The sequence below is a fragment of the Mobula birostris genome, chromosome 2 (genome assembly GCF_030028105.1).
Source record: "Mobula birostris isolate sMobBir1 chromosome 2, sMobBir1.hap1, whole genome shotgun sequence".
NCBI classification, from domain to species: domain Eukaryota; kingdom Metazoa; phylum Chordata; class Chondrichthyes; order Myliobatiformes; family Myliobatidae; genus Mobula; species Mobula birostris.
The window spans coordinates 140,140,466-140,284,644 of record NC_092371.1 but is presented as its reverse complement, the minus strand read 5'-3'; the positions used below and the strand labels follow the sequence as shown (position 1 = coordinate 140,284,644).

Below are 144,179 nucleotides of genomic sequence, written 5' to 3'. Positions count from 1 at the left end.
CTTGTTGATCTTACTGAAATGCAACACCTCGCACATATCACCATTAAATTCCATCTGCCATTTTTCGACCCATTTTTCCAGCTGGTTCAGATCCTGCTACAAGCCATGACAGTCTTCCTTGCTGTCCACTACAACCCTCATCTTGATGTCAGCCACAAATTTGCTGATCCTGTTAACCACATTTTCATCTAGCTCATTGATATAGATGACAAACAGTAATGGACCCAGCACTGATCCCTACAGCACTCCACTAGTCACAGGTCTTCAGTCAGAGATGTTACCATCAACTGCCATGCTCTGGCTTTTTTCCGTAAAGCTAATCTCGGATCCAATTTACTACCTCATCCTGAATGTGGAGGGACTAATCTTCTTGACCAACTTCACATGTGGATCCTTGTTAAATGCCTTGCCAAAGTCCATGTAGACAACATCCATTGCCTTGCCTTCATCAATATTCCTGGCAACTTCCTCAAAGAACTCTATAAGATTCATCAGACATGACCTACCATGCACGAAGCCATGTTGACTATCCTTAATCAGTTTATGCCTCTCCAAGTACTCATATCCAGTCCCTTAGAATACCTTCCAATAACTTTCCCACTACTGATGTCAGGCTCACTGACCTGGAAGTTTCTGGTTTATTTTTAGAGCCTTTCTTAAACAGTGGAACAACATCTCCTCCTCTGTAATCTGTACAGAGTCCACAAAGTTGATGCCATTTTGCCTGACTGCTACAGACTCTGTATCTGTCTCCCGAGGAAGTACAGATGCAAACTAATGCATTTAAGATCCTCCATATGTTTTGGCTCCATGCGTGGATTACCAATCCAATTTTCCAGAGAGTTAATTTTGTCCCTTGCAATCCTTTTGCTCTTAACTTATCTGTAGAATCCTTCAGGATTCTCCTTCTTCTTATCTGCTAAGGCAACCTCATGCCTTTTTTTAGCCTTCCTGATTTCTTTCTTTAGTATCCTCATATATCAAAGGTTTCAAAGGTACATTTAATGTCAGAGAAATGTATACAATATATATCCTGAAATGCTTTTTCTTCACAACCATCCACGAAAACAGAGTGTCCCAAAGAATGAATGACAGTTAAATGTTAGAAGCCCAAAGTTCTAGCTCCCCTCCCTCCTGCACGTAAGCAGCAGCAAACAATCCCCTCTCCCCCCAACAGCAAAAAAAGCAGCAGCACCCACCAAGCACTTAGCATGCAGCAAAAGCAACAGCAAAGACACAGACTTGCAGTACTCCAAAGACTTCGCGTTTCACCCAGTATTTAACATACCATAGGCCCCCTCTCTCTCCCTAATAAGGGAGAAAGAGGCATCTCTGTTTCACAGCGAGAGGGGAAAAATAACAAACAACTCACTGATTTATGATGTTAAATATCCATTGCATTGCTTTTTCCGATCTCTGTGCCCAAAGATCTCAGGTCTCTGGGCACACAGCCAAAGATCTGCCCCTCCCATGACTCACCAGTCTGTCGGGACACTGACATTCGATCTGCCCGTCTCCAGAACCCCGAGATCCTAGGCCTCCAAAGGTGAACCAAACTCTTGGCATACTCCATAAGCCATGCCCTTGACATACTCCATACTTATACTCCATAAGCACCTCATTTGTTCCTACCTGCCCCTACCTGTCAATCACTGCCTTTCTTAACCAGGGCCTCAATATTTCTTGAAACCCAAAATTCTTACACCTGTTAGCTTTATCTTTTATTCTGACAGACATATACAAGCTTCATACTCCCAAAATTTCATTTTTGAAGGCCTCCCACTTACCAAATACACTTTTGCCAGAAAACAGCCTGTCCCAATCCACATTTGCCATATCCTTTCTGATGCTGTCAAAACTGGCCTTTCTCCAATTTAGAATCTCAAACAGACCTATCTTTTTGCACATTTACTTTGAAACGAATGGCAATGAGATCACTAGATGCGACGTGTTTCCCTACACAAACTTCTATCGCTTACTGTGTCTCATTCCCTAATGGCAGATTATCGCACAGTCTCTCATTGGGACTTCTATCCACTGATTGAGGAAATTTTCCTCAACATGTTTGACAAACTCCATCCCATCTAGTCCTTTTACAGTATGGAAATTGATATGTGGAAAGTTAAAATCACGTACTATAACAAACTTATATTTTTTGCAACAGTCCGCGATCAATCTCTCTACAAGTTTGTTCCTCTAAATCCCTCACGCTGTTGAGTGGTCTGTAATATAGGCCCATTAATGTGGGCATACTGTTCTTATTCCTCAGCTCCATGCGTAATGCCTCGCTAGATGAGTTCTGCAGACTGTCCCTGACTGAGCCTGAGCACTGCTGTGACATTTTCCCTAACACTACCCTTCCTCCTGTAATCCCTCCCGCTCTGTAGCGTCTGAACCAACAGGACCCCAGAATACTGAGCTGCCAGTCCTGCTCCTCCTGCAGCCAAGCCTCAGTCCCCATAAGCGATCAGGTAGCGGCAGGGCACATTTTAGTTGCTGAGGAGCAGGCAGAGGCTGTGGGGAGAGGGAGAGATCTCCCAGTGATCACTCAGGGAAACACCAGTCCTGATCAATGACAGTCATGCTAGTAAGAAGGTTCTGTCTGCTAGGCAGACCACCATAAGATTCAGTTAGGAACCGGCTACAACCACCTCTCCCACTAGACAACAGGAGAGGCGAGGAAAGAAATGCTGTGTCCTCACAAGATAATCAGGGTGATCTGCACAGCTCTGTTTATAGCTCCTGCACGCAAATTCTCTGGGAGTGCATATTTATGCAGATTTCTGAGTTTTTTTTAAACAGAAGTACTGATCGTCAGGAAATACAAGGATGTTGTATCAAGCCAATAAAGTAAGGTGCATGGACACATTAATTCATTATAATCAGTATAGGTGCTTTGCATATCAGGTTGTGTGGGAACTTTCTCCCTTAGTTTGGCTGCCCTGGCCAATTACACTTCATTAGTGTTTCAGAATGGATTGTGGAAAGGGGAACTTAGTTTCCACTAGATAATGTAATTCTGTGCACTCCTTTAGGAGTCTTTCTGTTAAGTAGTCAATTATATCTTGGATGACTACTGCCTGCCTTTGTTGCTTAGCCGGGACACATCCCTCAGTAACGGCTGCCCTCTTCCCTTGCTCTCCAGACTCTTTGTCCTCAGGATCTGTGTCTGCTTGTTGTGCTTCCTCCAGCAGCAGGTTTCCTCTGTGACACGGCAGCAGACAACAATGAATTCTCCAAGCTTGCTTGTGTTGCACTGTTAAGCAGCCCTGGACTTTTGCAACTATTTAAATCTCGTTGCCAAACCTTTCCAACTGTGGTCTCGGCCCTTGTGTTGGTCGTAATGTATCTGCATTCATGTGTAGCATGAGGAGCCAGGGAAGTGGGGTTGTAAAGTAAAGTGCGCGATTACCTCCATACATAACTACTGCAGAAGGGACAGCATGACCTCATGAAGAGGTTTGTTCATTTATTTTGTTCCAGAGTGAAGTAGAGACACAAAGCAATCTGTTTAAATGCATGCTTCCCTGAGTTTTATGTTACTTCAGTTCATTTGCAATAAAGGGCCAGTTTATGTTTGAAACAAATCTGAATCATACTTATCTTTAAAATCAAAACATCTGGGCAGTCAGAATTTTTTTTTATGGCCATTTTAGGAATGTTTGAAAAATATTCCAGAACTTTACCACATGCAAGGTGGCTTTCGCCTCAGCACAATACAGAAAAGAGGACACCTAGAGTAGAATAGTACAGCAAAGGAACAGGCCATTCGGCCCTCAGTGTTGTGTTGACCCAGCTAAAAAGCAGATTAAAAACACCAAAACACTACCCCTACCTACACCATGTTCATATCCCTCCATCTTCCTCATATCCATGCGTCTATCCAAATGTCTCTTAAAAGCCTCTGATGTATTTGCTTCTACCACCATATCAGGCAACACAATTCAGGCATCCACTACTCTGAGTAAAAAACTTAACCCTCGCATACACCTTGAATCTACCCCTCTCACCTTCAATGTATGCCCTCTGGTACTAGACATTAGGAAACTGATACTCTGTGTCCACAATGTCTCCCATACACTTATAAACCTCTATTAGATCTCTCCTTAGTTTCCAGTGCTCCACAGAAAACAATCCAAGTTTATCCAGCTTCTCATGATAGCACATGCTCCCTAAGCCAGGCAGCATCCTGGTAAACCTCTTCTGCACCCTCTCCAAAGCCTCAACATCCTTCCCATAGTGGGACAATCAGAACTGTATGCAATACTCCAAATGTTGCCTAACCAGAGTTTTATAAAGTTGTGACATAACTTTCGACTTTGGAACTCAGACACCTGGATTAGTTTGGCAGAATTATCCTACAGCCACGAAGTTGGGGCAGAATATGAAGGTGTCCAGGAATTGCAAAAACTCACTAAATGTTGCAAGTTTCATGCTAATACATGTGAAGGTATAATCAACCACTGTCTTGTGACTGAGATTGCAGACCCAAAGATGGGTGAAATGTTGCTTCAAGAAAATTAATTTAACCTTAGAGAAATCATCTAAGATTTTTCATTAGCACAAAAAGAATAGAACTTCAGCTAAAAGTAAAGACACATGCATCAGAATATAAGACAACAAGGACACTTATTTCAGAATGCTGTTTCTGGATTTCATTTTGGCATTCAACGCTATTGTCCCACAGACCTTGGTGAACAAACTCCTACTCCTCAATCTAAATACACCTCTGTGAATCCTCAGATACTTCAGCAAAACTCAGGTAGTCAGGATGCACAACTATTCTTCACTCCCCATCATGCTCAACATGGGATCACCCCAGGGCTCTATGTAAAGCTTATGAAAGGTTCAAGAAACTAGGTACTGTTCGAGCTCTAGAAAATTACAAGGGTGCCAGGATGGAGCTTAAGAATGGATTTAGGAGAGCCAGAAGCCATGAGAAGGCCTTGGTAAGCAGGATTAAAGAAAACCTCAAGGCATTCTACAAGTATGTGAAGAGCAAGAGGATGAGCCGTGTGAGAATAGGACCAATCAGGAGCAAGAGTGGAAATGTGTGCAAGGAGCTGGAACAGGTAGCGCAGGTACTTAGTAAATACTTCAATATTCACCAGGGAAAAGGATCTTGGCAATTGTGGGGATGTCTTACGGTGGACTGAAACACTTGAGTGTATAGACATTAAGGAAGAATATGTGCTGGAGCTTTGAAAGGTATTAAGTTAGATAAGTCACCAGGACCATATGGGATATACCCAGGCTACTGTGGGAAGTGAGGAAGGTGATTGCTGAGCCTCGGGCAATGATCTTTGCATCATCAATAGGGACGGGAGAAGTACCAAAGGATCGGAAGGTTGTAAACCTTGTCCCCTTGTTCAAGAAAGGAAGTAGAGATAACCCAGAAAATTATAGAGCAATGAGTCTTACTTCAGTGGTGGGGAAGTTGTTGGAGAAGATCCTGAGAGGCAGGACTTATGAGCATTTGAAGAGACATAATTGGATTAAGAATAGTCAGCATGGCTTTGTCAAGGGCAGGTTGTGGCTTATGAGCCTGATTGAATTCTTTGAGGATGTAACAAAACATATTGATGAAGGTAGAGCAGTAGATGTACTGTTTATGGATTTCAGTAAGGCATTTGATAAGGTTCCCCATGCAAGGCTCATTCAGAAAGTAATGTGGCATGGGATCCAAGGAGACCTTGCTTTGTGGATCCAGAATTGGCTTGCCCACAGAAGGCAAAGGGTGTTTGTGGATGGTTCATATTCTGCATGGAGGTCAGTGACCGGTGGTGTTCCGCAGGGATCTGTTCTGGGACCCCCCCTCTTTGTGATTTTTACAAATGACCTGGATGAGGAAGTAGAAGGGTGGGTTAGTAAGTTTTTTGATGACACAAAAGTTGGGGGTGTCGTGGATAGCCTGGAACGCTGTCAGAGGTTACAGTGGGGATCGATAGGATGCAGAACTGGGCCGAGATGTGGCAGATGGAGTTCAACCCAAGTAAGTGTGAAGTGGTTCATTTCAGTAGGTCAAATTTGAAGACAGGATATAATATTAATGATAAGACTCTTGGCAGTGTGGTGGATCAGTGAGATCTTGGGGTTGGTGTCCATAGGACACTCAAAGCTGCTGCACAGATTGACAGTATTGTTAAGAAGGTGTATGATGTGTTGGCCTTCATCAAGCATGGCATTGATTCAAGGGCCATGAGATAACGTTACAGCTATATATGACCTTAGTTAGACCCCACTTGGAGTACTGTGTTCATTTCTGGTTATCTCATTACAGGAAGGATGTGGCTACTATAGAGAGAGTGTAGTGGAGATAGACAAGGATGTTGCCTTGATTAGAGAGTGTGACTTACGAGAATAAGTTGAGTGAACTCAGCCTTTTCTCCTTGGAGCAGTGGAGGATGAGAGGTGACCTGATAGAGGTATATAAGATGATGACAGGCATTGATCGTGTGGATAGCCAGAGGCTTTTTCCCAGGGCTGAAATGGCTAACATGAGCAGGCATCATTTTAAGGTGCTTGGAAGTAGGTACGGGGTGGGGGGTGTCAGAGGCAAGTTTTTCCACACAGAGAGTGGTGGGTGCGTGGAATGCTCTGCCAGCGATGGTGGTAGAGGTGGATACAATAAGGTGTTTTAAGAGACTCTTAGTTAGGTACATGGAGCTTAGAAAAATAGAGGGCTATGTGGTAGGGAAATTCTAGGCAGTTTCCAGACTGTTTACATGGTTGGCACATCACTGTGGGCAGAAGGGCCTATAATGTGCTATAGATTTCTATATTTCTATGTTTCTATGTTTTATTATGCTCTTTATCTTATTGTGTTTTATTTTATGCTGCATCAGATCTGGAGTAACGATTATTTCATTCTCATTGATAGTTGTGTACCAAAATGACATTGAACATTCTTGGAACTTGAATCTGAAAGTAATTAGCAAGTCAATATTTTAGTGGTAGAGTGGAGAAGTTACTGGACAAGAAGCCTGAATTCTTGGTCATTAGTAGAGAGGCACATTTGAATTATTAGATAGCGAATGTAAGTTTATGGAGTAAAATTTAATCAATTCTGGAATTAAATCTAGTCTCAGTATTCTGTAAACAACCAGTTTGTAAAATCTCATCTGTTTCTCTGATAGCCTTAGGGAAATTGTTGTACTTACATTTTCTGGCCTATAAATGACAACAGACCCACCCATAACTCCTGAAAGCCTCCACAGTTCAGAGGTAATTAAAGATTGGCCATAAATGCTCTCATCGTCACTAACACCCACATTCCAAGAACATCTAATTAAATAGATAGGAAATGTAGCTTCAAGAAATCACTAGAGGTGTCAGATGAAAGGTGCAAACTAAATCTAAGGAAGGCCCTAGGACACCAGATCGTAGTCTGGGCGGAACAATTCATTCCACAGAGAAAAGTTACACCTGATTTGGGTACAAAATGCAGCAAAGACCGGCACGTAGCATACAGCGTGGTACTGTAGCAGAGTATTTAACTTAATGTTGTTGTTCGCCAGGCACCAGGTTCAATTCCACCACTGTCTGTAAGGACCTCTATGTTCTCCCTGTGACTGCATGGCTTTTCCTCTGGGTCACCTAGTTTCCTCTCACATATTGAAGACATATTGATTAGTTAGTATCTATAATCGGGTCTCGTTGGGCCAGGAAGACCTGTTATAGTGCAGTATCGCTAAATAAAACTAAATAATCAAGTGCCTTGGAAAACAGTTCTATGTACATAGAAACGTAGAAAACCTACAGCATGATGCGGGACCTTTGGCCCACAATGCTGTGCCGAACATGTACTTACTTTAGAAATTACCGAGCGTTACCCAAAGCCCTCTATTTTTCTAAGCTCATATACATATCCAGGAGTCTCTTAAAAAGACCCTATTGTATCCACCTCCACCACCTTTTCCGGCAGCCCATTCCACACATTCACCAATCTCTGCGTAAAAAAACTTACCCCTCACAACCCCTCAGTACCTACTTCCAGGCACCTTAAAACTGTGCCCACTTGTGTTAACCATTTCAGCCCTGGGAAAAAGCCTCAGACTATCCACATGATCAATGCCTCACATCATCTTATACACTTCGATCGGGTCACCTCTCATCCTCTATCACTCCAAGAAGAAATGGCCAAGTTCACTCAATCTATTCTCTCATAAGGCATGCTCCCCAATCCAGTCAACATCCTTGTAAATCTCCTTTTCACCCTTTATATAGTTTCCACATCCTGCCTGCAGTGAAGGGACCAGAACTGAGCACAGTACTCAAAGTGGGGTCTGACCAGGGTTCTGTATAGCTGTGACATTACCTCTCGGCTCATAAACTCAATCCCATGATTGATGAAGGCCAATGCACCGTATGCCTTCTTAACCACACAGTCAACCTGCGCAGCAGCTTTGAGTGTCCTATGGACTCGGACCTCAAGATCCCTCTAATCCTTCACACTGCCAAGAGTCTTGCCATTAATGCTATATTCTTCCATCATATTTGACCTACCAAAGTGAACCACCTCACACTTATCTGGGTTGAACTCCATCTGCCGCTTCTCAGCCCAGTTTTGCATCCTATCGATGTCCCGCTGTAACTTCTGACAGCCCTCCACACTATCCACAACACCCCCAACCTTTGCACCATCAGCAAATTTACTAACCCATCCCTCCACTTCCTCATCCAGGTCATTTATAAAAATCATGAAGAGAAGGAGTCCCAGAACAGATCGCTGAGGCACACCTCTGGTCACCGACCTCCATGCAGAATATGACCCACCTACAACCACTCTTTGTCTTCTGTGAGCAAGCCAATTCTGGATCCACAAAGAAAGGTCTCCTTGGATTCCATGCCCCCTTACTTTCTCAATAAGCCTTGCATGAGGTACCTTATCAAATGCCTTGCTGAAATCCATATTCACTACATCTACTGATTTCCTTCATCAATGTGTTTAGTCACATTCTGAACAAATTCGATCAGGCTCGTAAGGCACGACCTGCCTTTCACAAAGCCCCGCTGACTATTCCTAATCATATTATGTCTCTCCAAATGTTCATAAATCCTGCCTCTCAGGATCTTCTCCATCAACTTACCAACCACTGAAGTAAGACTCACTGGTCTATAATTTCTTGGGCTATCTCTACTCCTTTTCTTGAATAAGGGAACAACATTTGCGACCCTCTAATCCTCCGGAACCTCTTCCGTCCCCATTGATGATGCCAAGGTCATTGCCAGAGGCTCAGCAATTTCCTCCCTAGCCTCCCACAGTAGCCTGGGCTACATCTCATCTGGTCCTGGAGACTCATCCAACTTGCTTTTCAAAAGCGCCAGCACATCCTTTTTCTTAATGTCTATATGCTCAAGCTTTTCAGTCCACTGTAAGTCATCCCTACAGTCGCCAAGATCCTTTTCCATAGTGAATACTGAAGCAAACTATTAATTATGTATCTCTGCTATCTCCTCTGGTTCCATACACACTTTTCCACCATCACATTTGATTGGTCCTATTCTCTCACGTCTTATCCTTTTGCTCTTCATATACTTGTAGAATGCCTCGGAGCTTTCATTAATCCTGCTCACCATGGCCTTCTCATGGCCCCTTCTGGCTCTCCTAATTTCACTCTTAAGCTCCTTCCTGCTGGCCTTAATCTTCCAGATCTCTATCATTACCTAGTTTTTAGAACCTTTCATAAGCATTTCTTTTCTTCTTGACTAGATTTTCGACAGCCTTTGTACACTATGCTTCCTGTACCCTACCATCCTTTCCCTATCTGATTGGAACATACCTATGCATAACTCCACTCAAATATCCCCCGAACATTTGCCACATTTCTGCTGTACATTTCCCTGAGAACATTCATCCCAATTTATGCTTCCAAGTTCCTGCCTGATAGCTTCATATTTCCCCTTACTCCAATTAAATGCTTTCCTAACTTGTCTGTTCCTATCCCTCACCAATGTTATGGTAAAGGAGATGAAATTGTGATCACTATCTTCAAAATGCTCTCCCACTGAGACCTGACGCCTCACCAGGTTCATTTCCCAATACCAGATCAAGTAAAGCTTATAGGCTTATCAACATATTGTGTCAGGAAATCTTCCTGAACACACCGAACAAACTCCACCCCATCTAAACCCCTTGCTCCAGGGAGATGCCAATCAATATTTGGTAAATTAAAATCTCTCACCAGGACAACCCTGCTATTATTGCATCCTTCCAGAACCTGTCTCCCTATCTGCTCCTCTGTGTCCCTGTTACTATTGGGTGGTCTATAAAAAACACCCAGTCAAGTTATTGACCCTTTCCTGTTTTTAACTTCCACCCAGAGATTCAGTAGACAACTCCTTCATGACTTCCTCCTTTTCTGCAGCCATAACACTATCTCTGATCTGCAGTGCCACACTCCCCACCTCTGTTGCCTCCTTCCCTGTCCTTTCCAAAACAGCTAAATCTTGGCACTCCAAGTACAATTCCTGCCCCTGAGCTATCCAAGTCTCTATAATGGCCACAACATCATAGCTCCAAGTATTGATCCACGCTCTGAGCTCATCCGCTTTGTTCATGATGATTCTTGCATTAAAATAGACACATCTCAAACCACTGGTCTGAGCGCATCCCTTCTCTGTCACTTGCCTATCCTCCCTCTTGCACTGTCTCCAAGCTTTCTCTATTTGTGATCCAACCGCCGTCTCTTCAGTTTGGTTCCCACCCCACATTAATTCTAGTTTAAACTCTCCCCAACAGCCTCATCAAACCTCCCTGCCAGGTCCCTCTCGGATTCAAGTGCAACACGTTCGTTTTGTACAGGTCACACCTGCCCCAAAAGAGGTCCCAATGATCCAGAAATCTGAATCCCTTCCCCCTACTCCAATCCCTCAGGTGCACATTTATCCTCCACCTCACTCTATTCCTATATTCACTGTTGTGAGGCACAGGCAGTAATCCTGAGATTACTACCTTTGATGTCCTGCTTCTCAACGTCCTTCCTAACTCCCAGGCAGTCTGTTTTCAGAACCTCCTCCCTTTTCCTACCTATGTCGTTGGTACCAATATGTAGAACAACCTTAGGCAGTTCACCTTCGCACTTCAGGATATAGTGGACGCAGTCAGAAACAACACACAGCAGGCAAGCAGTCGGCACAGTCTCTCTGCACAGAGGCATGAATACATCTGACCTCTGTATTCAGATTCCCACTCTGAAATTTTTTTTCCTAAATATTAAGGAAAACTAATAATAAGCAATAGAATTTATTGCTAATGGGAATGCTATGACAGGCAGATTGGGTGCCATGGTAGCATAGTGGTTAACGTGGTGCTATTACAGTTCAGGACATTGGAGTTCAGAGTTCAATTCTGATGTCATCTGTAAGGAACAACAGGAATTCTGCAGATGCTGAAAATTTAAGCAACACACATCAAAGTTGCTGGTGAAAGCAGCAGGCCAGGCAGCATCTCTAGGAAGAGGTGCAGTTGACATTTCAGGCCGAGACCCTTCGTCAGGACTAACTGAAGGAAGAGTAAGAGATTTGAAAGTTGGAGGGGGAGGGGGAGATCCAAAATGATAGGAGGAGGGGGAGGGATGGAGCCAAGAGCTGGACAGTTGATTGGCAAAAGGGATATGAGAGGATCATGGGACAGCAGGCCCAGGGAGAAGGAAAGGGGGAGGGGGGAACCCAGAGGATGGGCAAGGGGTAAAGTGAGAGGGACAGAGGGAGAAAAAGGAGAATGAGAGAAAGAATGTGTGTATAAAAATAAGTAACAGATGGGGTACGAGGGGGAGGTGGGGCATTAGCGGAAGTTAGAGAAGTCGATGTTCATGCCATCAGGTTGGAGGCTACCCAGACGGAATATAAGGTGTTGTTCCTCCAACCCGAGTGTGGCTTCATCTTTATAGTAGAGGAGGCCGTGGATAGACATGTCAGAATGGGAATGGGATGTGGAGTTAAAATGTGTGGCCACTGGGAGATCCTGCTTTCTCTGGCGGACAGAGCGTAGGTGTTCAGCAAAGCGGTCTCCCAGTCTGTGTCGGGTCTCGCCAATATATAAAAGGCCACAACGGGAGCACCAGACGCAGTATATCACCCCAGCCGACTCACAGGTGAAGTGTCGCCTCACCTGGAAGGACTGTTTGGGGCCCTGAATGGTGGTAAGGGAGGAAGTGTAAGGGCATATGTAGCACTTGTTCCGCTTACACGGATAAGTGCCAGGAGGGAGATCAGCGGGGAGGGATGGGCGGGGGACGAATGGACAAGGGAGTCGTGTAGGGAGCGATCCCTGCGGAAAGCCGGGGGGGGGGGGGGGGGAGGGAAAGATGTGCTTAGTGGTGGGATCCCGTTGGAGGTGGCGGAAGGAGTAAGGAGTCTGTTTGTCCTCACTGAAAAGATTGGGTTTTCTCTGGGTGCTCAGCTTTCCTCCCACAGTGCGCAGGCATACTGGCTAGTAGGTGAATTGGTCATTATAAATTATCCCATGATTCGGCTAGGATTAAATCGAGGTTGCTGGGCAGTGCATCTCAAAGGGGCCTATTCCGTGCTGTATCCCAAAAAATAAAAATACACTGAAATGAAGAGCCATGATTTACATATTTGATGGAAGGAAACATTATACGTATATACAAAGGGAGCAAAAACTATCAAAATCTTTCTTTCAATTTTCCTTGATGAAAAATCATTTTAGGATTTAAGATGGATAATTCAACTACGGTCTTACCCTTGAGAACTAAATGACCACTCTTGTTACCAATGTTACTCTGTCTTCATCCAGATATTTTTCTATCTTAGGAGAGTGTGTTACTCGGAAAAGACCATAAAACTACAAGATATAAGAGAAGAATTAGGCCATTTAGCCCATAGAGTCTGCAGTGATACTTCCAGGTGCCTGCTCTCCTTGTCCTTCAAGATAGTGGAAGGCTTGGACTTGGTTGTCCCAGGCTATTTGAGGCACACACCATTGGGAGCATTTAATAGGTCGTGTGAGCTTGTCCCCATTACCACCCCCAGCTATAACGAATGCTATTGCATTTCCTTATTTTCCTGTATATGGCTGTAAGAAAGTGCATCTCAAGGTAGTACATGGAGCCATATATGTACTTTAATAATAAATTTAATTTCAGATTCAAGATTAAAAGCACATTATTAAATATATAAATTATACACCTTGAAATTTGACTGCTTACAGGCAGACACAAAACAAGAAACTCGAATAACCCAATTAAAAAAAAGACCAAAAACCACTGCGCAGAGAAAGAGGGAAAAGTAACACATCATGCCAACAATAGAAGCAGGCCAACAGCATCCTGAGCCAGACTGGGAGTCCCAGTTCCTCTCCTGGAGCAGCTGGGGTAGGCCCAAGCCAAGCTTCGGTCCCCAGTTTCACACTAGTGGGGCTGAAACACACAGCAGCTGGCTCAGTTCACAGTCTTGGCACCACGGAGAAAGAAATGAACATTCACAGGAGAGCGAGCAAAATCCCCTGCCGCGCCTCCATACCAGAGTTTATCTGTGCCGCTGTTTAAATTGCCCAGGCATCAAGTAGAGCCACATTTTAGGACCCAGATCCAGGCGCCCCCATACGCTAGGCCGCCCCTAGATGCTCATCCACCTAACCCGGGTGTGAGGCCCAAAGCTGTTCTGAATCGCACCACGTCAGCTCAGTGCCTGGAGCGATTCAGCCTCACACCCGGGTTAGGTGGATGAGCATCAGAACTCTTCCGTATCGATTCCTCTCCAAATCATTCACTCCATCTCTGGTAGCAATACAAAATCTGTCTGCGGATCTGGCGGCTTGAACACATTGTGCCTTGCAAAGACCCAGCATGGCTCATACCCAAACCAGCCTCAGCTCTGCCTGCCTCCTCGCTGTCTGCAGTGATAGCTAATCACAATTTGCTCATGAAAGATGTTATAAGTATGACTTTGATACCACCAAGATGCACAGAAAAACCATAAAACATAGGAGTCAAATTAGGCCATTTGGCCCATCGAGTCTGCTCTGCCATTAGTGCTGCAGTGAATAAAACTGTCAGAAATGGAGCAGATTCCAAATGATTCAGTCCCTGGGTAGTTGCTGATGCTTATCATGGGTGGAAGCTGCAAGAAAGAACTCAGAAATACAAGTGTACATAACTTCAAACACAACGGGCATGCAAGCCAGTGTTGGACGGGAAGTGCTGACTGAATGGGGCCTGGCTTATAAAGTTTCGAATGAACTTAGGTTTTTGGAAGATTGAAGGCAAGAGCATGGGGACAGCCAGGATCCAGTTGTATTTGTCAGTCCTGCAATGACCAGAGATACAGATGAGATAGAGACTGGTTAACATGCAAGCTGTGATGGTTCTCATGGGGAGCATTAAAACTAAGCCCAGTTGCATTCTTATCCAATGTTTCTTAATTATACTGCCTGATAAATGCACTGTAAAATTATTGGGGTAAGTGAAAGATGCATTCTCTGTGCTTCCAAGTGAAACTACAAACAAGAAAATGTTCTGATCTTTAATAATTTAGAACAGCAGATTTTGCCTTATCAGAGCATACACTCTTTAGGACATTACAAGAGCACACGCTTAACTGATTATCAAAGACTTAGAGCTAAATGATAACAGTTTGATTGAAACAGGAAAGCAGAACAAACCATGATTAGTCAAGTGCATTTAACTTCACAAAGTCATCAGAAGAAGCACACGTACCACAAGTCACCTCTGCAATCATGAATCACAATGCTGACCTAGGAAATTTTTTTTATAGAACACCTGAATAAAACACTAGGATAGGTCTGGTCCTTGGGTTGAGATTCTAAATTGGAGAAAGGCCAGTTTTGGTGGCATCAGAACAGATCAGTTAAATGTGATTGACACAGGTTGTTTTCTGGCAAAGGTGTATTTGGAAGCCAGAAGGCGGTAGTAGATGGTTGCCTCTCCGATTAGAGGCTTGTGACTAGTGTTGTGCTGGAGGGAGCAGTACTGGATCCATTGTTGTTTGTCATTTAAGTCAATGATCTGGATGATAATGTGGTAAACTGAATCAGCAAATTTGCTGATGAAACCTCGAATGGGGACGTAGTAGACAGCAAGGAAGACTATCAGAGCTTGCAGCAGGACCTGGGCCAGCTGGTGAAATGGGCTGAAAAATGGCAAATGGAATTTAGTGCAGACATGTGTGAGGTGTTGCACTTTGGGAGCACCAACTACTGTAGATCTTGCATGGTGAGCAGTTGGGCACTGAGGAGTGCGGTGAAAAAGGAGGATATAGGAATAAAAATCCTTGATTTCTTGAAAATGCCATCACAGATAGGACAGTAAGGAAAGATTTTGGTACATTGGTCTTCATAAATCAACGTGTAATGCCTTGGTTAAGGACCAGGCTTTATTTTATTAATATAGTTATGCTATTAGGCATTTTATTTTCTGCAGATCTCAAAATGCAAACTATATAAAAAGTGTTTCAATCACAGATAAGAGAACATCTGCAGATGCTGGAAATCCGAGCAACAAAATACAAAATGCTGGAGGAAATCAGCAGGCCAGGCAGCATCTCTGAAGAAAAGTACAGTCGACGTTTTGGGCCGAAACCCTTCGGCAGCACTGTTCCTTTAGTAACATTGAGTATTTCATTTCTGCTGTTTAAAATAAATATTCAGCTGATTAAGTTAGGCTTTCTGTAATTAGCTAATAGGATTTGTCTTATAAACATTTTCTTGAGAAAGTGTGGGAAAAGAACTGGGAGCCATTTTCTTTTTAAACAGAGGGCGTGGGATAGGAGGAGTTCGGAGAAGGATGGAGAAAGACAGAGGAAGTGAACATAGACAACGAACATGGTGGAAGAACATGGGGCTCACAGAACCCCATTTGGAAGGACAGATACAGATGTTGGAAAACCCTTATGCAGACTATGGGTTTCGCAGAGAATGTACAGATAAATTTCAGCTAGCAGCTAGCACAAGATATTGGAGAAACTTTGATACCTTTTTCCTTGGATGTTACACAGATTTTTTCTCTAAAACTACCAGAAATAGAGTAGATGATGGACCCTTTTCTTTGTTTTGTTTGTTATAGTTTAAAATATTTTGTCAATACAATTTCAATTTAAGTTTAAACTGGTTCGAGCCAAATTATTCCTCCTGGCAAATGGTAAATTTGCATGGGTAAGTCAATATTCAAACAAGTAATTGTCTTATTTTCCCCTTAGAATAAACATTCAAACTTTTGTGCTTTTGCATTTACCCGAATCATATCCACCCTAAACCTCTTTTTAACTGATAATGGCCCTGATCGTTATTCCCATGCAATGTGGAGTTATGTTGCTGTTAGTCTGCAGTCACAGTAACAGATAACTCATTATGAGCCTAGGGTGAGAGGTTTACAAATGTATGAGTACAGGAGTTTGGATGTCATTTTGAAATTGCATAAGGCATTGGAGAAGCCTAATTTGGAGTGTTGTGCCCAATTTTGGTCACCTTCCTACAGGAAAGGTGCAAATAAGATTGAAAGAGTACTGAGAAAATTTACAAAGTTGTTGCTGAGACTTGAGAACCTGAGTATAGGGACAGGGTGAATAGATTAGGACCTTATTCTCTAGAACATAGAAAATTGAGGGGAGATTTGATGGAGGTGTTCAAAATTATGAGGGCTATAGATAGGGTAAATGCAAGCAGGCTTTTTCCACTGAGGTTGGGTAAGACTAGAACTAGAGACCATATGATCATAAGACATAGGAGCAGAATTAGGCCATCTGGCCCACAACTTTGCTCCACCATTCAATCATGGCTGATCCATTTTCCCCTCCTCAGCCCCACACCCCAGCCTTCTCCCCGTAACCTTTGGTGCCATGTCCAATAAAAATAAACGATCAAGTTCTACCTTAAGTACACCCAATGACCTGACCACAGCTGCTTGTGGTAATAAATTCCACAGATTCACTACCCTCTGGCTAAAGAAATCATGGGTTAAGGATGAAAGGTGGAAACCTCTTCACTCAGAGGGTGGAGTGAATGTGGACGCGGGCTGCCAGCGCAAGTTGTAGATGCGGGGTCAATTTCAACATTTAAGAGAAATTTGGATAGGTACATGGATGAGAGGGGTATGGTCTGGGTGCAGGTTGGTGGGACTAGGCAGATTAATTGTTTGGCACTGACTAGATGGCCAAAGGGCCTGTTTCTGTTTTGTATTGTTCTCTGACTCTTCCCAGGACATTTATTATTTAATCATAAATACTGTATACATCAATACAGTAAGGAAATCTCATATTGGATATAATAATCAAGAGAACATGGAGAAGGGGCAAGAGAATGAGGAAATTTGCATTATCTCCTGTGAGATTCTTAAAGTATCAACGTACACTGCTACATCCCACACTGGTCTAAAAAAAACAGACTAAGATGCTGAACACACAACTCCTTTATACGACTCACTTCTGAGCAAAATTCAGGCACAAAAAAAGTCTCAAAAGTTAGGTTCCAGACTCAGTTATAGAAGAGGTAATTACAGTACATTGAGTTAATAAAAAATTATTTAAGCTAGGTTGCATTCCTAGCTCTACACTTCAGGATTTAGTCAAATACAAAATCTACTTCTTTATTCACACAAGAGACTAATGAAACAGGGAGTTATTTCAAACAAAATCCAATGTTCCATTCACAGGCCTTTCAGACTTTTTGCTCAACACTTATCTCCCTCACGTTCTGCTTCTTGTACTTTTCCCATAACTGCTTTATATTTTTCAATATCATTAGTTAATCCGAGCTGGGATTAACTACTTCCACATTCATCCTGATACAGTACATACTGATCTGGTGCATACAGTATGTAGTTCTAGACATTTTACTCACCAGTGCCGTACACAATAATTCTTCAGATCTCCATTTAACACATAAACCTTGAGTGAGGCGGAAGTCAAAAATATTCTGAATGATGTGATTCTCTTTCAGAAGTTGCACGTTATTTGACATCAACAAATTCTGCCAAGTTTTCAGAATGCACCTGTATTACTCACCAAGGTGAGGCCCCATTTGACTATCAATTACTTCATGCAAGCCAAACTTTAGTGAAACAACTTCTATAAAAAGGGCATTGATAATTCTCTAATCAAAACTTTAGGGGTGACCTTTAGACACAAGCAATGATTTTAATAACCTTGTATAGATCCTGCAAACTTAGCTTAATGCAATAAAATCAGAATAGCAGTTATAATCCTAATTAAAATTGACATTGTGTTAGAGATAAATGTTTAAAATTCTAAAAAAAAAGAATGGGTATACATGAAAGAAGACATTAAAGGACAGGAATTCTTGAAAAATTAATGGGAAAAATTCTAATGGCAGCCCTTACCAGCTGAAGAAAGGAATCAAGGAACGAGAAAGACTCACTTATGAAATGCCTTTTCAATATCTGTACAGAATAACCAGCAGCCAGTTAAGCACTTTTGATGTTTAATTGCTAGGAACAGTAAGAACTTTGCACTCAGCAAGCCCTCACAAACAAGGAAGTTTGGACTAGATCAACACACACAAAATGCTGGAGGAACTCAGCAGGCCAGGCAGCATCTAGGAAAAGAGTAAACAGTCAACATTTCGGGCCAAAACGTCGACTATACTCTTTTCTGAGATGCTGCCTGGCCTGCTGAGTTTCTCCAGCATTTTGTGTGTGTGTGTTGCTCAGATTTCCAGCATCTGCAGGTTTTCTCTTATTTGAGTTTAGACCAGGTGATCTATTTTATGGTATTTTTTCAGGGATTGTTACATTGTTCCAATGTAGCAGTAAAGGTGATGCCAGAAATGAATGGATGGAGGGATTACCTATTAGTCCCACTCTGCTGACGGTCAATCAAATACACTGGCTCTGAGGGGTTTGGGGTTTGCATCCCATTGACATTATCTCAGCAGTACAATGTTTGGATTCAACTTTCAATTCTGAGGAGGATGCATTTCAGGCTCTTCTTATTTTTTATTTCTTCAGTCCACTTATAATTCGAAGTAGTATTAAGCTGTGGTTTTTGTTGAGGCTGTGGTTCAGGCAATTATTTTCTTTGCTTATAGGGGTGGTTTAGGGTTGGAGAGGGGAGTTAGAGCAACACACAAAATGCTGGATAAACTCAGCAGGCCAGGCAACATCTAGGAAAAGAGTACAGTCGATGTTTCGGGCCGAGACCCTTCGGCAGGAATAGAGAAAAAAAAAGCTGAGGAGTATATTTAAAAGGTGGGCGGGGAGGGAGGAGGGAGGAACACAAGGTGGTAGGTGAAATCTGAAGGGGGAGGGAGGAAGTAAAGAGCTGGGAAGTGGATTGGTGAAAGAGATGGAAGACCATGGAAGAAAGTGAGGGAGAAGCACTAGAGGGAGGCAGTGGGTGGCACGGAGATAGGTGAGAGAGAGAAAAGGGGATGGGAAATGGTGAGGGAGAGGAGGTGGGGCATTACTGGAAGTTTGAGAAATCGATGTTCACACCATCAGGTTGGAGGCTACACAGACGGAATACAAGGTGCTGTTCCTCCAACCTAAGTGTGGCCTCATCACGACAGTGGAGGAAGCCATGGATGGACATATCGAAATGGGAACGGGAAGTGGAATTAAAATGGGTGGCCACTGGGAGATCCTGCTTTTTCTGGCGGAGCTGATTGACTAGAAATTATGGTATTTCTAATTGTGGGATCTTACTCTGCACATGTTTCCTATTTGCAGCAATAACTATTATAGGAAGTAGCTCATAGTGTCAGAGTTTCCATAGATTCACACAACAGAGAAAGAAGCCCATTAACAACAGGCTTCCTGCCAAGTATCATACGGCCACTACTTCAATGGCTATAAATGTTGTCTGACAAGTAGAGGTTGCCAAAATTTCTAAATAAATGCAAGAATCATCTTTTAAGAGTGATGAAGGAAGAATTTGTCAATGCAAGTGTAACTGGTCTCACCCAAGTTCAATGGAGAAAGCCTGCTTGCATTTACCCTACCTATACCCCTCATAATAGCTCTATCAAATCTCCCCTTTATCTTCTATGCTGTTGAGATTAGGGGCATTTCACAAAAAGAGCAGAAGGATGCAGTTAGTGGTTATATAGCCCTTCTGGGATTAACCAACAGCAATCACTCACACAACACTTGTAAAAGGAGATGATCCCGCATCTGACCACTGCAGAAGTCATATAGTTGGTGCAAGCATCCTTTGCAGCTAGAGGCTCCAGTCCAAACTCAGAGCGGAGAGATTAAATCCTGAATGGCCACTATCCAACTGCATATGCAAGTGATTTTCACAGGTAGAGCTGAAGGAAGCAGAAGATGCACAGTAATTCTAAGCCAACGTTTCTTCCCAGTCTCATAAGATGCTGTGGTACACTATGTGCCATTAGTTAACCATCACTCCGGTAAACTCTGGTCACCATCACCCCGCCTCAGCACGGGTAACAATTTGCACATTGTGTTGAGAGCACTACTGCCACTCATGTAGACCCCTAGGGAGGTACAAATTTAGAGTGTTTGGTAGTTTCTATAAAGGGCTTAGCCCCTGACTGTCTAGTGGCAGAAAGCCCATAGACTACAGTCTTTCCCCTCAAAACATTTGTATTGGCTGCATAAAGCTTCAGTGCATTGGTCAGTACACACTTGTGCAGCTTAGAATGTGCTGGTCAACAGAATTGATGGATGTCTTGGAAAGAGTGATCATAATATGATTGAATTTCACATACAGATGGAGGATGAAATCGTTAGATCTAAAATTAGTGTATTATGTTTGAACAAGGGAGACTACAACAGGATGAGGAGGAGGAGTTGGCTAATGTGGATTGGGAGCACAGGCTATTTGGTAGAACAGTTGAGGAACAGTGGAATACTTCCAAAGAAATTTTTCCACACTGCTCAACAAAAGTATATTCCAGTCAAAAGTAAGGACAGTAAGTGTGGGGAGAGCCAGCTTTGGATAACTAAGGAAATAAAAGATAGTATCAAATTAAAAGCTCGTGTACAAAGTCGCAAGGAGTAGTGGGAGACTGGAGGATTGGGAAAACTTTAAAAAGCAACAAAGAACAATTAAACAAGAAATAAGGAAAGGGAAGATAGCGTATGAAAATAAATTAGCACAAAATATAAAAACAGATAGCAAAAGTTTTTATAAATATATAAAGTGGCTAAAGTCAACGTAGGTCCCTTGGAAGATGAGAAGGGAAATTGATATTAGGTGATAAGGAAATGGCTGAGGCATTGAACGACTATTTTGTGTCAGTCTTCATGGTGGAGGACTGGTCTAATATGCCAAAGAATGATGTTATGGACGAAATGGGAGGTGAGAACCTTGATAAAATCACTGTCACTAAAGAGATAGTGATGCGCAAACTAGAGGGCCTGAAGGTAGATAAGTCCCCTGGTCTTGATGGGATGCATCCCAGGGTGCTGAGGGAATTGGTGGAGGTTATAGTAGACGCATTGGCAATCATTTACCGAAACTCTCTGGACTCTGGGCAGATCCTGGCAGATTGGAAGACAGCAAATGTCACACCGCTTTTTAAAAAAGGATGTAGGCAAAAGATGGGCTACTATAGGCCAGTTAGCTTAACATCTGTAGTCAGGAAAATGCTTGAAGCTGTCATTAAGGAAGAAATAGTGAAACATTTAGAAAGGAGTGGTTTTATTAGACAGACACACATGGATTCAGAAAGGGCAGGTCCTGTTTGACAAACTTACTGGAGTTCTTTGAGGACATAATGAGTGCAGTGGATAGAGGGGAACAGGTGGATATCCTATACTTGGATTTCCAGAAGGCATTCGATAAGGTGCCACACAAGAGACTTATATATAAGATACGGATGCATGGAGTCGGAGGAAGTGTATTGGCATGGATAGTGGATTGGTTAACCAATACAAGGCAGACAGTTGGTATAAATGGGTGTTTCTCCGGTTGACAGTCAGTGGTGAGTGGGGTGCCACAGGAGTTGGTTCTGGGCCTGCAGCTGTTTACCATTTATATTGACGATTTGGAAAAGGGGACTGAGTGTAGCGTAACAAAGTTTACTGATGACACTAAACTGAGTGGAAAAGCAAATTGTACTGAGGATGTGGAGAGACTGCAGAGAGATATAGATAGGTTAAGTGAGTGGGCCATGGTCTGGCAGATGGAATACAACATTGGTAAATGTGAGATCATCCACTTTGGAAGGAATAATAGAAGAACAGATTACTATTTAAATGGTGAAAGATTGCAGAATGCTGTTGTGCAGAGGAACTTGGGAGTGCTTGTTCATGAATCACAAAAAGTTGGCTTGCAAGTACAACAAGTTATTAAGAAAGCAAACAGAATGTTGGCCTTCATTGCCATAGGGATTGAATTCAAGAGCAGGAAGATCACGCTGCAACTATACAGGGTACTGGTGAGACTGCACCTGGAGTACTATGTGCAGTTCTGGTCTCCATACTTGAGGAAGGATATACTGGCTTTGGAGGCAGTGCAGAGGAGGTTCACCAGGTTGGTTCCAGAGGTGACACTGGCTGCTCTTTTTCTATCGTTGTCAACTAACTTGTTATCGTGACTCATCAGACCTATTCCATCGTGGATCCCCAGATGAACCAGATGATGGTTTGATGGACTACTAGGGTGGAGGAGTATGGAATGGGCAATACCTGCACCTGTTATTGAAAGGGAGTGCAGTTCCACGATCCCAGTCTTTTTGCCTAACATTGCCTGTCCACTCCAGCTAATTTCTTCTTACACACTTTGGGCCCTCCAAACCCGATCTCCAGCACCTTCAGGTAGTCAGACATGAGGGTGAAGGGAACAGTGGACTGATCGAACCAGCTGCCAAAGAATATGGTCGCCTTCTTTCTACAATTGACTCTGGCCTCTGAATACAGGGCTGCAGATGCTGAGCAATCTGTGGACTGACTATGGATATGAACATTAAATGTTGATTTTGTCCAAGTCCAGGGAGGATTTGACCTAAGTGCCCCATTACCTGGTATAGTTGCCCCTTTTTTTATCAGGGTCCTTCCTGATGGAATCAGCAAAGGGTTCTGTGCAGCCCACTGACAGTGGAGAATGGACAATGCTGCCTTAAATCTTACTCGACGTGAAAGCTATCTGTTCCCCTCACATCACTTGGAACTGCACAGTGGATGTCCATGTAGATCCATTGTTCCATGGATGTAATGAACAGTCATTAAATTTAAGGAGTAGACTGAGGCTGCTAGCTCTGCTAGGGTTAATGACTAGTCCAGACTCCCCCACTCACCGTCATCTAAAAGCTCCCTGATAGAGGACAGGAAATGTCAGAAGGCTGTGGCCTCTGTGGTCTTTCTGTCATATGGATAGGCACAGAAGCAACTGCAGATCCTCAGTATGGCTGTCTGCAAGGATGCTACTGGGCTGCCATCATCTCTAAGGCTGAGAATTGCAGAGAATCAGAATCAGATTTAATATCACTGGCAATATTCATGAAATGTGTTGCATTTTGGCAGCAGTACTTTGCAATACATAACATGAAATACTATAAATTACAGCAAGAAATATATATACACAACTATTCAGGCTCGTGTGCCTCCTTCTTGATGGTAGTAATGAGAAGAGGGCATATCCTGGTTGATGGAAGACCGTAATGATGGATGCCATCTTTTTGAGGCATCGCATTGTGAAGATATCCTTGATGTTGGAGAGGCTGGTGCCCATGATTGAACTGGCTGTGATTGAACCTTGCTGCAGTTTTTTTCCTGATCCTGTGCCGTAGCCCTTCTGTACCCAGATGGTGAAGCAACCAGTTAGAATGCTCTTCATAGACTGTGTGTGTGTGTGTGTGTGTGTGTGTGTGTGTGTGTATATATATATATATATATATATATATATATATATATATAGAAATTTGTAAGAAGTTTTGGCGACATACCAAATCTCTTCAAACTCCTAATGAAATCTAGCCACTGTTGTGTCTTTTTTGTAATTGCATCAATATGTTCAGCCCAGAATTTATCTTCAGACATCCAGAAACCTGAAACTGCTGATCCCTCAATGAGGATTGATGTGATCCCCTGACTTCCCCTTCCTGAAATCCACAATCAATTCCTTGGTCTTACTGACAGTGCCCTAGCAGGTACATGGTTAGGGCCTGATGCCTTGCAAGGGTTCACCCTCATGAAAGATGTTCTAACATCAGCCTCAAAGACAGAGATTACAGGGTTACCAGACGCTGCAGAGATTCACACGTGTAATTTTAGTCTCCCTTTCAAAGTGAGCATAAAAAGCGTTTAACTCATCTTGGAGTAAAGCATCACAGTCATTCATGATGTTAGGTTCCACCTTGTAGGAAATAACGGCCTGCAAACCCTGCCAGAGCTGACATGCTTCCAATTTCATCTCTAACTTCAATGAGAATAGGGTTTTAACTATAAAATAGCCTTCCATAGGTCATACCTGGACTTCTTGTATAGTTCTGGATCACTAGTCTTGAATGTTACAGATCTAGCCTTCAGCAAACTATGGATCTCCTGGTTCATCTACAACTTTTGGTTTGGGTATGTCCAATATGTTCTTGAAAGCACGTCACCATTTATCAGTCCTGATGAAGGATTTTGGCCTGAAATGTCAAGTGTTTACTCTTCTCCATAGGTGTTGCCTGACCTGCTGAGCTCCTCCTACTTTTTGTGTGTTTTCCTTTGAATTTCCAGCGTCTGCAAGTTTTCTCGTGTTTGCCATTTATCAGTTCCATCTTGAGAGCTTCCCTTGTTAATAACTTGGAATAAGTACAGTGTGCACATCTCATCCTGTTCCATTCAGCAGACTCTGGATCAGAAGATTATCTTGGAGAACTCTGAGCTGAAGAGAAAAACCTGCCATGTCTTCCGCTTTTGGAGACTGCCCCTCAACGGCAGAAGGGGAAGTTGCTGCAAGTGCCCCTGGAGATAACACCATTTCCTTTGACCCTGTACAGCTTTCTGAACACTATTGGTGATGATGAAAAACCTCTTGACAGTCTCTTTTGTTTCCTACAAGTACAATGAGGATTAAAGAGGAGTTTCATAGTTCTCCAATCTGTGGAGTCTTTGTCAACTTCCCTGATATTTTCCTGGGTCAACAGTCTTATGTTCAACTTCCATATCCCTTGCCTACCTTCTGGTCCTCCTGTAGGTGATAGGAGGTCCAAAGGAGGCAGTTGTTAGAGAAGAACACCAGCATGACACTGTAGACCTGACAGTGAATGCCTTCAACCTTGGAGGAAGTCTATGTGGGACCATCCTTAGCCACCTGGTCTTGACCAGGTGACTTACCACTGTGCTCCATCTGCAGGTATCTGAAGATGCCATACAGGTTGGGATCTTTTACAATGATTGTCAGAAGTTTGGAGATGCTGTCCAGTCTGCTGTCTCCACTATCTAGGTATACAGCCCCATTGATGATGCATCTGAAGTCAACACCCAGGACGTCACCAGCAGCAGAGCGAACGCTGCTGAAGGGCAGTCAGCTGCTCATTCTGCACGGCAAGGTCTATACATTGATAAGCCAAAGAGGAGTGTTGTATTACATTAAGTCTAGCACAAGGAAACATCTACCAACCACCTCTCTGACATCGGTGATTGAGAATTTGTCTCTTCATGGCAGAATACTGAGGACAGAAGCATGGCGATCATTGCTCTCCAACTATTCAGGCAAACTGTGGGACCACCATCAGGACCACCTCTGATAGCTGCAGAGGTGTGGCAGTCCAAATTCTCACTCTCTTCTAATAAAGTTATACCCCCTTGACCTTGGCAAGATATTCCAAAGTAGACACACATTGCACAGTGTTTTTCACACATATTAAATGAGTGATGTTTTGAAGTCCAAAGTTACTAACAATGTGAACTGTCATTCATCCTGAGCCGCAGGCCCACAGCTTTTGTAAACATTAGCACCATTTATGGCCTCAAGTACTGGGAGTCATAGAGTCATTGAGTAATACAGACTGCCAGCTCTGTATCTGGTAGAAGAATACTTCTTCTTTGGTAGAAGAAATGAAAGAGTTGGCTATTTTCTAAATGGAGAAAAAAAAATACAAAAAGTTGAGATGCAAAGGGACTTGGGAGTCCTTATGCAGGATTCCCTGAAGGTTAATTTACGGTTGAGTCTGTGGTGAGAAAGGCAAATGCAATGGTAGCGTTCATTTCAAGAGGACTAGGATATAAAAAGCAAGGACATAATGTTGAAAATTTATAAGACACTGGTGAGGCCTCACTTGGAGTATTGTGAGCAGGTTTGCCCCACTTATTTCAGAAAGGATATGCTGAAACTGGAGAGGGTTCAAAGGAGGTTCATGAATATGATTCCAGGATTGAAACCTGTTGAGTAGTGAACGGCTTTGAGAGAGTGGAATTGGAAAGGGTGTTTCCTATGGTGGGAGAGTCTAAGACCACAAGGTGCAACCTCAGAATAGAGGGGTGTCCTTTTAGAATGGAGATGAGGAGGAATTTGTTTAGCCAGAGAGTGGTGAATCTGTGGAATTCTTTCCCACAGGTAGCTGTGGAGGCCAAGCCTTTATGTATACTTAAGACAGATGCTGATAGCTTCTTGATTGGTCATGGCATGAAGGGATACAGGGAGAAGGCAGAACACTAGGGCTGAGAGGAAAATTGGATCAGTCATGACGAAATGGCAGAGCAAACTCGATAGGCCAAATGGCCTAATTCTGCTCCTATATCTTATGGAAACAAGCCCTTTGACCCAATTTGTTCCTGCCAATTGTGGTGCCCACCAGGGTAGGCTTTTTTTCCCCCATGATTTCTCCCAGGGAGTAGGTTCCTCAGTAGGGCAGCTGGCTCTGTCACTGAGGTGAGATCAGTTTGTGCCCCTGTTATTTTGGGTTCTGTCTCTTTGTGCTCCGGTTTGTACCCCCATCTCCTGTACATGTGATACATCAGGTGCTGCGTGCTGCTCCAATCCTAGTCTCCCAGAACAGGCACTATACTGCTCCCAGTCTCCCAGAATTGGGTAGTATCAAGGTGACTATATCAAAGAACCACATTCATTTTCTAGTTATATTTAATACCTTAAATTGTAAATCACCAGCTGCTGACACAGTATTCAGACCTACATCTTCAATGAATAAGGCAGTAAATTCATTGTTTCTCCATCTTCAGGATAGTTTAACATATGGTAATCAGTACATTAGAACTAAACTCCAGACTTTCAAGTGGGTATTTTCTGGATCCACTTCCCATTTAGGGCTCTTTTTCACTCTTAAACCAATAGCCTCTCCAGAAAAATTATTGCATACTTTCATTCCTTTTCATATCTCAAAGCTGGGTCCAGAGACGCATGTGAAACTACAAATACGCTATCAGTATGTTGAGCTTTCAATTTGTGTACTTACATCACAATTTAAATCGTTCCATTCCAGGACCAAGTAATTTCCAAGGAAAGAGGAAATTTGCTTTTGCCTCCAGTATGCATATCTGCAGAAAGGTTAAAATGTTATTTACAATTGTCTTGTTCAAAAATACAGTCTAAGGGTAAAAGTCATTATCAATGTCATCAGTTCAAAGGACATCAAGTCACCTGCTGTGCAAAGGATTACCTGATAAGATAAAGTCAGTAAATGTCTTTAGTCTATCAACATAAATTTGAAAGGCACTACCACTCCCCTCTGCAGTATTGCAGTACTGAAAAGCTCATCTTGGAAATCAGCTCCATTTTATTGAATAAACATTCAGGTGCCTAATATTTCCAAAAGGCAAACTGACAAAGCAAATAATTTTAATGTTATCAAAGAATTAACAATAATTTAATCATTTCCTGGCATGACCAACAATTGCTGCTTATTCCTAACTGCCCTTGAACTCAGAAGTTTCCTTGTCCAGTTCAGGGTACTGCTGTAGTTCTGGAACCATTTGTAGAGTGGACCAAGTAAATGCAGCAGACCCTCTGCCCTGAAGGACATTAATGAACAAGATGGTCATTTCATGATCATTGCTGATACCATAATTTTATTCCAGATTTATTTAATTTTTTGCTGAGTCACTTTCTTCATTGATCCATAGGGGTTGAAATAGTTCCACTTTACATACGTGTCAAGCAAGCTACCTCAGAATTGCATCTATCACAAACAGGATTTATATGGCAGTAAAAAGGAGCTAACTTATCCTTGGACATATGAGCCCTATGAACCACCTTAAATTGTATCAAAGTGTGTTTGGCACACATTGAAGTATTGACTAGTTGAAGAATTTTCTCCCATTTCTCTGTAGGTAAGGATATCTGAAGTTCTCTTTCCCATTCATTCTTAATTTTATCAGAAGTACCTAAGTGTATTTTCATAATTAAATCATAAATAAATGCTATTAAACTCTTCTGATAGGGATTTAAACTTACAATTTTTTCTGTAACTCCAATTTAATGTGATAGCGGAAAGGTAAGTAAAGTAGCATTCAGAAAGTCTCTACTCTATAAATATCCGAAAAAGTGTGATCTAGGCAAATTATATTTATTAGACAACTATTCAAAAGACATGAAACAATCATCCATGAATAAATCATGAAAACATGTTATTCCCTTTGTTTTCCATAAAAGAAAAGCTTGATCAATTCTGGATGGTTGAAAGAAAAAAATTAGATATAATAGAACTTGACAGGAAGAATTAATTCAATCCAAAAAAATTATGAAATTCTTTTAGTTTAAGGCTTTTTTTCTCTTTATAAAATATCTTTTTCATGGTTAGTTACTACGAGATTGGGAGGCTAAACTACATTTGTTACTTGGAATCTGTGCTTGTACATGTTAACCGTTATTAATGTAATCCCGATTTCTTTGTATCATTATTATTATTGTTACATTTGTTAATTTGAAGCTTAATAGAAAGATTGAAAAAGAAAAGGAATAGTTCCACTTTAGTTCTCTGATATCAGAGGTGGCTGGTGAGAACACAAGTAGAACAGGAGGCACATCACAGGATGGGTAATTGGTAAGTGCTCCTTTCCATATTTAAACTCGGTTTCTGTGTACTCATGACAAATAAGCTTTGGGTTATTTACTTGATCCTAAATGCTCCATCTAAAATTTCAGTGGTTAAAGCCAAAAAAATTCCCATTAATAGAGATGCTCCACTTTATCCCAGAAGTTCTGAAAGTATCTTTGAATCTTTCCTCTATCTGCCCAATAATTCCTTGCTAGGACAGACCTGGTGTTGTTCAGCTTGACCTAGATAGCTATACTAATTGAGTGCAACTTGTGCCCCGGTGCTGTGGATCTTGGCCTGAGAGAGGAGACTGTGTTGGTTGGCTTATGTTGCCAATGAACTTCGAGAGTTTTACAGACAGAGTCAAAGGATTAAATACTGAAGTACTGGATGAGTTGAATTCAATTTTTCCAGCAACTTGATGGGATTTGAACACATTTCTGTCTGTGGTAGGTGGAGCTATTCATTGAAAAGAAATCTAAAAGTTCTTCACATTGCTGCATTCTTGAAGGACATATGGATATCAATGCAATAGGAGTTATTAATGAAGCAGCTGATGATTCATTCATTTAAAATCTCTGCAACATCTGGCCTCTGTTTCTGAATGAAATCAGAGTTGGAATCTTACAGGTATGGGGCTCTGAACAGACACAGAACAATTCCACCCTGTCCAAAACTCCAGTGACTGAGATCTGGGAAATCCTACCCCGTATATGCTTCCAAATATCCTCTCTAAAGCAGGACAATTAGATCCATGACTGAGAGTGAGATTCACCAGGGTCAGCTCTCTCCCAGGCACAAAAGAACAGTCTTCAGCAAGATCTGTGAAGATAGGATCAGTAGACAAGGTGCCCCTCAGACTGTGTGGGACACTGGTGCAGAAGTTGCAGAGAATGTGGCAGAGGTATTTAAAATGCTCTTAACCATGGGTGAGGTGCTGAAGGACTGGAGGATATCTAATGCTCCATCATTAAGGAAAAGCTCCAAGGATAAGTTGGGAAATTATAGGCAGTGAGCCTGAGGTCAGTAGTGGGTAAATTATTGGAAGGTATCCTCAGGGACAAGATATATAATTATTTGGAGAGACAGGATCTCATTTGGAATAGTCAGTTAGGCTTTGTGCATGATAGGCCATGTCTAACCAATATTATAGTGCTTTTCAACATATATCACACACACCACACAAAACAAAATACTACCATAAGTTAATAAAATATGATTCAAGGTGCACGTAGTGTGCAACACAGGTAGACAGTAAACAACTCACTATCCTGGCGATGAGACCTCGGTGGGACAGAGTATTCGTTAGTCTCATAGCCTGTGGAAAGAAGATGTTACCTAGTCTGGCAGTTCTAGTCCTGATGTTCTTATACCTCCTACTGGACAATAGTGGGTCAAAGAGATTGTAGGAAGGGTGGTAAAGTCCCCTTCCACGTTTGGGCTGTTCATCTACAATACTTGCATTAAATTTCACAAATTGGTGGGGAAGAAGACCCCAGCGATCCTCTCGATAGTCCTTACTGTCTTCTGTAGGGTCTTGTGGTCCGATGCCTTGTAGCTTACATACCACACAATGACGCAGCCAAACGTTGCTGGAAAGGAAATTCTAGCCATTACAGAAATCATATATAGGCTTCCATACAGTACCCAAGATGTGGGGTTGAGATTGCAAAGGAAGCTGGAAAAGACGTGTAATAAGGATAAGAACACAACTGTAATAGGGGACTTCAATATGCAAGGGGCTTAGGAAAATCAGGTTAGTGTCAGATCACAAGAGAGGGGGTTTGTTGAATGCATACAAAATGGCTTCTTAGAGCAGTTTGTGCTGAGCCTACTCAGGGAAAAGCCATCTTAGATTGGTGTTGTGTAATAACCCAGATCTTATTAGGGAACTTAATGTAAAGGAACCCTTAGAGGGACTGATCATAATGCGATTGAATTCATGCTGCAATTTGAGAGGGAGAAGCGCAAATTACATGTATCAGTATTGCAACGGAATAAAGGTAGTTACAGAGGCATGACAGAGGAGCTTACCCAGGTGGATTGGAGGAGGATACTGGCGGGGACGACGGCAGAGCAGAGATGGCTGAAGTTTTTGGGAATAGTTCACAAGGTGCAGGATAGATATGTCCCTCGGTAAAAGAAGTTCTTAAATGGCAGGGATAGGCAATCATGGCTGACAAGGGAAGTTAAGGATTGCATAAAAGCCAAGGAAAGGGCATATAAGGCAGCAAAAGTGAGTGGGAAGTTGGATGATTGGGAAGCTTTCAAAATCCAACAAAAGGCAACCAAAAAAAGCTGTAAGGGAAAAGATGAAATACGAGGGCAACTTGCTAATAATATAAAGCAACACACATAAAAGTTGCTGGTGAACGCAGCAGGCCAGGCAGCATCTATAGGAAGAGGTACAGTCGACATTTCGGGCCGAGACCCTTCGTCAGGCTAATATAAAGCAGTACACTAAAAGTTTTTTCAGTTATATAGAGTAAAAGAGAGGTAAGAGTTGATGTTGGACCACTGGAAAATGATGCTAGTGAGGTAGTAATGGGGGACAAAGGAATGGCAGATGAATTAAATGAATACTTTGCATTAGCCTTCATTGTGGAAGACACTAGCAGTGTGCCAGAGGTCCGTGAGTGTCAGGGAGCAGGAGTGAGTGCCATTGCTATGACAAAAAAAGTGCTAGGCAAACTGAAAGGTCTTAAGGCGGATAAATCACCAGGGCCAGATGGACTACATCTCAGAGTCCTAAAAGAGGTACCTGAAGAAATAACGGATGCATTGGTCATGATCTTTCAAGAATCGCTTGATTCTGGTATGGTCCCGGAGGTCTGGAAGATTGCAAATGACACATCACTCTTTAAGAGGGGAAGAAGGCAAAAGAAAGGAAATTATAGGCCAGTTAGCCTAAACAGTTGGGAAAGTGTTGGAATCTATTAAGTATGAGGTTTCAAGGTACTTGGAAACTAATGATAAAATAGGTCAAAGTCAGCATAGTTTCTCTGAAGGGAAATCTTGTCTGTCAAATCTGTTAGAGTTCTTCGAGGAAGTAACAAGCAATGTGGACCAAACAGAGGCAACGGATGTCATTTACTTGGATTTTCAGAAGGCATTTGATAAGGTGCCACACATGAAGCTGCTTAAGAAGGTAAAATACTATGATGTTACAGGAAAGATTCTAGCTGACAGACAGGAGGCAGTGAATGGGAATAAAGGAGGCCTTTTCTGGATGGCTGCCAGTGACTAGTGGAGTTTCTCAGGGGTTAGTATTGGGACTGCTACTTTTCACATTGTCAATGATTTGATTAACGGAATTGGTAGCTTTGTGGCAAAGTTTGCAGATAATACGAAAATATGTGGAGGGGTAGACAGTGCTGAGGAAGCAATGCGATTGCAGCAGGACTTAGGCAAGTTGGAAGAATGGACAAAAAAAGTGGCAGATGGAATACAGTTTCAGGAAATGTATGATAATGCAGTTTGGTAAAAGGAACAATAGTGCAGATTATTATCTAAATGGGGAGAAGGTTCAAACATCAGAGGTAATGAGGGACTTCGGAATCCTCGTGCAAGACTCCCAGAAGGTTAATTTACAGGTTGAGTCTGTGGTATATTAAAAAAGGGAAATGCAATATTGGCATTTGTTTCAAGAGGAAAAGAAAATAAAAGCAAGGAGATAATGCTGAGCCTTTATAAGACACTAGTCAGGCCGCACTTAGAGTGTTGTCAACAGTTTTGGGCCCCATATCTCAGAAAAGATGTGTTGTCATTGGAGAGAGTCCAAGGGAGGTTCATGAGGATGATTCTGGGAAGGAAGGGGTTAACATACAAGCATTTGGCAGCTTTGAGCCTGTACTCACTGGAATTTAGAAGAATGCAGGGGTATCTCATTGAAACCTACCAAATGTTGAAGGACTAGATAGGGTGGATGTGGAGAGGATGTTTCCTATGATGGGGGCATCCAGAACCGGAGGGCACAGCCTCACAATTGAGGGGCGACCCTTTAGAACAGAGGTAAGAAGGAATTTTTTTTTTTTTATTATATAATATAGCCAGAAAGAAGTGAATTCATGGAGTGCTCTGCCACAGACTGCAGTGGAGGCCAAGTCCGTGGGTATACTTAACGTGGAAGTTGATAGTTTCCTGATCAGTCAGGGCATCAAAGGATATGGTGAAAAGGTGAGTATGGGGCTATGTGGGATCCGGGATCGGTCATGATGAAATGGTGGAGCAGACTCGATTGGCTGAATGGCCTAATTTTGCTCCTATGTCTAATGGTCTTAATGGGGATGTGAAGCCTTGCAGGCCTCAATCTCCTCAAACAATGTTGCGTCTGCTTGACTATTGTGGAGATGTTGTGGGTCTACGTTAGATCATCCATTATGAGCAGAACCAGGGACTTTGTGCTCGTCACTCTCTCCATGGCAGAGCCTTTGATCTCCAATGGAGAGTGGTCGACCTGCGCCTTCCTGAAGGCCACGATTATCTCTTTTGTCTTGTTCATATTGAGACACAGATTGTTCACTCATCATTTGACAAGCCCCTCTACCTCCTGAGTTGTTGCTGACAACTTGGACTGATTGGGGTCTTTCAATCAAAAAGTCCAAGGTCCAGCAACAGAGAAGGGTGTTGAGTTTCAGTGAGGACACTATGGATGAAACTGGCTTAGCAAGAAATGAGAGAGAACAGTAGTGGATGGTTGCCTCTCTTATTGGAGGGACTGTGCTACTTGGTGTGTTGCAGGGCGAGTGCTAGATACATTGCTGTTTGTCATTCATATTAATGATTTGGATGATAACGTGGTAAACTGGACCTACAAACCTGTGGATAACACCAAGACATAGTCACATCGTGGACAGCGCGGATAGGTATGAAAGCTTGCAGCAGGCTCTGGACCAATGGGAAAAAAATGGCAGAAGGAATTGAATGCAGACAAGTGTGAGGTGTTGCACATTGGGAGGAACAATCAGGATAGTACTTACACAACAAGTGGTAGGGCACTCAGGAGTGTGGTGGAATGAAGAGACCTTGGAATGCAGATCCATAAATCCTTGAAATTGGAGTCCCAGATAGATGAGGTCATGAAGGGAACTCTTGGCTCATTGACCAGTGTTATAGGTAAAAGAAGAATAGGTAAGGACTTTATTCTCTGGAGGACAGGAGGATGAGGGGAGATGTCCTTATATCAAGAGCACCCAGCAAGTATGCAGAGGGGGTGGGATGGCTCTGTTGATAAAAAAAAAAAATGAATGCAAATCCATAGAGAGAGGTGACATAGGATTGGAAGATGTAGAATCCTTGAGGGTAGAGATAAGAATTGCAAGGGTAAAAATGACGTTGATGGGTGTTAAATACAGGCCCCCAAACAGTGGCCAGGATGTGGGATGTAAGTTTCAACGGGAAATAGAAAAGGCATGTAATAAGGCAATGAAATGACAGTCATGGGAACCTAAGGAGAGGCAAGATGGCTCTGGCAACCAAAGGCGATGTTTTGCAAACTGCTCACAAAACTACTAAGTACTCTAGTAGATATACATCTCCTTCTGAACTGCGATCACTGCGGACTGCAGCCTGTAATTTCCCTTTTAAGGATGTACTTTTGAAACTACTAAACTATCTTCCATTTTTTGTGTTCTCCTATGGGATTTGGCAAATTAGACTCACAACAGTATAAGAACAGCCTGGGCGGCCATCACTGAGAGTGGATGCTGCATCGAGGACAGGTAGTGGAAAGCAAACCCATAGTCAGCTCCATTACTCCACTCCAATTAAAGCGTTGAGCACGATCAAAATCATTGAAGAAGAACAAGTGTTCAATGCCATCTGCCTGTGTTGAACAGTCTCCCTTTCTTCTCACTACTACTGTTGGGTGGAAGGTGCAAGACTCTTGGGTCCCATACCGCTGATTGGGAGCAGTTGTTGCCCTGCAGCCATTATGCTCCTGGACGGGCTTCACTTGCCTCGCCCGCCCCATGGCTGTGGACTCACTTTCAGGGAATCTACATATCACATTTCATGTGTTTGTTTACTTTTTTTTTTTTAAAAAACTATTTGTTCAATTTGTCCTCTTTTGCAAATTGGATATGTGGTGGTCTCGTGTGTGTGTTTTATAGTGAATTCCTTTGTGTTTCTTTGTTTTGTGAGTGCCTGCAAGAAGGTGATTCTCAAAGTTATGCAAGGTATACATACTGTACTTCGATAATAAATTTGAATTTGAACTTTGAGGGATTTCAATATGCAGGTAGAGAGGGAAAATCTAGTTGGTGCTGGATCCCAAGATAGGGAATTTGCAGACTGGCCATGAGATGGCCTTTTAAAGCAGCTTGTAGCTGAACCCATGAGGGGAAAGGCAATTCTGGATTGGGTGTTGTGTAGAGCAGCAGTTCCCAACCACTGGGCCGTAGATCGGTACCGGGCCGCAAAGCATGTGCTACCGGCCGTGAGGAAGCGACATGATTTGGCGATATGAGTCAGCTGCACCTTTCCTCATTCCCTGTCACGCCCACTGTTGAGCTTGAACGCATGCGAGGTCACTACCCGCACGTCATCCATGTCAGCGCGGGAAGGAGATCAACTCAAGCTTGCAAATGACGACGGGCTGAAAAGTATGTTTGACATAACATCTCTGCCGGCATTCTGGATCAAAGTCAAGGTTAAATATCCTGAGATAGCCACGAAAGCACTGAAAACATTGCTTCCATTTCCAACATATCTCTGCAATGAATGCAACGAAAACTAAATTGTGGAATAGACTGGACATCAAGAACCCCCTTCGAGTATTGCTGTCTCCCATCACCCCTCGATGGGACCGTCTTGTTGCGGGGAAACAAGTCCAGGGCTCCCACTGACTCAGCGATATTGGTGTGTTGCAATGATTTTATATGTTCATACGGGGAAAATATGTGCTGTGTGTTTAATATCCAAATGTTACTTAAAATGTTATGATGCTATTGACTTGTAAGTGACTTATATAACCATATAACAATTACAGCACGGAAACAGGCCATCTCGGCCCTTCTAGTCCGTGCCGAACGCTACTCTCACCTCGTTCCACCGACCTGCACTCAGCCAATAACCCTCCATTCCTTTCCTGTCCATATACCTATCCAATTTTTCTTTAAATGATAATAGTGAACCTGCCTCTACCACTTCTACTGGATGTTCATTCAACACTTACTTCAAGCTCCCCTGTCCTCCCCTGATAATTGACTTATCACTATATTCATGCGAGGAAAATATGTGGTGTGTGTTTAATATTAAATTCGTCAGATAAACCCTTTTAGAAACGGAGTTGAGTGTATTAGCCACTTATCACTTATATTCCGGTCGTGATTAACAATCCCCCTCCCCCCCCCCGAATGAAATCGTCAAAAACGATTTGTAGAAAAAAATCAGCATGTACACGCATGCGCACTAGTGCCCACGCAAGGCTTCATGGTCATGGTAGTCTTTCTCGGGGTAAACACAACATATTTGACTGCTACTCTTGTCCATTGGCAACCCTCCCCACCCCCCATCCCCCGGGTCAGCCAGTCCGCAGTGCAAACAAGGTTGGGGACCCCTGGTGTAATGAACCAGATTTGAGTACGGAGCTGAAGGTAAAGGAACCCTTATGAGGCAGTGCTCATGATATGTTAGGATTCACCCTGCAGTTTGAGAAGGAGAAGATAAACTCAGATGTATCAGTATTACAATGAAGTAAATGGAATTACAGAAGCAGGAGAGAGGGGCTGGCCAAAGTTGATTAGAAGGGGACATTAACAGGGATAATGGCAGAAGGGCAATGGCTGGAGTTCCTGGGGGCAATTCCGAAGTCACAGGGTAGGCACATCCTGAAGATAATAAGTATTCTAGAGGGAGGATGAGGCAACCATGGCTGAGAAGTGAAGATAAAGACAGCATAAAAGCAAAAGAGAGGGCATATAATACAGCAGGTGCCTCCAAGTACCCCAAAACCTCATCCTTAGTAATAGATTCCAACATCTTTTCAACCACAGAAGTCAGACTAACTGGCCTATAATTTCCTTTCTTCTGCCTCCCTTCCTTCTTAAACAGTGGAATGACATTTGCAATTTTCCATTCCAGAATTTAGTGGTTCTTGAAAGATCATTACTAATGCCTCCATAATCTCTTTAGGTACCCCTTTTAGAACCTTGGGATATAGTTCATCTGGTCCAGGTGAATTCTCTATCTTCAGGCTTTTCATCTTTTCAAGCATCCTTCTCCTTAGAAATAGCAATGGCAATCACTTCTGCTACCTGACTCTTGCATTTCTGGCATTCTGATACGGTCTTCCATAGTGATGTCTGATGCAAAATACTTACTAGGTTCTTCTGTCATTTATTTGTCTCCCATTACTCCCTCTCCAGCATCATTTTCCAGCAGTCCGATATCCACCCCCATCTCTCTTTTACTCTATGTATCTGAAAAAAACTTTTTGTATTCTCTTACATTATTGGCTAGTTCACCTTCATAATTCACTCTTTATGGCTTTTTTTAGTTGCCTTCTGTTGTTTTTAAGTTTCCCAATCCTCTACCTTCCCAGTAATTTTTGATAAATTATATACCCATTCTTTTACTTTTATGATGTCTTTAACTTCCCTTGTCAGGCATGCTTACCTCACCTTCCCTGTAGAATACATCATCATCTTTGGGATGTATCTTTCTGGCACTTCCTGAATATCCCCCAGAAACACTGGCCACTGCTGTTTTGTCATCATCCCTTTCAGTGTTCTCTTCCAACCAGGTCTGGCCAGCTCCTCTCTCATGCCTCTGTAATACCTTTTACTCCACTGTCATACTGATACGTTTGACTTTAGCTTGCTTTCTCAAACTCTGGAATGAATTCTATCATATGTTCTGCTAATTGTAGCTAATGGTGGCTAATGTTCTGCTGTTTAAGGAAGGCTCTAAAGATAAACCAGGAAGATATAGGCCAGTGAGCTTGACATCAGAAGTAGTGTAGGGTAATGTAATTGGTGGAAATGTGCAGAATTCACAACCATTGATGGTGGGTCAGCCAATGCAGTCGCTTTGAAACTGCCAGAGATTTGGGAACAAAGTGCCATTATTTGGTTTATACAAGCAGAGGCCCAGTTCATTCTGCAAGAAATCTCTGTCGACAACACCAAATATTTCCATGTGGTAGTATCACTCAACAGCTCTACAGCTGTGAGAGTGGTGAGTCCACTAGAACACCCGTCTGAACACGATAAAGACCAATCACTAAAAACTCATCTTCTGCAGACTTTTGGACTATCAGAGTCTAAGCGTGTCAAACAGTTGCTCTTCTTGCCCGGCAGCAGAGATGCTAAGTCATTGGAGCTAATGGACCACATGCTGTCTCTCCTGGGAGATCACCATCCTTGCTTTATTTTTAAAGAATTCTTCAATCAGCAAATGCCTGATCAATTTCATAGAGCCCTTGCTAATGCACCCGTGAAGGACTATAGGGAGCTTGCTAAAGTGACTGTTCGCCTACACTCAGCTGGGCAGTTCCTCCTCCTTTCTCTACCTCATTAAGCCCAGTCAGCAAGGCCCCCAGTATAAGGACACCCATGGCTGTGAAACAGCCAATGCCAGGCCTGTGTTTTCAGCATGCTTGTTTTGGTACGAATGCTAGGAAGTGCTGCCCACTTTGTTATCCCGATGCAGCTTCAACAGTGCTAGCGCAGAGGTCTGAACACCAAGGGTTCCAGCTGCCATGGTTATCTACTAGTCATTATGGACACCCTTTCAGGGCAATGGTTCTTATGTGACACGGGTGCTCAAGTGAGTGAGCTGCCAGCATCGCCTTTTGACAAGAAGGCAGAGGGCGCTGAAACTTCGCTGGAGGCCACCACCGTCAGCAGGATCCAGACCTATGGGGCACGAGGGCTGATTCTCTGCTTCAGTGGGCGATGTTACATGTGGAACATTGTCCAGGCTAAGGTGGCTTGTCCTCTGCTCGGTGCAGATTTGTGTGTGCCCTGAGATTGGGATGCGAGTCCACGCCGAAACCAAAACTCCCGTTTGTGTGGATGCTGTGTGATTTGTTACCATTACAAATCAGTACCAGGAAATAACCGGCAGTACACTGCATACAATGAAATGATTTAGCTTTATAATTCTTAATTTGACTACAGGGTTAGTGAAGAAAAAGCAAAAAAAAGAAAAGGGCCCATTTTAATGAAACAGTCTAATGTGCACAACTTGGAGCTCACGGTTTCCCCTTCACCGATCCTCCTTCAGTATCCCCGGCCTTTGTCAGAGCATGGCTCCGCTCCGGGTTGAGTCCTAGGATCTCCTCCCTCCGGCATCCTGTCTCCTCATCTCCCACCGAACAAAAGACCCAGATCACCCTGGTGCCAGGCACACGACACGAAAACACCCGCCTATCGTTGAACGGCTCACATTCCAAAGCATCTGTTATCTCCAACCATAACCCAAACACTGCTTCTACAGAAAGACCATTACATTAGCAGTGAAACCTTTCCCTGGGTGTTATACACTATCAGTTGATCTTAAGAACTGCTAATGTCAAGAACTTTGTGTTGTTACCCTGCTCCCCCATAAAGTTCCCCACAACAATCCTGTCAAGCACATGCACCACTGCATGCAAGTTTACTCAACTGCTGAGTGAATTCCCAAAAGTCACCAGGGTCACATTCTCCACTACAGTCACAAAACGTGGGGTTGAGCACCACATTTTTTACAACTGGCTCACCAGTTCATGCCTGCTTGCATAGACTGGACTCAGAAAAGCTGGCAACCGTGAAGGCTGAGTTTGCCAGTGTGGAAAGACTTGGCAATGTATATTTAGCTTGAAAGTTAAATTTTTCCAAAATCAGTGCAGTTGGGGGCTACCATCAGGTGCATCTGCTCTTGGAAGAGATTCACAAAATGGCCATGATAACCCCGTTTGACCTCTGAGTATCTGCACATGCTGTTTGAGCTGAAAAATGTAGCACAAACTTTCCAATGGCTGATGGAGCCTGTAGTAAAAGACTTAGATTTCTTTGTGTTTACCTGGATGACATACTTGTCACCAGTGCATCCAAATAAGTATCTGATCTCTGCACATTTTTCAAGCACTTAAGGTAACACGGGCTGATTATTAATCCTGCTAAATGCTAGTTTGGGTTGTCAACCAATCACTTTCTTGGCCATCACATCTCTACAGAAGATGCGAAATCCTCCGATGAAAAGTAGCCACTTTTATGGATTTCCCACCACCCCACACTACTACAAACAAGCTCTTTCCAACGCGACTCTGCTGGTGTACCCACTCCCCAATACACCTATAGCCATCACTGCTGACACTCCAGAATATGCTGTGGGTGCTGTGCACGAACAGTTGGTCGGAGGCGTGCGGCAGCCACTAACCTCTTCAGCCAGCAGCTTCATCCCTCAAAAGGAAGTATAGCACATTTGACCGTGAGCTTCTCGGTCTCTAACTGGCTGTCTGCCATCTTTGTTTTCTTCTAGAGAGTCGCCGTTTCACAGTGTTCATCAACCACAAACCCCTTTGTGCATGCAGTGGCCAAAATATCAGACCCTTGATCCACACAGCAGCAATGCCAACTATCCTAAATATCAGAGTTTGCAACTAATGTACAACATATGAAGGGTAAAAATAACGTTGTGGCTGAATATCTCTCACAGCCAGCTGTCAAGGCCATACACATAGGGATTGACTCTGCCAGTGTGGCAGCTAACCCAGAGGTCCAGCTTACCGAACAGCAGTCACACGCCTGTGGTTGACTGACTTTAAGTTTGGGGAAGCTGGGGTTTCTCTTCTTGCCCTCGCACCATAGTGCCGCAAATTGGAGACGGACTGTTTTTGACTCCATACGTGGTCTCTCGCATCTAGCCCGGAATGTCTCACAGAAACTGAACTAAAGTTTCTGTGGACATGTGTGATTATACTGCAGCCTGTGTGAAATGCCAGTGGACAAAAATTAACCACCCTTGTCCAAATAGAGGTGATGGAATGTAATGTTGAAGATGTACAAGACATTGGTGGGGCCTAATTTGGAGTATTGTGTGCAGTTTTTGTCACCTAACTACAGGAAAGATGTAAATAGATTGAAAGAGTACAGAAAATATTTACAAGGTTGTTGGCAAGACTAGAAGACCTGAGTCATAAGGGAAGATTGAACAAGTTAGAATCTTATTCCTTGGAATGTAAAAAATTGAGGGGAGATTTGATAGCGGTATACAAAATAATGCAATCAGGCTTTTCCCACAGAGTTTGGGTGGGACTACAACTAGAGGTCATGGGTTAAGCATGAAAAGGTGAAAAGCGTAAGGAGAATAGCAGGGAAAACTTTTTCCCTCAGAGTCGTGACAGTGTGGGACAGGCTGTCAGCATAAGTAGTGCATGCAAACTCGATTTTAACATTTAAGAGAAGTTTGGATGAGTATGTGGTGAGTAGGGGTAGAGATGGCAATGGGACTAGATTGTTTTAATGGGTTGGTATGGTCCAGATAGACTAAAGGACCTGTTTCTGTGCTGTACTTTTCTATGACTCTATGACTGTCTCCTCAGTGTTCCTTTACCTTAAGCTTCCTAATCAAATCTGGATCAATATATAACACCCAATCCAGAATGGCTATTTCCCTAGAGGGATCAACCAGAAAATGTTCTAAAAAAGCCATCTTGTCGGCACTCTACAATTTCTTTTCCTTGCTTCCAACACCAAATGGATTTTCCAACCTGCATGTTGAAATTCCCCATGATTATCATAACATTGTACTTTTTACATGCCCTTTTGAACTTCTGTTGCAATCTGTAGACATCTTGGCTACTGTTTGGAGGCCTGTCTATAACTGCCATTGGGGTCTTTTTACTTTTGTAGTTTCTTAACTTTACCCACAAGGGTTCTACATCTTGCAATCTTATGTCACCTCTTTCTAAGGATTTGATTTCATTTTTTACTAACAGAACCACCCCTCCCTCTGCCTACCTGCTTGTCATTTCGATATAATATGTATCCTCGGATGTTAAGCTCCCACCAATGATTTTCTTTCAGCCATGACTCAGAAATGTCCACAAGATCATACCTGCCAATCTCTAACTGCGCCACAAGATTATCTACCTTATTCAGTATAGTAGCGATTAGTTGTATTCCATAGGAGTCTGTATTGGGACCACCCTTTTCATGTTAAATGTCAACAATTTGGATGACGGAATTGATGGCTTTGTAGCCAAGTTTGCAGACAATGCAAAGACAGGTGAAGGGGCAGATAATGTTGAGTAAGGAGGGAGTCTACAGAAGGACTTGGACAGATTAACAGAATGGGCAAAGAAGTGGCAGATGTAATATAATATAGGAAAGTGTATGGTGTTGCACTTTGGTAGAAGGAATAAAGGCAGGGTTTATTTTCTGTATGGTGAGAAGATTCAAAAATCAGAGCTGCAAAAGGACTTAGGAGTCCTTGTGCAGGATTTCCTGTAGGTCAACTTGTAGGTGGAGTCAACACCTACAGAAAGCAAATTCAATGTTAACACTCATTTCAAGAGGACTAGAACACAAGAACAGGGATTTGATGCTGAGGCTTTATAAAGCATTGTTTAGAATGTACTTGGAGTATTTTTGAGCGATTTTGGGCCCCTTATCTAAGAAAAGATGTGCTGGCATTGGAGAGGGTCCTGAGAATGTTCACAAGAATGATTCCAAGAATGAAAGGGTTAACATACAAGGAGTGTTAGATGGCTCTGGGTCTGTATTTGCTGCAGTTTAGAAGAATGAAGGGGGATCTCATTGAAAGCTACCAAACACTCGACTTCCTAGATGGAGTGGACGTGGAGAGGATGTCTCTTTCATTGGCGAGCCTTGGACTAGAGGGCACAGCCAGAGTGTGGTGAATCTGTGTAATTCATTGCCATGGACAGCTGTGGAGGCAAAGTCACTGAGCATATTTAAAGCAGAGATTGATAGTCGGGCATCGAAGGTTACAGGGAGAATGCCGGATAACAGGGTTGAGAGGGATAATACATCAGCCATGATGCAATGGCAGAGCAGACTCAATGGGCCGAGTGGCCTAATTCTGCTCTGCCTCATGGTCTTATGATAAAAAAAAATTATGAGTAGAGATAGGATAAATGAAAGCAGGTTTTACATAGAAACATACATAGAAAATAGGTGCAGGAGTAGGCCATTCAGCCCTTCGAGCCTGCACCGCCATTTATTATGATCATGGCTGATCATCCAACTCAGAACACCGCCCCAGCCTTCCCTCCATACCCCCTGATCCCCGTAGCCACAAGGGCCATATCTAACTCCCTCTTAAATATAGCCAATGAACTGGCCTCAACTGTTTCCTGTGGCAGAGAATTCCACAGATTCACCACTCTCTGTGTGAAGAAGTTTTTCCTAATCTCGGTCCTAAAAGGCTTCCCCTCTATCCTCAAACTGTGGCCCCTCGTTCTGGACTTCCCCAACATCGGAAACAATCTTCCTGCATCTAGCCTGTCCAATCCCTTTAGGATCTTATACGTTTCAATCAGATCCCCCCTCAATCTTCTAAATTCCAACGAGTACAAGCCCAGTTCATCCAGTCTTTCTTCATATGAAAGTCCTGCCATCCCAGGAATCAATCTGGTGAACCTTCTTTGTACTCCCTCTATGGCAAGGATGGCTTTCCTCAGATTAGGGGACCAAAACTGCACACAATACTCCAGGTGTGGTCTCACCAAGGCCTTGTACAACTGCAGTAGTACCTCCCTGCTCCTGTACTCGAATCCTCTCGCTATAAATGCCAGCATACCATTCACCTTTTTCACCGCCTGCTGTACCTGCATGCCCACTTTCAATGACTGGTGTATAATAACACCCAGGTCTCGTTGCACCTCCCCTTTTCCTAATCGGCCACCATTCAGATAATAATCTGTTTTCCTATTTTTGCCACCAAAGTGGATAACTTCACATTTATCCACATTAAATTGCATCTGCCATGAATTTGCCCACTCACCTAACCTATCCAAGTCACCCTGCATCCTCCTAGCATCCTCCTCACAGCTAACACTGCCACCCAGCTTCGTGTCATCCGCAAACTTGGAGATGCTGCATTTAATTCCCTCATCCAAGTCATTAATATATATTGTAAACAACTGAGGTCCCAGCACTGAGCCTTGTGGTACCCCACTAGTCACCGCCTGCCATTCTGAAAAGGTCCCGTTCATTCCCACTCTTTGCTTCCTGTCTGCTAACCAACTCTCCACCCACACCAATACCTTACCCGCAATACCGTGTGCTTTAAGTTTGCACACTAATCTCCTGTGTGGGACCTTGTCAAAAGCCTTCTGAAAATCCAAATATACCACATCCACTGGTTCTCCCCTATCCACTCTACTAGTTACATCCTCAAAAAATTCTATGAGATTCGTCAGACATGATTTTCCTTTCACAAATCCATGCTGACTTTGTCCGATCATTTCACCGTTTTCCAAATGTGCTGTTATCACATCCTTGATAACTGACTCCAGCAGTTTCCCCACCACCGACGTTAGGCTAACCGGTCTATAATTCCCCGGTTTCTCTCTCCCTCCTTTTTTTAAAAAGTGGAGTTACATTAGCCACCCTCCAATGCTCAGGAACTAGTCCAGAATCTAACGAGTTTTGAAAAATTATCACTCCCCCCCCCCCCCCCCACTGAGTTTGAAAGAGACTAGAAGTAGAGATCATAGATTAAGGTTGAAAGATGAAATATTTAAAGGAAACCCGAGGGGATACTCTTCACAGAGGGTGGAGAGAGTGCGGAATGAGCTGCCAGCTGCAGTGGTGAATGCTGGTTCAATTGCAACATACAAGAAAAGTTGGATGGTACATGGATGGGAGGGGTTTTGAGATCCATGGTCCAGGTACAGGTTGATGAACTAGGTAGAATAACAGTTTTGCATGGACGAGATTGGCTAGTGGTCTTGTTTCTGTGCTGTAGTGCCCTCTGATTGTCTGATACTACACTGAGGACAGGGCATAGGAGGTTTCACCTGTGGGGCCTGCAGCCTACTGACTGACCATGGTTACTGAAACTCACCTTCACCTGAACCTCCTATAGCCATCTGCTTCCTGGCATCAAACAAGTGTCTCAGAAAGTTTGAGGGCATTGGGCAACAGTGGATTCTGCTCCTTTTCACAACTGATATTCAGTTAGTTAAGAATGTGATTAATCAGTGGGATGCATTGAAGGTGAAAGCTCCAGGAATATGGGGCAAAATTCAAATCCCCACTCCTGTTTTCTGAGCCCACAGTTCCAATCCATCAGTTTGGTTAAAGATCCATCGTTTTTAAAATTCAAAGCACTACAGTTGCAGAAATCCTCCCCCTCCTTCCTAGCTGCAGAAGTGGGAGCAATGTCTATTAATAAGACTATAAGATATACAAGCAGAAGTAGACCATTTGGCCCATCGAGTCTGCTCCGCTATTCAATGATGGCTGATCTATTTTCCCCTCCTCAGTCCCACTCCCCAGCCTTCTCCCTGTAACCTTTGATGCTGTGTCCAATTAAGAACCTATCAAGCCCTGCCTAAAATACCCCCAAGGACCTGGCCTCCTTAGCTACCTTTGGTAATAAATTCCTCAAATTCACCATCCTCTGGCTAAAGAAATTTCTCTACATCAGTTTTAAATGGATGCCCCTCTATTCTGAGGCTGTGCCCTCTTGTCCTAGAGTCCACCACTATGGGAAACATCCTTTCCACATCTACTGTCTAGGCCTTCCTACATTCGAAAGGTTTCAATGAGATCCCCCCCCCCCATCCTTCTAAATTCCATCGAGTACAGACCTAGAGCCATCAAGTGTTCTTCATATGATAACCCTTTCATTCCCAGAGTCTTCCTTGTGAATCTCCTCTGAACCCTCTCCAATGCCAGCACATCTTTTCTTGGATGAGGAGCCCAAAACTGTTCACAATACTCAAAGTGAGGCCTCACCAGCATCTTATAAAGCATCATCACATTTCTGCTCTTGTATTCAAGACCTTTTGAAGTGAATGCTAACACTGCATTTGCCTTCTACACCACTGACTCTACCTGCAAGTTATCCCAAGTCCTTTTGCATCTCATTTTTTTGGATTTTCACCCCTCTTAGAAAATAGTCTGCACATTTTTTTCTATTACCAAAGTACACAATCATGCAGTTTCAAACATTGTATTTAGTTTGCCACTCTCTTGCCCATTCTCCTAATCTGTCTAATTCCCTCTGTTGCCTACCTGTTTCCCCAACATGACCTGCCCCTCTATCAATCTTTGTATCATCTGCAAACTTGGCAACAAAGCTATCTAAATCAATGATATACAGCATAAAAAGAAGTGGTCCCAACACCGACCCCTGCGGAACACTACTAGCCACTGGCAGCCAACCAAAAAAGAATCCTTTTATTCCCACTTACTACTTCCTACCAATCAGCCAATGCTCTAACCACACCAGTAACAGTCCTGTAATACCATGGGCTCTTAACTTGGTATGCAGCCTCATGTGTGGAACCTTGTCAAAGGCTTTCTGAAAGTCCAAATATACAACATCCACTGCATCCCTTTTATTTCTCCTATGTGCAATCTTCTCAAAAAATTCCAACCAGTTCATCAGGTAAGATTTTCCCTTAAGGAAACCATGCTGACTTTGTCCTTTGTCACCAAGTACTCCATAACCTTATCCTTAACACTTGACTCCAACATCTTCCCAACCACTGAGGTCAGGATAACTGGTCTATAATTTCCTTTCTGTTGCTTTCCTCCTTTCTTAAAGAGTGGAGTGACATTTGCAATTTTCCAGTCCTCTGGCACCATGTCAGAGTCCAATGATTTTTGAAAGATCATTTCTAATGCCTCCACAATCTCTACCTCTACCTGAACCCTAGGGTGCAACTCAACTGGTCCAGGTGACTTATGCATTTTTACGTCTTTCAGCTTTTTGAGCAGCTTCTCCCTTGTAATAGTAACAGTACTCACTTCTCTTCCCTTGCACCCATCAATATCTGGCACACTGCTAATATCTTCCACAGTAAAGAATGATACAAAATACTCATTTAATTCATCTACCATCTCCCTGTCCCCCATTATTTTTTCTCCAGTCTCATTTTCTAGTGGGCCCATATCCACTCATCTTTCTGTTATTTTTACATATCTGAGAAAGCTTTTACTATCCACTTTGATGTTGTTTGCTAGCTTGCTTTCATATTTCATCTTTTCCCTCCTAATGATTCTTTTAGTTGTTCTCCATAGGGTTTTTAAAGCTTCCCAGTCCTCTGTCTTCCCACTAATTTTTGCTTTGTTGTAAAATCTTTCGATTTTACATTAACTTTGACATCCCTGGTCAGTCACAGTTGTACTATTTTGCCACTTGAGTATTTCTTTGTTCTTGGAATATATCTATCCTGCATCTTCCTCATTTTCCCTAGAAACTCTCGCCATTGCTGCCCTGCCAGCATCTCCTTCCAATTCATTTCGGCCAACTCCTCTCTCATATCACTGGAATTTCCTTTACTTCATTGAAATACTGCCTCGTCAGACCTTACTTTCTCTCTATCAAATTGAACTCAATCATATTGAGATCACTGGTTCCTAAGGGTTCTTTTAACTTAAACTCTCTAATCACTTCTGGTTCATTACATAGTACCCAATCCATTATAGCTGATCTCCTAGTAATCTTTTAGGCATTCAACAAACTCACTCTCTTGAGATCCATTACCAACCTGATTTTCCCAATTGACCTGCATGTTGAAATCTCCCATGACTATCATAACATTGCCCTTTTGACATGCATTTTCTATTTCCTGTTGCAATCCATGGTCCACATCCCAGTTACTATCAGGAAGCTTGTATATAACTGCCACCAGCATCCTTTTACCCTTGCAATTTCTTAACTCAACCCACAAGGATTCAATATCTTCTGATCCTATGTGACATCTTTCTACTGATTTCATGCCATACTTTACCAGCAGAGCCATGCCAACCTCTCTGCCGACCTTTCCATCCCTCCAATACATTGCTATATTTGTGCACAAATGCCAACCCAATCATAACTATAAAGTCTTAGTCTAAATGTTGTCATGCATTTTAAAGGTACTAGTGCAGTAGGGAAGAAAGCAAGAAGACAAAGACAAATGATGATGGAGACAGCAGCCAGAGAATTGGAAATGAATACCAATGAATTGATACACTTGACCTGAAACAGGGGTGTGTGGGCCATGGCAGTCAAAGCTCAAACCGGGCATGGCACCTGATGATGATGATGATGATGATGATGATGATGAGTGCAGTAAACTGTACAATCAAATGCTTCATTCACAATATTCATTGGAAAGTGACATTCATATCTGTAAACTTTTCCAAGTGAAAACCCTGGATAGGTCACAAACTAGAGGAGTTGTTTGACATGTTTGTGGCCCTGTATTGATAGTCTTAAATTTCGGGTGTTCATAAATAGCCTCTCAAAATTGAAGATACAAATATATTGGATAGGTATTTATAGCATAAGCCATCAACACAATGCATGCACAAGTAACCTAACTTCATTAAATGAGAGTATCCATTTCAATCAATGTATTTATCTTCTCTCACATTAGAAATGAATAACACATACTGTATAGAGAATAATTTACAGGACCAGAAGTCAAATTAGATATGTTGTTAAACCTTTGGTTAGTATTGCAGCTTGAATGTCATTGTAAAATAGGTACTAATTTCTGCAAGTAGCTGACTGATGAAATCAGAGGCTTTAATGAGTCAAAGCTGGCAATATTTAGCAACTGGTGTTGTTCCCTGCATTTTCATTGAAGTTGTCATGCAGTGAAGATCACCTCCACTCCCTGAAAATATATATCATTGACAACAATTTCTGGAAATCCCTGGCCCATGACTGTCCAAAGGAGGAAGTTTTAGGACGGCGTTGAGAACCTCGAGTTCACACATCAGGGGAGCACAAAGAACCCTGTATAAATGACAGTAAAAACAAACTATCTCAAAAACTACTGCCCCATTGGTGACAAAATCTCCGGGCCCCCTCCATGCCCTCATCAATCAGCTGAGAACCCACAGAGATGTTCACAGTGCCAAGGCATGGGCAAGAGAGAAGGGAAGCAGCTGCAGTTCTGATTCAAAGATCCCAAGGCACGGATTTGAATTCCACCATGACAGCTGGGGAATTTAAAATCAAGTAGTTAAATAAATCAAAATGTTGAAATAAATAGTTTATTTATTAACGGTGGTCATGAAACTTCTGGATTGTTGAAAAACCCTGACTGGTCCATTGATGGTCTTCAGGAAAAGAAATCTTCAGTCCTGATCTGGTCTAACCAATGTGTAACACCAGACCTAGCAGTGCAATCTGCTCTTAACGGCCTCCTCAGTTCAAGGGCAAATAGGGATGGAAACTAAATGAATAATTCTTTAAAAGTTAGTAGTAGAGAACAAGCAAGAGCTTGAGAGGGTGGCTTGTAAAGTCACGCAACATGTGTCAGACAACAAATCTTCCACACAGCAGCATGCTTGGTAATAACAGCTGGGATCCAACCATCAACACTTGGATTTAACAGGGAAGAATTCACAGAGCTATGCATTCATGAACACAATGCTGAATGTAATAGAAACAGGGCATCTTTGTCTCACTTCTGTACTTACCCTAAAATAAAACAGAAGTCTAGGGAAGGAGGGAGGGGAGTGACATTGGGTTAAATTACTTCTTCAGAGGAGATTGGACTGAACAGAACAATGACATCTTATCAAGGTTTTTCACTCCTCTTATTCCACACAGTTTCCACTAGATGGTGCTAATACAGCATTCACTAAATTGAGTATTGCCAGTCTCCGATCTCAGTTTAAAATTCATTAATTATTTTCCTGCAGCTTGAACACTTTACCCTTGGGTTGGTGACAATATCACTTGCAGAAGGGTAGTAGAAATTGTATTGTTGTTTCTTTCACACCTTGTGACACATTAGGTGGCAACCTTTCTGTTTTTTTAATGAGGCGAAGTTGCTAGCTCGACACTCAACCCAGCACAGAGAGAAAGCGTGCAAGGTGCCGGCCAGATTTGAACCCAGGACCACTCACCTTGAAGTCCGGTACAGATGCCTCTCGACCACTGGCTGGCTTATCGTAGAAATGTGTCGGTCAAGATTCTCCTGCATCTATGCAAGAAGAAACACTTTTGATGTTTCAGGTCAGTTTTGAGAGATACCAACGGCCAGGATTGAGCTATCAAAATCATCCACCCTATTCAGAGTACAAGAAATAGAAGCAGGAGTAAGCCATATGTGACATTCAATAACTGTACTATCTCTGCTTCATTTTCCCCACCAGAACCACTGAATGCACAGAAGTCCAGATATCTAATGTTCTCAGTCTTTAATGTCCTTTATAATGGTGGTGGGGTGGAGATACGTCACTACCAAAGGTGTAAAACACTCCTTCTCTCCATTAGCCTGCAGGCCAACCTTGGGCAAGGTGTAGCACCTGCTTTGCCCCCTGATCAGGGTCATGTGAAGCCATGGGACCAGGTGGTGGATGGTCATAAGAGCAGCTGGTGCACATCATAAGTCCTGGGTTTGCGACCACTAACGCCAGGCAGACGGTCTCTAATGCTTGTTGATAATGGCTGGAGTCACCCACCTTGTAAAGGCACTGCCCAGAAGAAGGCAATTGCAAACCACTTCTGTAGAAAAAATTGCTAAGAACAATTGTGGTCAAAGAAAGACCATGATCGCCCATGTTACAAGGCATGGCACAGGATGGACAAACGAATGGAGACAGATTTATTCTCCTTCGTTTGCTTTTCTTCTGCCAAGGTCAATGCCACTAGAGCAGTAGGTACATACAAAATAGCAATGTAGCCTGTGACAACTCACCTAAAATTAGAACCAATTTCCCAATGCAGCCTCTATCATAATACCATTATCCTAGCAATACATTAGTGGAGCAGTTTAGAGTGCACAGAAATTATAGGTGTGCCTCACGCTCATTCTTGCCAGACTCAATGATCATTCCTGTTACAGACCCCAGATGCAACCTTTAGTAGCACCTGAGTGAAGTGAAGCCCCATGTGCAATGAAGCTCACCATGTAGTGGAATTTTGAGAGGGGTTATTTATTAGATCAACCTTGTCAAAAGCACCAGCTAGTTAATAAAACAGCCTTGGTTGCAAGTACTGAGAATCTTCATGAGCACTTTTTCAAAAGCAACAGTGCTAAATGGTTATAATTGGGAACTTATGAAGAATAATGAACAGCAGAAGTGGCCACTCTTGGGTTAACATGGATTCATCTCGCTCAGAGTGCTACAAGCAGCTGTGCTCTAGAATGGGATTAGAATGTATGTCTGAAACTGACATTACATTATGGGAAAAGCAAACGACCACAAATTTTCAGGGTTATTGGAATGACCAGGAACTAGTGAAATTTCATGTCATTTTACCTCAGAGTGCATTATCAAATATACCATTAAAATTTAAAAGCTGTTGGTGCTGCAAATCTACAATAAAGCCAAAAACGCTGAAAACTCTGAGGGTCAGGCACATTACCGCAGAAAACAATGCAGTCAGTTTCAGATCTACAACCTTCATTATAGCTGAGAGTTAAATGTTTCTCTTTCCACTGACACTGTCTGACCTTCTAAGCGTTTTCAATATTTTCTGCTTTTATTTCAAACAGGATCATATTTCTAAGACCACAATTACTAAGTATCCTATCTGTCATTTATTTGACAGTTCTGGTCAAGACAGCACCAAACTGCGGTCTCCATTAATGTCGTAGCTCAGACTTTGCTGTTTTTTAGGTTCATATGGATGGTTTTGTGGACAGAGACTGGATTTGATAGTCAGGTGAGGGTTTAAGGACACTGCTGTGGGGTAATTAGAGGTCTGCCTGGTGATAAGGCCTCCATGTTTGAAGTCCTGTAATGTGGATGTATGTCAAAGGACATCAATGGTCAGATGTCAAGTTAGCAGATCAGACAGGATGAGGGCTGGTGACCCCACCAGGTCAGTGAGCCATCTTTGGGGTCCCGGATCAGAGTTCCATGTGGGCAGGAGGCACAAGAGCCGCTCAGCCCCTAGGGGCAAATTTCAGCAAGACTGAAGTTTGAAGCCTGGTGTTCAGGATCCCATCATCAGCAAGTCCCGAGTTCGAGGCCTGGAGTACGGGGGGTCCTCATTTATTGTTGTTGGTAAGTCCTGGGGTTGATATTGGAAATTGAAGCTCGAAAGTTGATTAGAAGTCTAGAATTTAAGACACAATGGCTGAAGCCCTGGGTCTGCAAATCTGAGAGTTTACAGATCCACAGGGGAAGTTAAAGGCTCAATTTCTGTGAGTCTATAAGCCTGTTGGAAGCTGGGGTGGTGGGAGATGGATGGATGGGTGTATGGGGGTGTGTGTGTGTGTGTCATCTCCAATGTATGCAGTTTTTAAAAAAATTTCATAGGAGGCTGAGTAATCAGAAGACCACAAGATGGCAATATTAGCTCAGAAAACCTACAGTCTGCCTCCAAATATGTATTGATAGTTAATTAATAAAGATTGTTTAGTTTGTATTGTATTATAAATTACCTCAAGTTTTAAATATTTCCCAGTCAAAAGAGAAGATAGTGATAGAGAGGTTCATGCATTCCATCTGAGATTAAGGGATCAAATCCTATTGTTGACTGACAATAAGGTTAGTATAGTAATCCCCAATTAGAAATTACAATTAATGTAGATTTCTGATATGTATTGGATGGAAGTCAACATACCTTCAATCACATTGTTGCACTCTTGAGTGAGTCAAGGACAAAAGGCCACAGTCTTTGAGATAGGGTGCCCAACTTGAAGTTGGTCTTTGGCAACCATTCTGAATGGACAATTATGAATTAGTAGCCTGCCCAATAATGAACACTCAATGGCAAACAGGTGCCACATGATGGACTAACTTTTCCATGACCTAATTGATTTGACTCTGCTGCTTGGAGTTCCAATCACAATTATTAGAGACATTCAATGCAGATTAGGCACTCAGGAAAATGTTACCCAGGTGATTTTAATATATTTGTAAATATAGTTTTGACTCCCAACAGAATTTAAAATGTGCTTAAATTTGTTACTTTTACTTATACATTTATGACAGCTACTGAATCATTATATGATTTCCATTTAATACTACTGTATTTAAAAAAAATTCTCATTGGCTTGGCCTGTCTTAAATGAAAATGCATTAAATGAATCGGTATAATAAATCTGCTGTTGCTGGAGGATATGTACCTGCTGCTGTTTTCCATTCTAAGATACAGAAACAAGTGTTGAAGTTACATTTTAGTATGTTCCGATTAAGAAGCTTTCCTGGTTTGAATATGCTACTTAAGGCAGAGCCTTAAACTGTTTGCTTTGTATCTATATTTAAATTAAATTCATTATGTTTTCATCCCATAGATCTAGCCTTATTGCTGGATATTATTAATTACCAATCTATAAAGTATTTTTTGCTTGAGTGTATTTTTTTAGTGAGCTAAGATGGAACTTCCTCAGTGGACAGACGTATTTGCAGTGTCAAGTTCCAAAAGAAATAAAAACTACTTTTATTACCCTGTCACCTATGTCAAAAATAACTGAAAACATTTAGCAAAAATTACTGACTGTAAAACACAATGTTTTATTATTTTGGGAGCACAGCAATCATCGAATCTATGGAAGGTCCCATCAGTTGAATTATCTGTCAATGTATGTTTTTGGCTCAAAGAAATATTTGTTATTTGTTTACCATATTATTAAGAAGTATAAAACTTTTTAGCAGATAACTAAACTAGACTAAGTGATTGCATCCTGAATATATATTACAGAGTTGCACATTACAAATACAGGCTATTTAGCCCAGAGATCCTCACAATACATGTTTTCTTTCACTTTATTTTACTATTCATTATTGTAAGATCCACTATTTACATTTTTGTCCTTAAATGTTTACTTGATGTGGCTGTCCTCGTGGTTGAACAAAACTGTAGTTTTCAGAGTATTTCTATGCTCAGTGAGAAATCATAAAAAGGATATTTTTATAATTTATTTATATGATAACTTATGCACATGTTTTGTCAATGAAATTGTTCTGGTGCCATCTGCGAATACAGAGTTGATCAATGTGGAGAACTCAAGGAAGAGGCCTCACCCAAGTCTATGCCGTGCAGCTATATACCAGTAGCATCACTTTATTGATGATTCGGCCCATGTATCATAAATGATATTTACACAATTATGATACAAAAAACACAAAATCCATAGAAAAGATGATCAGAGGAATCATTTTAAATGAACTCTTAAATTCTGGAGCCCACTGATCAACTGGATGTTTTTCTGGTTAAGGTTTTTCCTTATCAATTTGATTAATGGATTATATGTAGCTGTAGATAATCCCCTAATCAGGCTGTGAACATGTTATGTCGATAACACTGAAGCTCATAAATTAATGATACATTTAGTAGTCTGCAACTGTTTGAGTGGTTCAAAGATGGCATTTCAGAATATTGTTCATTGGAATGTTCATCATGGCTTCCAAAGATGCTGGAAAATATAACCGAATATGAGCCTTTCCAAATCAGAATCAGGTTTATTATCAATGTGACATGAAGTTTGTTGTTTTGTGGCAGTACAGAACAAAAACATAAAATTACTATAAATTAATAAAGAGTGCAAATAAATGGAATAGTGAGGTAGTACTCATGGGCTGTTCAGAAATCTAGTGGTTAGAGAGGAAGCTGTCCCTGAATCATTGAGTGCGGGCTTTAAAGCTTGTGTATCTCGTTCCTAACAGTAATAATGAGAAGAACGCATGCCCAGATGGTAGTGCTTTCCTGAAACGTTGCCTCTTGAAGATGTCCTCAGTGGTGGGGAAGGTTGAGACTGTGATGGAGCTGGATGAGTCTACAGCCCTCTACAGCCTCCGGTACATCAGAGTCTTCATACCGGGCTCTGACATGACCAGTCAGAATACTCCCCACTGTACATTTATAGAAAGCTGCAAGAGTCGTTAGTGACATGCTAAATCTGCTGGCTTGCTCATTCATCAACACAATAATGTGTTGGGCCCAGGATAAATCCCCTGAGATACAAATGCTCACTCTTTCCACTGCTGACACCTCAATGGGACTGGTACATGTTTTCGAACTTCCCCTACTTGACCTCCACAAACAGTTCCTTGATCTTTCTGATACAGAATGAGAGGTTGTTGTTGTAACACCATTCAACTAGCTGACCTATCTCACTCCTGTATACCTCCTCATCACCAGTTGTAGTCTACTGAGGAAGAACCAAGGATCCAGTTGCAGAGGCCTAAGATTCATATTGAGAGGATGATGGTATTGAATGCCAAATAGTAATCAACAAACAGCAGCCTGATATATCTTTAGCTGTTGTCTACGTCCTACAAAGCAGAGTGGAGAGCCAGAGAGATTGCATTCACTGTAGGCTTGTTGTGGCAGTAGGTAAATTACAGCAGGTCATGATTGTTACTCAAGCAGGAGTTAATTCTGGCCATAACCAACCTCTCAAGGCACCTCATTACAATATATGTGAGTGCTACCAGGTAATAGTTATTGTGGTAGTTCACCTTGTTCTTCTTGGGCACCAGTGAGAGGTTGAAGGTGTTCTTAAACACTCCATTCAGTTGATCAGCACAGGTTTTCAGTTCAGCCAAATACACTGTTGAGGTCTGAGACATTGTGAGGGTTCACTCTCTTGAAGAACTTTCTGACGTCGATTTCTCAGACAGAGATAAGAGTCGCCAGATGCTATAGGGGTTTGCGCAAAGTTAGTCCGCTAAGAAATTCCAAGTTCCAGCCATTCTACCCATAACCAAAGTCTTTCATCAGATCTCTCCCTTCCTGGTGACTGCATTTGCACTGATATTTCTATTTGATATTCTACCATTCCATAGTACTACAGAATGCTGTGTGTTACACATTGACAAGTAGTTTAAAGTTGTGATTGCAACTTTACTTTTATATTTACACATTTTGCTGGTCTCAGCAAAAGGCAACATAGCTCAACATCCCCGAGGCTATTAAGTGTTGCCAAGATCGGAACCTATCCTCACATGAGGGTTGATGTGGCAGTATGGATTCTTGCAACTTGGGAAGTAAATAGTGCAATATGACTCATCAACACATAATTTGACAATAAGCTCTTGATTAACTTAGACCAAAATTTGTGATTTTCTTAATGTCCTGTTATCTCTAACTTTTCCCTGCTTTAACTTTATTGGGGTGGGGTGGGGTGGGGGCGGGGGAAGAAGACTAAGTCTCTTCACTCATTGAAGACAATTATTTTACCTTCACAACCTCTGAACAGAACAGGTTCAATTTTGGGGTAATTATTTAATTATACATTTTCTGAGATTTGGGTGCTGCTGGACAGGCCAACATTTTTGCCCATCCCTAAATGCCTTTGCCAATGCAGAATCAATCACACAGATGTGTCTGGAATCACAAGTAGGCCAGAACACATAAGAGAGCAGATTTTTCCTCCAAAGAACTGGCAATGAACCACAGAGCTTGCTTTGTAACAATCTAATAGTTTTGTGCTCATCATTATAACTTTTATTTTTTAAACTTGCACCTCTGATTCCTTCTTTGTACTCCTGTTGCACTATCATCAATCATCGTAGTACAGTACTGGAATCCCCTTATCAGACCTCTTCATATATCCTTAAAACTTCATATTTAGTTTTCCCCTCTAGAGGTGAGTGATACAATGTTTCTCTAAATCATCTATGCTTCAGAATGTGCAATCTGTCCCACAGCCAAAACCCTTGCCTTAATCAATAACATATTGGTGGAATGCAAAAGCAGAGTGGCCTTCTGATGCAGGAAAAGCAGGTAAGTGCCTTAAGTTAAGTTGGTTACCATGAGAATGTGTGAATGTTGATTGTGAATGGATCTAGCCAACTTGTTATTTTGTTGACGAGAAGTGTGCTGAAACAATGATAAATCATTTATACTTCACTATAAAACTGGGGAACAACACTTTTTTTTAAATAGTTTTACATTTATTGCAAACCCATCCTTAGTTCAGGAATGTGTACATTTCAAAACAAATTAAAATTATAGTCTATTATACAGTAAACCCATTTACATTATTGGTAATATCTTAAATATACACATTAAAACTAGTGCAGCAACAGATCACATCATACAGTTTTCTTTACATATGCACAGCTGAAATGAGACAACCATTAAAATCTGGAATGCAATGGGAGACAAACAATTAATTTATGCACATCTGGGATTTCTCGCTAGTTGGAAATTATAAGACAAGACTCCATATTTAGGGCATTTTGGTCCTAGAAACAAAATTTACAATTCTATCTATAGCAGCAATGATTCAAGCTTATTGTAGTGAACCATTTCAGATTTTGCATATGTGTGCATGTTTGCATTTGTACGCATGTATGTGCCTGTGTACTCACACGCATGTCTGTTGGCGTGTGAGCATATGTGTATGTTCATGCATGTCCCTGTGTGCTTGTGTATGTGTTTTTTGTTCGTGTGCATTGTGGAAAGGGAGGGAAATTAAATTAGAGGGATACTATCTACAGTTCATCTCATCTTCCTCGTCCTTGCTGTGTCAATCAGAATTACTGAAGCCAAAGTTTAAACCAAAGAACAAGTATTAGGTTCAATGGCTGTTACAAAACCATACTTTCACCAGTGTTCACCTCTCCATTTGTTGTGGCACAGCAGTTGAACTTGACACTCCAATGCCTACAACCTTGCTTATTGCAAAAGGCACATATAGCTGAAGCAACAGTCTTCAGACAACCATCATCCTTATTCAAGTCATGTTGAAATAAAAATTCTTGAAATAATGGGATGACAGCAAGTTCTTATTCCGCCCCTTTGATTGATGAACTCGCTTCCGGTGTGCAGCAACACAGTACTGCCACAACTTTCTCCCAGACACACTGAGTAGCAAGTATTCCTTGAAGACTTCAGCACCATCTCCAAAATGGAAGTGAAGGCCAGGCAGCTGCCAATGAGATGTGTAGTTTTCCTTCCAGTTAAGTCTCATTTCTTGGTAAATCCAAACAAGATCTCAGCTAAGGTAAACGACCATCAGACAAGTCACTACAGGAAGGAGTCCATGGGTGGAGCATAGGAAAATCCAAGAAAAGCTTCAGATGCTTCCTTCACACTGGCGGTTATCAGAGCTGCATCAGGAGACCGGCCAATCGAGTTCGGAACTGGCTCCTCAGTGAACTCCGGGTCAAAGTGCTGCAGGTCAGAAGGTCCACTCTGGAATTTTAATTAACAGTAAAAAGAATTACAATCCTAGAAGTTATTCTTGAAGTGGTTCTACAATTTAAAATGAAAGTTACAAATATGTACTGATTTGTGAAAATCACACAAAACTATTACTGTGAAGCATTTCAGTGAGCATCTAGCAACTTACCACATTTGGGTTAAATGGGGGCGTCAATTTCTTGGCATTTAAGTCAGTCCAGTTTATTGGAGAAAAGAAGATGTGAGCCTTAATATCCATCTGTTGAAAGAGCAGAATACAGTCAAGCAAATGGACCTTCAATGGAAGTTTCACTTGACTAAAGTTATTTAATTCTGTGGCGAGGTTTTTAAAATGCAGGAGCATAAATGGTCATGTTTAAAGTATGTTGCTAATTGAGAAGTTTTAATGAAACTGCCTAGTATAATTTGATATGATTTAGGACAGGCATAATTAAATAGCCCAGAATAAAGGGAATTAGAGCCTCAATATAAAATAAACCATACACATATAAACTTAATAATGTCAGTGAAGAGCCTCCCCATAGTTCCAAAAGCCAATAGGAAAACAACTTGATCAAAAGCAACAACCAATTACTTACAAAATCCTCCTTTGCACCCATCCGCTTTGTTCTGTCCTTTTGCAGCAAACCCTCCAGCAAGTCCCTGGCAGCATTGGAGATGTTTGGTTTCAACAGTAGTGGTTTGTTCAGAATATTGTCATACATTTCCGCCATGTTCCTGCTGTAGAATGGAGGCTGCATCAAAGCACAAGGCAAAAAAATATTTTATTTCCAATTATCCAAAATGGTTAAATGAAAGGATCATTATTTTTGGTTAATATTGCTTTTATGGAACTCACCAATCCATATAACATCTCATAGAGAACTGCCCCCAGGCACCACCAGTCAACTGTTCTGTCATAGGGCTGCTTGTGTAAAACTTCAGGAGCCAGGTACTGTCAGGAAATAAAGGAAAATCAATTTGAAATTATTTATTTTTGTAATGAGGAGCGAATACATCTAATACTGTAAAGACTGAGGAATCTTCTCTAATTGATACTTTCACAATTTGTTTAAATATTGTCACTTCAGGAGAATCGATTCTGTGTTTTCATCCTAGTCCTATCTGTCCCCTGCTACATGATACCAACAGAAACAAATACAGTTGGGTGTGTATGAGCATGAGTGTGTGCACACAGCTGCTAAGGCTGGATCAGATCTTTCCTGGCAACTGAGGAAGATCTGCGTTTGGCAGCAGTAGGAAAACCACAATATAAACGAAGGCTGGCTGAGCACTGATCTTGAACGCAACTGGAAAACAGTGATACTGCAGCCTCAGGAAGGGTTAAACTTGCACCCCTATGACCCTATTGGCAACAATGTCATCTCATTCATCTCTCAGCACTCTTCTCCCCTCCCCAAGATAACAGTGCTGATGAGTGCCCCTGGAAACTAAACTAGTTATATCTAAACAGGAGTTGGGATAGCAAAGAGTATGGAGAGAATCCATAAAAAATGCCTCATGTTACACTTACCTCAGGGGTGCCACAGAAAGTGCACGTTGTGTCATTTGATTCAATGTTCTCTTTGCATAGTCCGAAGTCAGTTAACACAATATGGCCCTGGCGATCAAGTAAGATATTCTCAGGCTTCAAATCTCTACAAGAAAAACAAGAAAAAGCGTTGCTTACAATCCATTCAGATCAACGTCCCATGAAACATCTTGTAGTTTAGTGACTTGAATAGCATCTCTGTTTAAAATACGGAGCAAAGCTCTGCTGGTTAAATGATACCCCATCTCAAGATGTTTAAACTAGCAGGCCGGCTATCCTAATGCAAGCCTTTACCAACCTGTAAACAATGTTGAGGGAGTGGAGGTATCCCAGAGCACTGGCAATCTCAGCAGCATAAAACCTGGCTCGCGGCTCCAGGAAGCAGCGTTCACGTTGCAGGTGATAAAACAACTGCAAAAAGAAAGAAATTGATGCGTGTGGATTAAAGTACAATCCAGCTGCTCTTCCAGTAAAGACAAGTTTTATTGCACACCCTGCCCATCTACTAATTTTACATTTCTCAGCCAATGGGGCCATGATGAAGCAGATTTGAAGGCCAAGAGGCCTAATTCTATTGGTTTTATCATCTAATTGGAGTTACTAGTCCCTCAGTCTGTCCTTCCAATCGCATTATAAATCTCCCACCCTCCCCTTGCTCTATCTTGGAGGTGGAGGTGGAGGTGGCTAGTACTTGGAATGGGAAATCCGGCCTTGTGGCTTACCTCGCCTCCGTTGATGTAGTCCAGGACAAAGTAGAGCTTATCAGCTGTCTGAAAGGAGTAGTGGAGTCCGACCAAGAAAGGGTGTTTCACATTCTTCAGCAGGACATTCCGCTCAGACATGATGTGTTTTTCCTGAAATAGACCATCCCCACCAAAAAAAAAAGTGAGTGCCAACCTCAAAAGAACAATGGGCATAAACATTTGTTCTTGTCCAGCAAAGCGGGAATTCTGTGCCCAATTTTGTGCATTATCTCTCCCCCACCCCCATGCCCCCTTTGAAGACCCACTCAGCAGCAAGCGGCAACAGAACACCCAACCAGCCTCAATGCCATTACCTCCTTCTTCTTCAGTATGGCCTTTTTCTGCAGGACTTTTACTGCGTAAAACTGGTCGTCAGATTTGTGTTTGGCGAGCAGGACCTGTGGAAGGGGAAAACCGGGGAGCTTGAGATTTTTTTTCAAAGAAAGTTTTAATGTTTGTAATCTGATTTTTGAGCAGAAAAGCGGGATACAAACCTTTCCGAAGCTTCCTTTGCCGATGACTTTGAGAAAGTTGAAGTCACTTGGTTTGGCTCTGCAGGACAGGAAAATAAACCGTCAGGAAAGGCTAAAGTTCTCCACAGCAAACAGCAGAGATCAATGAATAAATATACTGATACTTACTGAGGGTTAGAGGAGGGCCCCAAGTTGATCTGCGCTGTCGTTGGGCTGGGCTATGGGAGAAATCAGATCACGGAAAAAGTTAAACATTGCTGGAAGGCCGAGCCACAAATACAAATCGAGTTCATTGCTATCGGTTACACTCACCGGAGGAGACGGGCTGTTTCCATTCGTTTCAGCTTCCTTTGGACTAGCGTGCAACATGGCTGGGACTTCTGAGCTGTTCAAAGACACAATTTACCAAATCGTTAGAAATTGGCCCCGAAGCCGCCAGCCGTCTTCAGAACCTGCCCACAAACACCAAGCTCTTGAACAAATCAGTTTCTGGGATTTCAGTAAGAACAAAGCCTTGTTTCAGCCCGGAGAGATTAGCCGGAGATGTCTCGGTGCAAGACAGGCGCGCTATTGTCCGAAGCCCAGGTGCGGAGATCTTACTGGGGAACGGGTTTGACCAAACCCGGGCCAAACATATCCTCACTTCAACCCCCACCATTACCATTACAAACACCTCAGATCAGCTCCCTGTTAAAGGCAGCTCCTGTGCATATAGTACCCGACATCCCTGCAACGAGTGGTCAGTGCAAGAAAGGCGAGAGTTACTTACTGTTTACAAGCGTAGGAGTGAGAAGCAGCGAGCTTTTGGATGAGATCGTTCAGTCCCATTCGCTTCTGCTTCATGAAAGCTGCAAATAAAACCAAAATACTTAGACTAACAAGAACAGGGTTCATTTAGAAAGTTACAAAAATGAGCAAAAGTCGAACTTGCTGCAGTTTCCTTTTGCGATTAAATGACAATTTATTAACAGTTAACTGCCTACAGAGTGGATTTAGAAACTTCCCCTGGTAATCTTACAATACTCTGCAACTTCATTTTTTAAAATGATATTATACATAAAAGAGCCAGTAAACTGGTGATTTGAAAGCCAACATTACCGGTAAGTATCGCGACCATCCCTCGCATTTTGGAGTACGTCAGAAGAGATGCCGAGGAGTTGGATTTAACAGTCATGGCTATAAGATTACTTTATTTTGGGATTAAAAGACTGGGTTTGGTTTCTCTGCACTATCTTTGTACGATCCTTTCACAGTGTATGCATGTGTGAGAGAGAGAGATTGGCGACTAGCGGAGTTTTCTGGAGACACACGTATATATATATGCAGGCAAGAGGGTTGTCTGGGGGCGTTGGTATGTGAGCAATGTAACAGTACTAGGCGGTCCTGGCCGCTCTGACTCAGCCTGTCAATAACTCTCGCCCTCCGCTTCCTCCCTGAACTCGGCGTCACTATTCAAACAGCCGCCAGCAGCTGCAAATCATCGATCGATCCGTGAGGGGCTCCCAGGAACATCTCCCTAACTCCACACCCCCACCTGTTCATCTCCTAGCACCTCCGTGCAAACGTAATGCACAGACCTCTGGTGAGAAGTGCCCGAGCAGGTTTGTAAAACGAGGGCAAACGCGTATTTGTGCCAATTGTTCATTGGCACCGTTCCTTAGAGAAACAAATTCTGGGAACATCATTTAGGCATTTCATTTTTAGCAGATTTAGGCATAAACTTAACAAGATGCGTCATGGCACGGGCAGTAATGATGGAAGAATTTTATTTCGCAAGAGGAAAAGGTTTCTCATCACTATTTGGTAGTGATTTTCCTAAATCAAGCAAAAAAGTATGCCTGATTACAACCAGACTGCTCCTCCTTCCACTACCCGTGTCCGAGAGAGTTCGAATCAGTCTGTAGGTTCAGATTAGCATTTTTCGACCGCACTGGCCCCGGATCGGGGGAGCATTCAATGCCAGTCCCGCTGCATGAAGGCTCGCCCTTCGTGTATACAATACTGCTCCCACTCTTGCAGTCTGGAAATGTGTCTATGTAGCGATAAGTATCAGGATAAATTCACCCCGGGAATAATCTGTACATTAAGCACCGTCACTGGTATATCAGTGATAGAAAGAAGATGATATTAACTGAATGCTTCACTAATACGGAGTCAAAAAATTCCCGTTCTCCATTCTTTCCGAATGTTGGTAACGAAGCGAATATACATCTCTTGAATAAATTAGAATTGCGGACTAAATACGAATAAACCAACAATTCAGTTTGTAAAACATTTGCACATCTCTCTCTTTATCTCTCTCTCTCTCTCTTTCTCTCTCTCTCTCTCTCTCTCTCTCTCTCTCACACACACACACACACACACACACACACACACACACACACACACACACACAAACACACGATCAATACACCTTAAAAAAAATTTCCTTCTACAACATTTACTACGACTATTGACATTCCGGACCCTTGAATAGATATCACTGGCTTCCAGTATCCGGCCGAATTACAAGCAGGTCTGTGCCAGTAAATCATAAACCGAGATCAGACCCGAGAACACTGGCCAGTCGAAGACAGGGCTCTGTGAGTTTGCTCAGCGAGCCCATCTCCTTCACCAATTCAAAGTCAGCACTGCCAGGGTCGCCTCTCATGTTAACAGTAAAGTTACAAGTCAGTGCACCCCCAGCAGCGAAAGATATCTAACCTGTGAATGAAGTCTTTTCTGTCAAATTTTTCATGTTCGTCTCCACTCGTGGACAGCCCTTACCTGATCCTCTAAGAACTGACGGAGAGCCCGAGGGCGGAGTGTTCTTCAATATATAGTCTAAGTGCCTTTAATTAAATTTTAATGGATATAGATAACTTATCACTGTACGTCGCCTGTAAATTCCACAACGTAAGGAGTATGTTTGCTTTGTCACACGGTTAGAAACGGCACCCCTGCCTGTAATATATGTACTTGACCTCGACATGTCAATCACATTTACTATTTACTTTTTACAACATTTTCGAAGTGCCAGTTGGGCGCAATTATTCTAATTTAGAGGGAGAAGAGTATATTAACGATGGTCGAGGTGCGTTTGAGCGTCACCAGTCAGTGACGAGAAGCTCTGGTGGCGCCTGGGCTCTGTCCAGTTCCGGGACTTCAGGCACCGAAGTAATTGCGTGGAAGGGACTTGTTGAGACTGCTTGCAAAGGACCGGATAGCTCCAGGGCGGAGGAGGCGTCCCCTGCTAATTCCTGGCTTCCACCACAGGTTTCCTCCGAGGAAGACAGTCGGCCGGGAGCTGAGCGAAGTTCACAATGCTACTTGTGACTTGCAGCATCTTATCCGCTCTGCCTTACCACATTTTTAATACAAACCCATATGGAACTTTCTATAATTAAATGCAGCGTATACACATGCATCGTTCTGTGTGCCAGAGCAGTCAATCATAGTAAATACACTTCTCTTCTTAATAAGACATATATTAGGCCGCCAAGACCAAGGAATGTCGTGCAAATAGTTTCTTAGTAAAAATACAGAAATGGGAATACGGGCAACATTTTTCTCCAATGAACCATCGTTTGCCCTTACTCCAGCATGGAATAAGACCTTAACATAAAACATTTCATCTTATTTTGAATTCGATTTGGTGAATAATGAATCGTTTACGCAGAGTGGGACGCTGCCATTCCCCGGCTTTCTCTTTTCTGGGTTTAGCATTCCATGGTAACGTTCTCCTGTGCAATATTTAATTCAGTAATAGGGAGTGAAGAAAGGAATAGCAGCCTCTTTTTAAGAGGCCTAAATGGTGCTTTTAACATTCTGATGAGTATTCCCAGTTCAGCATCAACAGAGGACCAAGCTGAATCTTGAATATAAAATATGACATTCTAAATGCTTGAAGTCTTTATGCAATGTGTAAAATGAGAGAAGTGGATATCTCCAAGACTGTAGACTGTGCTATTGTCCATTGGGTATTTTTGGCAATCTTGCAAACAAGTGTAATTTTTTTTTAAATCGCACTAGAACAGATTGAATTCTCACAAGAGATGTGTCACATGAACAAAGTTGATTTAATAAACTAAAAGTTTTGGTAGCTTGACATCCTTTCTCACAAGATCCCCTAATTTATATAATTTATTACAATTTTACAGTGAGTAGGAGAGGACAAGAATAGAGGCCACTTCATTCCATATGTAGCGGGTTTTACCATGAACAGATGAAGTCCTTTGGTAATGAAAGACAGATTGTCATATTGAATTAAATGAAACATAGCAAATTTGTCTCTATAGCAGAAACCAGCCTCTCCTCTATGGATTCTGTCTGCACTTTTCACTGTCTTGGTAAAGCAGTCAATACAAACAAAGGCCATGGACATTCTGTTTTCTCCCATGTCCCATCAGACAGAAGAAGCAAAAGCCTGAAAGCACCCACCACCAGGTTCTAGACCGGCTTCTACCCTGCTGTTATAAGACCAGTGAATTGTTCCCCAGTATGATAAGATGTACTCTTGACCTCATGATCTACCTCATTAGATCTTGAACTTCCTTGTCTGCCTGCACTGCACTTTCTCTGTAATTATAACACTTTATTCTGCATTTGGGGTTTCCATTCTTCTACTTCAATACATTGCTGTAATGAAATTCTCTATATAGATGGTTTGCAAAACAAAGTCTCTCACTATACCTGGATACATGTGACAATAATAAACCAATTATCAATTACCAATACCATGCCTTACATTGAATTGACATTTTGTTTTAAACTACAAGTTACAAAACACATGTGGCTCATTATATTCAAACAAATTTAACTGAAAGGAGGTAAAAGGTAATCTCTGTTAGATGGTTTCTTCAGCAGGACTGAAAACTTCTGACTAAAATGTGGCAAAGACAAAATAAGACAGCACCAATTGCAGAAGAGCTGTGACTGTGGGATATTTTTCAGCCATATTGGTTGAGAGGTAAATGAGAATCAGGATGCTAATCAATTCTTTCTCTGACCTAATGCTGCTAGTCTATCAGAGGCTGATCACATACTGCCCACCCTGTCTATGGTCACAATAAGTTGCATCAGGAAACCAAAGATGCCTGCCACTGACTTTTTCCGTTTTCTCTCTTCTACCTTCTTGGAGAAAGTGCAGGAGCTTAAAAGTCTGGATGAGCAGAATCAAGAACTTCCCACTGCTATCAGACTTCTGAACTAATCATCTCCTTCACATCCCCTTCCCAGTGGTGCTCCCACATCGGTGAACCCTTCACTCTGCCTCTTGCATTGTGTTTCTTCAGCATTCTTGTTGCACTACCTCCATCTGAACTACTGTGCTTTCCACCGTTCTATTATTTTTGAGTATTTCGCTGTATTCGGGCGGCACAGCAGCATAACAGTTAGTGCAAGGCACCAGCAATCACTGATCATGGGTCAATACCCGCCACTGTCTGTAACGAGTTTGAATGTTCTCCCTGAGACTTTGTGGCATTCTTCCTGGTACTACAGTTTCCTTGCACTTTCCAGAGATGTACAATTAGGGTTAGGGCTGGTGAGCTGGGTGAGTTTGGTGAGTTAGGTTTAGAGTTGGTGAGTTGGGTGAGTTTGGTGAGTTAGGTTTAGAGTTGGTGAGCTGGGTGAGTTTGGTGAGTTAGGTTTAGAGTTGGTGAACTGGGTGAGTTTGGTGAGTTAGGTTTAGAGTTGGTGAGCTGGGTGAGTTTGGTGAGTTAGGTTTAGAGTTGGTGAGCTGGGTGAGTTTGGTGAGTTAGGTTTAGGGTTGGTGAGTTGGGTGAGTTTGGTGAGTTAGGTTTAGGGTTGGTGAGTTGGGTGAGTTTGGTGAGTTAGGTTTAGAGTTGGTGAGTTGGGTGAGTTTGGTGAGTTAGGTTTAGAGTTGGTGAACTGGGTGAGTTTGGTGAGTTAGGTTTAGGGTTGGTGAGTTGGGTGAGTTTGGTGAGTTAGGTTTAGGGTTGGTGAGTTGGGTGAGTTTGGTGAGTTAGGTTTAGGGTTGGTGAGTTGTTGGCATGCTTGAATTGTGGTGATATGCACCCAGCATATCATCAGAATGTGTTGCTCATTTACATGAATGACACATTCACTGTATGTTTCAATGTATATGTGACATATAAAACAAATCTTTATTGCTGTATTTGTAATTGCCATCTACACAGTTCCACTGTAAGGAATTACAAAGGAAGGTTAGTGGGGTAGCAAATTCAGAGATACAATCACAGTGGTTCTATGGAGTAGTAAGGAATTACATTGTACCCTGGTTTATATGACAACAAACTAATCTGAATGTACTAATACCACTCCTAACATCTAATGAGGGAAGGCCTAGATACCCACCTCCAGACTGACACACACTACAACTACTCCATAGAACCACTGTGATTGTATCTCTGAATTTGCTACCCCACTAACCTTCCTTTGTCTATGTTTCTGTATGATATTTACTCTCCATGATGGAGTGATTATATACAGGAGGGCCACATACTATCCCGGCTGGAAGAATATCAGGCCATAGGTCACTCTTTCATTTTACGTCCACACACCACCCCACCCGCCAACGCTCCTCCTCCTATTTTGCTAGATCCAATGGAGAGTTGGCATGAGTGGAGTGCATTGTGGGTTTCAATTCAAAAGATTGAAGATGGGTTTGGAAAGCAAGTGGTAAATACTTTAGATACCTTTGAATGGATTATTATCTAACAGCCCGCTGACTTGGAGGAGTCAGGACAGAAACACCCAGGCAGCTCATTTTATTGGAGGAAGTAAAGAGCGATGATAGATCTGGCAGTAGACTCGTGCTGTTGCACTTGTAACCTTGTGTCAGGAGTAAGTTTTCACGCAGAGGGTGGTGAGTGCGTGGAATGGGCTGCCAGCGATGGTGGTGGAGGCAGATACAATAGGGTCTTTTAAGAGACTCTTGGTTAGGTACATGGAGCTTAGAAAAATAGAGGGCTATGGGTAACCCTAGGTAATTTCTAAAGTAAGTACATGTTCGGCACAGCATTGCGAGCTGAAGGGCCTGTATTGTGCTGTAGGTTTTCCATGTTTCTATGTTACCATTGCACAAATGGTGGCTTTCAGGAGTAAAGGAACGTGGGGAGAAAGTAAACTGAAGTCATTCGTAAACCCAAAATTAAAATGACAGCTTAGAATCTGTGAATCTTCTGCAGCAGAGTTGGTGCTGTTGGTCTTTTATTTTACATGTTCAATGTGTCATCATGATACCAGCTTGGCATTGATGTCAGGTGACATTGGATAATTGGTGACACTTGCTGTCTACTTATAAAACTGAAATACCCACAGAGAATACAAGGTGGAAGAACTTTGAGAACAACTCATGATATTTGCTCAATAATATCTCTGTTTGAGCCGTTTCCTACCAAAAGGTTAACCCAGTTAGAAACCTTAGATTAATTTCCAAACAATAACAGAATTTATTATTCTAATTAAGATTGGCAAATCATTCATTTCCACATCAAAACTCATGACCATCTAAGCTGTTTCTCAATGATTTTTCTGAATGTAATGAAAGAGGTATCATTCCCTTTAAAGTCATGCTTTTCATATTTATCCACTAAAAGGTGCCTAAACATTTTCTCCAACTTCAGTTCTCTCCCATAACATTCAGAATCAGAATTATGTTTATGATCACCAAGTAATATGGGGTGAGTTTTGTGTTTTGCAACATAAAATTATTATACACTACAAAATAAATAAGTGGTGCTCAAAAAATTGAAATCATGAGGTAGTGTTCATGGATTCAATGACTGTTCAAAAATCTGATGATAGAGGGGAAGAAGCTGTTCCTGAACCACTGAGTGTGTGGCTATTCAGGCTCCTAAGGTAGTAATGAGAAGAGGGCATGTCCTGGAAGGTGAGAGTTCTTAGTGATGGTAGTCACCTCGTTGAGGCATCACCTCTTGATGGTGTCCTCTGTGGTGGGGAGAGTTGTGCCTGTAATGGAACTGGCTGAGTTTACAACCCATTGAGGCTTCTTGCAGCCTTGTGCATGGGAGCCTCCATACCAGGCTGAGTAGCAACTGCTCAGAATACTCTCTGCTCTACTTCTGTAGAAATGTGCAAGTCTTTGGTAACATACCAAATCCTGTCAAATTTCTAACAAAGAAGAGCATTATTTTGAAACATTTTTATTTGGAACGCAATCATTGTGCCTGTTCCTCAACCACCTAAGAATGTTTCCAATAAAAAGTAAGTTCTATCACACATACAATAAACTTGCTTCCAACAACTTCCTCATCCTTCCCACCCCTTACACAGGAAGCACAATGCCTCCCCTGGGCTTCAGATATCTCAGCACATCCTGGACACCGCATGTGTAACAGTCCAGGATGAGGCACAACTGAAAATGTATAGAAATGATCAAGTGTAGAGTCTATATTTAACTTGCTCAGTGGCAAGTTGGATTCAGATTACATTGCCAGTAAGATCCAAGCAGGTCGCAATTCAAGCGGTGTGCTGCTGTTCTACAAATACATTTGCTATGATCAACTGCTTTCTTTGAGGAACCTCCCAAGTCTGAAATATTTATATTATCTACTGCAGCTGCAAACAGATGAGTGGTGTAAGTGTGCAGCAGGGAGACTCTGGTGTGCTCATTTTGTTTCAATATGAAAGGGAATATGAGGGCTAGTATTTAAAAGCCGGATGTAATGTTAAGGCTTTATAAAGCACTGGTGAGGCCTCACTTGGAGTATTGTGAGCAGTTTTGGGCCCCTTATTTAAGAAAGGATGTTCTGACATTGGAGAGTGTTCTGAAGAGATTCACGAAAATAACTCTGGGATTGAAAAGCTTATATGAGGAGCGTTTGAAGCCTCTGGGCCTGTACTCACTGGAATTCAGAAGAATGAGGGGGGATCTCATTGAAACCTATCGAATATTGAAAGGTCTCAATAGAATGGATGTGGAGAGGATGTTTCCTATGGTGGGGGAGTCTAAAACCAGAGGACACGTCCTCAGAATGGAGGGGTGTCCTTTTAGAATGGAGATGAGGAGAAATTTCTTTAGCCAGAGAGTAGTGAATCTGTGGAATTTGTTGCCACATGTGACTATGGAGAACAAGTCATTGGGTATACTTAAGACACAGGTTGATAGATTTTTGATTAGTCAGGACGTGAAAGGATGGATACAGGGAAATAGGGACTGAGAGGGAATTGGATCCACCATGATGAAATGGCAGAGCAGACTCGATGGGCCAAATGGCCTAATCTTGTTCCTATACCTTCTGGTCTTATTGAGCAAAAGACCCAGCCGTGAATAGAAAACTTGAGGGAGTGCAGGCTCATAACCCCGTCCAGTGTTAATAACAACAGGGTGCACTAATGCAGTGCTTTCTGTATAGAGAAGCCTACACACGCTGTACAGCGCTTGCTCAGGAAGCTCTACCACCTAAAGTACACCTTGAGCTGCATTTATTAACAAGTGGTTATTGACCAGAAGGGTAGTGATTATTGGGGCTGCAGAATGATGTGGTTATTGATCAGAAGGGTAGTGTTTATTGGGGTGCAGTAACAATGTAGTTATTGATCGGAAGGTTAGCGATTATTGGGGTGCAGCAATGATGCAGTTATTGATCAGAAGGGTCGTGATTATTGGGGCTGCAGAATGATGTAGTTATTGATTGGAAGGGTGTGATTATTGGGGTGCAGCAATGATGCAGTTATTGATCAGAAGGGTCGTGATTATTGGGGCTGCAGAATGATGTAGTTATTGATCGGAAGGTTAGCGATTATTGGGGTGCAGCAATGATGCAGTTATTGATCAGAAGGGTCGTGATTATTGGGGCTGCAGAATGATGTAGTTATTGATTGGAAGGGTGTGATTATTGGGGTGCAGCAATGATGTTATTGATTGGAAGGGTAGTGATTATTGGGGCTGCAGAATGAGGTGGTTATTGATTGGAAGGGTAGTGATTATTGGGGCTGCAGAATGATGTGGTTATTGATTGGAAGGGTGTGATTATTGGGGTGCAGCAATGATGTTATTGATTGGAAGGGTAGTGATTATTGGGGTGCAGAATGATGTGGTTATTGATTGGAAGGGTAGTGATTATTGGGGTGCAGAATGATGTGGTTATTGATCAGAAGGTTAGTAATTATTGGGGGTGAAGAATGATCATGGAACGGTTTATTATTATTTATTTTATTTAGCCAAAAAGGGTGGAGTAGGCCCTTCTGACTCTTTGATCCACACTGCCCCAGCAATTCCTATTAACTCTAATCTAATCCCAGGACAATTTACTAAGATCAGTTAATGTACCCAGTACATCTTTGGACTGTGGGGGGAAACAGGAGCACCTGGGGAAAACCCACACATTCCATGGCGAGGACTTACAGACAGTCCTTAGAGAATGGTGTCAGAATTGAACTCAGGGTAATGATGGCAAGCATTGGAAACAAGTGTGGTGGGGAATAGATGAAGGGCATCAGCAGATCAGCCTGGGGAGGATAGATAGAGGAGATCACCAGAGAGGTGGGGGAATTAATCAGATGGACTACTGGAGATTAGCAAAGGACTCTATAAATTGAGTGGATCACAGGAGTCCATTGCGGAATAGATGGTGGGGATCACTAGGGATCTGTGGAGAATAGATCAAGGGGTGATCGATATAGAGCAAAACTGGAGATGTTGGAGGAAGATGGAGGGGGAAGTCACTAAATCAGTATTGGGGATAGATCAAGGAATCACAAGAGTTCAATGGGGGAGAGATCAAGAGGGTCACTGGAGATCATCATAGGGTCTATAGATTAAGGAATCATTGGTGTTCAGTGGGGAATAGATGATGGGAAACACTGGAGGTCAGTTGGTGTCTATGGATGGAGAGGATCACTGGTGTCCATTCGGCGGGGGGGGGCTTGAAATTAGGATCTATGTGGAGGTGTAATGGATTGATGTGGGAGAGAGAGGATTGGTGTGGGAGTTGGGGGGAAGCTTCATGAAAGTGTGAGGAGTGCAGGTATAAATTCTGCATTAGAGGGGAGCAGTGAAAACAGTTTAGGATTAGTGGGAGCAGGGAGATAAATTTGGGATATGTGAGGGGAACATAGGATTGCTTAGGGATTTGTGAGAGAATCCATTTTAAATTAGCTGGGAGATTAGAGGAAACAGTGGGATCAGTTTGGGATTAGAAGGGAGAGTGGGATTTTTTGGGATGAGGTGGGATAGGGACTAGCCTGAGAATTTGAAGCTGTTTATGGCCTAAAGCAAATGGTCACTCTGGTAACAAATGCACCAGTACCAAAGGCAGGATTCTTCCATTTTAGTTCCATGTCTTATGATCTGACATCACAATTGTTGATATTTTTAACTGAGTGTTTAAGTTGTAGGAAAGTTAACATGAAAATGGAAACTGTGATCCAACTCATTGTTCTGCCCTCTTCCCATTCTCAATCCCAAACTTATTTTGAGATAACAGGGAAGGTCAATAGAGAGGCAACAAGCTTTCAGGTAAGTTCCAGTCAGAGACATTTGTGGAAAGTTAGTGGTCAGCAGTGGCAACAGGGATGAGGGTTATGATCTGTAAAGGCCAAAGAAATTACCTGTCCTGATGAAGGGTCTTGACCCAAAATGTAGACTGTTTATTTCCCTCTATAGGTATTGCCTAACTTGCTGAGTTCCTTCAGCAGTTTGTGTGTGTTGCACAAGATTTCCAACATCTGCAAAATCTCTTGTGCAAAGAAATGACTGGTATGTTGGTCGACTACCCCGCATCATTGCCTGTACCCATGACTTTCAAAAGGTTCTGTTGAAATCCGACCCTGAGTTTTTTTAAAAATATCAGGTAAACAGTGTGACAAGTTCACAGTGTTTGATACATTTTGTAAACAATATTTAAGATTGTTTTCAATCTTCTTATATTAAATTATTCCATATTAAAAATAATTCCATTAACCACATGTCCTAATGATATGGGAGAGTGTCAGTGTGCTCATGAGATATGGGAAAGTGTCTGACTATAGGGAAAGTGTGGGAAAGTGACGTATTCACATGCCATGAGAAAGAGTCCAGCAGGTCAGCTGGTTGTGGGAAAAAGACTGTCTGACGTGTATGCAGATCACAAAGCATGCTGGTATGTTCTGATCTCTCAGTCTCCAAAAAAAAGATAATTAAAACCATCAGCTAAATAAAAAGCTATCCCTTTATTTGCCAAAAGTAATTAACCAATGTTCTGTAACACAGCAACCAAATATTCAAAATAATGTTCAGAACCTTTTTTGCTGCACAATACACACAGTGGCAACTTTATTAGGTACACCTGCTCGTTAATGCACTCATCTAATCAGCCAGTCATGTGGCAGCAACTCAATCCATAAAAGCATGCAGACATGGTCAAGAGGTTCAGTTGTTCAGACCAAACATCAGAATGGGGAAGAAATGTGACCTAAGTGACTGTGAACTTGAAATTATTGTTGGTGCTAGATGGGGAGCTTTGAGTATCTCAAACTGCTGATCTCCTGGGGTCTTCCATGCACAACAGTCTCTAGAGTTTACAGAGAATAGTGTGAAAAACAATTAAAATATCCAGTGAGCAGCAGTTCTATGGGCAAAAATGCCTTGTTAATGAGAGAGGTCAGAGGAGAAAGGACAGACTTGTTCAAGCTGACAGAAAGGTAACAGTAACTCAAATGACCATGCGTTACAACAGTGGTGTGCAGAAGAGTATCTCTGAATGCACACCATGTCAAACCTTGAAGTAGATGGGCTACAGCAGCAGAAGACAACAAACATACACTCATTGGCCATTTTATTAGGTACTGGAGGTATTTAATCATTCAAAACTCAATTGTAAATCTCTCCAGACGTTATTGTCCTACTTTCCTATGTCTTCTTCTTTGTTGTGCCTTGATAACTGACTGAAAGTTAACATATGGATCTTGTCTCAATACCCTTTGCTTTAATGATTTTATTGTCGCCCCATTCCCCACACGTCATAACTTTCCAACCCCCCACATACATTCCATTTTTCATTCCATACACCCACCCTGATAGAAACAGTGCTTCTGAACTGCAACCCCCCCCCCCCCGCCATCAGGTTCACAGCAGTACACCCTGCAGATACCTGCAACCAACAACCACACTATCACACTTCTCTTTCAATCCACCAGACTCTGAGTAAAGTGTAGTCCTAAACGAGTGCTTCCATACCCAACATCAATGTTGCTGAAGCAGAAAAGAAAACACAGATGCTGCAAATACTCAGCAGGTCAGACAGGGTCTGTGCTGAAACAACCGATTAATGTTTCAGATCAATGACCTTTCATTCAGACCTGGGTGTAAAATGTTGTACAATCCCTAGTTTGGGAAGGTCCTCCTATAGCTGCAACCTCCCTTGTTCTGAAGCAGAAATGAACAGTAAACTATCAGGAAAATTTGTCGAAGAAAGGACAAGGTAATTGATTTCTGAATTCATGTCGCCAGATCTAACTAGGCTGAGTGTGTAAGATCATTGTTCAGAACAAATGCTCTTCATCACCATTGAGTAACTACTGATCTCATTTTCCAATGTTATCCCTGCCAAATGTCCCATCCCTGATCTTCCTATCCTCCCTCTTTCCTTGACAGACCTTGTTCATATTTTCAAGTCTCAGATTCTAACTCCTCTAGCCCCTAGCGAATCTGACAAATCCCAGATCCCAAAGTGCCCTCCCAGATTACACCCTACCCAAACTGTTCATCCTACATGAAGGTTGTGGAGGTAGAACTTCTTCATGAACTGGTGCTTGCCAGGCAAAACATCAATGGGGCAAAAAAAAAGCCACAGAGATGGTAGATGAGGAAGTGACATCGACTTACCTTTTCCAAACTAGGTCTATGAAGCAACTGGGTCCTTAATGCCAATCATCATTTATTGAAACATCAGGATTTTGTAAACTGATTGCAAAGTGATATGATGGGAATTGCACTCATTTAAGCAGTGAGAGGTGCAACAGAAATTGTACCTCCTTTATTTGGAGATACATTTTCTGTCGGGTGGAGGAACTGCTTGATGCACCAGCTGGGTGTTCGCCTAAATATAATTGGCCTGAATTCCCTTCCCTGCATTTGTATATCCTGAAAATCTGAGGTAAATTTATGAACCTTAATATGTGTCGAAGGTTACTACACAAAAAATGTGAAGGGCAGTTATAGAAATAACACAGTAAAACTTGGCAAGCTGATGTGGGCCATTATGAAAACAGTTTCTCTCCATTGCTCCTGCTAAACCTTTCTGTTAGGTGTTTATTTTTGCCTGCAACCCTATTACTCGCACCAGTGGGTTTCCCAGTGTTTGAACAAAGTGTGGAGGATCCCAGACAGGTCAGATGGCATGAGAAATACAGTGAGCTTGCTGGTACCCACACAACTTCAATCTGAAGACAGACGTGAGCATGTCTTGCTTTGACTGACAGTGCAAGAGGAGACTTCACTTCTTGAAAGAAGGCACAACAAACATAACACCCCCAAATGTGGGTACATGCTGCCAAGCTAACCACAATATTGAAAGTTTGTTGGCACGCAATTGTTAGTCGGCTTTGTTGTACCGACATCATGCGTGAAAAGGAAAGCCAGGGTGATCACGGACCAGCACTGCCTGATTAGACACACCCACTATAAAGCACACCTACCTGTACTTAGGGAAAGCCAAGAGAATCCGTTTCCCAATGTTACAAGCCAGCAATGCAACAATGATGACAAGCCACATGCACCAAAGAGGACATTAAATCCAATTAATTACCTGAAGTTTGACTCCACCTCCTCCTGGACATGTTCCACTGCTAACATTTCTGGGTGATGCAGTGCAATTGCCCACATAGCAAAACTCACAATCTACATTTCAATGATAAAACAGATTTGCTTGCAGATCTGTGCCTGTGTTTTGTACCTATTTTACCTTACATTTTGAGTGCCTTATCTCCCAGGTCTTTTAGCCTCAACACCATTTCTAAAAGGTAGTTTTCAAATCTCTTCCAAGTCTTTAAAAGTTTTTTTTCTTTATATTCTGTAAAATCCTTAACTATCTCTAAAATTTCTAACTCTTCTGAACAGGCCAAAAATTCCAACCCCTAATTTGTATTTATTATTCATTGAGATACAGTGTGGAATAGGCCCCGCCAACCCTTTGAGACATATTACCCAGCAACCTCTTAGCCTAATCATGGGACCAATTAACCAACTAACCGTCATGTCTTTGGACTGTGGGAAGAAACCGGACCACTTGAAGAAAACCTATGCATTCCACTGGGAGGATGTATGGACAAATTACAGATGACAATGGAACTGAACTCTGACCTCCGATGACAAAATGTGTAACAGTGTCTCTCTAACCACTACGTTACCATCATTTTAATCTTCTATCTCATTCTCATCCTGATCCCTGTAACCCTTTTCACCTATGACTGCGTTCCTGTACATGGTTCTAACTCCATAATCAAGTTTGCAGACGATACCACAGTGGTTGGTCTGATCAGAGGGAATAAAAAGATAGCCTACAGGGATGAGGTCCAGCACCTGGCCGTGTGGTGTGCTGACAACAATCTGGCCCTTAACACCCAGAAGACCAAGGAGATCATTGTGGACTTCAGGCATGCTAGGAGCCACACTCACGTCCCCATCTACATCAACGGAACTGTAGTGGAGCGTGTATCAAGCTTCAAATTCCTTGGTGTCCACATTTCCGAGGATCTCACCTGGTCCCTGAACTCCTCCATCCTGATCAAAAAGGCGCAACAGCGCCTTTATTTCCTGCAGAGCATCAAGAAAGCTCACCTCTGTCCCAGGATACTGACAGACTTTTACCGCTGTACCATTGAGAGCATACTCACCAGCTGCATCTCAGTGTGGTATGGCAATTGTCCCGTATCGGACCGCAAAGCACTCCAGCGTGTGGTGGAAACTGCCCAGTGGATTATCGGCACCCAATTGCCCACCATTGACCACATCCACCATAAGCACTGCCTGGGCAGGGTGAAAAGCATTATCAAGGATGTATCTCACCCTAACCATGGACCTTTTACTCTCCTCACATCCAGTAGGTGCTACAGGAGCCTCCGCTCCCACACCACCAGGCACAGGAAGAGCTTCTTCCCTGAGGCTGTGACACTGCTGAAAATTTCATCACAGCGCTAAGCAGTATTACATCCGTATTGTACTGTCTCAGTACTTTTATATTTGTGTGCTGTAGCACTTTTTTTATTCGCAGTTATTTTGTAAATAACACTATTCTTCGCATTTCTGGTCAGATGCTAAATGCATTTCATTGGCTTTGTATCTGTACGCGGCACAATGACAATGACAATAAAGTTGAATCTAATCTAATCTATCATATCAGATACTTGTTTGCAATTGTGAAAACCATAAGGTACCACATCCTATCTTATTAACTTAAGCCTGTAACAACACCTCCATCTTTGGACTAGGCACATTAAAATATATGGAATCTTGAATAATTTCAATAATTTCAAACAATGATTCTGCTATTCATATTTGCATTTCCTCTAGGAATTATTTTTGATGTCCGTGAACTACTCTCTTCAAAAGATCTTTGATTTGTTCAGTTATCATCTATGTTAACGTACACCACCAATCCTTTGGCCATTCAGTCTCTGCCACCTCTCAGCCTATGACTGGCCTTCCCTTTCATTCTCTCCTCTGCTTCTAAATACCTTCAACTATTTCCCATTCTGGTAATAAGTCATTGACCTGCAGTATTGCTTTATTCCTCCAAACATGTTTTCTAACAAATCAAGTATTTATCATCTTCATGTTTCATTTCAAATGTCCTGCATTAGCAATACTTTCCTCTGGTATTGTTGAAATGGAAGTTATAGTGAATTATTTGGGTAGGAATCCAAAGGCTACTCTTTCTCTAGTAGTTGCACTCTTGCCCAAAGTATATCCTCAAGAGAAATATGGAGTAACATTTCTTTTCATGTATTTTTCATTTCTGCATTTGAGATCAAAACAAAATGATGTCACCATGTGATTGACATGACTAACAGTCCTGATTGCTAAGAATGTTCATTAAGACCACACCCACTATGAATTAATAATAATAAAAGAGAAGTACCTCTTTTTAGCATGACAAATTTAAAATCCTGCTGCCCAAAACAATACAAATCCTCAGCTGAGAATCTTCTTTGCAAAATCTCCAACCCGATATTGCTGGTCGGCAAATATACAATGAAGCTTCAGATGAATTTATGTAATTGCTGGCAAAGATAACTGCGCTGCCATAGCAACCAATAAATTTGTAAACAAGTACGCTCCCAAAATCATATAAATATTGCATGAAGATTTTGGTTTATCATAAAAGGTATCTGGATTCTAACAGATCAAAGCTGCTACTTAAATCAGCAGTTGATTCACTTCCACTGTATCGATGAGGTTCCATTTCCTGAAGTGCATCCTTACATAACTATATTTCAAAATACTCTATGATCTGGTCAAACTTGAAAGAAATTTATAATTCATGTAGTGCAAACGTGTCATTTCAAAACTACTCTTGATGATGCAAAGAGCAATTTTGACTCACAAAGTTCCATTCATGACCTCAGCGAATAAAGCACTGTTTTCACCTGTTTTATGCATTATTCTTGGCGGTCAGACGTGTTATCAGAATAATGTGTAGCCTATATACATAATTGCATGTTAGAAACCATTTATGGGACACATGGAATTACACTCATTCCAACGTCTTCCTTTAATAAAGCTGCAAAACCCAAATATCATCATTAAATAATGGAGATGCCCCCTAAGCATGCCAAAATCTCAAGGATTAAAGATTAGATTTATTTGTAACATGCAGATCAAAATATTGAAACAAACAGCAAAATGTTTCAATGACCAACGTTGTCTGAGGATGTACTGGGAGCAGCCTGCAAGTGTCGCCATGCCTCCAGCACAAACACAGCATCCACCTGACCCTAACCTGTACGCCTTTGGGATGTAAGAGGAAACCGGAGCACCCGGAGGAAACCCACACAGTCCTGGGTAGAATGTAGAACTCCTTTTGGACAGTGACAGGAATTGAACCCGGACTGCTGGCTCTGTAGGGTGTTACACTAACCGCCACAGTACTTTATCATGGGAAAACTCAAACTGAGCCACAGTTGCTGTATAGCTTTGCAATAAAAAGAAACACATGGATGCAGAAGGTGAACAGGAGGCCCATGACAGAGTTAACATAGGCGATGGAAGAGGTGAAGAATCTGTCATGCAGGTTAAGAGAGAATGAGTAGCACTGACAGATCCATATTGTATGTATACCATCTGACCATTACAGGACAGGCTCTTTGTAAGCAAAAAAAAATTGAACAGAGGAGAATTGGTATGGTATAAATTTACCAGAACCTAATGACATTTATATTTATGTAGCTCCTAACAATAGATGGTTTTAGTGGCCCCCTGAACTACATTTTTTATTGCACACATTTGTCAGTGCCCAGGCCATAATTACATCGAGGCAGTGTGAAGAGAAAGGATGTTGGCAGGTTGTAAGTGATCAGACCAGGTACACTGCAGAGCCACATAGCAATATCTAGCATGTTTACAGCCAGAGTTTTGCCAGCCTCAAGAATATCACTCTCCTGCAAAATTGCTCAAATCTTTTCAGCACTCTTACTCCTATCTTATACACACTTGTGGTGTTTGACATACATGTAATGAGAAACATTTCTCACTACTCATATATCTATGCTCTCATTATTTTGTATACCTTTTAGTGAAAGCCCCCTCTGCTTTTCCCACTCCAAACAAAGAAAAGCAAACCCAGGCTATCAAGTCTTTCCTTGTTACTGAAACATTCCATCTGTGGTAACATCTTGGTAAATCTGCTCTGTGTGTTCCCAAGAGCATCACACTGTATCTTCTGTGTGTCCACTAGATATGCACACATCTCCAGCTGTGGCCAACGATTTATAAAGTTGTACCAGGATCTCCGTGCTCTTCTATTCCATGCCTCAGACAGAGAAGGCCAGTGTCCTGTATCAATGTGTGCTTCCAACTTTAGAAATCTATGGATTTGCTCCTCAGTACTCTCTTGAGTCCTATATTTCCTCAACTGTGTCCTACCCTATTTGACCTGCCGAAATGCAACACCTCACACTTCTCAGGATTCAGTTCACGGGACCAACCTAATAGATGATCAATATTCATTCAGAACCCAAGAATATCCTTCCCATTATCAACACCACCAATTTTGGTGCCATCTGCAAACTTACTAATCAAACACTCATATCCAAGTTATTAATATACAGTGTACCTATAAGACAAATAGTAAGAGCCCCAGCACTGATCCCTGTGGTACAGGCCTGATAACGGTCTTACAAGTATTGAAGCAGTATGCTGCCTCATCCTCTGTCTCCTATTACCAAGTCAACTTTGGATCCAATAGAGTCTAATCACCTTATATCTCAATGATAAAGTAAATTATGCAGCATTGGCAGAACCCTTGCTCCTTCTCAAAGACTGCTTAAAGGTTTGCAATAACTTTTAACCTTTAGACTTTATAAAATTAAAGGAGGTTAGCTATGAATTATATCTCATTGTGAGATCAATAAACTAAAGGTTAATAAACCTTTATCCACATCACAATACACAGCATGTAACAGAAGAAGGCTGTTCATCAGAAGAAAGTGATGAGTATTCATTTCCCAACTATTACATATGTGTAGTACAAGCAAGGCTGCTTAATTGCTCACTTGCCTTTTTTCCTTGGATATTGCTATACAAAAACTGGTGGTTATGCTGCGCGAGAAGACATTAAGACTAAATTTTCAATTCTGAGGAATTATGGATGAAAACTATTATACTATTTTGCCAATTGTTACAGCCATGATTTTGCAGCTCTGAATGATGCCCTCAGATAGTTCCAAGTTTACATACATGACATGAACGCCACAAATGGCAAATCCATTCTAATGATAATCCTGACTTTCACAAAGTAAACTTCCTGTAAAGTGATGGGATGGACAATAGAGGGGATTCATACATTGGAGGACGAAGACAAATGGAAATAATTTGCCATCTTTATGACAGCTTCTGCTCATCGTTTTTCCAGCAACAGCATTTCACAATCAGATAGCACTAACATTGTAAAATAGCTGTTAACCCTTCACTGGAACATAATCAGACAAAACTACCTGCTAAATCCAACAGAAATACAGGCTAGACAAGTAAATAAAATTTGTCATTTTGACAAATTAAGAAATGTCTTAAAGAAGCAAAAAGGGTAGTGTCGAAGCAAAATTCCAATTTTAGAGCTCAGCCAATTAGAAAAGGTTGAATTTTCACTGTACCAGATTCAGAACAGTCCAAAGGGGATAACTTCACTTGCCAATTCAATGAAATGTTCCTACAACCTATGGACTCACTTTCAAAGTCTCTTCATTTCATATTCTCACTATTTGTCGCTTATTATTTTATTTATTCTTTCTTTCTATTTTTATTTGCAGTTTGTCTTTTGCACATTGGTTAAATGCCCAAGTTGGTGTGGTCTTTCATTGATTCTATTATGGTTATTATTCTATTATGGATTTATTGAGGATTCCTGCAAGAAAATGAATTTCAGGGTTGTACGTTGTGACATATGTTACTTCAGTAATAAATTTACTTTGAACTTTAAGGGATATCTGAATACTTAAGATAAACTGTACCTGGATGGCAGTTGTTTGTGTGGATTTTGCAAGAGGAATGTTTTCGGAGTTCACATTGCTTCTTTGCCTGGAGTAATAAAAGTATCATTAGTTGTTATTTTGTACCATTTACCATTCAATAATAAAGCATTAAAAATTATCAAGGAACAATCAGAAAAACTTCATGTCTTTCCAATTCACTCCCACCATGTTCAGAACACAATGTCACACGATCAGTTTATTTCCCGTACAAAAAAACTATATTCATTGGCCACCTTATTAGGTACCTTCTTAACCTAATAAAGTGGCCACTTAGAGTATGTTTGTGGTCTTCTGCTGCTGTAGCTTATCCACTTCAAAGTTTGACGTGTTGGGCATTCAGAAATACTTTCCTGCACACCGCTGTTGTAATGTGTGGTTATTTGAGTTACTGTTGCCTTCCTGTCAGCTTGACCCAGTCTGGCCATTCTACTTTGATCCCTCTCATTAACAAAGTATTTTTACCCACAGAACTACCGCTCACTGCATATTTTTTTTTTGTTTTTTGCACCATTCTCTGTAAACTCTAGAGACTGCTGTGTGTGAAAATCCCAGGAGATCAGCTGCTTCTGAGATTCTAAAACCATCCCATCTGGTACCAACAATTTTTCTTTGGTCAAAATCATTAAGTTCACACTTCTTTCCTATCCTGATATTTGGTGTGACTACAACTGAACCTCTTCTCCTAGTTGTAAAGTTCAATGGTGGTTGGCAGACCAACATAAGGTGCATTACCACCATTTACCGAGGTGGAGTGTGGAGTAGAGACACTGTGGACACTCACTTTAATTCCCTCCCCCCAAAAAATCTCAAATAATATCACAAAATCAAATACTCACTTATATACATTACGATGGCAGTGATATCCCAACAAAGATCTTAATTAAGCAATTAGATGTTTGCTTTGCACCTCATAGGATTGTCATTCAAATAATACATACTACACCATTTCTTGACAAGTACATTCCCTACAAATGCCTGTATAATGCATATTAATTCTGAACAAGGAATTATTTAACCTAGTATGCCCTGTACGTAAATATCCAAATATAACTTCTTCCTTCCTGTTATATTCATTTTCCTGTTGAGCTCCTATCATCCTCTGAATTTTATATAGCTGCTGTCTTTTCCTTTCCCAACTTCAATCAAATAAACTTTTTAGTTATAGCTTTTACCTCCTCTTTATGCAAAGGGATCAATGTATTTACATCCTTAATTTTAATGATTACTTGGCTTGAATGTCTGTCACCTCATTTCCCTCAAGCCCAACCTGGGCAGGGACCCATCAGAAATGTATACACAGGTCTAGACCCTGCGACCTCAACAAGTGTTGCCCAATTTCTAGAAAAATGTCTGGCTTACAATTTCAAATACCTGTTTTATTAGGTGTCAAACAGAAAATGAATCAGAGCATAGAAGTACTTAATCAGGGCATACTTTTTTGACCCGTTCCGAGGCTAAAATGATATCAACCATTTCAGACATGAATACTGATACTTTGATATTCTTTTCTTAACAGTCAACTGAAACTTTAGAACATAAAGAGAAACAGCTGAATGACCTGTCACTGGATCTTTTGATCCATTCATATAAATGCACAAGAAACCATAGCATCTGCCATAATATTTTGCATATTATGGCAGAACTACCTGCACCAGTGATATACAATCAATCTTCATCCTTTCATGAAGGCCTAAATCAACAACAGGCTAAAGGAAAATCCACAGAGGAGTTTCAGAAAGGGATACACTGGGACCACATTCCATATTAAATAATCCAAGTTTGTGCCCATTCATTTCCCATCCACACAAAAATTGAAGATCTTACGAATGAATTGCTCTCCGGACTCTCCTAATGTTGCTAATATTGGATTACCAACTTTATGTCCTCTTACATTAACCCAATAAAACATTGCTAAGTGTAACCGGTGTAGATATAAAGGTAATTTACCCATTGTACCAGTAATGCTGAAATTGAGGATGATCTAATTGTACAAAATAATCTCAATGCTTGAGCTTGAACCTTATCTGGGTGGTTTAAGACCGCTGCCAAGGTTGACCCATAAACAACACATCCATACTCAAAGACAGATCTGGTTATTGCAATATACATTTGTATAAGTGACCTCCCACTTGCATCCCCAATCATACCCAGCTAAGCACCTGAGCACATTAAGGGCTTTCTTACATTTTTCTGGAATTTTATTCACGTGCACTTTCCGTGTTAGTCTCCTGTCCATCCACGTAACTAAAAACTTTACCACTGACTCTTGTTTAAGAGATGTACCATATATTTTTAGATCAATTGTGGGTGTAATGTTCCTTTTAGAAAAAAAACAAATAACGAGTCTTTGCAGTAACCCTTGTGTCCATAACACATCATAAGCTTTTTTAACATCAAAGAAAAGTGCTAGCTCTGATTCTTTATTAACTTGAGTGTTATGAATATCAGATTCTAAACTTATGGTCCATGGTCATTGTTCTCTCTTTACAAAATCCTGATAGGAATACAACTAATTTTCTACAAAATAAGAAAGCCTTGCTATAACTGTTCCTTCCATTATCTTACATCCATGTGAAGTTAGTGAAATAAGTCTATAACTGGATGGATCTGATTGATCCTTAACAAGTTTCAACATTGGATAAAAACTGCTGTCAGGAAGGAGGAAGTCGCCCTTCAACCCATATTATATTAAAAATTCCAAAAACATAAGTTTCAAATCCGATAACCATGTAAGTATATTATAACAAATATCATCTTTACCAGGTGATATCTGACCAGCACTGTAATAGCCCTTTAAGTTCAGATAATGTAAACTCAACATCCAAGCAAGAACAGGAACATTCTCTTCTCTCTGCAATCTGAGGACTGCTGGCCAAAACTGCTTCTCCATAAAATCTCTCTACTTTATTTGAATTGGCCAAACTGATATATGTTTTTGCTAATAATTCTGTTCTTCAGAGTTAATAACAGCTACCTTTTACCCAATGTACAAAACCGGTAATGCATCAAGTTTTCTAACTCCCCCCATTTTCCGTATCATACCCCTAACTTCTGCTACCTGGCTCTTTTCCAGTACATTCTCTAATGCATTTTCTTTTTCCTTCTCACTAACATTCTTACTATGGCTTAAGCTCTTTAATATTTTATGAAGATAAATAGGAGTGACACTGCTTAACTTTCTGAAAAGTTTTAGTCGATATCTTCACAGCTTATTTACATTCATCTGCCCGCCAGGGAACAGCCTTGCTTTTGTTGTCTCCTAACAACCTGGTAATAGGTACAGAGCACATGGTGTTATTACTCGACTCAATATCCACCAAAACCAAAAGATCAAAACCTACTTTCACATTAATCATCAAACACATTCCAATTTGCCTTTTTAAAATTCCATCTGGAGATAACTGAATTTAGTGACTGTGCATGCTTTTTGTGCATTGAGTTGCTACCACATGACTGGCTAATTGGATTAATGAGCAGGTGTACAGGTGTACCTAATAAAGTGGCCACTGACTGTATTATTTCTGTTCAAAATGGACTAACACGAGAAGTGTATGGGATTTTTATTGAGGGAGAGGAAACTACTGCGAAGGCCTATTTCTCCATTCCACTTTTTCCTGATGTCCTGGGACATACTGCTAATGAACTGACATGGTTTGGAAGCACCTGTACCTGCGCCAACATTTGTAAGGGGTGGGCTTAGAGGAACTGAGTTCAATGTGGCCTGGTTTGATTTTTTCCCACTAGAAAAGGTCAGATGGATGACATTTGACTCCCAGTGGAAAATCAAATGAGCACAGCTGGTTGAAAACTATCATATCTAACCCTGTTTTTGTCTTCATTAGCAGGAAAACCTAGCTGATGCTTTGAGTGAGGTCTGGAGTGCACACCAATATCTTTAATTTCTTGCTTAAGCAGTCTGAGGTACGCACCTGCTTCAAACAGGCTTCATTTATACCGGTGACTAAGAAAGATGTGGTAACCTGCCTCAATGTCTCTCTCCAGTAGCAGTTTCATCCACTGTGTTGAAGTGCTTTGAATGGTTGGCTGATTGAACGTTCCTGTCTGAGAAACGACTTGGATCCCCTCCAATTTACCTACCAGCACAACATCCAGAGCCGATGTCATCTCGTTCATTCTCCACTCAACCCTGGAACATCTGGACAGCAATGCTGCATACATCAAGATGCACATTATCAATGACAACTCAGCAGTCAATACCATAATCCCCTCAAAACTGGTCAATAAGCTTCAAGACCTTGGCCGCAATACCTCCTTGTGTAATTGGATCCTCGATTTCCTCGCTTGAAAACCTCGGTCAGTTCATATTGGCAAAATCCATCTCCTCCAAAATGTCCATCAGCACAGGTGTACCACAGGCTAGGCGCTTAGCACCCCTCCGACTGAAAGGCTAAGCACAGCTCCAATTCCATATTTCCGTTTGCTGTCGTATGCTAAATCAAAGATGGCGATGAATCAGCATATAGGAGGGAGATGCAAATCTGGCTGAGTGGTGTCTCAACAACAGCCTCTCAATGTCTGCATGATCAAGGAGCTGATTATTGACTTCAGGCGGAGGAACTTGGAGGTCCTTAGCAACTTAAAGTTCCTCAGTGTTATCATTTCAAGGGTCTGTCCTGGGCCCAGCATGCAAATACAATTACGAAGAAAGCATGGCAGCCTTCCTTTTGCTTCAGAAGTTCAAAGTAACTTCTACTTCTTTAGAAGTTTGCGATGATCGGCATGTCATCTAAAATTCTGACAAACTTCTATAGATGTGTGGGGAAGAGTATATTGACTGATTGCCTCACAGCCTGGTATGGAAACACCAATCTCCTTGAATGGCTGTGGATGCAGCTCAGTCCATCACAGGCAAAGCTCGCCCTACCACTGAGCACATTTACACAGAGTGCTGTCAGAGGAAAGCAGCATCCATCATCAAGGACTCCCACCATCCCGCACATGCTCTCTTCTTGCTGATACCATCAGGAAGGTGTTGTATTTGCCCCAGGACCCATACCACCAGTTTGAGAAACAATTATTACCCCTCAACCATCAGGCTCTTGAACAAGCCCCATCACTGAACTGTTTCCACAACTAATGGATTCACTTTCAAGGACTCTTCATTTCATGTTCTCGATATTTATTGTATAGTTAGTACTTTTTTTTTCTTTGGTATTTGCACAGATTGTTATCTTTTGCACTCTGGTTGTTTGTCCATCCTGTTGGATGCAGCCTTTCATTGATTCTGTTAAGCTTCTTGAATTTACTGAGTATGCCCACAAAGAAAATGAATCTCAGGGTTGAATATGGTGACATGTATATATTTTGATAATAAATTTACTTTGAATTTTGAATTTCTTAAATCATTTCAGCTCTGTATAATATGCAGCACTACATCTGCTCACGGACTGAAAATGGGAGCATTAAAGAAATAAGCAACCCAGAGAGTTGTATTAGAGAAGGTAGGACTGAGCGATTTTAGTTCTCATCTGAATATTTTACCCCCGGTTAATCACTGCAAGTCAGATACTGAAAAAGACCAAAGCCTCAACAACTACACCTCAATAAAGACCAAAATACTTTCATGACAGGGATATGATAGAGAAAGATATAAAAAGCCTTTAAGCATTTCAAAGATTCATTTATTATCAAAGTATACAACTCTGAAATTCTTCTTCTCCAGATAGTCACGAAACCAAGAAAGAAACGAACAGCAGCACGATCATCAACCCCCAAATCCGTCCTCCCAATTCGATCCACAAATCCTTCTACCCTGCACACAAAAAATGAGAAAGATAGGGCAAAAATCACAGAATACAAAAAAAACCCGTAAGACTGAAAAATGTCCACAGTCCGAGTCCACAACCAAAATGCAGAAAACCTGGGCAACATTCTTCCTCTCATCTCACCAGCGAAAAAAAGGCAGTCTTCCCTCTCTGGCAGCAGAGAGATCTCACTAGTGATGAAAAGGCAGGCAGCCAGCATTTCAATCTCTCTCATCGCTTTAATAGGTGAACAATGGAAGCTTTAATGGGTGAAATGGAGTCAAACATTGGCTCGCAGCTTTCTTGCATGAGATTCCTGCATGCTGCCTCTGCCTCCTGGAATCCTCTTGGAGACTGCAGAGCACTGGAACACCCAAACAATCTCCAAACTACAAATCACAACTCCAACAATTCCAGAATCGCATTCAAGATGAAAAACAAATGCAAAAGACTTAAAAGAAGTGAAACACATGGTTTCATGAGCTATCCAGAAGATGTTGACCGAAGGAGCGTAATGTGCATGCATCATCTTTAATTCAATCAAATTAATTTGATTCAAAGAATTTTTTCTTCAGGTTAATTTGGAGAAATGGGATCTAGGCAAATTGTATTTGTTAGATAACTGTTTGAAAGACATGAAACAATTATCCAAAAATAGATCACAAAATCTTGATATACCTCTAGTTTTCCAAGCCAAATAGGCTTGATCCATGATAGAGGGTTGAAAAAACAAATTAGATAAAATAGGACTTGCAAGAATAAAGTGATTCAACCTAAAAAAATTTTGAAATTGAAACCATATTCATAAAGCATGTTTTACTATTGGGTTAACCATTTGTTAATACAATTCAGAAAGAGAAAAGGGAAGCGAGGTCCCTAAAGTAGATCCCAATGAAAACCCTTGTAAAGATTTACTTTCAAAATTTACCCAATGTGGACTAGAAATTGTATCCAAGTTCCATGTCCAAAATTTTAAATATCTAATATTAATTGCTCAATAATAAAATCTAAAATTCGGCAATGCCAGATCCCCCTCCTTTTTAAATTTCTGTAAGTATCTTTTACCTATCCTGGGATTTTTATTCTGCCATATATATGAAGAGATTTTAAAATCAACCTTATCAAGAAAGGATTTTGGAATAAAAACTGGCACCACTTGAAATAAATATAAAAATTTAGTTTAGATCATCATCTTGATAGCATTAATCGGACTTATCAATGATAGATCCCATTTCTTTAGATACTTACAGATTAGAAATTTCTTCAATACTGTTTTTCCTACCTTTCCCAATTTATATTCATCAGATATTTTTGGGAAAATTTTTAGGTTTAAATCCTTTTCAGAGGGGTGTAATAGCAAAGATTTATAATATAATTATGAAAATATGTCCAGACATATCTAATAAAGTTAAGACCGATTGGGAAAGGGAACTTAAGATTACTTTACCTATTGAAAAATAGGAAAAAATTCTTCAATTAGTTAATTCATCCTCTGTATGTGCCAAACATGCATTGATACAGTTTAAGGTAGTACATAGGGTTCACATGTGCAAGGATAAATTAGCTCGTTATTACTCTCATATAAATCCTATATGTGATAGATGTCATTCCGAGATACCTTCTTTAACTCATATGTTTTGGTCATGTCCTCTTTTAAAAAAATACTGGAAAGATATCTTTGATATTATTTCAACCACTTTGAGTATTGATTTACAACCCCACCCTATTACTGCAATTTTTGGTTTATCAGTGATAGAACCAAATCTTTTAACATCTTCAGCTTGTGGGATGATTACATTTCTTACACTAATGGCCAGAAGATCCATTTTGCTGAATTGGAAAGAGATCAATCCCCCCACCACATTTCATTGGTTCTCTCAATCTATGTTGTGTTTAACTCTAGAAAAAATTAGAAGTGTTATTTATGATCCTCTATTAAATTTGAAAAGACTTGGAGGCCATTTATTCAATACTTTCATATGATGTAATTTGACCTTTTCCAAACCTACTCTATTTCTTTTTAGTTTATGTTGAGGGGAGCGGAGTCAACAACACTAATGGTTCTTTTTTTTTAATGTTTCACAACAGCCCATGTCTTTTTTTTTATGTAGTTTAGTTGGTCTATTTTGGAGCTTAGTTTTTTTTGGGTTTTTTTTCTGTTTTCAAGTTAATTTGTCTATATATATTTGTATGCTGTAAGATTGGGAGGTTTAATATCCGTGTATTAACTGGGTTTATACTTGTATATGATAATTACAACAACGTAATCTCAATAACTTTGTATGATTACTATGTTATGTTAATCTTTATCATTACAATACTAATAAAAAGATTGAAAAAGAAAAAGATTAATTTGGGGAGGTATGACTGAAATCTTTTACAGTAGATCACTCATCTATTGATTTAAGTTGAATGCATGAAAACAGTTAACACTTGGAAATACTACAAAGACAAGATATAAACTTTCATGTTGATTTAATTTTAAATATTCATTAAAGCTTCATTTATCTTGAGGATGCTTTGTGGAGAAGTTACTGGCATTCTAATTTTAGCACAAAGAGATTTTATGTTACACTACCAATTACTACCATGGAATTTTTTTACCTACCCCTAGAATTTGCAAATTTTGAAATGATAGGAAGAGTGATTTTCAAATTCTTTGTTATTCTCATCATGTTGGCAATTTATTTAAAATAATACTGTTCATGTTTTACATAGTGACACAAAATCCCAAGCCAGTCGATACATATTCCATACGAGTTTCTTCCAACTGCATTTGCAGGGTTTCCTCAATTCATGAAGGGGTTGACCTCCTAGAAATCATTTTCTTCTGTAAAGATTTGTAAACTGAGAATGTGGTGCCCATTGGTTTGAATGTAACTGTTTTGGTTGTGTTCCAGAATGCAAGAATTTCCATCTAAAAAATCTAACCATTTAAAAATATGCAAAAAAATTGAAAAAAATAAAATATAATTCTATTGACAATTCTAATTTAAGACTATGGAGTTGTATATAATGCACCCTTTCATCTAGCAACATACAAAATCCTGAGAGGTCTTAACAGAGTGGATGTGAAGAGTGTGCTTTGCTTAAAGGAGGATCAACAAGGGTCATTGTTTAATATTAAAGGCTTCCCCGTTTAAGAAAAAATTGAGATGGGAGTCTTTGGAAATCTTGGAGGCCCTCTGTTGTTTGGGTTGACCATGGATGTTGCTTCCTAGTTGTGCCATCAATCAATATGTAAGTCAGGGCAATATGATATGGAGAGCAAGCTGTTGCCCTTGCAACAAGCTCTCCCTCTCCACACAGTTGATGAATCCAATTGAATGGCAGGGACAGATACATTTTGGCACCAGCAATGTCACAGGAGTTGCCAGTTAGCATTGAAATCAACATAGGGTTGCCTTAGGGATTCAGGATGTTTTGTCAAGATTTACTCTCAAACCCTTCCCCATGAGTGGGGATAGCTGCAAGGCAGCAGAGGTTTGAGTTCAGCATCTTCCTTCTCCTAAATGAACTGCCAACTACAGCTGATGAGCCCCATCTTCACCACTATCCCACCGTTTCCCCTCTCCTGTCAGTAGAAATGGTTCAACCAGGCTTAGTAGATAAGTCTCACATTGAGGCCTGGAGATGGACTTACTCATACCACTGGGAGCATTTAATCATAGTGGGAGCTTATACCCACTACCTCCCCCAGCTCCGACGAATTTAAGGAATCCTATTCCTTAAAGAACAATGGAAATAGAGTCTACCTAAGGCCCTTTCTTGATAGGCAAGGGAGTGAAAAGCAATTGTGGATAGGCAGGAGTGCAGAATTGAGTTTACACCCAGATCTGCCGTGATCTTATGGAAAGGTTAGCAGGCTCTTGCTCACAGTTGGTGTTTTTGTATCTGCTTGTGCCTGTGAAATGTTGAAGTGGTGGTGGCTGAGGAGAGAGGTGGGATTGTCACCCATGTTCGTTTCGTCATGGTGGTGGTTAACTTGAGCTTAGTGAAGTCTGTGACACTGAGGGTGTGGGTTCACCCATTGACTGTGCCCGGAGAGTTGACGAATGAAGCCTCAGGAAGCTACTAAAGAAACCAGAGATGCTGTATTCCGAAGCAATAAGCAATCTGACAGAGGAATTCAGCAGGTCAAGCAGCATTTGTGGAAGGAAATGAACTTGAGGAGGCTTGATGTAGGATCTGGACCTTAAATGTCAACAACCCCTTTCCTCCCACAGATGCCACTTGACCTGCCAAGTTGTTGTTTCCAGAAGCTATTGATGGAAACCTGGAAATGTTTTTTTTTCATTTCATAGAGCTCCTCACAGTGGAAGCATTTTCTGTCATTCAACTGTTTAATGCTGTATTCCATATTTAGAATGCCATCTCTGAAGAAAGCAATTGTTTCGTTGGTGTAGAAAAAACAGATCTAAAAGCAATTTCACAGTAAAGGTTCCTTATCAGTGGCTTCTCATTCTTCTTGTGACCTCTGTTGTTCGGGCTCTTACCGAGACACTCTTGCGAGCGTTGTGCCATGGGATTTCAGTAACTCAACTTCATTGAACCCAGCCTTATTTGGCAATTTGACAATATCTCCTTGGATATTTCTCATGTTCATAAATTCATGGATGTCAGGCACAAACCTTGGCCATTAATTTTATTACACACCATTCACTGAAGTAGAGTCATTGAGTCAGACAGCACAGACACAAGACCTTCAGACACTTTGTGCCTGTCATCATGTACCTATTAATACTAATCCAGCACCTGGCCCCTTAAGGACTTGCCCAGTTAAAAAAAATGAGTTGTGTGTCTTTGAAACTCTATTCCTTAAAGGACAATAGAAACAGAGTCTACCTAAGGCATGGAGGTGAAAAGAAATCGTGGATAGTCAGGAGTGCCAAATTGAGATTGCAAATAGATCTGCCAGGACCTTACAGAATGGCAGAGCAGAATCACAACTGGTGTTATTGTATCTTCTTGTGCTTTTGAAAGTGGTGGCATGTTGAAGTTATGGAGGCCGAGGTGAGAGGCAGAGTTGTCATCCATGCTTGGTTCATTATGGTGGTGGATAATCTCAGTTTCAGACAGTCTATGATGAGGGTTCTCCCTCTGAATTGTGACTGGATGGTTGATGAATGAGGCTTCAGGAAGCTTCTAGAGACACAAGGGATGCATGAAATATCCTTGCTGTGGCCTAACTACATAAAATCTTATACAGTTGCAGCATAATTTCCCAGCTCTTACATCCTATACTTCAACTACCTTCAGAGATTCTTGTTCACCTAGGTCTCTCTGTTCCTCAGCTCTACATAGCATCCTACGGCATCGCAAAAGGCACGGGCATTGACTATGGTTATCTCAGTGTTGCCATAGACTACATCAGTGTCTTTTGGGATGATACAATGCAATGACAGGCCTCATTATGTGCTAAAGTTATAAGTCTCTAATGTAGTGATAGCACTTTGGTTCATGGTTGTAACAATGAAATATTAGGGAGTCAAAACACTACTATATCCAGGTGCAATGTCAATGATGAGTAAAGATCTATTATCAAGATTATTAAGGATCTTGACAACAGACGCTTGCTTATAACAGGTCACTCCACTGTACTATTTATATTGTGTGATGGAGGGGAGAAGAACAAAATGTTCTAATCATAGAAGGATAGTGTTGCCACTGGACATTTTTGCCTACCAATGACAGGATAGCCTTTCAATGTTTTTTTAGAGCCTTTGAACTCTCTGAGTGTTAGATCAAGACCTTTGGCATTTCCTCCAAGGAGGACAGTTGGATGACCTGCAGCAGTTTTCTCATCCATCAAGATGAGTGTGCAGGAGAGTATGCTCTTCCAAAGGAATACAGTCTCATCGACATTTAGAAATTTTATAGGAGAATATTCACTTTCTTTGAGAATACACTCAGCTGCTGGGGATAATTTTCTACCATCACAGTATATGCACCAGCTTCCCTTTCCAGCAGGATGAATATCATATGGCATTACATATTTTAAGAAGGCTACCAGCCGGACAAGACTGACCCAGAACATATCAGAAAGCTCACCGTCCCTCTCATGTTCTCTCATTATTTGCCATCACCACCTCAATTTTTCCTGGATCATCAAACTCAGGGAAATGATGTACATGTTTTATGAAGGCTACCAGCCGTCCACGACTGGCCTTGAACATAACAGAAGGCCCATCATCCCTTTCATGTTCTCTCTCAACTTGCCGTCACTATCTCGATTTTTCCTGGATTATCATCAAACTTAGGCAAATGCTATTAATTCTGATCTAACTAAACCCTTAACTATATCCATTTCCTGCATTTCTGTCCTTTGTAAGATGTATTTATTGGGGTAACACTTTGATAATGAACTTTTATTTTTCATCCGCATTATTAAGGACTATTCAGATCTTTGAGTATTGATGTCTAACAAACCTCCATCTGTTTCACAAGTGTTAGCTATGTCCAGCTTAGTTTTCATGCCCATTGATTGCTATGATTTCTTCGCGGAGAACAGCTGGGGAATTTTGAAGTCGTCTTGCACAGAATCCCAATAACAAGTGGCCGTCTCTAACCTCAATGACACTGACAAGCACAAAACACTGTGGGAAAAGAAATGCAATATACTTCGTGCAGAACGAAATGCTTTCCACCAAAATGTGGAGAGCTTCAGAAATGAAGAAAATTTATCCAAAAGATTCAATGACATTATAGTGAAAAATGCTCATATACTGAGGAATACCTGCAGCTCTCCCCAGTGGATCAGCAGCTGATTGTTCACAATTTCAGGAGGAGTATTTCCTTCTTTCAAAGCTGGCTAAAGGGAAATTTGCATACACGAGGAGAGCTTTATTTATTTTAGTTGCATACACTGCAGAAAAGTAATTTGTTTTAATTGGTGTAGAAAGACAGATGTTAAAATAAAGGACTTAACTCATATAATTAATAGCTCTTCCACCTACTCTGGTTTTGACCTTATTATATATTTTCTTTTGCAGACATAATCTTCCACATCCTGTTTGGCAGTTAACACAGGGTCATATTATTGGAATGAAAACACATTCACCCCTTTCTCAGAAACCCCGGAGACTTAGAAACTACCCGCCCACACAGAATCCTTCGCAGGTCTGAAGGGTTCAATTTAATAGTCGCTGGAAACAGATGTAGCGCTCAGGACACATAATTTACTCATGCCGGTTACTTCCGTTGCTTACATCTTTGTGCTGCCTGCCTGCTTTAATGATGTCAGCATGCAGTTGCTGCTAACCACTTGGCTGCGTGCCTCAGTAACAGGCCAAAATTGTGAGTGGCCAGTACCATTTAAAACCAGCCCCTTCTGTGAAAGGCAAGCCCTCCAGCAACCACAAGTGCTGGCAGATACTGAAGAACTCCAACTGACTTGAGAGGCACCAAAGAGAGGTCGAAGTTGAGAGAGAAGCTGCAGCTGGTGGTTCGGTGAGGGACTGGAGAACTTGGTGAAGGTAGTGAATTGGATGTGGCCTGCAATCTCTCAAGGAACCCTCTGGCTAAACTAGTTAAGATTGTGAAAGCAGTGAGACGGACAGCTGTGCTAGCCAGTCCTGGGAGTCAAGATCTGGTGTGCATGCTCAGTGTTAGACCATGAGACTATAAGACATAGGAGCAGAATTAGGCCATTCAGCCCAATAAATCTGTTCACTATTCCATCATGGCTGATTTATTATCTCTCTCAACCCCATTTTCCTGTCTTTTCCCCACAACCGTTGACACTGTTACTAATAAACAACCTATCAACCTCCACTTTAAATATACACAGCTGTCTCTGGCAAAGAATTCCATGGATTGACTATCCTCTAGCTAAAGAAATTCCCCCTCATCTCTTTTCTGAAGGGACATCATTGTTCTCCGAGGCTGTGCCCTCTTGTCCTTGACTTCTCCATTATAGGAAATATCCTCTTCACGTCCACTCCGTCTAGTCTATTCAATATTTGATAGGTCTCAATGAGATCTTCAGGTATCACCAGGTGTACACCTGCCTAAGCAGTGCTCAATGCCTCCCTCCCTTGTGTCAAGTATGGAAATGTGCAACAGAGTCATATCTTAAATGTATACAGTTTTGTTCAGAATCTGCAGCACGTACTTTCTCGCATGGGAGGCATCAGTAACTCCATTATAGCACACCTGCAGGCTCAAGAGGACCGCAGCATCTGATATTTGATGTCTCTGCTGCACAGGAAGATCCCAGTATCAGTGTTGTGCAGCGGAAGCTGAGACAATCATTTTGCAAGTTCAATTTGCTGCCAAGAACAGCTACAATACTCTCATCACGTATAGCTCTGGATATTGAATCTCAAAGGGGTTTTTGTTGGCTGCCAGAGTGGCCCAGCAATCCACCCAGCAGATAACCAAGACTGTTGATACCTTTAACCCCTCAGGGCAGGTTATTGGTAGCAGGGAGCATGAATCTGTCATCACCTCTCAAGATAACAAACAGCATTCCTGCCACTCAGTCAGTGCCTGTGACATTGCCTGTCAATCAGCCAACATAGCCATCTGCTGCTTACAAGCTTAGAGCAACTTTTACAGTCAATCCTCCTCAAGGTCGACAACTTTCCAAAGGCCAGTTAAAAAAAAATACTTGTCAATAATCCTTTTAGGTAAACCGAGTGGTGTGATAAGCAAGGTGACCATCTTTTAAATAAGATGGGTCTGTGTTATTTAAATAAAACAGTGACATAGCGTGCTCAATAGTTTTTGTTCTGTGGGGACACAAGTGGCTAAAGATGGTGGAATCAGGAGCTACAAACAATCTGAATGAACTCAGCTTCTATGGAGCAAAAGGATTGACAAGGTTCCGGTTCTAGATACTGTTTCAGTTCTGAGAGTGCAGAGGGAAGATAACTAGTCCAGAGAGGAGAGGGCACATGGTGAGACAGGGTGATAGGTGGACAAAGGAGGTGGTGAAGGATAGTGGGCAGGTGGAGCCAAGTGGGTGAGGAGGAAGGGTGAAATTGGGAGACAGAGCCAAGTGGCAGGCAAAGAAAACAAAAGGTAGATTGAGCCAGATGGGATGAGGGGAGGGTGAAGGTGGAGGCAGCTTAGAGGGTTGCAAAGTTTTTTTTCAGTGACAGGTTATGAATTTATTACACAGGAGAGACTCACTACAAGGCATTAAAAGAGATCCAGACAGCAAGATCTAAGTACTAAGTTATCTTTACAAACAAGAGTTTATTTTGCCGACTCTGCTGAGAATGATGTTTAAAGCAGTTAGTGTAGGGACTGGTGCTCCCTCCACTCAGCTGGATCCTCCGAATCCATGGAGCTCTGCCATCTTTGTTCTGTCTCAAACCACTGCCACCGCAGTGGATTCAACGTCACAAGCAGGACTCTGTGTGAGATACATTATAATTGTCACAGGCTTCATTTGGTGGAGAAACCTCTGGTGTTCTCTCATTTTATGTGTGTGTACATGTAGAAATTCCAAAGTTGCGGCCAGTTGTTTATGGCTATTGTCCTGGTTCAAGATAGTTTATTGTCACTCTTCAGTACACGAGTGTCTAGGAGAATAAAAAGATTGCTACTCCGGATCTGATGCAGTATAAAAAAAGCATAGAAACACATTAAATATAAATATAAAAGCATTCCTATGAAACGCAATGTACAAGTAACTGTTGTCTATGGCCATTTATACATAAGATTAGCTTATATGCACAGACTAATTGTATGTATGGTATAGAAAGCGGGAGGTAGTGCTGGTGGGATGGTGGAGTGGATTAGTGGATGGAGTTGCTGATCAGCCCGATGGCTTGAGGGAAGTAACTGGCTTTGAGTTCAGTGGTCCTGGCCTAGATGCTGTGTAGCCTCTTCCCTGATGTGATTTCGAGAAACAGTCCGTAAACAGGGTGGCTGGGATCCTTCATGATACATATGGTATTATTCCAGCACCTTTCTGTATATATCTCCGTGATGGTGAGTAGCCAGTCCCGTTGATGCACCGGGTAGTTTTAACTACCTGTCGTAGAGCTGCCCTGTCTGCCGCAGCGCAGTTTCCATTCCACGTAAACAATCAAGTTAGACCTGGCTCAGAAACAGTGTTTTCTTTGGGAATGGCTCGAAGGACTAAGATCAGCAAAGTTAATTTAGATTTGTGTTTAATTTTGCGTGTATTTATATACTTCGATGTTTGATTGCTTTTTTTTAATATAAATTTGAATACTTACACCACTTTGGCAGGTTTGACTCATCCAGCTGAGCCAGCAGCATGGTTTGGCAGATAGTTCAAGATTTCCCTTGGACTTGTTCAGGTCCCACACATAATGGACTTCCTTTTGCAGAAAACTTTATCTAGGCCAATGCAGCTGGATCCAGACTGTAAGTTCTGGATGGAAGAGCCGTGGGAGTTAAAGATGAAATCTCGTATCAGCAACCAATATGGAAGCTCACGCTGACCACAAGTTATGGCGCAAAAGAGTCTCCAGGGCTAAAGCTGAGCCGGAAAACATCAGGGAAGGATTGCAATGGAGTTTATATAGGTTGGTTGGGACTGTCTAGACCAAACAGGCATGGGAGGTCAGCCTGATGGGAAGAGTTGCTGAAGAATATTTAGCTGTGTAAGGTTAAGGATCACTGATGGGCAGTATGCATTGACTGTTGCTGTAATCAGTGTACTCTGTATCCTTCCTGTTACTATTGATTACACTTGAGCCAATAGCCTCTCCAGTAGGTCATCCAACAAAAGCAGGCCATATTAAATGCCATATTAGAGCTAATTAAGTGTCCATGCACACTGTAAAGCTGAATGTTTCATGATGCTGGGGTGCATCCTAGGACAGGCTGGGACAATTCATCATTGAAGAAACCCGGGGTCATTGGGTGTTTCAGGTCTTTCAACATCAGTCACCCTCACCCAGGCGACCAGCCAGGGTTGACTAGGCTCTGGCTTGTGTCCCAGCAGCACTGGTCCACGGGTCACACCTCTTGATCCATAGCCATCTGGAGACATGCTCAGCAGCCTCTGTGACAGTCCTGATGGCTCTTCCATTTGCAGCCACTGTAATGCCTAGGAGAGAGTAGGTTCTGCAGAGCAAGCACCCAGCAACACCTCTTTTTAAGGCCATGTCTTGTACGCACATTTTGTTTGGCTAATTGGCACCTGATCCCTCTATCCTATCTCACACACAGACACACACACGCCCTAATGATATAAAATAGATGGAAATATGCAATTATGAATAAGATATTCAAATATGTCAAGTTATTTTAGCTTTACTCTGAAAACACTCAGGTAAATAAATAAGAAATAAACTGAAGTACTGTATAACAGAAACCAAAGTTTGGGCCCTTATCTTAGAAAGGATATGCTGAAACTGGAGTGGGTTCAAAGGAGATTCACGAAAATGATTCCAGGTTTGAACAGCTTGTCATATGAAGGGCGTTTGATGGTTCTGGGCCTGCATTCACTAGAATTCAGAAGAATGATGGGTGACCTCATTGAAACCTATCGAGTAGTGAAAGGCCTTGATAGAGTGGATGTGGAGAGGACGTTTCCTGTGGTGGGAGGTTCCAAGACCAGAGGACACAGCCTCAGAATAGAAGGGTGTTCTTTTAGAATGGAGATGAGGAAGAATTTCTTTAGCCAGAGAGTGGTGAATATGTGGAATTCTTTGCCACTGGCAGCTGTGCCAAATCTTTATGTATATTTAAGGCCGAGGATGATAGATTCTTGATTGGTCAGGGCATGAAGGGATACAGGGAGAAGGCAGGAGATTGGGGCTGAGAGGAAAATTGAATCAGCCATGATGAAATGATAGAGCAGACTCAATGGTCTTACTCTGCTTCTACATCTCATGGTCTTAGTGATTGAAGAAGCTTATTGCGGATGATTATGTATCAGTTGTGTTCTGAAACCTGGAACAATATTTGAATTGAAGTCTGAGTGAGAATATTTGTAGGGGCTGATTTTGATAAACTAAACAAAGCAATTTAAAGTGACTTCTAAATAGAAAGACTCAGCATGTGTTTTGGATGTATGGGGTTTTAGCTGGCTGACCTGCTGTATATCTCTTATGTACAATATTACAGAAACCTTTAGATGCTGTCCAAAATAAATTATTACTGAACTAGTAAAGAATAGACTGAATGTTCTCCAGTAAAGCAGGGACAATGAATAAACGTACAGGCTGTTTCCTCACCAGGTACACTGAGACACAGGTTCACTTACCTACAACTTGGAAGGTGGTTCAGGGCTTGCCAATACATACTGCTAAAATCTACAGTTCCACATTTTGCCAAAATCTGCTTATGAGCTTAGGTAACATTATTGATCTGTTCGACATCTACAGTATGTGCATGTGTATAGATTTTTATTCAGGGGTAATTGAATAATTGTAAAGCTGAAATTTGGAAAGATGCTCTTTAGTCTCTGTTGCTCTCCTTTCACTGCATAGCAGAACTTGTTTTCCAAAACCAAAACAGGAAGACGCTGGCATACTGAAACTGGCTCCCCTTTGCAGGTTTCCAGCATTTTGATTTTTATTTACATTGGTTATTTTCTATTTTTTTTCTCTTAGTCATGCAGTTAAGCAAAACCTGTAAATGATGCATGAAACCTTAGATTGAATGTCAGGGTGTGCTACCAATACATTAGGAATATCGAATTCCTACCACTTCTGTAAAACTGTCCATTAAGTTAAGGAAATAAAGGTCAAATCAGACTGAAGTCAGTAAAATGGAGCTATAATGTGCACAGTACAATGAGTACAGAATTACTGTGTTATCAATCTAAACCAAATTCCAGTAGCTTAAACTCCAGTAGTTTCAGCAGAGAATTTACAGCAAGATCCTGGAAGGAATGCTACTGGTTCCAAACCTCTACAATCATGTCATCCACAGGAGATGACTAAGTGTTGTGAGTAGTGGGATCTGTGTGTCATTGTGATGGTGCATGTGATGTGTCATGGAAACTGGGATGGAGTGGAAAATTGACAACAGCTGCTCCTGCTTAGTTTGACTTCTGAGCATTTAGAATGACAAAGTCTTAATTGGGACTGTTGACATACCACACAGTAGAGAGATGGAGAACAAAAGCAGAGACATTTTCATTTTGTGTATCCTTCCTCTAAGGAAAAACCTAACAGTGTTACTGGCTGTGATGCTTCACTCCACAACAAACTCAAGAAAATGTATGCACGCTTTGAAAGGGAGAATAAAACTACACCTGTGCAAATCCCTCTGAGCATCTGGCAAGCCCGAGACCTCTGTCTTAGAGGCCGACGTTGGAACACCAATTCAAGAGGGTGAACTCTCGCAAGGTATCAGACCCTGATGATGTACTGAAAACTTGTGCTGGCCACCTGGCTGGATTATTCAAGTACACCATCAATCTCTTACTGCTGCAGTTGGAGATTCCCGCCTACTTCAAATCACTTGTGCCCATAAAGAACAGGGTGAGCTGCCTCAATGACTACTACCCGGGTAGCACTCAGTGTGAAGTGCTTTGAGAGTTTACGGTCATAGCTGGAGTTAACTCCTGCCTGAACAAGGAATTCAATACCCGGTAATTTGCCCACTGCCACATCTACTGTGGATGCAGTCCCACTGGATCTCCAATAGGCCTTGGAGCACCTGGACAACAGCAATACCTATGTTAGACCGCTGTTTACCAACTACAGCTCTATATTCAATATCATCATCAACACAAGTTCTCAAACCCTGAGCCTCTGTACCTGCCTGGGCATGGCAACATAGGCCCACCTAAGGACATGTACTTAGCTCACTGCTCTACTCATAACTAAGCACTGATAAAATACCATCCATGAACACGACTGTTGTTGGCAGAATCTCATTGCAATGATGAGACTTACAGGAGTGAAATAGATTGTGCATCACAATGAGAACCTCTCAATGTCAGCAATATAAATGAATTGATTACTGGAGGAAGGGGGAAGTCGGGAGAACACACACACCGGTCCTCACTAAGGGTCAGCAGTGGAAAGGTAGAGCAATTTCAGGATCTAGGGCACCATTAACCCAGAAGATCTATCCTAGGCCCAACATATTGATGCAATTACGATGAAGGCATGCCAGCAACTCCACTTCAGTAGGAATTTGAGGAGATTTGGTGTGTCACCAAAGACTCTTGCAAATTTCTACATATTGGAGAGCATTCTGACTGTCTGTGTCACTGCCTGGTATACAGGCTCCATGCACAGGATCCCAAGAGGCTGCAGAAGGTTGTAAACTCAGCCAGTTCCATCATGAGCACAACTGTTCCTGCCATCAAGGGCATCTTCCACAGACTGTTCCTCAAGAATGCAGTGTCCATCATTTAAGACCCTCACCATCCTTTACATGTCCTCTTTGTGTTACAACCATCAGGAGGGACAGGAGACTGAAGACCCATATTCAGCACCTTCTTGCCTTCTGCCATCAGATTTCTGAATGGTCCATTAACATGAACTCTTTTGCACTATTTATGTATTTACCTATTTATTGTCATTTTTATCTATTGCACTGTGTTGCTGCCATAAAACAACAAATTTCACAACCTCTGTCAGTGATTTAAAAAATTTGATTCTGATCTTGAAGTAAGGCAATGTACAAAACCAGCCATGAAAATGTCTCATGTATTGTCATTACACATTCCATTGTCTGCATCTGGCTTCTAAAAAGAAATATGAAGCAATCACAGAGTAGTAATGATCTGTGGATCATTAAAATTTGTAACGCAGCCTATGTGTGTGACCGATGTCTGCCTCCAGTTTATCAATGGCTTTTGTGAGACCTTCACTCACAAGCTACTTAACTGTCAAAGTGTGAAGTTGATCCCTTTTCTTTATTAGCTTACTACCAGGAGAAGGTGAAATTGTGTGATTTGAGGCAGATTTTCATATACCACAATAATAAAAATTTAACATTTGTACTGTACTCACCTAATGCCCACTAATGTATGCTATCAGCAAGTTTCACCCTCTGCTTTTTCCATCACTACCTTAGCCAGCCACATTTGAACTCTTCCATTTCGTTATCTGTAGTTTCCATTCTCGGTTATTTTTTGCTGCTCTTTTCAACCACAGCAAAGCCCCTATCAGAAGCTCTTGTCAGAAGACAATTAATTTGAGGCCACAGTGCAATCTATTTTGTGCAGGCCTGAAGAATATAAAAAGCAAAGCAAATTTCCTCTCTTTAATCCTTCTTGTTTTTAATGTATTTTCAAATATATAAAATTCAAAATACATGCAGGCTGAGCTGATTTCTTTGCAGATCAGTGGAACTGCATTACATATTAGGAGGTGTTGCTCGATGTCCTTATCAAAGCCTGCTCCAGTTTTCAAGGTCATTCGAAAGATAAAATTATCTTCAATCTTAATTGCATCTAAGCATTCTAACTTTCGAGACACAACCTGGTGCCAATGAATCATTTCTTTTGCAGTATAAAAATTCTGCATTACTTTGTTGCTGTGTCTTTATTACATTAGCCTGAAAAAGACCACAAGACCTAGGAGCTGAATTAGGCCATTCAGCCTGTGTCTGCTTTGCCATTCCAGCATGGCTGAATTATTATCCCTCTCAACCACATTATCCTACCTTCCCTTTAATGTGATGTACTGTAAAGTAATGTACCTTTATTAAGCAAAACAACATAAGAAAGTCACCATATCTGCTCCAGTAGAAATTCTGCTTAAATCTGAAGTCGTGAAATATACTATTTATCCGCAACACTCACAACACGCTGGAGGAACTCAGCAGGTCGGGCAGCATCCGTGGAAACGTCCATTGATCGTTTCCACGGATGCTGCCTGACCTGCTGAGTTCCTCCAGCGTGTTGTGAATGTTGCTTTGACCCCAGCATCTGCAGATTATTTTGTGTTTACTATTTATCTGCTACATCCTGAACTTTCCTTCAGTGTCAAACTGAAGGAAAACACTTGTTTTTTTTTTTGCTTTTCACTATGATTTAATATTTGTAAAAATTCTGAGCACCATGGGGAAAGTGGACAATTGAGAATCATCTAGCCTGGAGGTGCAATATATGATCACCACTTTGCACTGCATGCAACATCACCATGTCTCCGATTTTAGGAACATATGGTCATTAACATATATAAAACATATAACATCAGCAAAGAATGTCTTGGATGACAAAGAATTTACTTCTCTCAACGATGTATAAATTAAACCACACAGACTGAATCTTTTGCATCATTACTCCATTGGGACTAGGCAAGTAAAGAGAAGGCAATTGTTAACTTCACCGTCACTGAAAATTCAGAACTGCTTCACAGTGTCCTGAAACTTTTAATGAAATGAAGGTGCCACCAACCATCATCTGCCTTCAGCTGCAGTCAGGATTTCAGCCATCACACTGACAATGCCAGTGAGGAGATCATTCTAGTTTAACTTGTCTGGTGTGAAATCCACCTTATCAATATCCTGGAGGAACTTAGCAGGTCAAGCAGCATCTACGGAGATGAATAAACATTTGATGTTTCTGGCCAAGACCTTTCTTCAGGACTGGAAAGGATGGGGTAAGACACCAGAATGAAAAGTCAGGGTGGGAAAGGTGTTTGGTGAAGCCAGGTGAGTGGGATAGGTAAAATGCTGGAATGGAAGTAATCTGATAGGAGAGTGGACCATTGGAGTAAGGAAAGAAAGAGGGGCACCAGGGAGAGGTGATAGGCAGATGAGAAGAGGCAAGAGGCCAGAATAGAAGAGGGAAGGAGAGGGATTTTTTTTAAACTGTAAAGAGAAATTGAGGTCCACGCCATCAAGTTGGAGGGGTATCCAGAGGGAATATGAGGTGTTGCTCCTCCATCCTGAGGTTGGCCTCATCATGGCACAAGAAGAGGCCATGGACTAACATGTCGGAATGGGGACCAGAATTAAAATGGATGGTAACTGGGAAATTCAGATTTTGGCAGATGGAGCCTTGGTGCTCAACAAAGCAGTCCCCCAGTTTATGACTGGTCTCTCCAATGTAGAAGAGGCTGCATTGAGAGCACCAGATACAATAGATGACCCCAACAGATTCTCCGGTAAAGTTGTGCCTCACCTGGAAGGACTGTTTGGGGGCCTGAATGGGGGTGAGTGAGGAGGTGAATGGGCAGGTGTAGCACTTCATCCACTTGCAGGGATAAGTGCCGAGAGGGAGATTAGTGGGGAGGGATGAATGGACAAGGGCATCACGGAGAAAGTAATCCCAGAACCAAGTTTCCACCAAATATTACTCTCAAAGCAGTGTCAAAACACTCATGACGTTAAAAACCATGTCACACCTAATTCCAGCAATCCCCTGGAGGCTGGGTTATGTAAAAATATTTCTCATGTGATTCTATTGCTGTTTCTTATAAAATGTACTGTAGTTTAGAATTTGTAAAACAGCAAGATACTAACCAGCAAATATTTGATCAGCTGAAGTTGCAGAATTAATAATAGTGACCTTTCAGAGCCCCTGTCAGGCATGGAAGGTCAGAGGCAAAGCTCAGTAATGTTCACACAGGAACTGCCACGGATGTCAGTTACATAATACTTCAAGGTGACCATAGTCCAGCCTCTTAAGTCAGCAGAACCAGCACACTGCAAAGATACATTTAAACTTTCAGGCTAATAAACTCAGGAGCACGAGCTGGAATTCAGCTCCTCCATTGGTGAAGTGAAGCTTTAACTGGCACTGAGGAATGCTGCTGAGGAACAGGGATGGAAGGATCACCTGGTCTAGTAGTCAAGTATTGGCTTGCTGGAGAAAGCTTGAAATTATTTGATGAAATAAGCTCCTGAAATAAGAACATAGCCGGTTAGCTGGTGGCATACATTATACTAATCAACTATGAATGTAAGATTCTTGCCAAAATAATGTTTTATTATATAAAGAGAATTTCAAGACTTTATATATAAAATACTACTTTTGGCAGGAAGCAATCAGCAACATGCAAAGTAAGAAAAGATAATCACTAGTGAATAGTAAATATGAATAGGCAGCTAATTGATGAACTCAAATCCAACTTTTAGCCAAAATCCAAAATTTGCTTGGATCAAGAGCTTGTTAAACTTGAATGATTTATATTGAACTAAGTCATTTGGCAAGCAGAACAGAAGACTTTACTGTTTAAAAATGTGCTTGAAGCATTTGTTAGCAGTACCTCACAAGCATTTGATAGAGCATCTTTCCTTCAGAATACAAGTATGTGTCTACAATAAAAGCATAAGTTCTGTTGGCCTATATTTTATAGTTGGATGACTATGAGACTGTTGGAGTAGGAGGTTGCTGACAGGATAGGTGGGTACATGATTGTGTGAGGTTGTATGTTCCATCACTTATGCAGAGCTCCACAAAGAACTGCTCCCAATGCATGTCCTTGAAGTTCTCAGGACCATACCATTTGCTCTTTCTCTATTTTGAAAAGCTGTGAGGATGTCACACTTCTTCACTAAAGCCTTGAGCATGTTCGCCAGTCTTTCTCTCTGTCCACCTGGTAATTCTTCCTATTTCAGATCCTGGAACAGAGCATTTGATTCAGATATGTGCTGTTGGACATGTGAGTGACCTGGTCTGCCCAGTTAACATAGAAACGTAGAAAACCTACAGCACAATACAGGCCCTTTGGCCCACAAAGCTGTGCCGAACATGTCCCTACCTTAGAGATTACTAGGCTTACACATAGCCCTCTATTTTCCTAAGCTCCATGTACCTGTCCAGGAGTCTCTTAAAAGACCCTACCGTATCCGCCTCCACCAGTGTTGCTGACAGCCTATTCCACACTCTCACCACTCTACGTAAAAAAACTTACCCCTTACCCTCCATACCTACCCCCCAGCACCTTAAACCTGTGTCCTCTTGTGTTAATCATTTTAGCCCTGGGAAAAAGCCTCTGAGTATCCACACGATCAGTGCCTCTCATCATCTTATACACCTCTATCAGGTCACCTCTCATCCTCTGACACACCAAGGAGCAAAGGGCAAGTTCAATCAACCTGTTCTCATAAGGCATGCTCCCCAATCCAGGCAACATCCTTGTAAATCTCCTCTGCACCCTTTCTATGGCTTCCACATTCTTCCTGTAATGAGGCTACCAGAACTGAGCACAGTACAGTACTCCAAGTGGAGTCTGACCAGGATGCTATATAGCTGCAACATTACCTCTCAGCTCCTAAATTCATTTCCACGATTAATGAAGGCCAATACACTGTATGCCTTCATAACCACAGACTCAACCTGCGCAGCTGCTTTGAGCGTCCTATGGACTCGGACCCCAAGAACCCTCTGATCCTCCACACTGCCAAGAGTCTTACCATTAATATTATATTCTACCATCATACTTGACCTACCAAAATGAACCACTTCACACTTACCTGGGTTGAACTCCATCTGCCACTTTTCAGCCCAGTTTTGCATCCTATCAATGTCCCGCTGTAACCTCTGACAGCCCTCCACACTATCCACAATACCTCCAACCTTTGTGTCTTCAGCAAACTTACTAACCCATCCCTCCACTTCCTCATCCAGGTCATTTATAAAAATCATGAAAAGTAAAGGTCCCAGAATAGATCCCTGAGGCACACCACTGGTCACCGATCTCCATGCAGAATATGTCCCACCTACAACCACTCTTTGCCTTCTGTGGGCAAACCATTTCTGGATCCACAAAGCAATGTCCCCTTGGATCCCATGCCTCCTTACTTTCTCAATAAGCCTTGCATGGGGTACCTTATCAACTGCCTTGCTGAAATCCATATGCACTACATCTACTGCTCTCCCTTCATCAATGTGTTTAGTCACATCCTCAAAAAATTCAATCAGTCTCGTAAGGCACGACCTGCCTTTCAAAAGCCATGCTGACTATTCCTAATCATATTATACCTCTCCAAAGGTTCATAAATCCTGCCTCTCAGGATCTTCTCCATCTACTTACCAACCACTGAAGTAAGACTCACTGGTCTATAATTTCCTGGGCTAACTCTACTCCCTCTCTTGAATAAAGGAACAACATCTGCAACACTCCAATCCTTCAGAACCTCTCCCATCCCCATTGATGATTCAATAATCATCGCCAGAGGCTCAGCAATGTCCTTATCATGGCCCCTTCTAGCTCTCCTAATTTCCTTTTTGAGGTCCCTCCTGTTAGCCTTATAATCTTCTAGATTTCTAACATTACCTAGCTCTCTGAACCGTTTGTAAGCGTTTCTTTTCTTCTTGACTAGATATATTACAGCCTTTGTACACCATGGTTCCTGTACCCTTCCACAACTTGCCTGTCTCATTGGAACGTACCTACGCAGAACTCCACACAGATATCCCCTGAGTTGATCTGACTGAGTACAATGAGGCATCCATGATGAGGGTGTCATTCTGGAGGAGGATGCTATACTGATTTTGCTTATTTTATGATTTTTAAATACACTTTTCCTCATTTGAGCAAAGACTGTCTGATTGATTTTAAGGCAATGGTGAATTTCAGCATCAATGGTAGTCTTCATCAAGAGGTTGCTCCCAAAATATACAAAGTGCCCCACAATTTCCAATTACGACAGGTGTGGTAGGACTAAAGAGCTTTGATCTGACCTGTTGGTTGTGAATTTTGATTAGCTTGGTTGATCACATGCTATTTAGAACACATATATTCCTGTGTTGCTGGTTTATTGGACTGATACATCATCATTCTTCAGTCTTGATAAAGGGTCTTGGCCCAAACTGTCGACTCTTTAATCTTTTCCATAGATGCTGCCTGGCCTGCTGCTGAGGTCCTCCAGCATTTTATATGCGTTGCTTGGATTTCCAGCATTCTGCCAATTTTCTCATGTAAGTGACATCATTATTCTTGGCTGCACCTATTGCTACCTCCTGCAAGCCTTTCTGCAATCCATCTTAAATCAGGGTACATCACTTGGCTTGATAGTAATGGCCGAGTAGAGAATTTGCAGGGCCCTGAGGTGACAGATCATAGCAATGTACCTACGTTACTATTGTTCTCATCATCCACAGTACTTCATAGAGGCTCATCTTTGAGCTGCCAGATCCCAATCTAATCCATTTATTACAATTGTAAACCCACACAAGGTAATGAACAGCATAGTTGGTCTGATATTGGGACTCTGGCTCCGCAAGAATTGTGCAGTTGTCATCAATGCCATCATGGTCAGAGGTACCTGATACAGGTAGATCAGTGAGGATAAGTTCAAGGTGGTTATTCAGCATACTCTTTCATTCAATACCTGCAGAGGTGGTTTGGGAGATCTGTGTTTCAGAATTTGGCCAGCTCATTGCTGCCATTTGGTGATGGACGTCTAAGTCCCTACCATACCAAAGTACACTCTGTGCCCTAGCTAATTCCAGCGTCTCTTGTGAATGCTGTTCAACATGGAGGAGCTCCATGCTAAGGGAGGATGGTAGATAAAAATCAGGAGGAGGCTTCTGTGGCTATGTTGCTCCTTATTTTATGGGATTTGGAGTCAAATGGAGAAATGTGTGTTTGGAAGAACCACCAGCTGTGTTTGTCCATAAAAATCCAGGTGTACAGAGCTGCTGTCATCACAACATTGCTATAGAGCTCCGAAGCCCGAGTCTTGTACTGCAAGCACATTTGGTTGCTCGAGCTCTTCCATCAGCGCTGCCTCTAATCCATCATGGGTATCAGCTGGCAGGATTGTGCCTCCAACAACGGGGTCCTGGAGAAGGCTCAACTTCCAAGCACTGAAGCCACTTTGCTGTTCAAGCAGCTCCCCTGGTCAGGCCACGTGCCTCGCATGGACAAATTCAAGTTACCGAAAGCAGTACTCTGTGGAGAACTATCTCAAGGCAAGAGAGATCGTAGTATCCTGCACAAGATGTACAAATAACAACTTAAGCAGCAGCAGCTGGCTTGTGACAGAGACCACTGCAGAACACTGATCCATGGAGCAGCCAAGAATTTTGAGGAGTCCAGAAGAGCAACTTCTGAAGAGAAGAGGAGACGCATGAAGGATCCTACTACCCAAGTGCCTGCGTCCCAGCCATTCCCGTGTCCATATTGTGCCAGAATCTGCAGATCCAGAATTGGCTTCTACAGTTAGCAAAGTTCGTGCCGTCGCTCCTGAGAACTCTTCTTCCCTCCTGATCTTCGCAAGCGAAGAACCAGTCAGTAGCAGCATCATCATCTCATGGAATCTGGAGTCAACACTGAGAACTCCAGGCACTACTCCCACCCACCCGTATATTGCTGAGCCACCATCTCTGGAGGGTCTGTCCTGCCCTTAGGTCTAGACGCACCGAGAGATTATCATGGATTATTAGCCTGGCACAGTGCTTGTAAGTTAGGATTCTGTGGTAGGACCAAGTCAGGTTATGACTAGATGAAAAAGCTCCCCCAATTTAGACAACAGTCCCCCAGATATTTGTGAGGGAGGATTTTGCGAAATCAACTGGTCTGGGACCAACTTTGCCTGACTGGATCTTCAACCTCTTTTTAAAGGCAGTGGTAATAGTAGAACTAAGTGGCTCGCTGAGCCTCTTCCAATTCAATGACATGGAGTGGATCTGGAGTCACACATGGGTCAGACTGAGTAAGAAGGGCAGAATTCCACTCCTGAAGGATATTGGGGAACCAGATAAGATTTTACAGCAATCTATTTAGTTTTCATCTAAATTATTCTTAAGGCTAACTTTGTTTTTTTTTCCAAATTCCAGATTAATAAATTAATTTCAATTCTGCAGCAGCAGGGATGGGATACAAACTTATCTGTGGACATTTAGGCTACCTCTCTAGAATCCCAGGTTGTTAACAAGTATGCCTTCACCCGTATTGTAGCCCAATGGCAGGCCATATATGCTTGAGGCTGTGGCTGAAGCTGAAAACAACCGTCTACCAGGCTGCATATAACAGTAAAGCTTGTACCGGGTATTTTTCAACAACATGAGATATTAGCCACTTTTCAGAGAAGATCTGCCTTTATCAAATCTATAGGTACATTTAATGTCAGAGAAATGTATACAATATACATTCTGAAATTCTTTTTCTTCGCAAACATCCACAAAAAAAAACAGAGGAATGCCTCTAAGGATGAATCACAGTTAAATGTTAGAACGCCAACCCCCCCCCATTCTCCCCCCCACACACAAGCAGCAGCAAGGCAATGACCCCCCCCCCAAGAGAAAAGCATCGTCACCCTCCACTGAGCAGTCAAATGTGCAGCAAAGCATCAATAAAGGCACAGACTTGCAGTACCCCAAGGACTACTCGTTCACCTGATAATTTGACATACCACTGGCTCTCTCTCTCTCTCTCTCTTCCTAAAATGGGAAAAAGAGGTGTCCCCATTTCATAACAGGAGTACTTCCAACTCAATTGGAAACTAATCTGCATCTACTTTCGCAAAATCAAATGTCTAATTTTCTGGCATTTTTGAGACCTTTCACTCCATTGTATTTCCTTATCATGTGCTGGTATTACACATAGAATTGCTGTGTATGGTGACCAGGAAATATTGGGAACTATATTCCAAGAAAGAAGCACAACCAGCACACCATGTTTCTTTCACACTGTACTGAAGTACTAACTTGTGCAGTTAACAGTTCCTTCAGCTCAACAGATGGTCATTTCTCATATGTAATTTCCTGCAGTGAGAAAGCCGTGTGACAACAGTAGGCCTTGAATCCAAGCCAGATCCTAAACCAGCAACAGTGGACACTTTGCCACATGAATTGTGATGAAGAGTGGAAACTCTGACAAGAATTACCTCCTCAGATTGAGGTTTTAAAGCCACCTAGAGTACCTCAATCCTCACCATCAGTGAATTGAAATAAAAACACAGATCAGGTCTGAATGATTGTGTTCCATGTTAGAGTCCAATTTCAAAGTCAAAGTCAAGGTGCATTTATTATCAAGTATATATCACCATATACTACACTGAGATTCATTTCCTTGCAGGCATTTACAGGAAAATAAAGTACAATAGAATTCATGAAACTATACATAAGCAAAAACTCACAAACAAGCAATTCTTTTCGTTTGCATAATTTGTCTTCTTTTGCACAATTTCAACCAGTTGTACAAAAGACAAATAGTGCAAATAAAAAAATGAAACAGAACAAATTGTTGAGTCCTTGAAAGTGAATCTGTAGGTTGTTGGATGAGTTCAGAGCTGAGGTGAGTGAAGTTATCCACACTGGTTCAGGAAAGTGATGGTTGTAGGGTAATGACTTTTGCTGAACCTGGTGACAAGGGAACTAAGGATTCTGTAGCTCCTGCCCATTAGTAGTAGTGGGAAGAATGCATGGCATGGTCCTTAATAATGGCTGCTGCTTTCTCGTGCAGCTCTCCTTGCAAGTGGGCTCAATGGTGCAACAATCAAAGCTGGTTTAAAGACAATCATTTCCTTCCCAAATTTAAATCACGATTCTCTCTTAATGCTTTGCCTTTGTGCTACCAAATTACTTCATTCCTCATTTGTGTCTACATTTCCAAGGTTAGTTAAGCATTCATGAAATGCGGGCCATGTCTCTCACACACTGTAATGTCACATTAAATGTGATTTGTTTTCTAATCCAGCTATTAGTTTCTTGAAAATTGTTTCACATGGAACTAAAATTGCAGATAATGACCAGATTTTAGATTATCCTTATTTACAGTTTTTTTAAAGTATGGGATAAATTCTATTTTTATTGCAGTGAATGTTATTTATAATTTATCTAGTCATCTTTTTTTTATAGAAGAATAAAATGTATTTAGGGCTACCCACAAACCATGCAAAATAACTGGTTGACAGTAAAATCATGGGTTGCTTTCTACACCTTGTGAAATACAGCGGGTACCAAGGTAGGGTAGCGGTTTGCACAGTGCTATTACAGCTTGGATTTCAAACCCAGCGTCCACTGTAAGGAGTCCCTTTATGCGGACTGCATGGGTTTTAAGTTTCCTCCCCTAGTCCAAAGACATTCTGGGAAGGTTAAATGGTCATTGTAAATTGTCCAGTGATTAGGTTAAAGTTAAATTGTGGTTGTCGGGTGTTGCTAGGCAGAGCAGCTCAAAGGGCCAGAAGAGCCTATTCTGCACTATAATAAATAACTTCTTTTGTAATTAGGAAGCATTATATCAATATAAGGGATGTAGGACTTTAGTTATAAGAAACTGACAATGGGAAAAAACAACAGATAATTTTTTGCTCAAAGGCAGGCCATGCACATTAATAAGACTCGGTTTGACTCAGTTTGAAACTTACCATCTGTTAAGTATGCGTTCTACGGTGAAGCATGTGCCAGGTGCTCTGTTTGCAAGAATGTGATTGAAAAGCTACTTGGGGAGTGCAGGGGAAGGGACCTAAATGGGAGCTCTTTCAGAGCGATTTCCTTTATGCCATAAAACGTCAAGTAAGAATCAAATTTGATGAAGGAAGCTCCTAGCTGTTCATGGCCAATGAAAGAGATTTAAGCTGAAGTTAATTCTATTGGATTCCTTCTTCAGCCCTTTACCCTTTCCACCTGTCACCTCCTTAGCTTCTCACTTCATCCTCCCACCCCAACTACTTACCTTACCCCTCACCTGGCTTCACCTATCACCTTCTAGTTTGTACTTCCTCAGCCCTCCCCCATATTCTTATTCTGGATTGTTCCCTCTCCTCGCCAGTCCTGATGAAGGGCCTTGGCCTGAAACGCTATGTATTTCCCTTCATAGATGCTGCCTATCCTGCTGAGTTCCTCCAGCACTTTCTATGTGTTACTCCTGTAACGCAGGAAAGGCAGCTAGTCTGCACAAAATTCCCGCAAAGAGTAATACAGTGAACATATTTTAATGATGTCAATTGAAGGAAAAAATGACCAAAAGAACCAGAATTGCTCTATTACACCTCTTCCAAATCGAGTCATGGAATAATTTACATTGCCTGTGAGAAACCGAGGGCATTGGTTCACTCATCATTCAAAAGATAGAATCTCTCTGATAATGCTGCTATCCCTCAGTATCTGGAGCATCAAGCCTGATTATTGTGCTCAAGACTTTGCAGTGTGTTTTCAACCCACAACCTCTGATTCAGAGGGACAAGTGAGAACTACTGAACAATATTTGACAAAATGATATGCTGTAAATGTCTTTTTTATGTACGTTGAATTAAATAAATCTAAGTTGGATACTTCCTCACCAACATTTCATAGCTGTCCAGTATTTTGATTGGCAAGCACAATTTGTTTTCACCTCAGAAGAAACACAATAACTCAAGTGAAAAACACTGTCAGAAGTAACTATCTCACCTGAAATTCCTATTAAATACGGCATGCCCTCCTTTCAATGATTTTTATCAATAGCTTGTTACTATTTAATATTACAAGAACTATGGTCAACAAGATAAAATAAAAGCAGCTTATGCATTCAGAAAAGATCAGGTTGTCAACAGCTTTGTGAGTGTTTAGAAAAAGCAATAAATTCTTGAAAGCAACACACATAAAAATTGCTGGTGAATGCAGCAGGCCAGGCAGCATCTATAGGAAGAGGTACAGTAGATGTTTCAGGCCGAGACCCTTCAATAAATTTTTGACTTTGGTTACAAACATAACAGTAACCAATTTATGTTGAATAACTTTAAGAATGGACAGACTTAACATTCCTTCTAACCTAGTGAGTCTCTTCTGAAACTTGTTAATGGACTTGCAATAGAAAGGATGCCTCTTTCAACAACCCAAAATGGAAGTGTCCTGTCAACTGCTTTGTTTGACATTACTATCTCTGGCACAATAATTTTTCTGTTATTATATTTACTGTTTTTTTTTAAATCGACTGTTCCAACACCAGTATGTTTGAACCATGATCTACAACTGAACCAAAGCAGCCAAATGCCTTAAGGGTATACTGCAGCACAGTATTGCATCAGGTAGTCGCTGTCTCACAGTGTCAGAGATCTACATCCTGTCTCGACCTTGGTACCATCTGTTTGGACCAATCCCTATGGCACACCATTGGCCAGTTCTCCAGTCTGAGAAACCTCCCCTCACCACCACCCTTTGACACCTTCCACCCAATCAATTTTTTATCCAATTAGCTGGCTCAGCATTACCACATGGATTTGCTCAATATTAAGGCAGTTAATATCACCTAATATTACATCTCTGTTACTCCTACAACTATTTTGAACCTGCTACATCTTTGATCCTCTAATTCTGTTCGAGTATTGAGGGGCCTATAGCACAAGCTCGTCAAGGTGATCACTTCCTTCTTGTCAGGGTTCTTGCATTGAAATGCCTGTTACATCTCCCTTGCTTCCTGTCCAGCCCATTGGACTTGCTCAATTTCCATATTTTCCAACTCTTTCACCTGTCACACAACTATATTTGGTCCCACACCTTTGCCAGGCTAGTTTACACCTTCCTGAGTGGCTCCAGCAAATCGCCCCTTCGAATTCAGGTGTAACCTGGCTCTCTGATACAAGTTACCTCTGCCTCAGAAGCGATCCCTATAGTCAAAGAACCTGAATCCCCTCCTGCTGCACTGGAAGACATCCTTGACCCTAGCGCATGGCTGGTGACATACCTTCCCAGAGCCACACTTGTGACCACAGAATATCCTTTTTGTCTCTCTATCTCCTATCACCACAGCTGTTCTTGACTCCACCCTCTCCTGCTCTGCCTCAGAGCCAGGTGATTTTGGAGAATTAAAATGGGATTAATGTAAATGAGTAGTTAGTGACTCATTGGAGTGAGGGTTTGTTTCTGTGGTCTACTTCTCTATGACTGATTGGATGCATCAGTGATACCACAGATAAATATGAAAATTCAGTGTTACAATCAATAATACAAGGATTTGTTTGACATTAATAGAAAGTTTTAAATCTTTTGTATCATCGTTCTTGAAATAGTATCCTTGCAACTCCATGAATGTCATTATAAATCTTTCTATGGGAAAAAAAACATCTCTGGAAAAAGCTTATTTTGGGCTCATATCCCTGTTTCTTCTGCCATGACTCTTTTGATCTTGTTTTCATATTCTGCAATCCAACTTAAGAAAGGATGTACTCCAGATAGTTATGTCATTTAGTTTGACAGCTCCAATTTGGAAGTTTTGGTTTCTATCTCAGTGTATATGAAATGCTGCCATCTCTGAGACAAGTTCTGGTGATATTCAGAATGATTAATGACATTAACTTGTGTTGTTCTAACCAATACAATAAAGTCCCTACTGTAATTCATGCTCCATGGCTGATTTAACTCATCTCAATCCAGCAGCATCTCATAATCAACATTTCTGACCCGAGGCCAGGGAAGGTGTCTAAGACTGGTAGGAATGTCGTCTCCCAGTTTTGTCACTGGAGGGCTCTCCCTTTAACACCCATCAACATTTAATATGCTATTGATAGTTCTTTGTGCTATACTTATTTAAATAACTCTTGATCGATATCTGCTATGGTCTTTGACAATGTGTACTTGTGTCCATCATTGGACCAGGGCTGCAATTAGACCTGGAGCCAGCTCCATTCTGAACTGAGTATCAGTGGCTCAAACAACAATAAGATCCATGCAAAAACACATTTAAAAAGCTTTTGCCCTTCAATGGAGCTAATGAAAAGATTAAAGTAAATTGTTATTATTTCAGGCTCTGCAAACAGAGGAACTACAGCTAAACTTTTTGGGCATAAAAATTCAAAAATAGAGGCAGGTAAAGTCCAATTAGCCCCAGATGACCACTCAACGAAAAATGGATAATCTTTCACCTCGGTGTCATTTTCCTTTATCAACTCCATGTTCCTTGATATCCAAGGATCTTTATTGTACAACAGTAAAGGAGGCTATTCAGCCCACTGGGTTCATGACAGCTCCTAGGGAAGCAATCTCCATTCCTCCCCTAAAAACGGGGAGCCCAAAAACATCCCTCCTCTTTATTTCTCAACATCTCTGCAAAATATTTTCTCTCACACATGCCTGCTGACTTTGATTCCCTTCACCAAGGAGAAATTTAAAGTGGTCATTTAACCTAGCATGTGTATGGGATGGGGAAGGAATTGGAGTACTTGGTGGAAACTGAAGGGCTAAACAGAGAAACTGGCATGAAACAGAACTGGATGCCAGGATCAAACCTGGGATGTTGGAGCTGTAAGACATTAGCACTGTCAGCTTCACCACTCTGCACTATTTCACCTCCCCCAACCCATTAAGATTATGGCAGGTATCTGATTGTCAGGGCCTGCTTCTGAGGATGTCCAGCTGACTCTCGGTTGTCTTGTCTGTCTCTCGCTTCCTGCAACACTTAGGACTGCCACTTTCATAAATGAGGCCTGAGAGCGAAAAAGACCCTTATCTTCTTTTCTGAAATCAGGCCAAGCTAAAACCTATGTTCACCACCCAGTTCCAAGTAAAATATGACAACATTATTCAGCTCAAATAAACTAGGTTTAAACAAACTTGTGTGATTTTACTCCCACAGTTACATTTTCTTGAAGTCTCAGTTGTGGGAACATTGTTTTGTTTTTCATGGGGCATCTTACTCTGTAGGAGATTCTTAATGTCATCCAACTCCATTTGTTTCTTTGTTTGCTCCTAATCCATGTCCATTAAGTTCGGACCTAAACAGTATGTACCATGATTGGTAGTATTAGTGATTAAACTGAATGAATTCCAGTGCAATAAAACCAATGGAACAAGTGAAAATGTGATATTCTCAAGTACATTTCTTGTCCAAGTCTTCCCATTTATTCCAGATGCGGGTGGCTTGAGGCTTCCATACCATCTTTGCTTTCCCACAAACAAGTGTCTGAAGATTAACTAAACTGCTCTTTGGCAAGCAGAGGCTTTATTAACTCCACAAATGAACAGAGGACTTCAGATACCTTCTGCTGGGTTATATTATGTCTTGGATTTTGTTATCATCCTTCCTATCAGGCCCTCAAGCACAGTTGAGTGGAGATGATTATCTAGATACTAGGCGGTTATGATGCAAGCTGCGGTCCTTCGGTCCTATTAAAGCAATTAGGGACAATAAGATTCAAAAGGGAGAACAGAACCCTATACTAATTAAGCAGAGGAAATGGATCAGGTTCTGTTTGGCCTATTCAGTTGACCAACTACACCTCCCTATAGCTGGACACTCAACGGTTAATATTTTTTTGTTTTATCTCATTTTCAGGTTTATTTCTGATGATTTAGAGTGTACAATATCAACAGATATCAACAAAATAAAAGCCCATTATTTCATATTTTACCTAAAATGATATTATTTTATATTTAAAAAGTAATGGTTGCTTGGACTTTTCCAGTTAGCTTCAAGGCTAGTTTGCAGGCTAGCATTCACACTCCAAGGCTGAATATCCTGTGTCCTAACCCCTGTAAAATCTTGACCAAGCAAGGGATCTTCTGACCTACCTGCTATAATCTCAGCTATTGATCCTGGAAGAAAGGCATTTGAGCTAGTTCACCAGCATAATTGAAATTGAGGGAGTGCTGCTTTTTCATATGTCAGGATATAAATGATATGGTCAAATTTAACTGTGTCTCTTAAGTGGCTTATTTGAAAACAGAGGTGCAAGCTGAGGATAGAGGTGCACTGAGAGGACCAAGTCTGATTTTGAGTGATGATGCATTTCACAAGGCAATCTGTACAGCCTCTACTCCTTGAAGAGACTGAGATCTTTTGAAGTATACAGGCCTCTTCGTCACATGTTCTACCTGTCTGTTGTCACCAGTACAATCTTCTATGCAATGGTGTGCTGGGGCAATGACATCAACATGGATGATGCCAACAAGCTCAAAAAACTGATTAGAAAGTCTGGCTCTGTTATATGAGTCTAACTGGACACACTGGAGGCTGTGGTAGAACAAAGGACCCTGTGGAAAATCCTGGCAATTCTGGACAATGCTTCTCACCCTCTGTATGCCACCTTGGCTGAACAGAGGAGCAGTTTCAGTAATAGACTAAGACAACCATGCTGATCCAAAGAGCTCTATAAGAGATCATTCTTACCCTTGGCCATTAGACTCTATATTGAATCAACCTACTGCCAGGGAAGTGATGACCCCCGCCTTCCTATTAGACTGTTTGAGTTATTTTTCATTCTTTTTTACTTCTCTTCTAATATTTGTATATCTGTGCACTTGTAATGCTACTGTGACACTGTAATTTTCTTTCAGATAAATAAAGTATCTATCTATTACATATTCTGTCTGAAAAGCACGTTAATTTCAATGGAAATAAATGTTAGGAGTGATACATGGTTGTATCATTATTGCCCACTTCACATCATCGTCTAACATCAGAACCAGCCAATAGTCTTGCTGGTATTCAAACTTTAATTGACATTACTCACATACTGATCGTCTATCCTAGTCACTGTTTTTGAGTTCAGCTACAAATAAACTGGCTGCTGTATTGTCTACAAATTAATTATGATTACACCACAAAAATAATTCAACTGCCTAAGGACAGAGAAGATGTTTAATAAATGCAAAGCCTTTAGTGTTTGTAAATGCTTCACCAATGAGAAAAGTAACTTTGCCCCACATCATTGCCTCACTTGCTCTTATCATAATGGTTAACACATAAAAGGTCTCTCTGTGAATAAACAAGTATATGTCCAAAAGTTTTAATCATAATAGCTTCATTTAAAAAGAGAACTGTACAATTTTAAACTGGTTTACCTTGGAACTCTTACTTTCCCACAATCCATCACATTTATGTGCGATATTCCCTTGGCAACAGTGACATTCCATTTTGGATGAGTGAGCGACCATTCGAGGGCCTTTGCCTGACTTAGATTCTGGATCGTCTGCCTTTATCACCAGCATTTTTTCTGGTTTGAATCTGTCATTCTTCTTCCATTTTCTGACCTGTAGAAGAATATTAAGTTCAAGTTGTTGCAAGACTAGCAGATTTGTTACGCATTTCTTCAGTCTAAAGAGCTAGCAGCAGAAATAGTTATTTACACCATTCTCGGATAGTTCAGCTTTTGCCAGGTTGGTACAATTCCAAAAGAGAGATACAAGAGAGCCCTGTAAATATGAAATTAAACAGAATATGTTAGATGTACTGGAAACTCAGTTCTGAAAACCTCTCAATATATTAAGTTACCTCTGTTGTTGGGTGCAGCTTCTTATGAAAATTTCAAATATTTTTAGTTTTCTTAATAACTGAGTTTAAAATGTTTCATTTGGTTATCTATGAATTTGCCATGAACACAAAATACTTTGGAAAAGAGTAGAAATATAACGCATGAATAGTTGCATGTACTGTATACTGTATATGCAGAGCACAAATAACTATTGACCCATGGAAGTTTTAAGCATAATCAAATTCTTCCATTGACCAGTTTTTCAAATTTCAATTTGTTTAATCCAGAGAAGCATGCAATTAAACAAGGTAATGAACTATACCATATATCAATGGGAAGATGAAGTATGGAGTATCCGCACATTTACAAAGATGCTGACAGGACTGGAAAATTGTAGCTGTCAGCTACAGTTTTCTTTAGGCAGAAGAGGCTGATAGGGTGCTTTAATTGAGATACAAGAAATTAAGGGGGCTCCAGATGGAGTAATTTATTTTCTGTGGCTGAAGTATTAAAAAAAGCAGATGGATGGATTTAACATACTTGGTTGAAGGATTACAGAAGAGATGAGAAATCTTTTAGTTCATCCAGGGGAGAGTTTATTTGAAACTCACTGCCTGATGGACTGTTAATGGCAGAAACTTCATCACATTTAAGTAGTACCTGGCTATGTACCTGAAGAGATATGACCTGCTGTCAGGAATGTAGACACCACTTGACACAAAAGCAGAGCAACAGAAGCAGTTTAGCAGTAAGCAATACTTTACTAATATACTGCAAGATAACAAGTCACAAGGGGCTACAAAACAAGAGAGACCAGATACTAACCACCACAGACAAGGTAACTGAAGGCTAGGAGCAATTGGTAAAGGCTGATGGGCCAACAGGTAAACAAGGACTATGGAAGGGACCTGGGTTTAAATAGGCTGCAGGTGATGAGTTGGAAGTGAGTGGCAGGTGACACTTGTTAGCTGGGTGGAGAGTAGAAGGTGCCTGCCGGGTTACGTATGTATGCTGGAAAGTGAGATTAGGTCGGGTGTCTCTTTTTTGTCAGCATTGACGTGATAAACCAAATGACTTCATATTGTCCTGTAAGATTACTATCATTCTTTTAAGAGACTTTTGGATAGGTACATGGAGCTTAGAAAAATAGAGGGCTATGGGTAAGCATAGTAATTTCTAAGGTACGGACATGTTTGGCATAACTTTGCGGGCCGAAGGGCCTGTATTGTGCTGTAGGTTTTCTATGTTTCTATTCCATATCACTCTACAACTGTTCAACATCCATTCTTGTAAAACCAATTTACACCTGAAGAAGTTGAAATTCTGCAATAGACACAAGCAGGGAATTGTCCCAAAAGTTGCATGAACTTACGGTTCACGCTCACCATCAATCTCTTTTGAACAATCAGAAGCACAAAACTCCTTAAGACAGATGAAATTGGTTAACATATTCAAAGTAGGTACTTTTCCCTTTGGATTAAAAGTATTCCTTGGAAAATGACAACTAAGAGTGGGATATTGCGAATTAAGATTAGAATTTCCGCTTCATAGTACATTTGGGAAATTCCTTCAGATGGTTACAATTATCTAAATATTTCCAGTCTCTGTTATCTGTACAATATTGTACTATCGACACCACTCATTCACCTATGCCTAATACACTTCAGGTAGAATCTAATGTTTTACACAAATCAAATCATTCAACTATATTATACTATGGAGGTGTAAGAATTAGAAAGGAGGACGAAGTCCAAGTTGGAATAAAATAGTCTTTACAAAAGGCAGAATGTTCATATGTTACAGCTTTAGTCATTGTTGTAAATGGCATTAGAGAACTTCACATCCAGAAGCAGAGCAATGCTATCATTTCTAAATACTTTCCTCGCAAACAACACAGCATTAATGAAATGGATACTATTGAAATGAGCTACAAAAGGCAGGTTTAGTAACATTGGGAACTTACAATTCAATAAAGGCCATCCAAAGTATTTGGACCAAATGTCAAATAGAAACATAGAAAACCTACAGCACAATACAGGCCCTTCCGCCCACAAAGCTGTGCCGAACATGTCCTTACCTTAGAAATTACCGGGGGTTACCCATAGCCCTCTATTTTTCTGAGCTCCGTATACCTGTCCAGGAGTCTCTTAAAAGACCCTATTGTAACTGCCTCCACCACCGTCGCCAGCAGCCCATTCCACACAGTCACCACTCTCTGCGTAAAAAACATCTCTGACATCTCCTCTGTACCTACTTCCAAGCACCTTAAAACTGTGCCCTCTCATGCTAGCCATTTCAGCCCTGGGAAAAAGCCTCTGACTATCCACACGATCAAGGCCTCTCATCATCTTATACACCTCTATCAGTTGTCTTCTCATCCTCCATCGCTCCAAGGAAAAAAAGCCCGAGTTCACGCAACCTATTCTCATAAGGCATGCTCCCCAATCCAAGCAACGTCCTTGTAAATCCCCTCTGCACCTTTTCTATGGTTTCCACATCCTTCCTATGGTGCGGCGACCAGAACTGAGTACAGTACTCAAAGTGGGGTCTGACCAGGGTACTATATAGCTGCAACATTACCTCTTGGCTCCTAAATTCAATTCCACGATTGATGAAGGCCAATGCACCATACACTTTCTTAACCACAGAGTCAACTGCACAGCAGCTTTGAGTGTCCTACGGACTCAGACCCCAAGATCCCTCTGATCCTCCACACTGCCAAAAGTCTTACCATTAATATTATATTCTGCCATCATATTTGACCTACCAAATGAACCACCTCACACTTATTGAACCAATTCACACTTATAGGAAATCAAAATGGACTGTAACTTAGCAGAAAGCTTACAAATGTCAAGAATCATTCTCCATTCTGCAGCTCATCTGATGATAATAAACTGTAATAGTGAGAATCATCATCGGTAGAATATTATTTTCTTTCTTTGCAAAAGCAGACACTGTCTTCACTGTTATGAAATTGTAGCTACATGCATGTAGAAACCAGAAGTACAAAATCTGTGGGATTTATTACATCACCAACTTTAAATGCTTTGAGTCAAACAAGGATTGAAAGTTTTGAAAATACCAAAAACTTGGTTCAATTAATTCTACTTTAAGAATACATTTCACCAGTAAATGAAGTGTGTTTAACCATGGGAAAAGAGAACATTATTATTTGAAGATCAATGCAGGTAGTTTCACTCCTCGAATTTTCCCTGGGGTTCTTGCATTTTTCTCCCTCAAGTATTTATTTATGAGCTTTCTTTTTCATGAGTACAAGTGAATCTGCAACCAAGGCATTAACAGATATTGCTTTCCAAAATCTGATCACATCTGATCACATTGGAAGCACCCGACCACAGCCGACTCTGAGTCCGTCCGAAAACTTTGAGCCTCCGACCAGACCCTTCGATACAGCCTTCCGAGCACCATCCTCTACCGAGCACTTCGACCCCGCCCTGGCCGCCGAGCAACAAGCAAAGCCGAGGACTCGGGGCCTTCTCCTCCGGAGATTCTGGATCACACAGTAGCAGCGGCAGCAAAGAAGGCTTTTCAGAAGTTTCTCCAAATGATCCTCCGTGCTCTCACGTCTGTTTCCATCAAATCGGGATTGTGCACGGAGCCTTACTTGACAGATAACAGATATCATTCACCGGAGTGGCCGCTGCGTGCTGCGTCGCGCCGCCATCTTCTCCTCCTCCTTGGTTAGGGAGTTCATTGAATTTCTCCATCCCCTTCAGTCCCACCCATTCCTCCTGACCCCATCCTTTAATGCCTTCCCAAATCTGTTGCTACTTGGAGGAATTCTGGTTACCACATACTATAGGTAGGAATTTGTGAAAGGAAGGAAACTCTAACCTAGTCAAGCCCAGGCTGTTTTAACTGTGCAGATTTTTGTCTCTACTCACCCTCCCCTATCCACAGTACAATGTTCAAGGTCTGATCTGTGCCTGAGTCAAAGGAGACATAAGGAGGCAGCCAAGCTGATGCAAGCTTTAGGCAGCAGCAACTTCCAATGACTAAATGCATCTTCTGTGATGTTCAAACTAATCAATACATTGGGTGGTAAGATGACTGGGTTCATAAGGAAAGGGAAAGGCTTGTGAAGCAGGAAAATTCCCAAAAACAAGTTGCATTTATGTAAATTTTTTACAACCTCACCAAGTCTCGAAGTTTTTTCTGGCCAATAAAATAGTTGTTATTGCATTCTCACTGTAATCAAGCAGGAAACCCAGCAGTGAGTTTCTGCAAAGCAATGTAAGACAAACGGCAATTGATATAGGGTACCTGGGAACACCAGCACTTGGAAATCCTCCTCCATCACTCACCATCCTGACTTTGAAACATATCGCCCTTCCTTCATTGTCGCTGGACCGCCCTCCGTAACAGCACTGTGGGTGTACCTACACCTCAGGGACTGCAGTCGTTCAAGAAGGCAGCTCATCACCATCTTCTCAAGGACAACTAGGGCTGGGCAATAAACGCTGGCTTAGCTGGCAACACCCACATCCCATAAATGAATAAATTAAAAAATACTTCTAGTGATGTTAACAGAGGCAGAAATATTAGTCAAAACACCAAGGCCACGTCAATGCTCTTCTTTGAAACAATAACATGGATTATTTCTGTTTATCTGAAAAAGCAAGGTTTAGAATTTCATACAAATATGACACCATCAAAAGATCGTCGTCCCTCAGTACAGCATTCAAGATTCACTTATGAGCACCAGAGAGGCATTCCTGACTTTCCCAGCCCCTGACTTGTGAATGAGTGAACACATTGTATATTCTTTGAAATCTAAACTGCTGCTGGGCAGGAATGCAATGTGAATGGAGAGTAAACACATACTCACAAATAACTGCACAAATGTACACACACATAGACACCTTCTGACAGACACAGACAGACAGACAGACAGACAGACGCACACAAGAATCAGAGTAAATATCCACATGCAGAGACCAGACTCATATACACATTTGTGCCTATGCACGCAAAGATATGTACAAACATACACGCAGAAATGATATTCACATGCAAACACTGAAAATATGCACACACAAAGAAACAATCATACACACACGCGCGGATTGTAAGTTGTCGGTAATGGGCGTTTATAATTTTTCGATCTGTGACCCCAGCCTGCGGTAAGCTTGGGGAGGGGGCTGGGGGAAGCCAGATCACACCTCAGTAAAGAATGTTGGCAGTAGGGCCTAGAAAGGTGAGAGTCTGTGTATTCTGAGTTGCATCCCCTTTTGTTTTCTTACATTAAGGAAGAAAAGCATGGAGCAGTCACATTGCTCATTTTATACCATACTTTCATATTTGGCTTGGCCAAGGTGATCTAATACTTCTGCGCCTTTCTGTGATTTATGAGAAGATGCAACGGTGTTATTACCGAAAATTATAGTAAGTGCTGCCATTTTGACTCACTCACATTCAAGCAGCCCACAGATGAGGAGCACAGCAAAACAAAAAGGGTTGGGCAACAAAGTGGGAAGTGCTCCAGTTACATCATATTTTCACTGCCACAGGAATTATCTGGCAGAGTTTATCTATAACCCATTAAGTAACTGGTCTGCTTTAATTACAGTGTTTCTCACAGCTTTCCAACCAAAGTCATGGGAAATGGGAGGAAGGCGGCCTGTGGAACTGCCACCCTTAAGTGCTTGACTGAGCTGAATTAAATGCATATTGTGCTTCACAGCAGTTAGTTAAACCTAAAGCCCTGGAACCCAGGGACTACCTGCAGAAAGATAACATACTATTAGTTCCTGGGACATCAGCCTCACACAAGAAGAATATAATTGAACAAGGAATGCAAAGGTGACTCTGAGAGACAGTATGCAGCAGCATAGGACAGCTGAGCAGTCAGAGGAAAGAAGTTAACGCAGACACGTGGATGTATGCTTTGATTCAAACCTAGTTCACTGTGCTCTAGTGGTGAAAAAGCTACCTTGCATAGTGAATGTAATTTAGGTTATGTGAGGCAGTTCAAAGCATGACCCCCCTTTCGTCCCATTCCCATTTCCCTCTCTCACCTTACCTCCTTAATTGCCCATCACCTCCCTCTGGTGCGCCTCCCCCTTTCCTTTCTTCCATGGTCTTCTGTCCTCTTCAATCAGATTCCCCCTTCTCCATCCCTGTATTTCCTTCATCAATCAACTTCCTAGCTCTTTACTTCACCCCTCCACCCTCTCCCGGTTTCACCTATCACCATGTGTTTCTTCCTCCCCTCACCTTCTAACTCTGACTCCTCATCTTTTTTCTCCAGTCCCGATGAAGGGTCTCGGCCCGAAACATCAACTGTACTCTTTTCCACAGATGCGCCCGGCCTGCTGAGTCGCACCAGCATTTTGTGTGTGTTGAACGCATGCTTCAGTTTTGTTTTCATCTGTCATAACGTTGCACAGTAGAATTCAAAGCTAGTTCACTGTGTTCCAGTGGTAAAAAAGCTATCTCGCAAAAGGAACATAACTTAGGTTATGTGAGACAGTTCAAAGGTCAGCACTTCTGTTTCTCATTCATATTAATTTAAAAAATGATTATTATTTTGGAAGCAGTCTCCTGTAGACCTTTTAAAAAAACATTGTTGTTGTTAAGTGCCGTCCAGTCATCTTTGGCTCTATGGCAACCCTGTGGATAGTGTAGTTATCCATAGGGTTTTTGTGGCAAGTTATGGAAGTAGACTGCCAGGCCTTTCTTCTACGTTCTGCTGCTGCCAAGTTAGGACCTGGCCAGATTTGAACTCATGACCATCTGCCTCAAAGTCCAGTGCTGATGGCACTAAACCACCAGCCAGCCCAAAAAAAAACATACACCTAAGAAGACCATAGGGAATTCTGCAAAGGGATCTGAGGTTTGTGTTAGTACTCCATTTTCCATATGAAGTCTGGGCCCAATGCAAGTTTTAAAGAGCTAGGCCTGGAACTTGTAAGATACACTGTTCTCCACAGCACTTTATTTTCCCGCAGACAATCCAGTTTCTGGACCAGATGCAAATCCCAGTACTTTTTAAAAAAAATTTTAACACTCCAAATCCTTTGGGATTTTTTAAAGACTTGCAAACACTGTGCGAGATTGAAGATCTTTGTGAGAGTTTATGAAACTTCAAAATTTGGTTGAGCTGTGCAACTCCACTCTTTGCTTCCACAAACTCTCAGAAGGTCCCAGAAGTCCTGCAGTCTCACTGCATTATTATCAGCTGACACTTTCAAAAAGTCACAACACAAAGAATTTATGGGCTCAGAAGAGGTGGTGACAGCCTGATGAGCTGTCATTACATTTTTGGATGTGTAATAGAATATTCCTTACCTACTTACCATATTTCATTAGCATTCCCTCTGATCCCTTTGCTCATCCAATTTTGTGCCTGAAGCTAGGTTCATGAGAAAATCTCGGAAATTTGTTGAAAATGTTTCATTTCAATCTGTGATATGACAGTCAACGTCATCAATGTATGATATGACAGTCAACATTTTGTGTTTAATCGACAAAGGAGATGTTACAATGTAAGCAACAAATTGTGGAGGTTGTACCTAGAGACCTAAGAATCTCAAAAATGGCGAGAACAATTCTCATAAATGGTTCCTGCCAGTTAACCTTATAATCATGAAAGAATCATTCTAAGACTATTCCCATTGGGATATATTCTTTTGGCTATAACACTGTAACAAAGCCTTCTGAAAGATAATTGGAATTCAGTGATAATTTAGCATCTGATTATTTATAGCTGTTACAAGAATCACCCCTTATAATAATGATCAGTGAGGCACAGAGAATCTGTATTTACTGTACCAACAAGTAACTTTTATTGTTTCAACTAAAAAGCACATGGGTTCACGAACTATCTACTTGTGTGCACCGTACTAGAACAATCCATGAACAGTCAATGAAGAGAAAAGGTATTACCCGGGAAAGGATATGCTGGTCAGGGGTTCCTCGTGGTCTAAACCTCCATGTGTCTATGGGGTCTTCCTTATCTGCAATGGTTGGTCTCTAGTTGCTGGAGAGTTATTGCCCTGTGTACTTCGAGCTCCTGAGTCTTATACTGTTCCTCATCAGTTGAGCCATTGGATCTCCATCCCATTGGCTCAAGGTCACCTGACCTGTCTGGGTCACCTTCTTACTGGTCATTGTACAGGTCTACAACCAACATTTTTTCATGGCTCTGCCCACCCCAGTCTTTTGTATTTGTGTCTTTACACTCTGACTGGTCCAAACCAATTAATTGAGGCAACCCAGTCCAAGTCTAACGAGATTACAGATTGCTTCTTTGGTAAGTCTGGCATTTTACATAATAAGTAGCTATCCCTCCGAGAATGGTCTCAGATTTAGCAGGTCATTACCTGAAGTTCGTTGTGTCCACATTGCTCTGATTAGATTGTCCCAGAGCAAGAACCAGAGCCCACAAAATAGGGGGAAACAAAGACAACTGGTTTCTCTGCTTCACCTGTCCTGGATTAGACCGTAATTTCTTCTGGCCAGCATAGCTTCATGTAGGCTTAAAATAGGACCACCAAAGCAACAAATTTGGAAACCTGAACTAAGAAGAGAGCATAGCAGAAATACTCAGCAGATCCATAAGACTAAGATAAGATATAGGAGAAGTATTAGACTACTATGCCCTTTGAGTTTGCTTCACCGGCATTTGGTAGATGGCTGTTTTTTAATTAATCTCATTCTCCCGCCTTCTCCCTGTAACCCTCCATAACTTAATGAATCAAAGATCAGGCAGCATCTGGGAATAAAGAAAATGACTTAACATTCAGTGTCAATGACTATTTTTCAGAATTGCTACAATTCTCTATGAAGCCTTTATGCTCAGTGTAGTTTGCCAGGCTGCCAAAAGGGAAAATGGATTCAGCTGTTATGGTTTGGAAGGGAAACATCAACAGGAGTTTCAGTGCCATCTTTCTGAAATCTGACTGCAACTCACAGTGTGGATATCAACAGAGTGAGTCAGCTGCAGCAATGTTTATGGACTATTATCTAGCATTACTTGAACTATGCAGCACTCAGTCGGCCATCAGGCCCATCCTATTGGTGCCATCGTTTTTTGCTCCATGCAAATCTCTTCTCTTCTTTTATTTTATTTACAAACGTTTGTAATTCTATCAAAGCCCTTTAATGTATTTACTCTGCTAGACTGCTCTCCCCACAATCCTACCAGCATCTGAATATAGACTTTCTTCTGCATTCCTAGTTTGATGTATTCCCTTTCACTGTCTTTAGTTTTACTCTTTCCCAGAAGAAGAAATAGGTGCTCAACCTTTCAGAGTTTTAAGACCTCTATGAGGTGACATTCTCGTCCATCTTTTTTCAGGAGTAAATGACTGTCTCTGCATAATGGCTAATACCCTGACACACAAAGTCAATGTCAAGTTATACCCACATTAGGAATGGCTGTGCGAGTTACCCGAAAGAGATGGGACTAGGGGAGACAAATCATGATGGAGTAACTTGCCTGGAAGTTCATCCACAGCCGGCAGCACTGTACACCTTATGTGACAGCCTGTCCCAGACTCCATCCTACTGACCCCGAATGAAAAGTTCATCAGAATTTTCTAAGTGGTTTTGTACTCATAATTCTATCAGGCTTAAACAGGGTCAAAAGCTGAAAACTCCTTTCCCTTACCAGAAAATAGCTTCAAAGAATAGTCTACTAGAGTATAAAGATACATTATACATTAAAATATTTAACTAGAAATGATTTCCTGTCCATTTTAGCTTAAACTGCTTGGCAAGAATATTCCTGATGAATGATTAAACCAATGTAGCTCAAAAAAGCCCAAGGTACAGCATTCAAAGCCAACAAATACACAAGAATTCAAATCTTTATTCATCATTCCTTCTCAGATATTCAGTTCTTCCATCACTAAAAGGACAGGCACGTATATTTATACTTAGATTTGCAATGTGCTGATCACGGCTGGTTCTGTGAAAGGTGGTGTTAAATGAGACACAGTATACCAATGGACTGCATACTGAGTACTCGATGACATGTACTTCTCCTTGGTATCTAAAGTCGTATATCTAGAGCATTGAAGGCTGTCCTTCACTAAGAACGAAGCAGGGAATTATGTTGACATGTGCACAAGTGACATGTGCACAAGTAACACGTGCATCTGGAAATTATTACTTGTGCTGCCAGCGGAAAAACAATTAGCCTGTTCCAGTCCTTGGCTATAGCTGAAGGCCCGTTTAATATAAACAGATTGCTAAGGTAAGGGTAGAGAGGAATAGTATACACATTAACCAGACTTCCACCAATATTGCAGCAATAACTTGCAAGCTGCCCTGAGTGTCACAGTGAGTTTAAAGTTAGCATTTCGCTCTAAATCAAAAAGTAGTGGCTTCGAGCACAGTAAAAATGGGACTCATAGTCTGCATACATCATACATAGCCCTCTGATTGTGTCCATAACCTTCATATTCTGTCCCCAACTTTCCCCAGTGTCCAGAATGTGTACGTGAAAGGCATGTTACTTGCCAGCTTGATCTGCTTCCCTTCCTCCCACCACCTCATTCTGTCTTCTGCCCATTTCTTTTCCAGTCCAGATGAAAGGACTCATCCTCAAAAATCAACTGCTTATTCCTTTCTATAGATGCTCCCTGGCCTGCTGATTTCCTCCAGTATTTTGTGAGTGTTGCTCTAGATTTACAGTGTCTGCAGAATTTTTTGCATTTATGTGGGAGTCCTCTGCCTTTCATCTGCATTGAAATTATCAGTGCCTCTCTATAGGTGTAATTTCATCCCCACCCCTATTAATTATACTGTTGAGCTGACATTATCCTCTGTGATACAAAAAAGCTACATTGCAGAACACCCTCTGCCACAGACATAGAATCACCTGGGACAAATACTTAAACTGATCATCAATTTAAGTGTCTGAAATGGTCTTCTGGGGCTTCCTGTCATCTGTTCTATCAGCAATTGGATGTGATCAGGACAGCCTAATACAGTGATGCAATCTTTTGAACTCCTAATTCCTGCAACAATTCAATTCAGAAGCAAATTATAGTTGGAGCAGAGCAGCAATCACGTTAAAGCTGAACTGTCAAATGCATTGAACCTAGAGCTGGAAATTGCCAGCAATCTGGCTCTTGCAGGGTTATCATTAGGAACTGCGGAAGTATAGTACACAAAGCCACCATGGGATGCATTGCCATGATTGCACTGGCATGTTAATCCTTAATATCAGCTTGAACAGCTGCTCATTGGTTGCTTGTAATACATATCATACCATTTGGAAGTATAGTGCCTATAAAAAGTACTCACACTTCCCCTGGTCCCCCAGAAGTTTTCATGTTTTATTGTTTTACAGCATTGAATCACAGTGGATTTAATTTGGCTTTTTTTGACACTGATCAACAGAAAAAAAAGACTCTTCATTTCAAAGTGAAAACAAATCTCAACCAGGTAATCTAAATTAATCACAAATATAGAACACAAAATAATTCATTGCATAACCATTCACCCTCTTTACTATGACACACCAAATCATCGTTGATGCAGCCAATTGGTTTCAGAAGTCACATAGTGAGTTAAATGGAGATCACCTGTGAGCAGTCAAGGTGTTCCAGATGATTGTAGTAAAAATACGCCTGTATCTGGAAGGTCCAACTGCCGTAGTGTGGGGAAATCCTTATATGCAGATGACGGGCTTTATGGGTGAGGGGAAGAAATTTAATTTATATACAAAGGAAAATGCAAGATGCAATAAATAAAGTGGAGGAGTAGGCAAATAAATGGGGTTTCAAATTGTCTACAAGTAAGTTGCAAATGATATGTTTCTCAAGAAGTCACAAACCAGTTTCCGTGAAATTATATGATCAAAAATTAGAGCAGGTAAAGGTAATTCGGTTCCTTGGTTTGTTACTTGATGAAAAACTTACATGGAAAAAGCAAATCGAGAAAATTACAAACGAATGTAAAAAAATAAATAACTTATTGAGGGGTCTTTCCGGACAGGACTGGGGTGCGAGCAGGATATCGCTATTAAATATTTATCAAACTCTAATGAGGGCTACATTGGATCATGGAAGTGTAGCTTACATGTCGGCTGCAGAAAGTAATTTAAAAATGCTGGATGTTGAGCAAGCTCAGGCCCTCAGGATATGTAGTGGTACATTCAGAACATCACCTATATCAGCCCTTCAAGTTGAAATGGGGAAAATGCCATTAAGACTTAGAAGAATAAAGCTAATGCTAAATTACTGGGCTAACATCATGTGATATAACTACTCACATCCAGCTCAAACTATATTAAAAGACTGCTGGGAACATAATAAGTCAAGTTGTAATAGCTTTGGATGAATCGGGGATGCAGCAGCACAAAAATATGGTCTACACACAAAATGGAACATAGCCCTACTGTTCCAATAGCTGATGTTCCTCCATGCCTCTTTACAATGCATACAGTAGATATAAACCTGCAACAACTTCTAAAACAGAAGTCGAACTATGGAATCAAACAGATAGTGCAAGAATATACAGGCTTGTATTTTAGAAATGAACTTATAATATTTACGGATGGATCAAAAGAGCCTAGATCTGGCCACACAGGTATTGCAGTCTACATTCCTCAGTGCAAAACTAGTATCAGGAAAAGAACATCAAACCATTTATCAGTGTATACAACAGAATTAATGGCAATATTGAGCTCATTATCTTGGATAGAAGAAAATAATATCAAAAAGTCTGTAACCTGTTCAGACAGTTTATCTGCATTAACCTCGATCAAATCAAGAAAATCAGAAAGTAGACAGGATATTTTATTGGAGATTCTATGCAAGTTATATACACTGACCAAAAATGGGATAGAAGTAAGCTTTCTTTGGGTTCTTGCTCATTGTGGAGTGGAGGGTAATGAAAAAGTGGATAGTATAGCTAAGCAATCGCTCAAATTATCTATAATAGAGGTCCAGATCCCTCTTAGCAAAGCGGAAGGCAAGTGCATTATCGAAACACGTATTGAGGAGGCATGGCCGAAGCATTGGGATGAGAGTGAAACAGGGAGACAACTGTACAAAATACAGAGGCAAGTCAGATACAAAAGATTGTCAAGTGGATGTAGAAAGACAGAAGTGATCATCAGTCATTTGAGAATTGGACACACTAGTCTTAATTACACATTACACAAAATAGGGAAACATCCAACTGGGTTGTGTGAATACTGTAATCAACCAGAAACAGTTGAACATGTATTGATAAAATGTAAGAAGTATCAAAAAGAAAGAGTGAAGTTGATAGCAGCACTTAAGATAAACAAAAAAAAACTGGTGTGGGTGTAGAAGACATTTTAAGTGGGAACTCAAGAGAAATACAGATCTGTATCATGAAGTATCTGAAAGACTCAGGTTTATTATATAGAATTTAGGGAATGCGATTCTTTTCCCTTCTCCTGTTTATCCAACTAGCAGGTTGGCGGTAATGCACCCTAAAGCTGGTTGCCAACCGCCATAAAACAACATAAGAAGAAGAAGAAGAAGGTCCAACTGCTGGTGAGTCAGTATCCTGGTAAAAACTACAGCATGAAGACAAAAGAATACTCCAATCAATTCTGCGATAAATCTTAATGAAAAGCCCAAATCAGGAGATGGCTACAAGAAAATTTCTAGGTCAATGAATATCCCTTGGAGTACAGTTAAGTCAATCATCAAGAAATGGAAAGAATATGACACAGTTGTAAATCTGGTTAGAGTAGGTTGCCCTCAAAAACTGACTGACTGTGCAAGAAGGGGTCTAATGAGGGAGGCCACCAAGAGACCTATGACAACTCTGGAGGATTATCAAGCTTTGGTGGCTGAGATGGGAGAGACTGCATGTACAACAACTGCTACCTGGGTGCTTCACCAGTTGCAGTTTTATGGGAGAGTGGTAAAGAGAAAGACACTGTGGAAAAAAAAACTCACATGCAATCTTGGCTAGAGTTTGTCAGAAGGTATGTGGGGATCTCTGAAATCAGCTGGAAGAAGGCTCTATGGTCTGATGAAACCAAAAATGAGCTTTTTGGCCATTAGACTAAATGCTATGTTTGGTGTAAGCCAAACACCACACATTGTCAAAAACACACCATCCCTACCATGAAGCAGGGTGGTGGTGACTGCATCATGCAGTGGGAGTGCTTCACTACAGCAGGCCCTGGAAAGCCTGTGAAGGTAGAGGGTAACATAAACGCAGCAAAATAAAGGGAAATCCTGGAGGAAAACCTGACCTAGTTTGCAAGAGAACTGCGACTTGGGAGAAGATTTGTTTTCTAGCAAGAAAATGACCCCAAGCATAAAGCCAAAGCTACGCAGGAATGGCTTAAAAACAACAAAGCTAATGTCCTGGAGTGAACAAGTCAGAATCCAGACCTCAATCCAATTGAGAATTTGTAGGTGGACTTGAAAGTGGCTGTTCACTCCTGATCTACATGCAATCTAACAGAGCTTGAGTAGTTTTGTAAAGGAGATGGGGGAAAATTTACAGTGTCCAGACGTGCAAAGCTGATAGAGACCTATCCACACAGACTCAAGACTGTAATTGCTGCCAAAGGTGTATCTACTAAATACTGACTTGAAGGTGATGAATACATATGCAATCAATTATTTCGTTTTATATTTGTAATTAATTTAGATCACTTTGTAGAGATGTGATTTCAGTTTGACACAAAAGATAATTTTTCTGTTGATCAGTGTCAAAGAAGCCAAATTAAATCCACTGTGATTCAGTGTTATAAAACAACAGAACCTGAAAACTTCCAGGGCTGAGGGGGAGGGGTGGGGAAATTACTTTTTATATGCACTATAGAAGCAATCAAATCCTGTTGCTGCTGTTCCCTCTTAGTAAGCAGGACATCTTCTAGTACCTCACAGCTAATTGTGCTGAGGAGAATATATCTGGTGGAGTGGGCATGATATGTGACATAAGCCAGCCCAACTTGTAAGTACAGGGTAAAACAGAAAATCCCTAACCACAAAAAGTATGGTTCTGAAAATGTATCTATAAGGTAAGTTTTCCTGGTGGATTCACTGGAAGCACATTCAAATTTACTAATGTATTTTGTATTTTGATGATAGATTGTTCCTATCCCCTCATGTGCTAAGCAGCACATGATTATACCATAGTCTGCTGTACTAATTTTTAAATCATTGTGGAAATGAAAATAATTTTAAAAAATAATTTAGCATTAACCTCACATACCTTAACTGCTGGTGTTATTTTGCTAGTACAAGTGGTTGGTAATGGAGGTGGTAGGATGCTGACCAGTGAATGAAGTGTGGAGAAGAAAGAGGGGGATAGGCTGGAGATGGTTGGGTTGGCCAAGTTGAAGGTGCTGGGGACCTTCCAACCTTCATTCTGAATTTGCACAAGTGGGATGGAAATAATTCATTATAGGTGATTGTGCAACAGCAAAAAAACATTCTTGGACGATTCTGCCGGCCATCAGGAACCTGGAGGTGTTGAAGTCCACCTTCTCATTATAGCTTTGTGTTAAAGTGCCTGAATACTTGGGCCAAATCATTCAAGGTCTACTGTTTTGGTAGTTCAACCCCTACACACATGACCACATGCCTACATATACATATTTGTAAAAATTTATAGATTGGAATATTTTACATTAAGCCAGTTTGTGTACATTAAGTCCAATGTTACATACCTAGGAAAGCATCTGTAAAACGCGAGGGCAGAGGTTCAAGTTAACAGACACATTCGACAACTGCAACAGATTCATGAAGCTTTATAAGGATAAATTGAAGTGGAAAATATCGCCATGTCTGAGTAAACAATGGAAAGTGATTGTTGGGTTTATTTTGCTTAATTTGACTTGAACAAAACATAGCGTGGTAATGCTGTTATTTTGCATTGAGTGAACTAAAATATTTTCCAATGTTAACATTTTGACTTGAACTTCACAAAGTAGCATCTGAAGCATCTGTGCATGCCTTTACTTTCTTCACTGTTTGTTGAAACTAGCTTCCCAATAATTGGAATGATTTTGAGTGGATATGTGCAAGAAGTCACAAGTATCCAATTCATATCACAAGCTGCTTGCACTGTAACATTGTAATTGTGATTAGGGCTGCTAACAGTTTTGTATTGGATTGAATCTCTTGTACATGATGCTTAGTCACTTGCAGCTCATGATGTCAGTATAGGACATTCTGCTCTTTAATTTTAGCAACCTAATATATAAAGATTTATGCTGAAATTGATAAGGAAAATCTCCATCTAGCATTGGTTTCAGTGTCAGCCAGCAAACACAGTGGCTAGAATTTTCATTAGTGAGATTCAAAATAAATGATAACTTGCTAGCAACTGACTCTTCCCACCTGGAGGTACTATATAATGACAGAAAGGGTATTCCTCCCCAGGAAGGCACCACAAACTCTGCCCACAACCAAATCCATACTATGATGCATCTCTTCTGGCTACTGAGCATCCAGATTTATCTGAATTGACCATGAACTTATCAGATGTCTATCTCTCCACACTGTCTTGCTTCAAGTATTAAGGGTGAGTCTCCACAGTTTGCAGAGAAAGGTACTATTAATCTTTTCAGGTCTGATCTTTTCTTGGTTTTTGAGCAAAACAGCTGTTTCTTTTGGTGATGGGCAACATTGGGTATGTTTTCATTCGGCAAAGGGGGCCAGGGGAGTTAGCACAGCCACTTCCCTCACACAAGGATTTCTTGCTATGGGCCTTCTATCTGCCCCCTCGCTAATGAAACTTTGCAAATATCAATTTGCAGTATGAAGGGATAGCAAACTAATATGGCAGATTTCTGGCTCTTTTTCCTGTCTGGAGCTCATGGAAATTAATCATTATTCAGATGATATAAAGAAGAATTCTTGGGACCACTTTCTTTCATGAATCTTTGGAAAGTAATGAGAACCACAAACTCTAGCTGATTTTACATGACATGTATGGAGAATACTTCTATTGCATTGGGGAGAAGATATTATTTTCTTTGCTTTATTTAGAGATAGAGCACTGTATCAGGTCCTTCTGACCCAGTGAACACACACCACACAATTACTCCCGTATCACCAATTAGCTGCTGACTCCTAAGACTTCAGAATGTGAGAGGAAACCAGAGCACCCCCAATGAAACCATGTGCTCGTGGGGGAGAACATACAAAATCCTTCCAGACAGTGGCTGGGATTGACAGCTGCCGGTGCTGTATAGCATTGTGCTAACCACTATGCTACAGTTCCGCCCAAAATGTGTCACTTGTGTGAAATCAAATCAGCGAGGATCATGCTAGGGCCATATTCCTGGTGCTAACATATCATGCCCCCAGCTCACTAACTCTAATCATACACCTTTGGAATCTGGGAGGAAACTGGAGCACCTTGGGGAACCCCGCGTAGCCACAGAAAGTACGTACAAGCTCCTTGCAGAGAGTGGCGAGAACTGAACTCCAATCAATGTTCACTAACACCATAAAGCAATTGCAAGAGAGCGACCTTTGGGCAGCTTCTACCTTGGGCCATGAACGGATTGTATGTAATGTTGCCCTGGGTACTAGATGATTTTGGCCAATGATGTGCAATGATGAGGAATTTCCTTGCTCCATCAGTTGTTTGCAAGGTTCATATTACAGTATTGAAAATCAATATCCTGGTGTGGACACAGCATCAAGGTCACATCAATATTTTTATTCATCTAGGGTACGAGTCTGTGAATAGAGCCAGGATGTATTATCCATTCTTAGTTGTCCTAGAAAAGTGGCTCTAAACTGCCTCCTTCAAAGTGACTGCTCTGTAGATTTCATTGGCCATTTTTGACAATATCACTGTGGGTTTACAGTAGCACTAAAGCCAGACAGGGTAATGATGGCAGATGATTGAAATGGATGGATCTTTCTTGCAGTTATTGAATCTTTTCAGTGATAAGGGTGGGTGGTGGGTGACAATGGATATGCATTGTCCACCTAGCCTTTTGTATACTCTGTCCAATGAACAGCCTACCCATTGTACCATCAAGCATCACATAACATGATTTAAAACTATTGTAACTATTATTTTCTTTGTCTATAAGATATGAAAAAGTCATATAGCAATTTTCATTTTTTCTATTGAAGTAAATCTTAATGATAGCAGACTGCATTGCAGTACTTACATGATGTGCGTTGGAGTGATTAGACATGAGCCTGCTTCAAACACTTCCAATGGGAAAATTTGTTGCACCAGAGAAAGAGGTGATGAATGGAGCTACACCCAATGTTATTCTGGAATCAGGCTCTGACTAAGCTTGTGGTTGGAAAGTCATTATCAGGGCCCTCCTTAACTGCCTCCTCCCAGGATTGAAGAGCTGTTCCCCAGATCACAATGTGAGCATGATCTTCACCACCCAACAGCACTAACAGAAGTGTAGGGTGCAGCAGCAGATGTTGTACATGGCTTGCTTACAGCCTGCAATGGACACCATGCCATGGTGATCTAGGCATGTAACACATGACATAGGAAAACAAAAAGGAGTACAAATATCTGAAAAGGAAGCATGTTATACTAAGACAAGGAGGAAAAAAAGGCAAAGTTTGGTTCCCACTAAAATGTGTTCATTCATAAAGACCAGCTTTCCCTATTGATATTATTATTTTGGAGGACTTGTCTTGGGCCCAGCACTTAAGTGTATTTACAAAGAAAGCATAGCAGTGCCTCCACTTTCTTAGGAGTTTGCAGAGATTTGGTATGACTTCTTAAACTTCGTCAAACTTCTACAGATGTGTGGTGGAGAGTATGTTGACCAGCTGCATCACAGCCTGGTATGGAATCACCAATGTCCTTGAATGGAAAGTCCTACAAAAACTAGTGGATCATAGGTACAGCCTAGACTATCATGGGTAAAGACTCTCCCCACCACTAAGCACATCTACATGCAAGGCTATTGTGGAAAAACGGTATCCATCATCACCATCCAGGCACGCGCTCTTCTTGCTGTTGCCATCAGGAAGAAGCTATAGGAGCCTCAGGACTCTCATCACCAGGTTCACTACCCCTCAACCATCAGGCTCTTGAACCAAATTCATTCAGTTTCACTTGCCCTATTATTGAAATACTCCCAGACCCAATGGACCTCATCTCATGTTCTCAATATTTATTGCTTATTTACTTATCATTATTCTTTTTTTTTGTATTTGCACAATTTGTTGTCTTCTGCACTCTGGTTGACCACCCAAGTTGGGCAGTCTTACATTTATTCTGCAATGGTTATTATTCTATAGATTTATTGAGTATGCCAACAGGAAATGAACCTTAGTTGTATATGGTAACATATATGAACTTTGATAATAAATTTACTTTAAACTTTGAACTTTTTCCTGAGCTGCTTGTCGGCGTTCCTCTTTGAACCATTCACGAGCTGGAACAAAGTTGTTTGCTGACTTGGTTCCAATGAATGCTCAGCAGTAGGTCTAGGGAACAAGTCTGGAGGAACTTAACCTGCAAAATATGTTCCATATGTGGCGTTTAACTTCAGAACCAGCTGAAACAATTTGCTACCATGTGAGTTAAGCTAACTGTTCCCACATTTTTGAAGTGAATAATACAGGAATGAATGCTTTTGTTGGCTCAGTATGAGAAGACTGTTGAGGATGTGGGCATAAGATTACTTTGGGTGATTACACAAAAGATGTGCTATTAATCTGGTACCATACCCATGTCAATGGAATTGAAAATTGAATATAAGGTGGGAGATATCACAGATGATGATAATAATATCACCCTTTCCAGGAGAACCAGGAATGGATAATAAATTCATACACACCTTGTTTGATAATGTTAAATACATTTTAAGAGTAAACCTGGTGCATATTTAAAGGGTGATTTGACTGATTTCTTCATGCTATTAAAGAAATCTAATGGTCAAAGGTAAATTATTTGTTCTCAACTTTCCATTACCATACATTTTAATTAACTAACATGGAAACATAGAAATTTGGACCAGAATTAGACCATTTGGCCCTGCAGGCGTATTTCATGACAGATACCCTATCTCAACAACATATTCCCATTCTTCCCCTCTGCCCTTCGATGTCTTTTGTGTGTCTGAAACTACATCTCTTTAAGTGTATTCAGTGACATGGGCTTCACAGCTTTCTATGGTAGGAAATTCCTTTGGTTCACCAAACCCTAAGTATATGTGTTAGGCTTTGACTGTGATCCCTTATTCTAGTGTGCTAGCCCAGGAAACATCCTTCCCACATTCAGTCCATCCAGTCCTGTCAGAATTGTGATGGTTTCACTGAGATTCTCTCTCATTTTATTGATTTACAGTGAAAAAAACAGGCTGAGTCAACATAATTTCTCCTCTTATGTCAATCCTGCTATTCCAAAAATGAGTCTGATAAAACCTTGCCGCAATCCCTCTTTGGCAACAATATTATGGCTTATACAGTATAAGAGCAAAAATGCCAACAATCCTCTAGATGTTGTCTTGTGTAATTGTAGTAAAACATCCTTCTTCGTACATTCAAATCCTCTTGCAATGAAGACTAATGTACCATGTGGCTTCCTAACACCTTATTGCAGTTATGTTTGCTTTCAATGACCTATGAGAAGACATACAGCAAGCATGATTATCTGAAGAAGAAAGCCAAGTAAAAAAGCTTCTCCCTGGTGTCTACTTCAGGAAAGTCATTATCAGGGTCCTCCTCAACTGCCTCCTCCGAGGATGGATGAACTATTCCCCAGATCATACTGTGGATTCTGAGCACACCACAATGCCAAAAGAAAGGTAGGGTGCAGCAAAAGACATTGTACATGGCCTACTCCAACTTGGACTATGGAATATCATCATCATCATCACAATCAGTAGCCCACACAAGTCCATCTATATCTTTTATTTTTTCCATGGTGGCATAAAAGTCATAATACTAACCAATAGGTCTATAACAGAGGCAATCTCATTGAAGATTGGTGGCAATCAAGGCTACGTCATGGTCCTAATGCTTTCCCCAATCTTTCTTGCTGTACTGTTGACACCACATACAATAAACTTCCCAGGAGCTAATCTTCAAACCTAATGGGAAATTATTCAACATACTGCAGCTACACTCCAGAACTAATGTCATCCAGCAGATGCATTTGGGCACACACCTTTAACTCATTTAACTGAAGCATGTAAGACTGGCCATCCGCAAGATGAAAGTCTACTAACAATTAGACTCAGATTGCCCTCCAACAATACAGGTTCATGACAAGACCCTGGAAAATATGGACAACTTCTCACTGGCAAGGACAGACAATGACAATATTCACCATTGTCTTCAACGTATGGGCAATTGAGGAAGATCAAGACTGTCAGGCTTGGAACAAATGCTGGCACCTGGTTTACTGGGCAGCAGTGATCCTTCCCCTCCCATATGTTGCTGAGATTGGATACCCAGTGCAGGCCTTTCTGGGCTCCGGAAAATTACAACCAAAGCTGAGTCCACAAAATATTCCAACATTACTGTAAAGATCTTCACCCAAAGCAATGTATCTCCAGTACAGGGAACTTCTTTTCATCAGTCATCTATGCTGGTTAGTCTTCCAAAACATGCGTTCCACTTCTAGTTCTGTTCAAGGAGAAATTTACCAAGTGGGAAGAGAACTAAATTTAGGGATGTGCACAAACTCGCTTGAAGAAATGCAACATCCCCACTGGCCCCAGGAAACTCTAGCCATAATTGCTCAAGGAGAAGAAGAGGCATATCAGATGGTACTAAGAACTTTGAGTCTATGAAACAAAAATACAGAAAGATCCTGTATAAACTGCAACAGGAGTGCACTACCTCACAAACTCACCACCCTCCTGTCCTGTCAGCCAGCTTCAGCCCTATCTGAGGAAGAGTCTGTGAATCCCACTTTGGCCTCATTACCAACTTGAAAATCCACAAAGTTGGAATGGAAGTCCTCCTCAGTCCTAAAGAACTGCATCGGAGGAAGTTGTACAAATATGTCCCGTTCCTTTTGTTCATCATTTCCATAAATCCCTTTTTGTTTCTTTTGCCGAAGTGGATAGCTTCATATTCATCTACCTGTACAGCATCTACAATATGCACCTACTTTAATTGTTGAAAACCTTGAAACTTTCTTGCATCTTTATCATAACTTGCAATCTGTTTCATCTCATAGACAGACTTAGAAATATTAGAGGTGTTACATCTAGTTGTCTCATCAAAATTATTGTCCACAATGTGAAAAACTGTGTCCCAAGTACTGATCTCTGTGGAATCCCATTATTAATTATCTGGCACCATTAGAATCTCCTGTTTTGTTTTAACTTTATTTTTCCTGACTATGAATTAACTTTCTATCCATACATGTTGATGAACAGGAAAACACTAACAAATACTAATATTGGACCATGCTGCAACATGTGAACTGGAACCTAAAGCCATATCAGTGAGATCAAGTGTCTCTGCCTGAAAGGTCGACTCTTTATTCCTCTCCATAGATGCTGCCTGATTTGCTGAGTACCCTCAGCATTTGGGTGTGTTGCTCAAGATTTCCAGCTGCTGCAGAATCTCTTGTTTTTACTCAGCCTTTATAGCATAAATGGCAAAGCTGCATTGAGTGTGTAGAGCATAGTGACCATATAATCAACAGGTCAGATTAAGCCTCTGCAGTCCAGCCACAGACAGTCAAGAATTATAGGGGATAGTTAAACAGCTTTACATGCAAACACATTGGCAATCATATTCAGTCAGAGCTGTCGAGTGGATGACTGCCTGGGTCCCTGCCATTTCTGAAGCCAATTTTCAGCTAACTTTATTCACAACATGAGAAGTCAAGAGTTACTTGTGAACACGGGGAAAATATCCTTGGTGTCAGCTGCAGAGAGTGTCAGTACATCTGCAAAGCTGGCATACAGTATTAGATTAGATTAGATATGATTATATATGCCTAAATTAGATTAGATTACATATGTCACAGGATATAGAAAATTGCCTAGCTAAGGTCTAACCACAAAAAAAAGCTCAAATCTAACCCAACCGATAATTGTTCCAGAGCTTATTGCCAGCGTAGGCAATGGTCCACATAGATGGAAATGCTCTCAGATGGGACAAGCTATATACTGGGGCTGAATTTCACCTGGACAACTCCACTCCAGGCCTCAAGTCCAGCCTTGGTCCAAACATAGACAAAGAGCTGAACTCCAGAGGTGAGGTGAGAATGACTGTCCTTGACAAGAAGGAAGCATTTGATCGAGTGTGACATGAAGGAACCCTGCAATAAAATGAGGTAATGGGCATCAAGGGGAATATACTCCATTGCTAAGAGTCACACCTCGCACAATAGAAGATGGTTGTGGTAGTTGGAAAGCAATCATCCCAGCTCCAGCAGATTACTGCGACAGTTCCTCACAGCCTTAGTGCAGTGCTGGATTGGGTAAATGCACTTGTATTATCAAATCAAATGGCCAGATTTATGAACTCAGTTGACCAGCTTTGCTTGCTTCCAGTTGGAGATAAATATTGGAACATTTGGCTCTACATTGTTGAAATGTTGAATTATTGGTGGAAAAACATGTCAGTAAAATGTTAACTTATTTAGATTGCTACCCTATTTATAAACTCTGTCATTTGTCTAGCTATGATTCTTTCTTTTGCTTCAGATTCCAGCATCTATTTTGTCCCCAATTTTATATGGCAAAGATGGTATTCAGTGAGTAGATTGACATCTTATCTGTGGGTCAACAGCTTTTTGTAGTATGACAGTCAAAAGGTATCAAAATTGTTCAAATGTTTAACAATATTTGTTCACAAAGTATCATGTCTTTCAGCACAATATCATGGGTTGGAAGGCCCGTCCGGTGCTTGCTGTTCTGTGTTCACACCGGGCTTTACATTCCTCATACAAATCCTCACCTTTACATGACATTTGCAGTGTGTTGATTTTTAATAAATACAGAAATTAACCCACACTCTATTATATCTAATATAAAACTCACATTACATGGTAGTTAATGACGCATCAAATACATATATACATGTATAGTATCCAGTTCATGATGCCAATAAAAAGGTCTTAAGTAGGAAAGACCAAGTCATAGAGCCATAGAAAAGTAGAGCACAGAAACCACCCCTATGGCCCATCTGGTCTGTGCTAAACTATTTAAACCGCCTACTCCCATTGACCTGCAACGAAACCATAGCCCTCCATGCCCCTACCATCTAAGTATGTATCCAAACTTGTCTTAAACATTGAAATCGAGCTTGCATGCACCACTTCTGCTGGCAGCTTGTTCTACGCTCTCACAACCAACTGAGTGAAGAAGTTTCCTTCATGTTCGCCTGAAACATTTTACCTTTCACTCTTAACCCATGACCTCTAGTTGTCCCACCCAAACTCAGTTGGAAAGGCCTGCTTGCATTTACCCTATCTATACCCCTAATAATTACGTATACCTCCAGCAAATCTTCTCTCAGTCTTCTATGTTCCAAAGAATAAAGTCCTAACCTATTCATTCTTTCCTTATAATTCAGATCCTCCAGACCTGGCAACATCCTTGTAAATTCTCTGTACTCTTTCAACATTACTTACATCTTTCCTGTAGGTAGGTGACCAAAACTGCACACATTAGGCCTCACCAATGTCTTGTACAACTTCAACATAACATCTCATCTGCTGTACTTACTACTTTGGTTTATGAAGGCCAATGTGCCAAAAGCTTTCTTTACGACCATATCAACCCCAAACACCACTTTCAATGAAGGTTGCCTGTATGCAAAGTCCATGGTGCTCAAGATTTTCTGAATATTATTATGTTCTGATGGAAAGTACGTCCCTCAACACCTCTCTGGTGGAACCGTCTGGCTGTTTTCTCTCTGAACTAGAGAGGTCATCTTGACTATACAATAGAAAACTATTGTATTAGCTGATTGTTATTCCAAGCAAGGTGCGGGTATAACTCCTTAGTTAAAAGGATGAACTGAAGATTTGTACTTGCATAAC

The 144,179-nt window shown here is 41.3% G+C and overlaps 1 protein-coding gene and 2 long non-coding RNA genes across 6 annotated transcripts; 1 reads left to right on the top strand and 2 right to left on the bottom strand.

Annotated features, from left to right (window-relative positions):
* Nucleotides 1-57,441: 57,441 nt before the first annotated feature.
* On the bottom strand, nt 57,442-63,893 carry sgk1 (serum/glucocorticoid regulated kinase 1). 3 transcript variants are annotated; one of them, XM_072249596.1, is made up of 13 exons: nt 63,571-63,893; nt 61,637-61,715; nt 61,180-61,252; nt 61,036-61,085; nt 60,889-60,946; nt 60,709-60,792; nt 60,374-60,505; nt 59,950-60,062; nt 59,634-59,757; nt 58,959-59,054; nt 58,699-58,854; nt 58,269-58,358; nt 57,442-58,111 (listed from the first exon to the last, which is right to left on the bottom strand). In XM_072249596.1, the coding sequence occupies exons 1-13, from the start codon at nt 63,602-63,604 to the stop codon at nt 57,944-57,946; spliced, it is 1,257 nt and encodes a 418-aa protein (XP_072105697.1). In that variant the 5' UTR covers nt 63,605-63,893; the 3' UTR covers nt 57,442-57,943. The 3 variants fall into 3 exon arrangements, with proteins under 3 accessions (XP_072105697.1, XP_072105707.1, XP_072105688.1); XM_072249606.1 differs by having other exon boundaries at nt 63,634-63,891; XM_072249587.1 differs by lacking the exon at nt 63,571-63,893 and adding an exon at nt 61,966-62,173.
* Nucleotides 62,298-89,561, top strand: LOC140191818 (uncharacterized). Of its 2 annotated transcripts, none has more exons than XR_011883938.1 (3): nt 62,298-62,468; nt 85,362-85,440; nt 85,525-89,561. It is a non-coding gene; the product is annotated as an uncharacterized lncRNA (long non-coding RNA). The 2 variants fall into 2 exon arrangements; XR_011883937.1 differs by having other exon boundaries at nt 85,522-89,561.
* LOC140191827 (uncharacterized) lies at nt 87,151-128,783 on the bottom strand. The gene is made up of 3 exons (XR_011883944.1): nt 128,713-128,783; nt 118,837-119,025; nt 87,151-87,292 (listed from the first exon to the last, which is right to left on the bottom strand). It is a non-coding gene; the product is annotated as an uncharacterized lncRNA (long non-coding RNA).
* Nucleotides 128,784-144,179: the final 15,396 nt, after the last annotated feature.

Excerpts from the sequence above, each read along its gene's own strand:
- sgk1 (XM_072249587.1), bottom strand. The coding sequence starts at position 62,041 with ATGACTGTTAAATCCAACTCCTCGGCATCTCTTCTGACGTACTCCAAA. Across the intron at positions 60,793-60,888 it reads GCAAAGGAAGCTTCGGAAAG|GTCCTGCTCGCCAAACACAA; the intron begins GTTTGTATCCCG and ends CCCCTTCCACAG. Across the intron at positions 59,055-59,633 it reads CTTTCTGTGGCACCCCTGAG|TACCTGGCTCCTGAAGTTTT; the intron begins GTAAGTGTAACA and ends ATTTCCTGACAG.